Below are 144,179 nucleotides of genomic sequence, written 5' to 3' on the forward strand. Positions count from 1 at the left end.
GGTCAGGCACAGAGCAGGCACTCGAGAAATGAACCTCTTTGCTGCATTTACAAGTGTAAGAACGGCAATCGGACCAGGCCCTGAGCTTGTAGGGCAAAGAATAAAAAGGACGTGTCACCACTTTACCTTTGATGCACACGTGTGTGACACCACATGGATGAGAAGGGGGCAGGGGGAGTTGTTCTATTTTGAGTGGAAAATATTCACAAGTATATGGAAATAGTAACACAACTTTGAGACCACAGGTGGTTTCCCTAAACAGGATTTGGCAGGAATCAGAAAAGCCAATTTAGCTCTCTTGGCAGAAACTTGATGGCACTTGGAAATGGGAGAAGAATTTTACAGCACTTCATCAAGTAGCATACCCATACATACTGTATTATTGATGTATACAAACACATAAGTATATGTTTGTATATTTCCAATAAAGGTCCCTGTGATCCACCTCAGACTTTTCATGAAGAATTGAGATGCTTTGGTCATCAACAGAGAAGTAACAAAACCATCCCTAAAGTCTGGGGAGAAATGGAGGGTGGAGAGAAAACTGTTCCTTATTTAGCAGAAGAAGACCAGTTTCCTAAAAATTACCTTTTTCTACATAAACTATAAGAATCATTTCAAAATTTACCACTTCATGCTTTCCACACCTTTAACAAAATTGACATATCCAAAGTCAATATTGGAAGAGAAAAGGGATTATTTACTCATCCCCAGGGAAGCAGCTTTTCTCTTTTAAAAGATGTTTCTTCTTATTGTTGTTGTTGTTAAGTAAAGGGAAAGGGTAATTGGGAAATCATTGTGAGATGGGTCTTTACTCCCCAAAGGAGAATATTTTCCCGTCACTGCTCATTGCTGATAGAATGATGCACCTGATTTAGTGACCCATTGGCAACTGAAGCCTTAAACGTTCAGCGGTGAACTCATAGAGGACAATTTAAAAAAATTGTAGCTTTACTCTTTTAAGGGAAAGGGAAGTCGCTCAGTCGTGTCCGACTCTTAGCAACCCCATGGACTGCAGCCCACCAGACTTCTCCATCCATGGGATTTTCCAGGCAAGAGTACTGGAGTGGGGTGCCATTGCCTAATTCTTAAATAATTAACCCATAAGTAGATTCTCCTCATAAAGCTACAAACAATACACGTAAGGACAAACTCCCCTTTGACTACTACCCCTAGATCTAGAGGCCTCTCCAGAGGTAAACACTGTTATCAGGGTGCAATGCAACTTCAGACTTGGCCCATGGAAAATGCACATGATTCATTTTGGTTTACATAAATGCCTTCATTCTCTCTGTACTGTTTGTCAACTCCTGTTTGAATTCATGTGCCTGGAATGTTGTCATGTTTGTGTGTGTATATATATATAAATAGTTTTACCTTATTAATTCTCTTCAGTGCATGTCTATTCCCTATAACTGAGTGGATAGCTTACATGCATCTGAGGAGAACCCCTTACCCCTTCTGTCTTTTGCAGAAAGTTATCTTGTGGGAGGAAATGTCACTAGTTTGAGAGTTTGGAGAATGTTCTTTTGTTCTACCACTTCTGACTAGAAGTAGACCAGGAGAACTCAGTCTCCTTATCTATTCAATAGGAGAACTGGATCACATAGTATCTAAAGCTAAAAGGGAGAGCTACAATAATCAGTGTTTGGATATTGTGACAGCAAAACCACTTCTCTCCCAGCTATCGGAATGAGGAAAATTGTGTGAGTAGGCAAAAGCTGATGATTCCTGAAGAGGTTCTTCCTGCAAAGAGGTATATGCTTTCTATGAAGTTCAGCCCATTTATAAACAAAAGTCTGGCTTACCTCATTCTTTTTATGTTCTCAAAGTATTCAATAGTATGTGGGCTTCATTTGAAATTACAAGAGTCAAGATATTTTTGAATAGTCACAGATATGGAAATGTTTCTAGAAGAATTTAGTTGAAAAGAATTGCATCTGGGCTGTCCACTGGGTAAGGAGTTAGGATATTAGATGGAAGATTTGGGCAAATCTAAAAGGGAGAGATTTCAGTGCCCTAAGAAGGCTCATTCAATTGAATGAACATGCACTATGTCCAGCGGTGAACTCCGGGAGTTGGTGATGGACAGGGAGGCCTGGCGTGCTGCAATTCATGGGCTCGCAAAGAGTCGGACATGACTGAATGACTGAACTGAACTGAACTGAGGATACTAAAGAACAAAGACAACCAGCTTTTGTATTTCCAAATATTAGCCATTGTCTGTTCTCCGCTCAAAAGGTGTCTGCATTCTGGAGTTGTTCTCTTGTTCCAGTCCATTCCCCAGGTACTTTGCTACTGGAGATTTCAGAGGAAGCCCTGAAGAACTATTTGTCAGCATGTCAATATCGCCACCAGGAATGTTTTATTAGTAAAGGAGAGAGGGGTGGTTGACAGTAACCATTTCATGGCTCTCATTATTTTATTATTTTATCTAGAATGTATCTTAAAATGATCATTACTGACACCAGAAAGAAATATTCTTCAACCAGAAAACAGAAAACAGGGACCTATTATGGTGTGGATGAGAGTGATAAAATTTGGAGTGTGTGGGAGGTTGAATGTGAAGATTGCAGTGTGCGATGAGAAAGAGGGGGAGACCCCAGCAAACTGTCACCTACCTCCTTTCCTTTACCCTCAGAACTGCAGTAGGTGGTAAAGACTTGGGGAGTCTGTACTGTGACTGCCCACAGTCCCTGTTGCTAAGCCCTCAGCGAAGTTCTGCCCCTCTGCCCACACCCCTTCATTCTGTTAGACCAGTTCACATCCCCATCAGTTCAGTTCAGTCGCTCAGTCCGACTCTTCGCAACCCCATGAATCGCAGCACGCCAGGCCTCCCTGTCCATCACCAACTCCCAGAGTTCACGCAGACTCACGTCCATCGAGTCCGTGATGCCATCCAGCCATCTCATCCTCTGTCGTCCCCTTCTCCTCCTGCCCCCAATCCCTCCCAGCATAAGTCTTTTCCAATGAGTCAACTCTTCGCATGAGGTGGCCAAAGTACTGGAGTTTCAGCTTTAGCATCATTCCCTCCAAAGAAATCCCAGGGCTGATCTCCTTCAGAATGGACTGGTTAGATCTCCTTGCAGGCCAAGGGACTCTCAAGAGTCTTCTCCAACACCACAGTTCAAAAGCATCAATTCTTCGGCACTCAGCCTTCTTCACAGTCCAACTCTCACATCCATACATGACCACTGGAAAAACCATAGCCTTGACTAGACGGACTTTTGTTGGCAAAGTAATGTCTCTGCTTTTGATTATGCTATCTAGGTTGGTCATAACTTTCCTACCAAGGAGTAAGTGTCTTTTAATTTCATGGCTGCAGTCACCATCACCATCTGCAGTGATTTTGGAGCCCAAAAAAATAAAGTCGGACACTGTTTCCACTGTTTCCCCCTCTATTTCCCATGAAGTGATGGGACCAGATGCCATGATCTTCGTTTTCTGAATGTTGAGCTTTAAGCCAACTTTTTCACTCTCCTCTTTCACTTTCATCAAGAGGCTTTTTAGTGCCTCTTCACTTTCTGCCATAAGAGTGGTGTCATCTGCATATCTGAGGTTATTGATATTTCTCCCAGCAATCTTTATTCCAGCTTGTATTTCTTCCAGTCCAGCATTTCTCATGATGTACTCTGCATATAAGTTAAATAAGCAGGGTGATAATATACAGCCTTGACGTACTCCTTTTCCTATTTGGAACCAGTCTGTTCCATGTCCAGTTCTAACTGTTGCTTCCTGACGTGCATACAGATTTCTCAAGAGGCAGGTCAGGTGGTCTGGTATTCCCATCTCTTTCAGAATCTTCCACAGTTTATTGTGATCCACACAGTCAAAGGCTTTGGCATAGTCAATAAAGCAGAAATAGATGTTTTTCTGGAACTCTCTTGCTTTTTCAGTGATCCAGAGGATGTTGGCAATTTGATCTCTGGTTCCTCTGCCTTTTCTAAAACCAGCTTGAACATCAGGAAGTTCACAGTTCACATATTGCTGAAGCCTGGCTTGGAGAATTTTGAGCATTACTTTACTAGCATGTGAGATGAGTGCAATTGTGTGGTAGTTTGAGCATTCTTTGGCATTGCCTTTCTTTGGGCTTGGAATGAAAACTGACCTTTTCCAGTCCTGTGGCCACTGCTGAGTTTTCCAAATGTGCTGGCATATTGAATGCAGCACTTTCACAGCATCATCTTTCAGGATTTGAAATAGCTCAACTGGAATTCCATCACCTCCACTAGCTTTGTTCGTAGTGATGCTTTCTAAGGCCCACTTGACTTCACATTCCAGGATGTTTGGCTCTAGGTCAGTGATCACACCATTGTGATTATCTGGGTCGTGAAGATCTTTTTTGTACAGTTCTTCTGTGTATTCTTGCCACCTCTTCTTAATATCTTCTGCTTCTGTTAGGTCCATACCATTTCCGTCCTTTATCGAACCCATCTTTGCATGAAATTTCAAGAAAATCTCTAATTTTCTTGAAGAGATCTCTAGTCTTTCCCATTCTGTTGTTTTCCTCTATTTCTTTGCATTGATCACCTAGGAAGGCTTTCTTATCTCTTCTTGCTATTCACATCCGCATACCTGCTCCCTAATAGTAGTCCTAGGGCTCCAACGTTGAGGGGCTCCAGAAATAATTTATTTCATTCCCAGGATCAGCCTTGTCTATGGAGTTAGATATACAAGCACAGAACCTGCCAATCCCATCTGGCTCTCCAAGTTGACTAGAGAAGTCCATTTTTAGTCTTCAGTGCTTAGACTCCCTGCCTGCCTGCGTCAAAAATGGTTACAGTAAAGTAGGTATTGGAAAACCCTAGTGTTCTTTCATACAATGTTAAACATAAATCCATGAAGGGCTTAAGCAAATCTCCTCACCCACAATGTCCCACCACCTTCCCCCAGTCTTTCCACACTAATCACAACAGTTTAGAGCCTACAGAAACCAGGATGAGTGGTCCTAAGGACAACTGTAATGCAGTTCCCTCGGTTTCCTTGCAGGTCCCTTTTCCTCGGCAGTGACTTCCCTCTGTGCCTTCCCACTGCCTCTGAGGCTAAGGGTCCTGATTCTGGGAATCCCCACAGCAGGAGAACCTTCTCAGTTTCACTACTCTTCACAGCGCCCCTTCCCAGGGTTGTTGTTAATGGTCTAGACCACAAAGAATAAGATGGTGTAAATATACACATCCTCATCTCTGAGCCTCAGGACCAGATGCCTGCCCTATACCTCCCAAAGAAATGACTTTGTATAAGATGGCTCCTGAGGGTAACAATGTTTTTTTTAAATTTGATTTTAATAATATATTTTCAAGCTCTATTAGATGAAAGGAGGTTGGTGATTTTCAGGTGGTTAAGTTTTTCCTACAGCACCCCAAATCACCCCACATTACCCTGCTAATAACAGAAACTCATTATTCTATTTTCCTTAATATCTCTTTCATTCTGAACATTTGAGGCCTGAAATCAGGGGATGAAATTGCTGTATGCTTCCAATTCAGAGAGATAGAACAGATTACAAGTTATAAATCAACTTTTATGTAAAACAAGTTTAAATCATCAGTACATTAAAATTGGATTATATGGGCACTTTGGCAAAAACACTTTGGACTTTAAAAAGCAATCATTAAAACTACTATATCTGTGTTTGGCTGAAATTCTCAAAAATATTCCATGTATGCTGTTCGTGTATATATACACTCCTTTTCTCACGAATCATCCCACACATATTAATTGATTTCAGAAAAAGCATGACTAGAATCTTGAAATTACCCTTTTAAGTGAAAATATTTGAGTTATCAAAAAATCCATTCTAAATTTCATTTTAGATAGAGATTAGAATGACAATGTGTATTGTATACGGGTATGAATTTAATAAAGTAATTTCTTTCGAATTATAATTTGTTTCCATTGTGACCAACAGCCTTCTAGGTGTGGTGAAAAGATGAATAAGTGAAATTGAATTAGAAGGTCTAACATTCTTTCTTTCTCATCTTCATTCATGTGTAACCCTTTTCAGTAGTGGGCTCTATTAAAAATGTAGTTCTAATAGAGTTGTTTATTTGTAAATGCTAGTGTGTGGAGACATCCCCAGAGGTTTCAGGACCAGCAAGTCAGTCCCAACAAGTGCTGAAACCAGCTCATCCCTCTGGGAGCCCAAGCCCCAGAAGCCCGCAGGCATGAGGGATATCTCAAGTTAAAGGCCTCTCTTCCATCTGTACCTCTCCCCTGTGAACTGTTTTGCCTTCATTTTTGTTTTAATCAGTCTGTGAATTTCAGGCATTCTTATCACTTTTTTGTTGTCCTCACATAAGCCTTATTTCGGCCCAACAGAGGCAAATAATCCTGAAAAGTTCTGGAAGCATCATTTCTACATTGTAAGGAATCATCATATTTCTTCTCCTCAAATCCATTCATCACTACTTAGCTAGTCACCATGATTTAATTTTCCACCCCTGTAGAACTCTTTATTGCTATTCCTCTAATCAATAACACACAGGAAATGGTGCAGGGCAAAGAGAGCACCCAACACCCAAGGAAGAGAGGCTGTTTTTATTACTGTGATTTCCTTATGTTGAACACACTGTGATATCCTGCTAGCTGAGCTCTGTGGTTTCTACTATAATTGAAATGAAAAAAAAGATTCCAAGTTCTTCAAAATTTGCATTCTCAAAGGCTGTCTTCTTGAATTTCTACATTTAAAAAACAATCTTCTGACAAATAAGATCGTACTTAAATTGGCTTTGCAAATTCCAACAAGAAATTTGAGTCCATATCACTTGAGGATCTATTCTGTTAACTTCCCTTGCTTCCTCCTAGTCAAAAAGACAAACCATTTAAAAATTTGATATTATTAAAAAATATTATAAGGGTTCAACATACAGCAAGCTAGGCTCCCTGGGAGTTTTGGTACAGAAGGAGAAAGGGACGAAAGGAAACAATACTAAGAGCTGGAAGAGGAAAATGTCTATATTGAATACATGCCTGTAAAGCAAAGAAGCAAAGCAAGAATTAGCAGATGGACTGCAGTTCTGGTTTAGCAGTATGGCTCCTGTGGTAGCACTCTGTTACAGAAGATGGTTGTCCAGATAGTCCCAAACAAGTGTGTATTTTTTTAGACTATGAACAAAAGTAAAACATAAAATTTAAAATGTGATGAAAGAAAACGTGCAGTTTCCTCCCTCAAGAATACGTCCTTGAAAGCAGCCAAATTTGAGAAACCTTGTCCTGAGGGATTTTCTCCCTCTCTTTTGTTTTTCTCCACCCTGTGAAAACTTAATTCTTACTGTGAAGTTTGTTCTAGAATTGCAAGATGAAGTTCCATTCCTTCTGCAGTCTCTCTAGTGTGAATAGATAACTTCTTTCCTAATAAAAAGTACCCAAAGATGACACAGTGATTTTCTCAAGATTTTAAGAAATGGTAGTAAGTGCAAAACATACCAAATTATTGTTTGTTCCCTACCATTAGAAATGAACTAACTCTGAATTAATTTGTTCATAATGACCTCTACAGAGCTATTTTAAGGTCACATATTCAAGGTTGCATGAATTTCTTTCATATGAAAATTAAGTGTCCGGGCTAAGGCATGGAACCATCTGGCAAAACTTGTACTCCAGGAAGAGAAGTGGACTTTGGTTGCAGTTTACCTGCATACTCCTGACTTGAAGTCTCTGAACATGTTTGCACCTTAACTCTTCCTTTTGTACAATTCTCTTTAGTTACTGCATGTATTAAAAAAAAAAGTTACACTGAACATTTCCTGGCAGAAAAGAGAAAGAAAGACCTGTCTCATTCCCATCTCCTGTCCTAAGCTTCTCTGCCATCTATATCTTTTTTCTTCTCAAAGAGTAGTCTTCTCTGACAGTCTGGGAGTTCAAAGTACAAATCTACCATTTGCTAGCTCTGAACATTAGGCAAATGACTTAACTTCTCTATGCCACAAGTATTCAACAAATATTGAATCAGTGTGTGCCAAGCCATTTCCTAAGGGGTGAGGAAGACAAAGCCCTTACTAAGCTCTCATTACTATGAAAGGAGAAATAATGAACAGATGGATAAACAGGCATTTAATAATGTCAGGTGGCCCTAAGTACTGTGCAGAAAAGTAAAGCATGGTGAAGGGAAGAGGGAGAAAGGGAAGCTATTTTAGACAGAGCCATTGGGAAGCACTGTCTGGGGTGTGAGGCAGGGTCAGAAACTAAATGAAGTAAGGGATTAAGTCTGACTTAAAGGAGAGAACAGTGACTGCAGACGGCAGCCAGCGGGAAGCCAGTGTGACTACAGTGATGCCATACTGGGCAGAGTAGGAGATGAGGTCAGGCAGGTACATGTGGCCAGGGCGTGTCTGCTTTGTGGCCACTGTGGGACTTCAGAATTTACTCAGTGTCACCAAGTAGTTGGAAAGTTATCAGAAGAGTGACATGGTCGGATTTCGCATTATAAAAATGGCTCAGGTTGATTTCAAGAAGAATGGACTATATGGGGGTAACCATGGAAGCAGCAAGACCAGAAGGGAACTTATGGCTGTGACAAGGGATGATGGTCGCTCACTACTCTACACCACGAGGTAATGGTGCTATAGTGAGAATAAAATGGGACAATACATGTAGGTGGCGTAACCTAGCACCTAGCGTGTAGTGATAACTCAGTGTTACCATCATCACTATTGTTATCATCACGATTTTGAGATGATTCTTCTCCCCCAACTGGTAGCTACTTTTCCAAGCGTTGGCACTCCCCTTGCTCAGGGGTACCATATACTCCTTAATCTCCCCTAAACATTTCTTTCTGCATTCTAGAGCAGACTTGCATATGAAAAGACATGGGTTTGGTCAAAGACGTTCAGAATGCATTGTCAAAACTATTGGGGCATTGTCAAAACTATTGTCAAAACTAAAAGCTAGTAATGGGGGTGCATTTCTGGATGTTGCAATGACTGGGGGCCAGTGCCAGTACATAGTGGGTGAGATCTGGGAATGCTAAGTGGGTCAAATCCTGCACAGTGAATGATTTCCTATCCCAACTGCCCATGTTAGTCCTCTGGAAAACATCTAGGTGGCAGGAAAGTCTTCATGCAAATTGTATATGGCTAACTCCAGGGAGGTGGTATACCAGCAGATGGGAGACCTGGGGATGCTGGGGCAGAAGAAAGAGCCTCAGGTTGAGGGGTGGCTCTGTTTCAACTCTAAAAATACAAGTCATGTGAATTTTGATCATTCATTCATTGTTGTCCAGGCTCAGCATCCTAATCCATAAACTGGAAGAATTTTTAGTACCTCCTTGGAAAGTTAAAAGAATTCAATAAGATAATGCCTGTGTATGCATTTATTAAACTGCAAATCATCATGAGGCTAAACAACCAGTCTCTCTGCACACACAAGATGCTAATACATTCTCTGCCCTGGAGAATTTATAACCCAATCATTATTAAAGGAGAGCTACAAGCTCCCATTAGAGAAGAAAGTAGGAAAAGTGCTTTCAAAATCACAGGCTGGGTTTTCATAAGGCAAACCTTTTAAATGTAATTAAGCTTTGTAAATGCCAATTATTTTTCCCTTAATGAGGCATATTTTCCAAGAATATCTATGGTGTGCTAAAACATATTAAGTGAAACATACTCAAATGCTACTCAGACTTTTTAAAACAAAATTACAAGTAACAATTGTTTATCACACTTAACCATTTTTAAAAATGGAAAACAACCCAATAGCATAAATTAAGCTTTTTACTTTTCTGTTTTGATTTTAATTAAGATTCTCTCTTTTATGACAAAATAATTCTGCTAGAATAAAACTGAATTCTTTTATCAAATTTGATTTTTCAGTCAGAAAATAGCAATTTTAATGCATTCATTAATTATTCACTTACTCACTAATACATTATAATTATTACTACTGTAGACCCATTTTGTAAATAATAAAACGGAAATAAGAGGCATAGGGGAACAAACACTAAAAGCTAGACTTTATGTAGTTTTTTGAAGGGAATAGCTTTCATTGGTAAAATAAATTATTAATGACAAAAAAATGAAAAAACAAAAAGAATTATGCTAAAATATACTGAGGATGTGACAGGTGATGGAAGTAAAATCTGATGCTGTAAAGAGCAATACTGCATAGGAACCTGGAATGTTAGGTCCATGAATCAAGGCAAATTGGAAGTGGTCAAACAGGAGATGGCAAGAGTGAACATCGACATTTTAGGAATCAGCGAACTAAGATGGACTGGAATGGGTGAATTTAACTCAAATGACCATTATATCTACTATTGTGGGCAAAAATCCCTTAGAAGAAATGGAGTAGCCATCATAGTCAACAAAAGAGTCCAAAATGCAGTACGTGGATGCAATCTCAAAAACAACAGAATGATCTCTGTTCATTTCCAAGGCAAACCATTGAATATTACAGTAATCTAAGTCTATGCCCCAACCAGTAATGCTAAAGAAGCAGAAGTTGAACAGTTCTACGAAGACCTAAAACCTTCTAGAACTAACAACCAAAAAAGATGTCCTTTTCATTATAGGGGACTGGAATGCAAAAGTAGGAAGTCAAGAGATACCTGGAGTAACAGGCAAATTTAGCCGTGGAGTACAAAACGAAGCAGGTCAAAGGCTAACAGAATTTTGCCAAGAGAATGCACTGGTCATAGCAAACACACTCTTCCAACAACACAAGAGACGACTATACATGGACATCACCAGATGGTCAACACCTAAACCAGATTGATTATATTCTTTGCAGCCAAAGATGGAGAAGCTCTATACAGTCAGCAAAAACAAGACCAGGAGCTTACTGTGGCTCATATCATGAACTCCTTATTGCCAAATTCAGACTTAAATTGAAGAAAGCAGGGAAAACTACTAGACCATTCAAATATGACCTGAATCAAATCCCTTTTGATTCTACAGTAGAAGTTACAAATAGATTCAAGGGATTAGATCTGATAGACAGAGTGCTTTAAGAACTATGGACGGAGGTTTGTGACATTGGAGGCAGTAATCAAGACCATCCCCAAGAAAAAGAAATGCAAAAAGGCAAAATGGTTGTCTGAGGAGGCCTTACAAATAGCTGAGAAAAGAAGAGAAGCTAAATGCAAAGCAGAAAAGGAAAGATATAACCATTTGAATGCAGAGTTCCAAAGAATAGCAAGGAGAGATAAGAAAGCCTTCCTAAGTGATCAATGCAAAGAAATAGAGGAAAACAATAGAATGAGAAAGACTAGAGATCTCCTCAAGAAAATTAGAGATACCAAGGGAACATTGCATGCAAAGATGAGCACAATAAAGGACAGAAATGCTATGGACCTAACAGAAACAGAAGATACTAAGAAGAGGTGGCAAGAATACACAGAAGAACTATACAAAAAAGATTTTCATGACCCAGATAACCATGATGGTGTGATCACTCATCTAGAGCCAGATATCCTGGAATGCAAAGTCAAGTGGGCCTTAGGAAGCATCGCTACGAACAAAGCTAGTGGAGGTGATGGAATTCCAGTTGAGCTATTTCAAATCCTAACAGGTGATGCTGTGAAAGTGCTGCACTCAATATGCCAGCACATTTGGAAAACTCAGCAGTGGCCACAGGACTGGAAAAGGTCAGTTTTCATTCCAATCCCAAAGAAAAGCAATGTCAAAGAATGTTCAAATGACTGCACAATTGCACTCATCTCACACGCTAGCAAAGTAATGCTCAAGATCCTCCAAGCCAGGCTTCAACAGTATATGAACCATGAACTTCCAGATGTTCAAGCCAGATTTAGAAAAGGCAGAGGAACCAGAGATCAAATTGCCAACATCTGTTGGATCATGGAAAAAGCAAGAGAGTTCCAGAAAAACATCTACTTTTGCTTTAATGACTATGCCAAAGCCTTTGACTGTGTGGATCACAATAAACTGTGGAAAATTCTTCAAGAGATGGGAATACTAGACCACCTGACCTGCCTCCTGATAAATCTATATGCAGGTCAAGAAGCAACAGTTAGAACTGGACATGGAACAATGGACTGGTTCCAAATTGGGAAAGGAGTACGTCAAGGCTGTATATTGTCACCCTGCTTATTTAACTTATATGCAGAGTGCATCATGTGAAATGCTGGGCTGGATGAAGTACAAGCTGGAATCAAGATTGTCGGGAGAAATATCAATAACCTCAGATATGCAGATCATACCACCCTTATGGCAGAAAGTGAAGAGGAACTAAAAAGCCTCTTGATTGAAAAGAAAGAGGAGAGTGAAAAAGTTGGCTTAAAACTCAACATTCAGAAAACGAAGATCATGGCATCCGGTTCCATCACTTCATGGCAAATAGATGGGAAAACAATGGAAACAGTGACAGACTTTATTTTCCCAGGCTCCAAAATCACTGCAGATGGTGACTGCAGCCATGCAATTAAAAGATGCTTGCTCCCTGGGAAGAAAAGCTATGATCAACCTAGACAGCCTATTAAAAAGTAGAGACATTACTTTGCCGACAAAGGTCCAGTAGTCATGTATGGATGTGAGAGTTGGACTAAAAAGAATGCTGAGAGCTGAAGAACTGATGCTTTTGAACTGTGGTGTTGGAGGAGACTCTTGAGAGTCCCTTGGACTGCAAGGAGATCCAACCTGTCATTCCTAAAGGAAATCATTCTTGAATATTCATTGGAAGGACTGATGCTGAAGCTGAAACTCCAATACTTTTGGCCACCTGATGTGAAGAACTGACTCATTGGAAAAGACCCTGATGCTGGGAAAGATTGAAGGTGGGAGGAGGAGGAGACAACAGAGGATGAGATGGCTGGATGGCATCACCGACGTGATGGACATGAGTTTGAGTAGGCTCCAGGAGATGGTGATGGACAGAGAAGCCTAGCTTGCTGCATTCCATGGAGTCACAGCTTCTGACACGACTGAGTAACTGAACTGAGCTGATACTGATGTTAAAGTCTTGGTAAAGAATAATAGATAAAATTAATTACTGCCACAGACACTGATTCTTGTTTACCCTAATATTCAAACCCCTTCTTTGCTATAACAAATTATTGACTTATTCAGGTAGCAAGCAGAGCCCCTCTATTTTACTGCAGATGGATTTCTCCACCATTTCCAGAATATGAATCTTAATTTGTCTAACTTAGTCAGTGCCTGTGGACAACACTGCAATAAAGGTATGATGAGACACAGTTTGAGCCGACAAGATGGTAATAAACATCTGCTAGATATGCTCCAGAATAGCTTTTGATGTACTGAATTAAAAAGACATGTTCTGATTAGGAATGAACTCTTTAATTCCTAGAGCAGCCACTAAAAATAATAATAATATAAAGAGGTTACTAAAATACCAACAATTAAAATGCAATAGTAAGAAACATTTTTTAAGCAAAAAAGTGGGAACAGAAGAACAAAAAATGGAACAAATTATAAGAATGATATTATAGACCTAAATCTAACCATAGCAATATCATATCAGGTTAATGATCTCAACATTTTATTTAAAAGGCAAAGATTATTAGAGTGGAAAAGAAAGCAAGATCCAAATATATATTCCCTACATGTCATGGTTTATTTTATTTATTTTTTTGGCCACACTGCATGGCATATGGGATCTTGTTTCCCCAACCAGGGACTGAATTCAGGCCCTCAGCAGTGAAAGCATCAAGTCATAACCACTGGACCACCAGGGATTTCCCCAAAAGGCACAATTTACACAAAAAGACATATATGGATTTGAAAGAAAATGGAATTTTAAAAATGCCATGAATTCTGAAACAATGTTTAAGCAACCCAGACAAAGCCAGAAAAAAGAAAATGAAACAAACCAGAAGGAACTAATAGATAACACTGTCTACAGTGGATGTGGACCACTGGATAAAGGCCAGGAATGCTGCTGAACATCTTACAATGCACAGGATAACTCTTACCTATCCAACGAACAATTATTGGAGCCAAAATTTCACTAGTGCTGAGGTTGAGAAGCCCTCAGCTACAGGAATCAAGACAAAATGGTACTGGTAAAAAGTAGACATGTAGACCAATAGAAGAGAATACAGTCTAGAAACAGCATACATATATGGTTAACTAATTTTTTTTTTAAGTCCCAAGGGAATTCAATGGGAAAAGAAAATTTTTTTCAACACATGGTGCTGGAATAATTACATATATGAATGGGAAAAAATAAGTATCAGCTCTTTCTTCAAAGTAAAGTCAAACTGTATCACAGACATAAATGTAAAATCTAAAACTATAAAGCTTCTAGAAGAGAACAAAGGAGAAGATCTTTGTAATTTGGGGTAAAACAAAGTTTCTTGGATAAGAACACTAAAATGTGAATCACAAAAGGAAAAATGACAAATTGTACTTCAACAACTAAAGACATATAAGTGGTCAATAAGCACATAAAAAGATGCTCAGTATCATTAGTCAACAAGGAAAGGCAAATAAAAACCATAATAAGATACCATTTCACACATACTAGAATGAATGGCTGGACAAAAAAAAAAAAAACAGAAAATAACAAGTATTGGTAAGGAAGTAAAGAAATTGCAACACTCATGAACTATACTGGAGGGTGTATAAAATAGTGCAGCCATCATAGAAAATAGTTTCTCAAAAGATTAAACATAGAGTTACCAAACAACTCAGCAATACTACTTCGCTATGGCCTGAATGTTTGTGTCCCCTCCCACCCCAATTCATACATTGAAATCTTAATGCCATGTGATGATATTAGAACAGAGATATACTCTGGAAGATCTTGGATCAAGAGGGTGGAACGCTCACGAATGGGATTAGTGTTCTTATAAAAGAGACCCCACAGAGCTCCCAGCCCCTTCCACCAGGTGAGGACACAAAGAGAAGTCTGAGACCATGAAGAGAGCCTTCAAATGACTATGCCAGTGTCCTGATCTCACAATTCCAGCTTCTAGGACTGCAAGAAATGAATTTTTGTTATTTATAAATTACCCAACCTGCGGTATTTTATTATAGCAGCCAAGGCTAAAACACACTCCTAGGCATGTATCAAAGAGAAATGAAAACATATTTGCACATAAAAATTTGTACACAAACGCTTATTCTGAGTTTTATTTATAGCATCCCCAAACTGAAAACAACCTAAATGTCTATCAACAAGTGAATGGATAAACACATTGTGGTATTTCCATATACTAGAATATTATTTAGCTATCCTGACTACAAAAAGAACAGACTATTGATTCAAAAGCTATGACAAACCTAGACAGCATATTCAAAAGCAGAGACATTACTTTGCCAACAAAGGTCCCTCTAGTCAAAGATATGGTTTTTCCAGTAGTTATGAATGGATGTGAAAGTTGGACCATAAAGAAAGTTGAGTGCTGAAGAATTGATGCTTCTGAACTGCGGTGTTGGAGAAGACTCTTGAGACTCCCTTGGACTGCAAGGAGATCCAACCAGTCCATCCAAAAGGAAATCAGTCCTGAATATTCATTGGAAGGACTGATGCTGAAGCTGAAGCTCCAATACTTGGCCACCTGATGTGAAGGGCTGATTCATTAGAAAAGATCCTGATGCTGGGAAAGATTAAAGGCAGGAGGAGAGGGGACAACAGAAGATGACATGGTTGGATGGCATCACTGATTGGATGGACATGAGTTTGCACAAGCTCCAGGAGTTGGTGATGGACAGGGAAGCCTGGTGGGCTGCAGTCCATGGGGATGCAAAGAGTTGAACATGATTTAACTGAACTGAACTGAATTGAATTGAACTGAATTGATTCACACCATAACATGGATAAATCGCAAATTAATTATGCTGAAAGATGCCAGGCCAAAAAAAAAGTATTATTTTATAATCCCATTTATATAATATTAGAAAATGGAAAAACCAATATTTAGTAAAGAAAACAGACAGCGATTGCCTAAAAATCAAATTGAAGGGAGGCATAGATTTTAGAAAGGCACAAGAAAACTGGTTTAGTTTTCCTTTAAGGAAAAGAAAAAGTACAACAACATAGCAACAATATTTAAGCTTATATAGGAATGTAATAATATGAATGCAGAGAAATTGATTAAAATAATAAATGTGATTTGGCTAAGCCTTTTAAAAAATGATAAATATCTGGATTGAAAAAGAAATCTAACAAATCTGATCCTTTCAAGGAGCATCTTAAGCACCAGAATACACAAGAGTTTTTAAAAAAAAAACAGAATTGTATTATTTCAGAGGTTTCCAGTACTAAGAAGTAAAAAGAAACATCAACTGTGTTCCTACTTTACATAAAAAAATAAATAAATAACTAGCAAGCCAAGAGAAAGTAAGAAAAGGGAAATAATAAAACTAAGAGTAAATATATACTAGGGAGAAGAAAAAATAAAATTAATTAACACCAATAGTTGATTCTGCAAAATCAAAACAGCTATTAGCACAAATAGTGAAAAGGGAAAAAGAAAATATTAATTAGTAGAATTTACTGATGCATAATAGATATTTGTTGAAGAACATGTTATTGAAAATAGAGAAAAATATGAGTTCAAAAACAGAACTATAATTTAGATGTGTAATATACATAAAGTAAACATGGCAAAACATTAAAAATTGTTGATTCTCCAAGTCAATATTTCTAAAATATTTAAAATTTTTACTTTAAAGTATTGAAGAAAAATTAGGGAAATATAATTTTCTTCTATTTCAACAAATTTTATTACTACCTAGGAGACAGCTATAAAAATACTAAAAATATGAAAACTGATAAAACAAAGGCAAAAAAATACATAATATAGTAAGATTAATAAGATATAAAATGTAAAAATTATAAAATTATAAAGAAAACTTAGTAATTCAAACTTTAAACAAACTTATCTTTGGGATCCCAAGTGCTTACTACTGGATGGTAAAGTAAAATTGGGCATACCCAGTATGATTTCAAGAGGAAAAGGGATTTACCCACATCTTAAAAGAAAATATTTTATGTAAGTCACCATCTTTAATTTCTTCACATAAGTATTAAGTAATATCTTTAAAGAAAATTTGCCAAAAAGGAAAAAAGAAACATAATCTTATGTCTTTATTTTATATAACTCTTTCTAATCTTTTTCCAGATGCAGCTATATTTTTATTGCATTATATGTTCTGGTTTTACACATAGGATATCAAATATGTTTCATTTCTATGTTTACATAATAAAAATAAAATTAGTTATGTAGGATTTTTTAACATGATTTTTTAACATTTTTACCACCTAACAGAAGAAATTTATTTATGGGGAAATTAAACTAATATAGGCGGGAATATAAATTTATGAAGACGTATACTTTGTTTCTGTCTGAAAAGACTCAAGTAAAACATTAACACTGTTCACTAAGTTAGATTAAATTAAATACTAGCTTCAGTCTCCAGCCCAATCTCTTGATAAATAGCGTTATTTGGAAAAATTAGTGAACAAGACCACCATACAATGCCTTTATTATTACTTGGTGATGATGACGAAGAATAGTAGAAGCAGTAATAGTATCATCATCATAATCTTAATACTGCCACTGTTTTTTTCAAGAATGATTCACTGACTTAGCTCAATTAATACTTCCATTTCTGCTGACTTCTTAGTCATGAAGAGAAAGTTCACATATCAGTGTAAACAAAGAAGCAGAGTGGGACAGGAATAAACCAGGAGGATGGGTGTGAGATTTCTAATACATCAGAATCTGATACATTAACTGTGAAAGTACAGCTGATCCTTGAACAACATGGAGGTTGCGGTGCTGACTCGTAAGTTGAAAATCCATGTATAATTTTAGTCTACCTTGTAGTACATATATATTGAAAAAAATTCACCTGTAAGTGGACATGTGCTGTTCAAGGGTCAAATGTAATTCCAAATGAACACTGAACATTATTTTAAGAGCTAGAAAAAATGGACTGCCATATTTATCTCAGTTATAGATTGATACATGACACAATGGACACACATATAAAGTATTAAAAGCAAAGCAATAAAGAGAGAAATAGATAATAAACTATTAATCATCGACAAACTATTTACACATGCAGACTTGCAAATATCAAATTACCAAAATGAAAAATGCACAGCCTTGCTAGGCTTCTTTGATATGAAAATGGACATTGTGGGGCACAATTACACAACAATTAAAACTTTTAAATAAATTAAGGCTCAAAATTAGAAGCACTGGTTGGTGGCAGTTGGGGTTGGAGGGCAGGGAGAGTAATACATAATTTGCAGCAGTGCAATTTTTATTTGATTGTTCAGAAAATCTACCTAGCAATGGGCCATTAAAGAATTAATGTCTTTAAATTGGTAATTCCACTTAGAGGACTATAGAAGAAATAATTTAAACCCGTATGTTCAAAGTATTGATACTACCTTGGAGAAATCATTTAACTGGTCTTGATTTTGTTGCTCTATGTGTGATGGTTTGGCTAAAGCCCGTGGTTCTCACATTCAGCGTGTAAGTAATACACCCGACCAAGGTTGGTCCAATCTCCCATCAAAGAATAAGATGTTTAGGAGAGGTGGGGAAAATTTCCTTTTCTCCTTACTTATTGTTAATTAGTTCAGGTAAGATACGCCTGGATTTAAAAAAAAAAAAAAAAAACACCTTTATTATGAAACAAAGATTAAAAATAACAAAAAAAAATCATTCCATAGAGACACCTAGTTGACGACTGGCTGAGGCTGCCATATAACCCTAGTTCCCTCCATGTATCCTCAGCACAGAGAACCCTCAATCTCTGCAATTAAACTCTTGAATCTAGCTGATATGTTGGAACAGGAGAATCAAAGACTACTTGAAAAATATTTATTGAGGGCTTTCTAGGTGTCAAGACACATCATTGAAACAAAAGTTTTCCTGCAGTTAATGTAAACAAATCATTGTAAGGAAATCATTGTGTATGCAAAACATTCTGGAGAAGGCAAAGTAGATACAGAGGGCTGTGCTTGCTTATTAAAATGCAGATTTCTGTGCTCCACATGCCTCATCAACTGAACCAAAATTGCTTTGATGTGGCTGAGAAATCGGTCCAGAAAAGTTCTCATGCAGGCAGTTTGGGGGGCTATCCTTATGATAAAATGTGGACTTAAAGGAGTTTTAAGATCATTCTTGCTTCCAAATTTTGAGTCTGTAATTTTGTTTCTAATAATTTAAAGTGGAAATAATTTAAAATATTCTAAGTAATGAAAAGTGGGAAATGAGTCAGGCAGATTAGTGTACAATGGAGTAGCAGAAAGGTCCATTTGACAAATTTCTTTTGGAGAATTTGGTTTTCTTCATTAGATAACAAGAGCCTTAATAACCATAGTTTCCTCTTTGTTGTGACTTCCATTGCGTACTCAATTTAAGCAGCTTTCTTTGGTTAGTTATTCTGGTGTGGCACTGTTGAAAATGCATACCCCAGTGCTCCAGGACACAGACACAACTTGGCTCTGTTTTTTTGTTTTTGTTTTTTTTCCTTATGATTTTGGTTTTGTTACATCTTATCGTGGTCCTCCTGGTACAATGTGGAGGGAAGTAATGATAAAAACCACATTCCCTAAACCTGCTGGTTAATTCCATGCATGTCTTAGGTCTATATCTTCTGCTAATGACTTTAACTCCTTCTCCACTGTCACTGTATCAGTGATTCTCTTTTCTGCCACTAGCCACATTTTCAGCTTCAAATACATTTTGTACCCAAGCCAGAATCCAATCTTCATGCCTTGGGTAGTAAAGAATTGATCTCACCCACAAGAAAGGTCTGGTTTTTGCCCTGAGCTGCTGGGAGGTGATATCTAAGCCAGTGGAATGCCCTACCTAATGAGTGTCTTTGTTTACCTGGGCACCTTGGACCACACTGACAGGCTAATAGAAAGATTTTGGGTAGGAGCTTCTGGCCATGCATCATCAGCTTGGCTTCCAGAGGGACTGGAGACTAGAAGTTAGTCATGGTAGTGGTCCAACACATCTCCATGACTGAGCCCTAATAAAATCACCATACCAAGGCTCAGGTATGGCTTCCCTGGTTGGCAGCACTCCATCTGTGTTGTTATACATCATCACTTGGAGAAGCTGGTGTTATCCAGGACTCCACTAGGAGAGGACAACTGAAAATCCCACATGTGGAATTCTCTTGGACTCTGCCCCATGCCCTTTCAGAAGATTAGATACAGATGAAGATAACCTGTATCCTTTTCCTGTAATAAACTATGAGTTGAACAGCTTCTAGTGAGTTCTGTAAGTCCTTTTACTGAATTGCTGAGCCTTAAAATGGTCTACATGCTGTGTGCATGCATGCTAAGTCACTTCAGTTGTGTCCAACTCTGTGCGACCCCATGGACTGTAGCCAGACAGGTTCCTCTGTCCATGGGATTCTCCGGGCAAGAATACTGGAGAGGGTTGTGATTTCTTCCTCCAGGGGATCTTCCCAACCCAGGGATCAAACCTATATGAGCACTACTGCACAGTATGCTGGGATGAGTTAGAGGTAACTGTGGCACTACAGCCCCACTCAGCAATGGTGGTGGGGGACAGTTAGGAGAGGAACTCTTTACAGGGAGAATAAATCTGAGCAGTATCTGTTCTTCACAGATGGTAAAGATATCCCAAGGTGCAGATCTGCCCCCATTTTATGACTCATAGTTGGCCAGGAGGTGGACATGAAAGTAACAAGTTTAGAGGATGAGTGATAATAATTGGGCACTAAAATTATGGTCGGACTTGTCCCAGTGGGCTCAGATTGTAGGAATATTTCTTTCCTACATAAATACTCAACCAAGGCCCCATTTGAAGGAGATGCTAAGTAATCAGATGGTCAAGATAATTCTGAGGATGTCAGTTGATCTTTCTTTCATATCCCAGTTCTTGTTCTATCAGCTTATGAACAAAGTGGCTATACTGGAAGCATGAAGGGTATATATATGGACCTCAACAATATGGCCTTCCTTTCATCAAGGCTATCCTGATTACTGCCACTACTAAGAGTCCAATCTGCCAGGAGGAGTGACAAAGCCTAACATTTTATCCCCTAGGTTGACCAGGTAACTTCAGAAGAAATCTCTGAGAGCTTCTGTAGAACCCTAAGAAGTCATTAAAGACATGTCAATACACTATATTCATAGTACTGACTTACAATCTTTGAAGGGGGAGAGGAAAACAGACCTGAAACCATCAGTGTCAATATGGCTTAGATAAGACTGTAGCCCATCTAGTCAATATGAGTTAATTGTTTATTCCAATAAACCTTTGCCCAGGAAAGGTGATAAACAAAACAAACCAAAAGACAGGAACAATCTAATTTTTTGCTTACGTAAGTAACTTTCTATGGGATGGAGACAATGATCTGCCTACCTGGCAAAGAGCTGGGTATCAAACAACAGTTTTACTTATGAAGATTCTTAAAGGCCCTTGTTTGCTGTGCCCACCAATCCTAAACCATTTTGTTAACTTTACCAAATCCAATCAATTCCCTATTTTGACAGATATGCCTTAAACCATTTGTGCATAGGTCCCAAAGCAATCAAATCACTTTGGGAAATAAAATATATCATTACATTTTCCTGTTGCTTTCCTAGCCAACTAATTTTAGCTAACTTCTAGTGAGTTACTGTAACAAAATATTTCAGAGGTATGCCTGTTCTCTCCAAAGTATGTTCACTCGGAAAAAAATCTGCGAAAGTCAACAGAAATTATGTTGCTCTCATTTTTTCATGTTAGTATTTATATTTTATCATTTTAAAGTAGCTACTTAATTAGGGCTTACCTGTTTAGACTTCACTTTTGAGTACCTGAGTTTTAATTTAATCAAAGACTACACCTGCTAACTTCTCATGGCAAAGCTAAAGTATTAATAGTAAGCATGCAACGTGCTTGTTTGCATGGATTTCGGCTTCTGGAACAGAGGGAGAATTTCATGACCCTTTGGCTTTTTAGGATAGCATGTGTGCTAAGTTGCTTCAGTCGTATTCATCTCTTTGTGACCCCGTACGCTATAGCCCACCAGGCTCCTCTGTCCATGGGGAGCCCAAAACTCAACAAATGGCTAATTTTCTGGTTCTGAGACACAGGTAAGTTTATGAAGATGGTGGGTGTGATGTCTTACTGCAATAAGTTTCAGTACTTAATTTTGTTTTATTAGGTCATCAGATGATAGAGTCCAACAATAACAAAATTTGTTTTTTTGTTTTTAAGGATGTCTCATTTAATTGGCATGTACTATTCAGAAAATGAAGATCATGGCATCTGGTCCCATCACTTCATGGCAAATAGATGGGGAAACAGTGGAAACAGTGTCAGACTTTCTTTTTTTGGGCTCCAAAATCACTGCAGATTGTGATTGCAGCCATGAAATTAAAAGACGCTTACTCCTTGGAAGGAAAGTTATGACCAATCTAGATAGCATATTGAAAAGCAGAGACATTACTTTGCCAACAAAGGTCCATCTAGTCAAGGCTATGGTTTTTCCAGTGGTCATGTATGGATGTGAGAGTTGGACTGTCAAGAAAGCTGAGTGCCGAAGAATTGATGCTTTTGAACTGTGGTGTTGGAGAAGACTCTTGAGAGTCCCTTGGACTGCAAGGAGATCAACCAGTCCATTCTGAAGGAGATCAGTCCTGGGTGTTCCTTGGAAGGACTGATGCTTAAGCTGAAACTCCAGTACTTTGGCCACCTCATGTGAAGAGGTGACTCATTGGAAAAGACTCTGATGCTGGGAGGGATTGGGGGCAGGAGGAGAAGGGGACGACAGAGGATGAGATGGCTGGATGGCATCACGGACTCGATGGACGTGAGTTTGAGTGAACTCCAGGAGTTGGTGATGGACATGGAGGCCTGGCCTGCTACAATTCATGGGGTCGCAAAGAGTCGGACACGACTGAGCGACTGAACTGAACTGATACAAAAGAATCATTTTTCTATGTCAGGCCAATTTACTTTTCACTAACAGGTCTATGTTAATAATGTTAATCAATGTTAACTGGCTTTATCTTAGGGGAAGCCTCATCTAGAACACAAGATCTGTTCAAGAAATTTGTCCTTTCTGAAACAACCTAAGTGTCCATTAATAGATGAATGGATAAAGAAAATGAGGTATATACTATACACACACACACACACACACACACACACACACACACGTGCACATAGGAATATCATCCAGTCATAGAAAAGCTGAAATACTTGTCATTTGTGATAACATGGTTGGATATTAGGGGCATTATATTAAGTGAAATAAGTCAGAGGCAGGGGTGGAGAGGTGGTAAAACAGGTGAAGGGAGTCAAAAGGTATAAGCTTGCAGTTATAAAAGTCATGAGGATGTAATGTACAGCATGATCACTGTAGTTAATATTGCATTGCTTATTTGAAAATTGCTAAGAGAGTAAATCTTAAAAGTTCTCATCACAAAAGAAGAAACTATGTATTGTGATGAATGTTAACTACACTTACCTTTGGTGATCATTTTGCAGTATATACAAATATTCAACCATTATGTTGTATACCTGAAACTAACTTAACATTATGTGTAAACTACACCTCAATTTAACAATTAACGTTTTAAAATATTTGTTTTTCCTAACTACAGACTAATAGCAGAAAGATAATCAATTCACTGCTGTTAGCTAGTAGACCAAATGTTAAGGTTGAATAAGAATCAACTGAGGAACTTGTTACAAATAAAGGTTTTCATGCTTCACTCCATGATTCTGATTTAGAGGGTTCAGCACAAGGTCTGAGAATCTCTATTTTTAAAAGCACCATTTTTTCCATGATGCAGGCTACCATTAGATCACACTTACAGAAATAATGCTTTTCTCCCCACATACCAGCAAACACACATGTGCTGTACATATGTACATGTATGTATATATAAATACATATATATCCACATTAAATGTTCTACACAAGTCTTCTAAAAATGAAATTGTTCTATGACATTTTTTCCCATGGAACATTATAATTAAATAATCTTTCTGAATCATCACATACAAATCTGCATTGTTTTTCACAGCTACATCATTTTCCACTATATGTATGTATGCACCATAATTTATCCAGTCCTCTATTAATGATTATTTAGACTGATTTTTTTTTTTTTTTGCTATTACAGGCAATGCTGCAATGAATACCTTTACACATTTATACTAAAATTTCCAAAAAATATAGAAAAATAAACATAGAAGAGTGGGGTTGCTAGCTCAGAAGACATATGCACTTTAAAGTTTGATAGATCCTGCTGAGTTGCTCATTATTTTAGTTGTACCAATTTAAGTCCTGCCAATGGACTTAAATTTTCCAACTCCTATATCAATACTAGTCTCAATCTTTTAAATCCTTATTTGACAGGTAAAAAAATAAACAAAATCTTAATTTATATTTTACTATGTTTTTAATATCTGACTGACTAGCCTTCAGTTTACCACTGAAGGAAACACAATTACCTAAAGTTCTACAAAAATATCATAATTTATTTTTAGAAAACTTTTATTTTCACCTTAAAACTTAACTGTCACTTATGGAATGAATGAATATCAAATATATAATATGTCTGTTATATAGTATCACTTAGTATCTTCTTTTACCAGGTGATAGAAAAATGAGTCACAAGACCTAGCTTTCCACCCAGCAGCTCTGTGACTTTGGGCAAGTCATTTGTCCTTTTGAGAGCTTCAGTTTCCTCTTTTTAAAATGGGGATTCTAATCATTTTATAGGAATGTTTTGAAGATTAAATGAGATCACAATTTTAATTACAAATATTAGCTATTACTACTACCACAGTAACAATACAAGGGAAATTACCAAGTGACTAGAATTATCTGTCAAAGCCTTTCTTAATAATTATAAAATAATTATGCTGGTATTACAGATTCTATGGAGTCAACTATTTATGGTGATTGTTAAGTCACTAGATGAGTTTCTCTTCCATAGGGCTAACATGTGATTTACAAAAATCACTTCTCTTGTTTTCTGTGAATGCTCCTCTAATAGTAGTTTAGAAAATATTTCCAAAATTACTCAGTTCCTTAGATGAAGTGGAATTATCCAAATATATAATCAACTATAAAACAGGACTTTTTTTTCAAGTTTCTAAGAGGGTTTTGTTTCTAAGCACACACAGTAATACTATTCAAGGTAATGTCATGAAGATTTCCTAGAGTCATTAAATGGAATTTTAAAATTTTACTGTAATATAATACATTGGAGAACTTATCCTTGATTCTTTCCCAACACTAACGTCAACCTAACTCACATATTCATTAAGTGTCTCAATATCTACAATGCACAAAGTCCTATTCTAGAGGCATATAATCTCTGCATTCAAGAGATAAAGACTCATACAACAGATAAAAGGGCAAAGCATTGTTATCTAAAGTTGCCTGTACTCTTGGTATGACAAATGTCAGTGGTGCATGACTCATGGAGCTCATCTTCTTTTTGATGAATACTAATGAATTTGTCACACATCTCATCCATAGGCCATGTAAAACATAAAGCCAAGAATGAAATGTCATTGTCCTATGGCTTACTCCCAAAAGCTCTCAATGACTCAACTCACCTAAGTCTTCTCCTTTAGTTTCTTCCTCCACATGACTTTTGCAAAATTTTATGATGGTTTTTTAATGAGTAAAGTGATCTGGAAAAAAATTTTTTTTCTGTTTTTATTTCAATAAAACAAGAGGCAGCACTGTTGTAAAAAGTATTATATATGGAGAACAATTACACAAATATACAAAACGTCAAAAAACTAAACTCCAGTTTATTTCCACAACCTTAAACAGGTAGGGAGCACATAAAAATATCCAAAGTCATAATTTATTCTTTAGGAATGTAAACTCTAGGAATACAATTAGAAACAAGTATATTTACTATGAAAAGATTAGTATCACTACATACTTAGAAGTAAAGATTAGAGGTACACAATAACAGTATGTGAAACAAGATCTTGAGTTTACTAGTAGAAACTTTATATCAAGACATTAATATTCTAGACCTCTACTATTAAAAAACACAAAAGCATCTTCTAAAATGTTCACTGTTAGTCTCTTTAGATATGCACAAGTTACAAAATACAGAAGACAATATACTTATATTCTCTGATGAAGAATTTATCAATATTAAATATAAATGTGAATAACTCAAAGCATTATATATAATTTTACTAAGCAATTAATCTAAAAGTATAAATTCATGCTAATCAAAGGACTAGAGAGTTAATTTTTTTTATCCAAAGATTGGGAAGACACTATTAATACACTAATTTTTATCTACAATGCTTAAGTACCCATCAAATTATTCTTTTTAAATGGCTTTTCAAAAAATTTTTTTTGCAGTTACATTATTTAACATACATATTTTCTTGATGTGCTTCCCTTTAATAAAGTGTAGACTTACAGTGCCTATAGACTCAAATGTTAAATAGCCTTATTTTAAATATTTGCTGAAAATTAAGTCTGAGTGTATTTTTCTTTATAATTTAAATGTAAAGGTTTCAACACTTTAATTTTATTCTTCCAAACAGGCAAAATCCCCTAAAAATGGGAACATTTTTATCTATTTTGGTTTAAAATTTTTATTTCCCTTTATTTCAACTCTTTTGTCTTTAAATGAATAATCTTCGCTAAGCAGTTACTTCATAATTGAAGAGAACAATGAAATATTGCTTTTTCAAAAACCACTGAAATCATTTAAGGACTAAGAATTTCTACTCTTCAAATCTACAGAGTTGCCTTTAAAAACTCCATGGTGGTATAACAAGGGATTCCAGGGTGCTCACCTGCCCTAGACAATCCCCTTAAGTCTTTGTTTCTCTCTCCACTTGGATTCCAAAAGGCAAAATCTGGCATCCAGCTTCACTAGAATATCCTAGGTAGTTGGGTATTTGAAGAGTGAGAGGTTGGGTAATTCGAAGAATCTTTTAGAGGTTTAAAATGTGGAATGGGACTACAGGGTCTACTGAGATCCTCTGAGCTATGGGGTACAAGGCCCCAGTTTTGTGCAGACTCCTTCTTGTGATAAAAGATATTACTCTGAATATATAGAGGTCTGTGATCAAATGGTCACGTCAGCATCTTCAGAAGAAAATGACCTACAAAAGCCACCCCAACTTTCAAATTTGGAAAAGTAAGAGGGACAAGACTAGTAGAGACAATTACAATTGTTAGTTAGCATTACCCAGTATTTATAATTGCTATAAAAATTTTCAAATGTATAATCCTTACTTGAAATAGCATCAAAGATACTACAAAAGAATTTTCTCATTAACACAACTCCATATAATCCCACATTCCAAAAAATCAACTGGTGAAAATTACTTGGAGCAAAAATTCAGAACCATTCCTTTGAATAATCCTTCAGGGTTTTTAAAAGAATAAACACATGCAGATTTGCTGTGCACTGTATAAAAGGGTGGTACCCTTTTCATACTTAAAACTGTAGAGCTCTGATTCCATTTTTAGTTATCAAAAAAATACAAAATGTTAACCATTTTTATTGTAAAAACAAATGGGATTCATTAAAGATTTAGAATTAGGGGACTTAAGTGAGTCAACACTATAAAAAATTAATTAGCTGTTAAAAACAGTGAAGATTATAGTATCCAACATATTTGATCTAGGGTTGTGAGACCACTGAGAATTCTAAATATTAGGTAAGTAATTTGTTTGCACTTTGATACTGTCTTTTCAAACTTTAATGTGCATAATAATCACTTGAGATCTTATTAAAAGGCAGGTTATGATTCAGTAGATCTAAGGTGGCTCTGAAATTCTGCCAATGCTCCTTACTGCTCCTCAGATCACAATGATCTAGAATAATACCAAAATGAGGTTCCATTACAACAGCTGAACATTAAAACCTGATCTCTTATTTGTGCTGGCTAATGTGTCCTCAAACTAATGTTTCCCAAAAACCTTCTACATTTCCTAAGCACCTTAACTTGCTTCCAATGCCAATCTTTTAAATTAGTTCTTAAGACTATTAAAGACTATTAAGATTGTTAGCAGCTATGCCTAGGAAAAATTCTTTGTTAAAGAATTACAAAAAGACAACACGAAATTCACAGTGATTGTACACAGGATTTAAATTGAACACAGGATTCTCAGTACATTAATATTTTGTCAACTTTCACTGTCCAGTTGACTTGACTTTTTTTTTTTAACTATAATGTATGCCAATAGATCTTACTTCATTTCTACCACTGGAACTAAAAATATCAAGTTCACTTATGTTAAAAACCATATTTTATTTAGGATTACTCAATGAAAACTAGTTAATGATTTTTGAAAAATTAGATTTAAAACAACAGCCAAAGTAGTTACAGTCAAAACTGTATTCATACTGTAAATACTTTAGCAGTCTTCAAGACATACAACTTTTTCACATATTTGAGCTCTGCATAAACAGGTACAAGATGAAAACTAGCATTTTCTGTGTGGCTATAGCTAAGGACTATGAATAAGGAAAACTGTGTACTAACCACTGAAAAAGGGACAGCTTCCTAGGTCTTCCTCCCCAGTAAACTTACTCTCTCATTCTCAACCCTGCTTTTTTCTCTCTTACTCTAGATTATAACTAAGCCTACTTGATTTAAAAGGAACCTCACCATAGCTGAAATTATCACCACTAGCAAATATCAAAATTTTTACATCCATCTGGAGGTCACATGATCCTCTATAGCTACATACAAGTTTGTTCAGCTTCTGTTAAATTAGCTTTTTGTTTTTGTTTTTTGGCTGGGGGCAACTATACTGATTATTCTTCGTATCTTAACAAGAACATTTAAAATAGGCCTGTTCAAAAAACAAGAAACACATTCAATATTTTTCATATTTAAAAATTTAAATTTAAGAACACAAACATAAATGACCTAAATTAGTTAGTACATAAATGTCTTTAGTCCATGTTTCACTATTTTTATTTTCTTTCAATGATATTTAATAGATGAAAAATTTACCTAATTTCCTTCATTTGTAGACAAACCATTCAATATGGTGAACACTGCTATCTTTAGAGCTGAGGTACAAAATTTACAGTGAAGTCTTCAATGATGTGTGCTCTCAATTATGGGAATCCAAACTAAGCAGTATTTCCAAAATCCAGCAGCAGGGTAAGCCAGCTTTATGGCCTATTACACCTTAGGAACTGAAAAGGATTTTCACCTGCTAAATCCAGATCAAACACTTCAAAATAACACATCTACTTGCAACCTGATTTTTTATATAAAATGTTCCAAATAAATGACGGCAATTCCTCTTCCCTTTCCCTGGAATCACATAATATTTTAGGGTACTGAGTTATGAGGCATTTTCCAGTGCTTTATATTACTGTTCTACTAATCTTCAAGATGATCTGGCTACAAACATTTTTATCAGGCACTTTTCATAGGAATCATTTTTGTTTTTTCACATGCCTGTTTTTCAGAGTGGCTTCCTAAACAGCCAGCTGTAAAATTCTTGGAGTTGTACCTAGCCTCATTCTTGAAAAAACAGTTTCCATACATGGATTCCCTTTACATTGAAGGCCAAACATATAGCTACCAAAATAGGAGTTATTAAAGAAAAAGATTCACAACCTTACAGGAGATGTAACCAACCTGATCACACAACCTGTAAAAATGTACTATCACAATGTCAATCTTAGGGCAACAGAAACAAGATTAAAAAAAAAAAGACTCAAGCCAAGGGGAAAAAATACAACCCAAGAAATAGCAAAAACATATTTCAACTTACTACAACCTAGACATTATTCCCTTCATAAAGTCAAGGCAGCCATCAGAATTTAAGACATCAGGGCTCCCGTCAGGAGCAGGGATGAAAGACGACCCTGGGAACTTGCGTGAAGAAGCCAAGTTGTATTTCCAGATTCACTGCTTACATGAGGAAACCCTTACAAATTAATCTGTGGACAAAGTAATGCTAATACTAGGAGGTCTCTGCTGACCTGCTTGATGCTTCATTGGAAGTTCAGTCCTTTCAGAAGTGTATATCAGCTTTTCTTCTTGGAGACTACAAGCAGAAAACCTATTGGCATCTGTCCCAGCCCCACAGCCGACAGCAGATGACGGGTTATGCGGCACTGAGACACCACTGACTTGTTCAAAGGATTTACTGAAAACACTGGCGGCAGTCTTAGCCAAACCATGACTGCAAGGTTTAGGCAGAGATTGGCTGGTTGTCAGCGTAAGTCTCTTTAAGGAGAGAAGCTCAAGATTCTCACTTTGGGCTCTCTGCGTTTGTTTTCGAACAAAGTGATCTTTGCAAGACTCCCCTGTAGTTTCTTTCTCTTTTCCTCCAGTTTTGTTTCCTCCTGACCGTCTCTGAGTCTTTCCTATACTTGTCTTGTTACTACAATTTTGACTAATGTTTGATAAACCCGATTGGCTGGTACTAGAGGCAGCCCTGGAATAAAATCCCTCGTCAACTTCGGATATCTCCATCAGTTCTTCTTGACCTGTTAATTCTGTATTTTCTAAACAAAGAAATAACAAGGGTTAATTAATATTAAACATTTTCAGTAATTCTTTTTTTTCATGATTAATACCAAATCAAATATACTTTAAATAAATTTTAGAATAATTTTAGCATAATATGTAAAGCAACAGACTACTGACCAAAATCAAAGGATAAATCAAAACATTCTATAAAATGTCAATAGTTTATCATTAAAATTAGAATAATTTAAAGTATATTAAATAAAAAAGCATGCCATAAGCCACACCCCACTGTGTTTTTAGAAAAGTTTTATTACTATTCATGCAAAGATCAGAGACAATTAGAAAAATACCACACAGTAAAACTAGGGGGTAAACTCTCCCCTAATAGCAAAGCAGTGTAAAGTCAAAGATTATACCAAAACACTTAAAAAAAAAGTTATTAAAATAGTTTAAAGACTTTTTTTCAAGGTTGCACTGCATATTCTAGATTTTCTTACTAAAAGAAAAATATATAGACATAAATATAACTACAAACTTGTTAAAATTCTTTATACATTATCTTCTATATCAAAGATGGCAAAAATACAAGGATAAAAAAGTAATTTTAGATCTCAAAACACAAGCAGTAAATTATTCTGGAAGCCATTTTCTGCCTCATTTTCATAACAATTTACTCAGAGACAGTATAGATATGACCATTCCAAAGAGCATTAAGTCATTGAGAAACTGTAGTACATAATTCATGCATTTAGATTAGACGACATGCAAAATTTTTGTGGCTGTGCAACTGTTGCCTAAAACATGCAGCAGTGACCCTTTGCCATGAATACCTTGGAGTGCAGCTATAAAGTGCTCTGCTAAAACTGCACTCTGCCAGGTGAGTTTATTCCATCCTCCATCATTTTTCTTACAGATTTTTGCCTCCTGATCTCTGGCAAGCCTTTGCTCTCAGTTCTAGGATCTGTGGCTGTTTCCTGTACACCCTGTATATGCTGGGCATCAATCTCTCCTAGTGTTCTGCCTTTTTCCCCATTCCCGGTTCTCTCTCCGGCCACATTTGTGACACTAATCTCAGGAATGACAAGGATGCCCAATTCAGTAGTATCATTATTGTTGTCAGGTTGCTCTAGAATTGAAGATGATAAGACAAAATGATGGCTGAAAACAAAACAAAACAAAAATGCAAAGCAAGAAAAGCAAACGATCCAAAACAAAAATTGGACGACTGAATTTTAAGTATTAAGCCAAATATATGCCCTGATGGAACTCCCATAATTTACAATACTCTGACAGTACTGGAGAAATGGGGTCATGTTCTTTAATTTCAAATGACAATGAAAAAACTCAGAGCATCATTTTATGTTCTGTATTTTTTCACACACACATTTGACATGGACTGTGAAACAGAAATTTTTTTATAACTTAAAATAGAATTTTTACTATTTTAAGATAATATTGTGACCACTTGAACTTATGTCAAGCCTTACGCAAGTTTTCAAGGATTTACAGCCAAAACTCTAGTTCCTTCCTGTCAACATGAGGAACCAAGCCATTTAGGAATTCTCCTTGCATAATCATTTTAATTAGATTATACTAAGTCTGCCTTAATAAACCATGACGTTGGAAAAATGCTTATTCACTTATATCATGGTTAGTACTATAGGTAAAGTTTTTGTTTCACACACCAATCATCTTGTATATTAGTAAATATTAATGCAGGTGTGATATAATTAAAATCTATTCCTTCAGACATACTAATTCCATAAATTTAGGCTAACTTGTAACAGTTCGTTACTAAACTGGAAATAAATAAAAATGGATTTGTAAAATCAAAGTGGCTATTGGTCCGTTATTCTGAAAATGGTAATCTGTAATTGAAACAATGAAACTCCTAAATAGTTAAAACTTGTAGACATTGTTTTGTGTCTCAAATCACAAAGCCATGGTTCATTTAAAGCTGTCAAGGAAATATCTGTAACAGATGGAAAAAAATAACATGAATATATCTACCATGGACCAGTAATGAAAGTTAAAGTTCAAAACAACATAAGACTATGTAAAACAGTATGCACTCTTTAAAAATGTAGAACACAAATCTGAGTGAGTGATGTTACCCAATACTTTCAAATATGTTTCATGATAGAACATCGAGCTCTGTGAATGGTGCTACAGCATGTGAAACAATAACAGGTAGAAGAATGGAGGCCGAGCCACATATTCCTATGGGTCCCCACTTTGCTGAGCATCTTGAAGAACTACTGATGCCTGGCTTTCACCCTTAACATTCTGATTTAAACAGTATGAGCTATGACCTGGGCATTAGGGTTTTATAAATTTCCCACATGACCAATGTGTGGCAAATTCTGAAAGATGGATGCCCTGAGTACTCCATTACCGAGCAGCAATATGCACCTCCAAGGGTTTTCAAAGCTTCATGTTGCCCTGGGCTGGTAGGTCAATATGTTGGCATATTAATTTTCCAATTACCTCGTGCTTCATACGGAGAAGGCAATGGCACCCCACTCCAGTACTCTTGCCTGGAAAACCCCATGGACAGAGGAGCCTGGTGGGCTGCCGTCCATGGGGTTGCTGAGCGACTTCACTTTCACTTTTCACTTTCATGCATTGGAGAAGGAAATGGCAACCCACTCCAGTGTTCTTGCCTGGAGAATCCCAGGGACGGGGAGCCTGGTGGGCTGCCATCTCTGGGGTCGCACAGAGTCGGACACGACTGAAGTGACTTAGCAGCAGCAGCGCTTCATAAACTTTTGACTGCATATACCCTAAATGAAATCCTTTCCTAAACTGGCCAGAGGATATCAGTGAGGTATTAATGTTTAACACACTGCTGCTTCAGCTTCCCTGACAGAATTCCTAAATAAGCCCATTCCCCATTGCTAAAAGCTGTCTTCAAAGTGAGGGCAAGTAAGATCTAATTGAAGTAAATGCCAGAGGCCACTGCAACTGAGAGTAAAATCAGCATGGCACTTGGTCACTTGGATGACAACCAAGACTTGTCCATTTATGTTGTAGAAGCAGTTTCACAACGAAGATCTATTAACAGGATCATTGCTGCTGCTGCTGCTAAGTTGCTTCAGTTGTGTCCGTGTCCGACTCTGTGCGACCCCAGAGACGGCAGCCCACCAGACTCCCCCGTCCCTGGGATTCTCCAGGCAAGAACACTGGAGTGGGTTGCCATTTCCTTCTCCAATGCATGAAAGTGAAAAGTGAAAGTGAAGTCGCTCAGTCGTGTCTGACTCTTAGCGACCCCATGGACTGCAGCCTACCAGGCTCCTCCATCCATGGGATTTGGAAAATCCCTGGGGTCGCACAGAGTCGGACACGACTGAAGTGACTTAGCAGCAGCAGCAGCAGTGATCTTGTTAATAGTTCTTTGTGAAACTGCTTCTACAACATAAATGGACAAGTCTTGGTTGTCACCCAAGTGACCAAGTGCCATGCTGATTTTACTCTCAGTTGCAGTGGCCTCTGGCATTTACCTCAGTTAGATTTTACTAGTCCAAAATAATTATAAATTGGTTTCTTATCCAAATTTTAACAAAGCCAATGATTACTAAAATTTAACAAAACTTTAAAAGATAACCATAAGTGACCTAACAGAATAGAAAACAAAGCTACCACACTGATTGGCACTTAATAGTTTTCTTGAAAGCATTCACATGTATTATTCAATTATATTCTCAAAACAATGTGCTGGTGTGCCTCTGGAAGCAGGCATTTTGATTCCCATTTACAGACAAGGAAACTGAAGATCAGAAACAGTTACAACAACTACTGTTTGGAGGACCTAAACCGTAGAATCTTTTGTTGACATCAAATGTCCATTCTAACATACTATAAATACTAACTCTTCAATTCATTAATGTCAATTTGAGTTAAATATTCTCTGACAAACATTTTTTAATTAAAAAAAAATCTTATTTGCCTAGATTCCTGGTCATTTCATAGAAAGCAAACAATTTACTTTGAACACAGAGCAAGATAAAATAAATCTCTAAGAAAACCTAAAGAAGTCAGAGTCTTCAAGGTTAATTTATGTTTTAAATTGGTTTTATTTTTTAAAAGACATCAGTGAAAATGCTGCTGCAATGGTAAAAATTTAGAATTTTGCAAGAAAAACTAGAAATGACAAGAATATTATATAAAATAGCACAAGGCAGTTGGGTTAGTAATCACATTTACTGGGGAAATGTAAAGATCTGCAGGCTAAGAAACAGTAATACTAATTTTTAAAAATCATCTAATTAAATGCTAAGTGGTAAGTGAGATATGTTCTTCCACAGGCAAAAATCTTTAATAGATTTATGTGTGCTTAGTCACACAGTCATGTCCGACTCTCTGTGGCCTCATGGACTGTAGCCTGCCAGGCTTCTCTGTCCATGGAATTTTCCAGGCAGGAATACTGGAAAACTTCCTACTCCAGGAGATTTCTCTGACCCAGGGATTGAAACCCACGTCTTGCATCTCCTGTACTGGTTGGCAGATTCTTTACCACTAGTGTCATCTGGGAAGCCCCAATTTATGTATATTATCACTCAAAAATGGTAAAAACCACAAAATTTATAAACTGTTTATTAAAGTAAATTCACAGAAAGAAAACCTAGGAATAAAAGAAGTATATTTCTCAGGACAATTATAGGATAAAGAAAGATAATTACAAAAAAAACAAACATCTGTTACATGATCTTTCTCTTATTTCTCCAACTTCTTCCCTATATAATTCTGTGACCCACTCCTCCTACACACAACTACTTATTGGTCTTGTTATTCCCTAGGCCTGGAACGCTCTTCCCCACATAGCTACATAGCTCACCTTCTTACTTCCTTCAGGTCTTTTTTCAAAACTACCCTTCTCAATGAAATCTCCCCTGATCATCCCATCGAGTTTCAATATTACCCATGTTTCATACACTCTCTTCCCTACTTTGTTTTTCTTCTTAGCACTTCATCACTTTCTAACCTACAATTATTTATTTATCGTATCTACCAGATGGAAGCTCCAAGACGTCAGGGATTCTTGTTTGGTCACTGCTGTATACCTTGTTCCCAGGAAAGTACCTTGCATTAAGTAAGTGCCCAATAAAATTTGTTTGATAAGTTGAACGAATCTCCAGTTATGAGATGAAATTATTATTAGAATAAATCAAGGTGTGGTGGTGGTGGTTTAGTCACTAAGTCATGTCTGACTCTTGCGACCTCATGGACTGTAGCACGCCAAGCTGCTCTGTCCATGGGATTGCCAGGCAAGAAACCAACTGGAGTGGGTTGTCATTTCCTTCTCCAGGGGATTTTCCTAACCCAGGGATTGAATCCACATCCACATCTCCTGCACTGCAGGCAGATTCTTTACTGCTGAGCCACTAGGGAAGCCCTAAATAAAGTTGAAAGAACACAGAAAAGACATGAGAAAGGTGAGAATGTGTTACTTGACTTGATAAAACAAAAAAATATCATATAGCTTAAAAGAATTTTTAGATGGCAAAGAAAAACATAGGCTCTTTGTTTTAGAAAAGTGTTGTATCTGCCTCTAAAGGTAGGTTTAAAAAAATGATTGTTCACATCAGAAAGTTATTTTTAAGTCTATAGTTTTAAGTCTATCCAGAGGATAACATAGATAGTTAAGAATTATTCTTTTTTGAAAAAGACTATAAAGGAGATGTTTTAAGGGAATACAAATGCATAAGAAAATAGAATCTGCTTAAAAGCCCAGAACTTAAAATTTTATGCAAAATGTGTCATGACTGTTCTATACCTATAAAAAACAATACTTACATTTGACTTCAAATAATTCGAAAAGTTCAAAAAACATCCAAATAAAAACTTCTCAGAGAATATTTTATTTGTATAACCTCTATAAATAGGTCACCTTCTCTCCATATACAGAAATGAGGAGAGTTAAGGGCATCGTTTCTCCCTACAAAATGTCTTCTGGCTTTGAGAGGGGGAAAAAGGTAAAAAAAATTGCAAATATCATTAAAGCTGATTATGAAAAGTTGTGATTTCTCTCATATACAGTTTTAGAATCTCAAATATCTATTCCATTATGTTGCTCATGAAACTCTTCATTTGAGCTTTAGGTTTTATTTTTTCATAGTTCCCCTTTTTACTGAAAGTGATAATTTAAATAAATGAACAATTTATTATTCACAGAATTTACACAAATCTATACCCAGACTGATTCACAAGTCTAAAGGAATCTGGAAAAAAACAAAAAAAAGAATCTGGTTATGCCCTAAGGCACTTGCAAATTTATTTGCAAAATCAATCAAAATCTGTACCTCAAATATCTGTATCATACAATTATTGACATCAATAAAGACAAGTATTTTAGAGTAGACCCCAGAAGAAAGTTATACACATTCTTTTATAAGATATATTTTAAGAGTCATAAAATACCTGAACAATTGCATACTATCCTGTCAGTTTAAAGTTTAAAATGTATTCTATTCAATGGAAGACAAATGTTTTCTATATTCATTAAGCTATTCATTGCAGTGTTATCTATAATAGCAAAAAGCTAGAAACAAATTATTTAGCATATTAAGGAAATGGTTAAGTAAATGATGGAATATCAGCTCAATGTAATATTATGTAGCCATTTAAATAACGGGACTCACTAGGAGAACTTGGGAAAATATTGGACAAGCCTAACTGAAGAAAGCAAAATATAAAAAATAATTTAAAGAGTATAACTATGAAAAATACATATACATATGGAAAAAAACTGTAAAACGTCAATTTTTTAAGTACCAGGACTATAAGTGAATATTCCTCTACCCAGTTTACTATCATGTTATTGCACTGTTTTTCAATAAAATAAGGAAAAAAGAAATTGCTCAGTCTACAGTATAAATTTATCATTTATTCACTCATTCATGCATTCAACAATTTACTGAGCCCCTATTATGTACCAGACACTGTTTTAGACTCTGGGGATACAGTGGCCAACCAGACAAAGACACTGCCCTCACAAACGGGAATTAAGCAAACAAGAGAATTTTAGATAGTGGAAAATACAATGAAGACATGAATAATGGAAAAGAGTAAGCAGGGTAGTAAAGAAGAAAGTCTACTTTAGATGGACAGTCTGGGAAGAACTTTTTGAGGAAGGGATGTTTGAGCTGAGATCCGAATGATGAAAAAGCACTGACTACACAATAATCTTGGTGCTGGCAGTAAAAAATCTGTCTCCCAACACAGGAGACGTAATAGATGCAGGTTCGATCCCTGGATCAGGAAGATCCCCTGAAGGAGGGCATGGCAACCCACTCCAGTATTCAATTTGCCTGGAGAATTCCATGGACAGAGGAGCCTGGCGGGCTATAGTCCATAAGGTGGCAAAGAGTCAGACAAAACTGAAGAGATTTAGCAGGCACACAACAGTCTGGAGGAAGACAGTTTAAGCTGACTCTTCTCAAAATCATCAAAGCTCAGCTCAAACGTCCCCAATTGCTACTATGAAGCCCCCAAGGTAGAAATGTCTTAGTGGGTTGAAAGGTTAGAAGGAAAGGTGAGAGTGGTCTTCAAGTGAGGTCACAGTGGGAGGTAAGGTGTCACTAGGGCCACCTATGCCATAATGTTAGAGCTTAGACTTTGTTCTGACTGCAATAGATAGCTATTGACAAGTATAGAGATAAATTACTTGGGTACTCTATTAGCATTCTTTATTAAAGAAGTCACATTTTACACAAAATATTGAGCACAAAGTGTGTCCTGGTTTAGAAAAAACAGCAATGTAAAAATCCACAGATTTGCAAGGCAGATTAGAGGAAAGGAGAGCACTGACATAGAACCACAGAATAAGGTGCTGGCAGTTAAGAAGGTGCTGCACTCTGAGCACGGACATGAATGAAGACTGAGATTTAGTAATCTTAGTCCTGAAGCCAGAAGAATTTCCAGATAAGAGAGCAGCCTGGGTTACACAGAAAAACACAGTCTGGACCACAACAATTTATTTATGGACACACTGGTTAGGAAATATTATCCACTTTCTTAAGTAAAGAATAGTCAAGTCTTTAACTTGTTTTTATAATTCTCCTTATCGAGGTAGATTCAATCACTCTCAGTAACTTTTTCTGTCATCTTTATTAAGTCTCAAGTATTAAAACAAAAAAACTCTGTGAGAAATGCAATACTGCTGCTGGATCAGGTGAGTCCTTCATGATTAAAGTTCCTCATAACCAGACAGGCCAAAAACAGATAAGGAATATCTACTACGAAACTACCTATAAAATCTTATTTCTTTCTCCATGTACTGCTTCTGCTGCTGCTGCTAAGTTGCTTCAGTTGTGTCCGACTCTGTGCAACCCCATAGACAGCAGCCCACCAGGCTCCCGTCCCTGGGATTCGCCAGGCAAGAATACTGGAGTGGGTTGCCATTTCCTTCTCCAACACGTGAAAGTGAAAAGTCAAAGTAAAGTCGCTCGGTCGTGTCCGACTCTTAGCGACCTCATGGACTGCAGCCTACCAGGCTCCTCTGTCCATGGGATTTTCCAGGCAAGAGTACTGGAGTGTGCACCAAATGCTACTTAAAAGGTGGGGGGAAGAGGTAGAGCTCAATAATAAATAACAAAATAAAAAATAAGTTCCTTAACTACAACAAGAATTATATAAGGCCTCCTTAGTAAAAAATGTAGAACATAATCGTTTACAAACAACCGTTTCTGTCTCATAAGACCAATAATTTTAAATACCCTGCTTCTCTGTATAGAAAATTATTTTACTTTATTTTATCTAGAAATAAATTAAGATTTTTTTGTTTTCATCTAAAGTTGGCCAGGATTCTAAGACTACTATCTTTCTCTTTAAGTCTAATTTCACATATGTCAATTGTTTTTCAGTTCTCTGGTTAATATGTCCTTTTTCCTTGTGTCACCTAATATTGCCCAATATGTTATTTTGTCTTTCATGAATAGAAGGTCAATATCAAAAATGTCAGTTAAAATTCATGCAATGCTAAGTCTGGTCAGAAGGAAATGCTTATTTTTGGTCCAAATGTTTTACCATCTACATCAGGAAAGCAAAGTTTTCTCCTCAAATAGCATTTTAGAATCTAAAAATAATAGAGTTTCTCAAAATGATTTCTTTTCTAAATTTCTTTAATAAGTATAAACAACTTTTAAAATAAAAACATAAGTATTATAAATATCTAACTGCAAATGCAGAATTCCAATAGCCAATTCATTAAAGTTTGCTACTTTTGAATTTAAAATTACCATTTCTGCATTTTTCAAAATGCTTTTATAATTATCAGCAACTTTGTTTTTCCCCAAATGATTTACACATAAAATCATAAAATCTGATTCACAAAATAAATGTTTCATTCCAAGATTTATGGCATTTACCTTCTGCACTATCTAGAAAGACCAGCTTAAATGTTTTAAATAATTTTTAATGATATTTAACTAAAGTATATCTTTTATAATTATTCAGATTTGTTCATTAGAAAGTTATTACTCTATTTTTATTAATATATAATAGAAATTTATTAACATTTTAAAAATCAATAACCAGGTTTTAAAAATAAATGGTTTTAAATAAACTATTTTCCAACATGAACTGCATCTTTTCTATTATTCCATTTCTTTTCTCATCTAATAAGTTAGTACTAAACCTCTGAGCAAATTGAAATGAATCACATTTTTTTGGTCATTTAAAAAAACATAATCATAGTTTATCTTTGAATTCTGGCATAATTTAAACTCATTTAAATACCTTAATATCCTTTAAATAGAAACTTAATGCTGGAAATGTAACAACATGAAACTTCACTTTCTTTAGATCCAATCTATGTGAACTGTATTGTGCTTCATTTTTCACATAAACATTCCATGTGTGTGTGTGAAGTCGCTCAGTCGTGTCTGACTCTTTGCGACCCCGTGGACTGTAGCGCACCAGACTCCTCTGTCCATGGGATTCTCCAGGCAAGAATACTGGAGTGGGTTGCCATTTCCTTCTCCAGGGGATCTTCCCAACCCAGAGATCGAACCCAGGTATCCCTCATTGCAGGCAGACGATTTATCCTCTGAGCCACCAGGGAAGCCATATAATAAACATTCCATATAATTAACTAAATACTCTAAAATTCTCAGGGTACTGATTTGATATCACTAAGAAGGCTTAAAAATAGACATCGTTCTTTCAGGTTTTTTTGATGTGGACCATTTTTAAAGTCTTTATTGAATTTGTTTCAATATTGCTTCTGTTTTATGTTTTGAAGGATTTCTTTTGGCCACAAGGCATTTGCAATCTTAGCTCCCTGAACAGGGCTTGAACCTGCACCCCCTGCATTGGAAGGTGAAGTCTTACCTACTGGACCACCAGGGAAGTCCCTCAATTCTTTTTTACTATCTAAAGCTTTGTACTCTTGGATCTCCTAAGTCAAAATAATGAAATTCAATATTATAAAAATAAATCACTTAACATGTGCCAGGACCAAAAGTAGGACAAAATTGAAAGAATCTAGACTATAAATATCACTTTTACTGTTATACTTACTTGTTGCAAACAGCTCTAATTGTACATAAATGAGAATATAAGTTCAATATATTCTATTTACATGTGAATTTGGAATGCAGACAGCAGGTATTGAAACAACATTCTAAAAAATCCTTACTGTAATGTGATATATTTCTGTAATGGTGATATAAATGTCAGATAATATGAGTTTGAGTACTAAACTTCAGGGTTATAGAAATTTAAAAAAATATCATTAAACTGATTGTTACTATTATATCAGATATGTATCACATATTGTATCATATATGTATCACATATTTTTTGTCTGATATACTCAAACTCAACATGTTTGTCTCAAATTGAGGAAAGTCAATGAAAGAGTTAATCAATCACAGGATCATTTGAATAGCAAGCTTGCTAATAAAAGCTTATCAAGAATACTACTGTGCAGTTAATAAAATAAAGCAAATAGTTTTTAATTAATAAACAATCAGGCTTTATGTAGTGTTTTAAAACATACCAAAATGCTTTTCACTGACTTGTCTCATTTATATCACAAATGTACTAGTGGAAAATGGTAGGAAGTAATAAAAAATTAGGATTTCACTAGATAAGACTTCAGCTGATAACAAGCTGGCAAAAATTATAAGTACTCATTATTTGCAACTATAACTTAGTTAGGGGACTTCTATGAATGGGTATTTCAATACCATTTTAAAAGAAAGGAGGAAAGTTGATTGCATTGTTCCAAGTATAGATAATTTTAAAAAATGGAAGAGTGAGTCATAATGGTGGTGGTGGGGAAACAGACAAAAAAAAAAAAGAAATTAAATTTGCTCTGGAAGAGGAGAAGGAATGGAAAAGTACAAGGAAATAAATAAGTATAAATTGTAGAGAATTATTCAGGGATTTAAGAAATAGGACTCATAGCTGAAATGGTAGACAATGAAAACAGCTTCAGAAGCAACATTTAAGAATAACTATAGACAAGAAGCATTATTATAAAGAAATACCTTCAGCTTTTCTTTTAGCTCTGTTTTTTAAAAGTAATAAGCATTTAAGAAAATAAAACTGCATTTTTATTATTAATTAAAAAAATTAATTATTTCACAGTTTTACCTTTATTACTGGAATTTTCATTTGATTCTTGTTATGCTCATAATCTACTCACATTCTTCTCTTACCTTACTTAATGCTTTTAAAAATCTTTTTTCTGTTATTATCATTCTCTAATTGCATTTTACTTTCAAATTATGACTTCTAAATAGCCCTCAATCTGTAAGTGGCTTGAAAATATAGGTTTAAAAATTACACACTAAGTAAAACACAGTATGTTTGAAAGAATGAATAATATATATAAATAAAGCTATTAATTATGAAACTATGACCCTTGAACGTCAAAAGCAGCAATTCTACATTATAATTTTAGTTTCCAAACATATGTATTGACATGGAATTATAAATTCATTAAAACTTTCTCAAAAATTTATACACAGAATTTCAAAAGTCTGAAAACACAGCATTAAGTTATGCCTCATCAGTACAATATCAAAGAAACTAAATGAAAAGTGGGGAAAATCAGGCAAAGATGCCAATGGTCAAACATGGTCTCTCCAAAATAATACATCAGCAGAAACTAACTTTTCTTTAAAAATCATTCTCTTTAATCACTGTCTCATCAAAATTAGAGTGACAGGGCCTTGCAACATCTCTCTTGCTTGGAGTGTTGATTGTTGGGAGGATAAAGAATGTTGATAAAGGGTAGTGGTCAGAGGGTATACAGGAACCTGTACTTTCTACTCAATTTTGTTGTGAACCTAAAACTGCTCTTGAAAAAATAAAATCTATTAATAATAATAATAATTTAAAAATTGAAATTGCCAAAATATAACTCTAGAAATTTGGGTTGTTATTTAACAATAATAAGGTCATGGCAAGAGATATATGTTCTGAAATGTGTGGAAATGCTAAAGCTAAAGCAATTTTTTGTTTTCCAAAAGAATGCTTTCCATTAATATATATATAAATTATAGATAAATTCTTAACTTTGGGAAGCTTCAGAGAATACTGAAATACATTCAAAAAGAGTGCAGAAAAAAACTTTTGAATGCAAATGATTAAAAATGTTCAAACTTAATGTCATACTAAAATATGAATTGGTTTTAGCTGTAAAGATACTTTTTATTTGTTGTTACAAACAAGAAAAAGAAAATATGTGATTAAGTGCTCCAATTTAATGTATTTGTTTGCATGAGCAATTTTTGGTGACTCAGCTATGCAAACAAACAAATACATTTATATGGCTTAATTACCTATATTTTTTAATGAAATAGGGAGATGTAAAAAAAAAAAAAAAAAGAAAATTCTGACTGACCACTTCGGAAACCTTATTCACTCCTGCCCCTTTTCTCCCCAGCTAGGATGGAAAATGGAGAAAAAAGAAGAGAGGCAATAAAGAAAGACATAAATATGGAAGCAACCTAAACATCCATCAACAAATGAATAAATAATGAAAATGTGATAGGTTATTTATTCATAAAAAAGAAGGAACTCCTGTCATTTGCAACAATATGGATAGACCTTAAGGGAATTATGCTAAGAAATAAGTCAGAGAGAGAAAGACAAATACCATGTGAGCTTCCTAATATGTGAAATATAAAAAACAAACAAAAACTCTGAACTAGATACAGAGAACAGAGGTGGGAAATGGTAGTGGGTGAAATGGGTGAAAATGATCAACAGATACAAACTTCAAGTTATAAAAACATAAGTCATGGGATGTAATGTACAGCATAGTGATTATTCGTTAAAAATAATACTGTATGGTGTATTTTAAATGTTGCTTAGAGAGTAGATCCTACAAGTTCTCATTATGATAGGGCAAAAGGTAATTATGTGTGGAAATGCATATTAACTAGATTTACTTTACTGATCAGTTCACAATGTATTCATATATTGATGCCTGTCTGTATACCTGAAACTATGTTACATGTCAATTATATCTCATTTTTAAAATAAGAAGAAAAAGGGAAGAGATCCAAGAAAAGAAAAAAGAAAAAGAACAACTGCTTTCTTCTTTCCCAGCATTGGCAATAACAAGGGAAGAAGCAAGGAGAAAAAAAAATATTCCTTAACATTCATGTTTCATGTCCCTTCTCCTACCCCAACCCTCATCATCACTGAGTTAAAGTTGCATATTCCATGTTCCTACCATGTGATACAGTTCAGGGTCTGAGAAGAAATCCTTCCTTCTGGGAGGGTTGGTGTTGGAAGGGAATGATACAGATATAGGTGGAACACAAAACACATTTAGCATTCTAGAAACAAACTCTGAATGTGTTTTCACATAGTCATAAACCAACCTTACAGTCTACAGTGCTATGCTTTAGAACCATTATGAGACAGAAAGTCTTTTGTGGATCACCCTGGAATCCACAGGCCCTTTTACATTGTTTCTGTAAAAATTAATGTATAAATAAAATTCATTATAATTTATATATAACTCATATGTGAATATAATAAACATAATCTATACAAACACATTTAATTTAAAAATCCATTTACAAATTGAGAATTATCTACATATTTAATAACTATAGTAAAGATACCTATCTTCCCAACAAGAAGCCAGTATCAGCTAGAGCCAGAACAATGATGAGGTGTTCAGATAGGAATCAGGACCATGGTAATAGAAAACAGAAAGGCTTTCAACTCAGCAAAACAATGAAAAATACTGCTCTAGGAAGGAAAGCCAAGACTGCTCTAAAAAGGGAGAATGTAATCTACCTGTGGAGATAAACAAGGACCTTGGCCTAGGAATATTTTAGAGTCCACTGGATAAACAGAATTCACACTGAAGATGAATGGTCAACAAGACTAAGCTATATTCTGTTTCTGCTACATGCATCTGACTTGCTTTTCATAGTGCATTCTCTTCTAAATCCTCATCCTTGACTTTTTTGTTATCATAAATAGGAGTTGCCCAAGTGCTAGAGTTGTGAAGGTTGAATAAATGTAGTAAGAAAGGCTGGAGCCTATGAGGCTGGAGCCTTAAGACACTGTGCCAACCCTTCAAGTGGTAGCCAAAATAAAATCTGGAAGATATGTAAGAATCTAGTGCATACAATATATTCAAGTAGTCTTTTCTTGTTTTGGTAATTTACTGCTATACAATATTTCTGAAAAAATGGTTTCTATTTTATTGCTGGGTATACATCTTATTTCGTTAAATGCATTTATGGACACATATGCAAATCTTCTCTTTCACATGTACATATATACAAATACAATTAAGCATTAAAACTTCAATATTTCACATTTTTAACTACAAGACCTATATTTTTCCCCCCTAGTTCCCAATATGTCCACCTAAATAGAAAGAAGCAACAGTGGAAAAGGAATTAAAATTCATCCTTGTATTTCCTGTAGTGGTAGTTTTTGAGCAATTATGGCCACAATGGATCCATATGATCTGGTTCATCGCCTCTGTGCCTATTTTCACCTATTAGTGCCCAAACAAAAAACTGACCTCTAGGGTAACATGGTGATATCTAATTAAATGACTTTCTATTTGTAATCTAGTCAAACTGTAGCATAAATTTCACTGAAGAAACTGATGTATGTTTAGACCCTATATTTTAAACAACAGCAGAATTTGCCTTGATAATGGCAAACATATTTCCACTTTTTTGTGCCTTCCTAAAGGACCTTCAGGAATTTATCACACTACTTTAAAAAAAGAAAAGATTGAAAATGATCATTGGTTAAGTTGGAGAATTCCATCATCTTTTTTTTTTTTTTTTGGACATACAGCCTTCTAGATTCCCTGCATAGAACAATGGTGACTGCTATCAACTTTCTATTTCATAGTGAATCATGGCACTTTTGCATTTTCTCTATAGATATCATAGAGACAACTGGAACTATCAAATATACTAAAGGAGCTACCATTTTCATTGCAGTTTGTAGGAAGAAGAAAACAGAGAGTGGATTTTGTTTTACACCAATACATATGCTTGCTTGGGGCAAAGAAGCAGCTTTCTGTTTCCCATTCTGTGGTTAACTTCTAGGTAGGAGGAGGGTTATAAAAAGAACAAGAAATCAAATAAAAAATAAGGTATGAGAGAAAGTAGAGTGATGGAAAGCACTGAGAAGGTCATGGTAAATAGAATTAACTTCCAGTAGAATTTTTAAAGAATAAAATGAAGCAGTCAAGAACGAATACTAAAACAAATAATCTTGCAAGAAAATTAACTTCCAGAATATAGAAATATCTAGAGTTGGATCAATACCATAGGATTCTTTACTAAGACTTTCAGAAGAAAATGTTTAAGTCCCTATATTATAATTGTTCTATTCTAGTATAGAAGTATACCTGCTAAAGAGTTCAAAAATCAAGAACATTAAGGAATATTTGCAAGCAGTTGTGAATAGAAACCCAAAATATATTAATAATTGAAACATGTATTTCCTACCATCCTATTGTGTTGAAATAAAATTTAAAGCCAAGTCAACATTTAAATAAATTTTCATCCATACATGTAACATAAGGGGCTCTATTTTCTTACTGACTGCCATTCACGGATAGTAAATGAAAAGTTAAAGGTCAACAGCTCTTTCTTCCATGCCACCATAATATTATTTACTAAATTTAGAAGTTACAGCACCTTAAGTACAGAGAAGAAGAGGATAGTACTAACAATCCTCTAATCTGAAGAGTGTTTTATTTCTTACCATGTCTTTTCCACCTGTGACCTCTTATTGACATGCTGGTTACTGCATTTCTTGATATTCTAGAGGAAGTTGGTGTGATCTCAACTTGAATACACCTTGTACCCTCCTTACTAGATCTCATGGCACCGTGAGGCAACGAAGCTTGTATTGCATTGGCAACCTAAGAAGGAAAAATATAGTTTAAGACTGTCATTGAATAGATGTATTATTATACTCAGATAAAACAAGATGCTAAATTTTATTAGGTTTTTAAAAAGAATAACTCCTCCAAGATATATCATGATACATAAATCCTCTAAATTAAGGAGTAAGAACAAAATTCACAGTTAAAAATGTATGTGATGAAATTTAAAATTCCAAAATATTACATTATATTTCCTAATGCTAATTAATAAATGCAGCTCTAGCATGTTAAAGAAAGCATTCTTACATATATGAAAAGAACTATCAGGCTAAGAAGTTAGCTTAACGAAAATTTCAAATTATATATACCTTTTTCAAGTATAAAAGTTCTCTATTACAACAGAAGCATGAATCATTGAGTATTAATAATGTATTAATGCACTACAAATGGCTTCTTAATTTATAGTTTTAAGCTGAGAAATTTTAAATTATGAAATTTACATAAGTAAGTGAGGCACCTACCAGCAATGGCTCTGGATATAATTCTAGCTGGGCTCTGTATATAATATCATCCAATGCTTTTTGAGCTAGATCCCATTCTCCATTGTAACTATAAAATTAAGTAAAGTATAATTATTTTAAATTAATTCTATATGAATTAAGATATAATGAGAAACTTTATCTTTAATGAGGAAAATAATTGATCATATTAGTACACTTCTTAGCATTCTACCCTCATTAAAAATGTTTGTTTAATCTTTGAATTCCTTTCAATTATATCTGAAAGTCTATTAACAGAAAATTTTATAGATGTACATTTCTTCTCTAAAGAACATGTCTATTTATAGAACATGTACCCAAAAAGCTAGGCATTTCAAAGCATTTCATGCTTTCAACGCAAGTCAGAGCATAATAAATTATATACCTTGGAATAATGTTCAGAACACTTTATGGTCAAATTACTCTGTAACTCCCACAGTTTTTAATGAAAATCTACAACTACTGTGGCTTGCAGAATCCTAAGTAGTTACTTCTTTGCATTCACATAGTCAGTTAAAAGTGTATATGATATATGCTACATGTATCACAGAGATACTAGGGGGAAAAGTGTGTGCGGATTAATTTTCAGATATGGTGAAACCATTTCTAAAAATTGGCTCAATGATGGAATGGACAGGGAAATAATGGCTTCCTCATATGATAACAAAATAAGAGTGTGAATTACATCAAGAGTACAAGTGAGGCCTAAAAAATGGAAGGAGCATTGCTCTCACCCTAAACACAAGATACAGCCAAGTAATCTAAAAAATCATAACTTCTCATGAATGCAACAAGGAGCTATGGTCACAGGGCAACCAAGTAGCCCAACACTCAACAGCAGTCAAGTGCCCCTGAGGAGAGTCAGGCCACAAATGCAGGTGGGTAAGAGAAATCCAGCTAAACTTTTCAACAAATTCCTAAAAGCCAGGTGTGGGCCAGACAAGAATACAGAAACTCTGGAAGTAGATACAAGAGGATTCATACCCACTCATTAGCTCTTCTCCAAAAATCACATTTAGGCACTCATAAGAAAAGCTAAGCACAAAGCAGGGAACCAGAGAACGCTGCTCTTGGCAGTGTAGGCCTGAAGGAAAAGAATGGCCACCACAGTCGAAAAGGCACTAAGGGCCAGCCAGACCCTTTCAGTAGAACAAAAGTTAAAAGCCTTTAGGGAAGACCAGCAAACCATTTCACCCCAAGGGCAGAGGCAAAGACCAACTCTGGCTGTGAAGGGGAGAAAAAGAAAAAAACTCTACCTGCAGGGGAGAGTCAGGACCACTGAGGATCTCCTACCCTGATAAGCAAGGACTTAAGGCCTGCTTAGAAATGAGACTAGACCAAAACACCAGAAAATACCACTTCCTCCTCCCCACCGAACAGGCTAGTACATATTTAGAAACATGCAACAGCACTCTGCTGCTAAAGGAGAGGCAAGAACATGGAGAGAGACCCTCTCTGAGGTACAGACATACCGGGAAAGCTGAAAGGATAGAGCAAGAATATTAAGGAGAAACTCTCCAGCTGTAAGTACCAGGTAACATAAAAGGAATCTGAAGTAGATGGTACGATATAGGTAACCATGCTGCTGCTGCTGCTGCTAAGCAACAATGAAATCCAGTCCCAGCTCATTCCTGTCTATAATAACTCTACTAATATACTAGAAAAGAGGCATATCCATTTCTAGGCATAAATAATATTTACCTCAGTCTCTACTGTTCTACTCGTGAACAAAATGATGGTCAAATAGTACAAAGCACACAAAAAGCCAAAAGCAAAACAACCCACTGTCAAGAGACAAAGAACAACAGAACCGAATTCAAATGCTACAGTTACTGGGGGAAATGAAATAACTAAGATTAATATATTAAAGTCTCTAGTGGAAAAGAGGGGCAACATGCATGAATAGATGGATAGTTTAGCAGAGAGAGGAACTATAAGAAAAAGCCAAATGAAAAGGCTAGAAATAAAGAATGCGCTCAGTGGGCTTATTAGTAGATTTAACACAGTCAAGGAAAGAATCAAGGAACATGAAGACATATCAACAGAAATTACTCAATCAGAAACACAGCCAAAAAGAGAAAAAGTAAAATAGATCAGAACATCCAAGAGCTTTGGAACAATATTACCGGTCTAACACAAGTCAACAAAATTTTTCCTAAAGGGCCAGATAATAAATGTTTTAGGTTCGTGGGGTCAGCTCTGTCACTGTAACACAAAAGCAGCCACAGACAATACATAAACGAATGTCACTGCATTTCAATAAAACTTTTTTCTTTAAAGGGAGCAGATCAGATTTGGTCCAAAGATCATAAATTCTTCCTTCAGTTACGAAGCTCATAACCAGGACTTCCCTGACAGTCCAGTGGTTAAGACTCCATGCTTCCCCAACACAGGGGACGTGGGTTAGATTCCTGGTCAGGGCACTAAGGTTCCACAAGCTGTGTCGTGTGGCCAAACGGAAAAAAAAAAAAAGGAAGAAGTTTATAATCTACTGGGGAAAATTAGGGTATCAAGTGAATATAACATATATAGTAAGAGAATTATAAAGTAAAAGATCAGGTTCAAGGAAAAGTATTAACACCTAAAGCAACAAACAAGATATCGTTGATTTTAAAAATTAGCAGCATATTCATAATAAACTTTGTGATAAAAAAGACTTTAAGATGTCAATAATTAAAATTTTCTGGAAATGGAAAAAAGATATTCATTAGGGAAAAATGCTATTTGGAAATTACAGCAAAAAAAAAAGTAATGACGAAAGAAATTGTGAGTGTATTTAGGTATCAATAATTTTCATTCTGTCCTTTAATTAAAGACAACAAAGTGTTTAGTTGGTTACAAATTCTTTAGAATATTAAAAGATTTATTTTAAATAATAAAACTTATTAGGATATTGATTCATATTTTCACAAAAATATGCTGATTATTGAGATTATAATACAGTAACAATAAAATAAGACTATAGTTTTCCAAAGAGATTAAAGGTTAACTTTGTATATGAAATAAACTTACAAGGCAAAATAAATTCCTGTTAACATTTGCACCATGAATCCTGAAGAAACAGGTACCCTGCTACTTATACCTTTGTATTTTCTTACATGTTGCCGAGGATATCCACAAACACAGATTCTAGAAAGACCAAAATAAATATATTTGCAAAATTAGTAAAAATATAGATAATATATTTTTTAACATCTGTAAGTTAACAATGTACAAGGTATGCTCTCATTACAAACCAAATAGCAATGAAACAAGGAATCTTTCAAAACAGAACATTTGTCTAGAACATTTTCCTGAGGAAGTAAGACTAGAAAAAAGTGTAGAAAGCTAGGGGTATGTTAAAATATAAGTGAACTAGATTCTCAGAGTTAGTTCACTAATTCTGTTCAATCATTATTATTGATCATATTATTAATGATTTTTGGTTATCATAAAAAACATGAAACTCAGTGCTATTTAGCATGAATAGATCAGTGATAAGATCCTCTCTATTCCTGACAAAGTTCTTGACACAAACTGCAGGCTCCAAAAAATTATTCTAAAATTATACTCAAACTTCATACAGTACATCTTAATAAATTTCAGATGGACTGAAATTTGTTAAAATACCATAAATAAAACATAAAATACTAGTTTTCACATGTCTAAACATGACACCAAAGGTAGAATCTTACAGACCAATAGATTTTACTAACATTTTTGAAAGAATCTACAATAAGCATTAGTCTTTAGTAAAGAATACTTAAAGAGTATTTAGTTTAGTAAATACGCAGCCACCTCAAAGTCTAACCCTGGGGACAGAGAATAAACATGTTTTGAAAGTCAATTTAAATGACAGGGAAAAAATTATAAACACATGTATCCTATCCCATTTTGTAACAAACAAGTAGGTGAAAGGCATGTATCACTGTAAAATAATCATATACAAGGACACAGAGTTTTCTATTTTCTTCTCTATATTTTTATGTATTTTCTAATTCTATAATCCACATGCACTGCTTTTAAATAAACACTAAGCTTCTATCTCTAATAAAATTGGAAACCAGTTGTTTTCTCATAATATGGTGTGACTGATACAACACAGCCCTCACTTTTTTTTTTGCTTTATTATCTGATTTAATATTTACTTTATTATTCTTTCTTGAGATATAGCCATATTATTTCAAAGATATACCATAAAATGTTTGGATATTTGTATATATGGCATACTGATCACATAATAAGTCTAGTTAACATCCATCACACACAGTTACAAATTTTTTCCTGTGGTAAGAACTTTTAAGATTTATTCTCTTTGCAACTTTTAAACATGCAGTACAGTATTAACTGTAGTCACTATGATGTATATTACATACCCGGACTTACTTATTTCAAAACTAGAAGTGTGTACATTTTCACTCCCTTTACTCATTTTTGCCCACCTCTCAACACCACCCCATCACCTCGTCAACCACCAGCACAACCTTCACTTAATACAGTACTAGAAAACAGCCTGTAATTTACCCCTCCACTCAATTACTACTTGGAACTTAATATTCCGTCTACTCAATAAATCTAAGCCTTCACTTAAACATGTCCAAGTATACTACAGACAACTTCAAAAAATGCCCCCTTGACGATATCATTTATTCAAAGCAACTTTAAAGAATAAATATAAATTAATTTGATATTGACAGGATCTTAAAATTCTTTAGAACCAAGTGTAGGAGGGAGCAGGGATACTTAAAAATGGAATGTTTCCTTTCCCTCAAAATTTGTATGTTGAAGCCCTAATTCCCCAGTATGATGGTTTTGAACATGGGACACCCTGAGAGTAACTAGGTCATGAGGGTGGGGACCATTACTGGATTAGTGACCTTATAAAAAGAGTGAGAGAGGCCAGAGAATGCTCAGCCATGTGAAGGTGGTTGGTCACCTGTAAGGTAGGAACAGGGCCTTTGCCTGGAACCAAATCTGGCATCTTCACCTTGGATTTCCCAGCCTCCAGAACTATTGTTTAAGCCACTCAATCTTCAGTATTTTGTTATAGCAGCCTGAGATAAGCTCAGAAAAATCAACTCTACATGAAATAAAACAACTCAAATTTTGTTTTATATTATAAAAACAGATATGCAGATGACACCACCCTTATGGCAGAAAGTGAAGAGGAACTAAAAAGCCTTTTTTTTTTTAAAGCCTCTTGATGAAAGTGAAAGTGGAGAGTGAAAAAGTTGGCTTAAAGCTCAACATTCAGAAAACGAACATCACGGCATCTGGTCCCATCACTTCATGGCAAATAGATGGGGAAACAGTGGAAACAGTGTCAGACTTTCTTTTTTTGGGCTCCCAAATCACTGCAGATGGTGACTGCAGCCATGAAATTAAAAGACACTTACTCCTTGGAAGGAAAGTTATGACCAACCTAGATAGCATATTCAAAAGCAGAGACATTACTTTGCCAACAAAGATCCGTCTAATCAAGGCTATGGTTTTTCCAGTGGTCATGTATGGATGTGAGAGCTGGACTGTGAAGAAGGCTGAGCGCTGAAGAATTGATGCTTTTGATCTGTGGTGTTGGAGAAGACTCTTGAGAGTCCCTTGGACTGCAAGGAGATCCAACCAGTCCATTCTGAAGGAGATCAGCCCTGGGATTTCTTTGGAGGGAATGATGCTGAAGCTGAAATTCCAGTACTTTGGCCACCTCATGCAAAGAGTTGACTCATTGGAAAAGACTCTGATGCTGGGAGGGATTGGGGGCAGGAGGAGAAGGGGATGACAGAGGATGAGATGGCTGGATGGTATCACTGACTCTACGGACGTGAGTCTGAGTGAACTCCGGGAGTTGGTGATGGACAGGGAGGCCTGGCGTGCTGCGATTCATGGGGTCGCAAAGAGTCAGACATGACTGAGCGACTGAACTGAACTGAACTGATAGGCAAATTAGAAAAGAGACTCCTCCTACTCTTATTACCTAAAGAAGCAAACTTAGAACAATTTCTTCTTACACTTTACTCCTTTACGATAGGGATGGTAGTAAATAACTGAGAACCACTATGTGAAAGATAAGATTTCTCAATTCATTTATTCATTCAATAAATACTTATTAAGGATTTATATTGTGTCAGACACTAGGGATATAGATAAAAGATATAGTTCCCACAGGGATTCATAATCGAATGAAAAAGACTGTAGTAAACAAATATTTGCAATGACTAAGTGACAGAGGTAGAAAAAGGAGAGAGAAGTAAATGCTAGTGGAAGAAGTAGAGGGTCAGAGAAAGCTTTCCAAAAAGAGATTTCTTTGAACTACATGTGTACTTAGTTGCTCAGTCACTTCCAACTCTTTGCAACCCCAGGGATTGCAGCCTGCCAGGCTCCTCTGTCCATGGGGATTCTCCAGGCAAGAATACTGGACTGGTTGCCATGCCCTCCTCCAGGGGATCTTCCCAACTCAGGGACTGAACCCAAGTCTCCCAATGCAGGCGGATTCTTCATCATCTGAGCCACCAGGGAAGCCCCTTGAAGAAAAAGCGGTATTTGGATTTCCCAGGAAAGAATACTGAAGTGGGTTGCCATTTCCTTCTCCAGGGGATCTTCCCAACCCAGGGACTGGACCCATGTCTCTGGCATTGGAGGCAGATTCTTTACCACTGAGCCACCAGGGAAGCCCTAGGTGAAAATACAGTAAAGGGCAAAACCAGAGAAAGATGAAACACTGTGATACTGAGGAGACTGGTAGAATTTTAGTAGGAATAGAATGCTAGGACACTAAAAAGTAAGAGAAGCTAGCTGGTTAGGAGTCAGAGCATTTTATAATTTGCTGCGCTTTATCATGAAGGCAAAGGGAAGCAACTAAGATTTTTGTTTTGTTGTTTTAAGCAAGGGTTTGACGTGATCAGACTGGTCTTTTGATATCACCCAGGCTATCTTGGGAGACTAGAGAGGAGAGTGTCAAAATACCCCATGAGTGGGAGAAAGGGAGCCTGAACTAAAGAAGTAATTGTGGGGAGAAGGAGAATCGGTGGGACTGGACTCACATCAATTAAGTATCAACAGGGATTGAGAAGGAAAGAATAAGAGAAATGTGTAATTAATTAGCCCTACATTTAGTTTGGATAGCTGACTGGCTGGCAGCCATTAAATCAATTTGGACAAATATCACATACTGTTTGGGAAGATGCTAAGTTTCAGATATGTTTATTTTTAGGTATATGATACAGGTGTCACTTTTGTCTGTCATGTTCTCTCCTCCACCTCCAGTATCTTCCATTAATAATCCCTTTTCCCTCTTACCTTTAGGAACTAGTCCTCCCCTATAAAATCAAGTATAGCCATGTGATTATGGTGAGGCTGCCAATAACACTGCCTGTGACAAGAGATCGCTACTCTAAGATCGTTCCCTTCTTCCTTCTAACAACGTATATAAAGGCACACACCCCTCCGCACTCCCCAGCCAGTTTTAGCTAGAACAACGGCTACCTGATGGAACCCATATTCTCTAGCCTTCCTAGCATAAGTCTGATCATGTGACTAGTTCTAGACAGTGGTTTGTTAACTGAAGTGGTGCGACTTCTGGGTTGTACCCTTAAAAAGCAGCTGCTTGCCTTCCACTCTCTCCCTACTTTCAGGATAGAAGGCAGATGTAATAGCAGTGAGCCATCACCATACAGACAAGAGGGACAGTGGAGAGAATGTAGAATCCCAAGAAAGAAGGAGCATGAACACTTTAGAAACAGAGCCAATCTGTCCTCAGACCATCTATTAGCTTGGGATTTTATGTGAAAGAAAGTGAATAGCTACTTTAAGTTACTGTTATTTCTGTTAAAACAGTCAAACCAATATTTAAACTGATACATATTCTTCCAACGATACTGCTACACAACTTGGCCCTAGAAGGGTTTACTCAAGCCTCAGACAGCAAGATCAGAAGCTTGGGCTGGACTGTTTTTCACAGTGAACCTGGGAGAGACGTTCTTTTTTCTGAGTTCACTAAAGGTAGACAATGTCAGTTTTTAGCTGCCTGTAGTCACTGCTCTTACCACACAAAAGAAGCCTATCGTCAGAAAAAAAAAAAAAAATGTACAATCCAACAGATGATAACCTAACATCATTTGAGCCTCTGAATCTAGTTGACCCTGAGGTCAGTTCTATCTCTGCTTTTCCCAAGTTGTTGTCATTCAGTTCCCCAGTCGGGTCTGACTCATTGCGATCTCATGGACAGCAGCATGCCAGGCCTCCCTGTCCCTCACCATCTCCCGAAGTTTGCCCAAGTTCATATCCATTGCATTGGTGATGCCATCCAGCCATCTAATCCTCTGATGCCCTCTTCTCCTTCTGCCCTCAATGTTTCCCAGCATCAGGGTCTTTTCCAATATGTCAGCTGTTCTCATCAGATGACCAAAATACTGAAGCTTCTTCAGCTTCAGCATCAATCCTTCCAACAAATATTCAGGGTTGATTTCCCTTAAGATTGACTGGTTTGATCTCCCTGCTGTCCAAGGGATTTTCAGAAATCTTCTCTAAGTACTACGAGCCAAAAACTTTCCCGATGATATAATGCAGTTTTATGCAGATATCAGTCAGTTACAAGAGAAAGAATTCTAACTTTCATAAGGTATTTATGGAACATTTTAATGATGTTTACTGAATCAGATGCATAGGTTTAGAAAACGGGGAAAAGTATATGGTTTAGAAAAGAAAATATGGTCAAAATCATTTACTGTTATTATTACACAGTTGTTGTTTTTTTTTTTTTAAAACAACCTTGCCTTGGCTCTAGGATGGTCAACCAACTGTTAAATTTACTTCAGGTAAGAACTAGAGATCCAGATCTCTCAATTCAGGCAAGATATAGGAATCTAGGCCTTCTCATTTTCTCTACTAGCTACCCAAGGAGATAAGCAGTCATGTATTAGAGGGTTTATTTACTTCTTTATTCAGAAATGCAGACAATTAAGTGTCTTAGTCCATTTGGGCTGCTGTAACAAAATACAACAGACTGAGTGGCTTATGAACAATAGAAATTTATTTTTCATAGTTCTGGAGGCTAAAGTCACAATCAGGGTGCCAGCATGGTTGGGTAAGGGCCCTCTTCAAGGCTGCAGACTTCTTGCCATATCCTCACATGACAGAAGGTGGGGGGAGATCTGTGGTATCTCTTGGCTAAGAATATTAACACCATTCATGAGGGATCCTCATGAATGACCGAGGAACCCCTCAAAGGCCCAACCTCCTAGTACCATAACATTGGACATTAAGCTTCCAACATAAGAATCTGAGGGTGGATGGGAATACAAACATTGAGATCATAGACATTAGGGGTTTTGGTTTGTTTTTTAGCTGATAGTTTTTAATAGCTACTAAAACTTCACAGAATTTTTCGTTTATCAATGAAAGATTTAAAACAAATTAAAACTGAATTATTTCCTTTAATTGTAACTGTATTTATCGGATCACAAATCTCAAGTGGAAGAGATCATCTTTCATTCATTTACTGAACAAATAGCTACTAAGTTTTACTGTATGCCAGGCCTTTCTCTTGAACTCTGAGCAGATAGCAGTGAAAAAAATCAAAGTTCCTGATGTCATGATATCCCAGCAGTTGACAGGCTATGCCAAATGAACAAACAAGGTAATAACAGTGTTATAAGCACTAAAAGGAAATAAACTGGGGCAGATAGGAAAATGCTACTATATAGAAAAGATGATAATGGAAGACAACTCCAAGGAGATGACATTTAGCGACATCCAAAATAATCTAGTCCTAACAGCTGCAGCATTAACTGATAATGGCATCTGTTTACTTTCTCTTCTCCATTCTTTTTTTTTAAATACCTAAGAATTCTGATTTACTCTTCAGTACTCTGATTGCTCTTCAAAGATATTCTTTCTGCATAGATTTTATTTTATTTTTACTGAATTTACATAAGATATATAACAAAGCAAAAACCAACAATAAAGCTACATGTCACATGAATGCTTGACTCTTCTATGCATTATGCATTAGAGGGTTATCCTGAAGTTATGTGATTTCCCTTTACAAATCCAAAACATAAGAACTCAACCTTACAAAAGAACAGTTGAGTGACCTAACCCCTACTGCGGTATTAAACTTACTCTACGGTCACATATGGGCTTCCCTGGTGGTTCAATGGTAAAGAATCGACCTGCCAATGCAGGAGATGCAAGTTTGATCCCTAGATCAGGAAGATTCCCTGGAGAAGGAAATGGCAGCCACCTCCAGTATTCTTGTCTGGAAAATCCCATGGACAGAGGAGCCTGGTGGGCTACAGTCCACGGGGTTGCAAAAGAGTTGAACACAACTGAACGACTAAACAACAACAACATGGTCACATATAGATACCTCCCAAATTCATAAACCGTGATAAAATTAAATTCCTTTTGGAAGGCATATTTTGTCAACATATTTTGGGGAGAAGATCTAAGGATCAATTTGTCAGTGAGGGAAATTACTGCCATGATTCTCATTCTCTGTTGAGAGACACTTAGTATCTCATTCTTAGACTGAAAGAAAACTTGTGAGATTGTTGTCAACATACTGAATTACAAACCACAAAATGATTAGAAAGTCGAATTCCAGTGGGACTGACTGGAGAGACTATTTATTTAGAACTTAAAGTAGGAAAAAAAAAATAGATTAACTACCATCATTAGATCATCAGACCAATGAGTAGAAACTAGTTAGAAAAAAAGGGAAACAATAATTTTTCTATTTTTTAGCTTGAGAAATATTTAAAATTCTGTCCAGTTCTATTCCATATCTACTTGGATAAAACATAGACTATGACATAAAACTAACCAATTTCAAAACTTCTTCCTTTTCTGCTCTGCTTTTTAAATAGTTAGAGTGGAGGTGAAGAGAAGGCCAGGAGAGTAGAAAAGTGGAAGACTAAGGGAGAAAAGAGAAAATGGAAGAATTACCTATATAGCAATAAGCATTTTTCTTTTCTCATGCTCTTTGAAATTAGCAGCCTAGTAAAGGCTGCATGGCACCCTACTCCAGTACTCTTGCCTGGAAAATCCCATGGATGGAGGAGCCTGGTAGGCTGCAGTCCATGGGGTCGCTAAGAGTCGGACACAACTGAGCGAATTCACTTTCACTTTTCACTTTCATGCACTGGAGAAGGAAATGGCAACCCACTCCAGTGTTCTTGCCTGGAGAATCCCAGGAGTCGGGGAGCCTGGTGGGCTGCCATCTATGGGGTCGCACAAAGTCGGACACAACTGAAGCGACTTAGCAGCAGCAGCAAAGGCTGCATCTTCTCTCATTTTCCTAAAGAGAATACCATATACAAAACTAGTACTAAAGTTGTTGGAGGAAAAATTATTTCAAATCGGTTGTAAAGGAAGGATGAAGAAGATTTATAAAGGCCGAAAGGTTTACAAATTAAATAATAAGCAGTGAAAAGTCAACTGTAGGTTCCTTCAACAAGGAATGACCTAGTATAAGGTATGCTCTAGAACGAATATTAACTTCAAACAGGTGGGAAAAAAGAAAGCGCGTCTGTGCATCTACAATGAAAATGTGTGTTCATCACTGGGGCACAATACATAATAGCTGTCCTTAACTGAATGATGACAAAGTGGTATACACTGTGCTAGGAGCCTGTCCTCCCCCTCTCTCTTTTTATTAGTCACAAAAATTAATCCACAGGATGGTTTCTTTGCACAAAGGTGTCCTTAATAGACATAAAACAAGAACAAATCTATTAGGTGATCAGAAGGCTGACTTAGAAATGAGGACTGTTCATATAGGAAAAAACACACAGATCAAGAATCCCTAGCAGTACATATTCAAGTTACTCAGTGAGGTAACTCACTAAGTGAACAAAATCAGGACAGTTGCTGATTTTGGGGAGAATTTAACTTATAGCTTAGTATAGTTTTTCATGTTTAATATTTATATTCAACATCAAAAGTCAAGATAAGCCATTTATTAAACACACTTGTATTAAAAGAGATGCTCAAAGAAAAGAAAAATATTTTCACAAATTTACAAGACTTAGGCATATACTAATAAAACTTATCTGTAGAATTGGTGGCTATGTTGCTTTTAGGAGGGTCATATGTACTATTTGGGCTTCCTTGGTGGCTCAGTGGTAAAGAACTCTCCTGCAATGCAGGAGATGTAGGTTAGATCCCTGGGTCAGGAAGATCCCCTGGAGAAGGACATGGCAACTCACTCTAGTATTCTTGCCTGGGAAATTGATGGACAGAGGAACCTGGCGGGCTATAGCTCATAGGGTCGCAAAAGAGCCAGACGTGACTTAGCAACTAAACAAAAACAATGTAATATTTAGTACTCAGTTCAGTTCAGTCACTCAGCCGTGTCCAACTCTTTGCGACCCCATGAACTGGAGCACGCCAAGCCTCCCTGTCCATCAACAACTCCCAGAGATCACCCAAACTCTTGTCCATCAAGTAGGTAGTACAAGATAAAAACCTGTTGACTAAAACTCATTCAATCTAGCTCAATCTAGCCTCCTTTCAGATCTCCCCTTCCAGTGGTCTGTGCACACTACATATGAGGAAAACACAAGCATTAAACTGGCCATCAATCTGAATCAAGAAGCAAAGCTTAGAGTTAACTGAACAGATTTTTGCCCAGTAGAATAGATAAGTGGAGGGTGGGAAGTATCCAGGATTGTTTTAATTACACAACTCATTATAATCAGAAGGTTAAAAATAGAACAGAACACATCTGTCACGGAACCTACATATATTCCAAGAAATTTTTATGGCTGTATTATGAATCTGTCCTCTTAGATAGCCTAGTCAATCATTTTGCATAATCATCAACAACATCCAAACTAAGCAGCAATCTGAAACAACTGCTACAGGGCCAAGATGACTTGATTAGCCATAGCACAGTGTGATCACTTGAAAATCTGCATTAGGACTAAGATCAACAGGAAGCTCTTATACTTTAACTATCATAATCACTTAAAACTTATCACGTCAGTTCTATAACCAATTTCCCTTCCCTAGCTATAAACTAGGCTTTGCTTGATTAGATACTGTGTGCTTAGTCACTCAGTTGTGTCTGACTCGGCAACGCCATGGACTGTAGCCTGCCAGGCTCCTCTATGCATGGGGATTCTCCAAGCAAGAACACTGGAATGGGTTTCCTTGCAGGTGGACTCTTTACTGTCTGAGCCACCAGGGAAGCCCACTAGTGCTTTCTAACTTTTATCTATACATTTTTAAAAAATGTACACCTTAATTAGAATATTTGATAAATGATTAAGGACATGAGGGATTAAGAGAAATAGATTTGAAATCATGCAATAATAGAGAATCTAAAATAAAAACAAAAGCAAACTAAAAAAGATGGAAATGATAAGTCTGATAGAGATCCTATTATGAATGTTCTGTGCCGTAAGAGTTAGCATTTTTAAATATTTTTAAGTCTTTTGAATTACATAAATCTCTTTCCTCCTTCATTTTCTTATAGCTGGTGAATATACATATGAGTTTTCTTGTGGCACAGAGTTAATCTAATACGTTTCTACTAAAATATTCTTTGGCCAATATCCTGTAGACAGTTTTAAAGTAATCTGTGTTTCTCTTTGTTTTCAAAATCAGCCCCATTTGTATTCTTAAAAAAGGTTATCTAATTTCCTGGTTAGGTAAACTTGATATACTAGCTATTTTCTATCCAGAAGATAAAAGTAATTATATTAGAAAACAGCCCGTTGGAGTTACACAGGACCTGTGACAGGAGAAGGTGATGGCACCCTACTTCAGTACTCTTGCCTGGAAAATCCCATGGATGGAGGAGCCTGGTAGGCTGCAGTCCATAGGGTTGCTAAGAGTCAGATACGACTGAGTGACTTCACTTTCACTTTTCACTTTCATGCATTGGAGAAGGAAATGGCAACCCACTCCAGTGTTCTTGCCTGGAGAATCCCAGGGACGGGGGAGCCTGGTGGGCTGCCGTCTATGGGATCGAACAGAGTCGGACACGACTGAAGTGACTTAGCAGCAGCAGCAGCAGCAGCAGCAACACATTTTTTTCCTAACTTTGTCATCAGTAATTTCAGTAAAACATCAACAGTGGATCTTATTTAGGAGGCTGTAGTAGAACATCTGTATGTACACACACGTGCACACACACACATCTCCCTGGGTCCTACCACCTAAGACACTGCTTTAGAATAGTGTGTTTAAGTTCCACAAGTGAAAGTTCCGAGTTACCTCTTAAGCCAATGTTTCTGAAGTGCTGGTTCTTACACTCATTTTAGTGTGTAACATTTTCACTGGACCATACTGAAATTAGAAATGAAAAGTGCGAAACATCCCACTTTTAACTTATGAATTTTTGTCCTTGCCTTCCACTCTACCCTTTTTGGGTGTAAAAATATTCTCTTTTCATTAAATAATGTTGATGTAAGATATTTATAACACAATGACTTGACAAAAGTTGGCAACATTATGTAAATACCCACTTCAGCTTTTCTGAAATTTTATAAATCTGTGAAATTCAAAAACCCTGGGCACTTCTGCCTTTAAAATGGTTAAAACAAGAAACATATTAGAAGAATAAGTAATTGAGAGCGATGGCACATTGGTACCATCCTCCAAGGGGCAGGCAATGAAATTATGCTTCACTTCAGGAAACAGTTGAACGGCTCTCTGCTTCTCTATCTTCTCTAATAATCCCCCTGCCTTGTTACCTTCCTCTCCCTCTTGACCTGCATGGTTTTCTATCCTAATCAACAGAATCAATTTACGGTTTTTGTTTTGTTTTGACTTGATTTTTAAGTATTGCTCTATGCACCCTCCCTCTAATTAACTGCCCAAAGCTACATTTTCTAAGTAAGTTTGCCAAATCTAAAATTACTTTACAAGTTCCTGAATTCTATATTTTCCCTTATTTACTTGAATTACAAAGGGTATTTTCTCTATCTTGTTTTTCTTAAAAAAAAAAAAGAAAAAAGGCAGGGTCTTCCTGGTGGTTCAGTGGTTAGGACTCAGTACTTTCACTGCTGAGGCCGTGGGTTCAGTCCTGAATGGGGAACTAAGATCTCACAAGCCTCACAGCACAGCCAAAAAAAACGGTAACATGTTCAACACAGAAAATTTAGAGAATGACAGAAAATCACACAGGAAAAAAATTACAATAAACTATAATTCCACCAAGTAGACATAACTACCATTAATACTCTGGTCATATTCAGTCAATGTTGAAATCACACCATATATACTATCATTAAATACTCTTTTAAATCAGAATTCTTAAATATTTGCATATATTAATACCCAATAATCATAATTTACTTAACCAAGTTCTTGGCTAAATTTTTTTTTAACAAGAAAAGTTTAAAACCAGTATCTCAAAAAAAATAAAAAAATAAAAAGCAGTATCTCCTACTTATTTCTTGGTACCAAATTAGAACACAATAAAAATAACTAGATAAGATAGGCAGATAAAAAGCAAACAAAACAGAAACCATGTCAAAAACTGAAAGGTCATAACAGTTCCATACTTTTAATTATATAGTATAAGTCTTTTCTCATCAAAATTTTCCACTGAATTGTTATTCAGTTTTACCCTCTTTGTTGTGTTTTTTTGCGACTTCATTGTGTCTTTAGGGAACTTTCTGTATGTTGACTAGGTGGAGCTCCATATTAACTTATTTAGTGTTTCAAACAAATGATTAAACAAAAAATAACATAGATATGTAACAAACAAGCAATACTAGATTCATATATTTCAACACTAAAAACATTTGCATTTACCTTGAACAAATTTGACACAGTGATTGAAGAGAAACACGGGGCATATAGGTTAAGGCAGCATTGTAACACAACAAAAGGAATGTCAACACTTCAAACCTAAAAACAAACCCAAAGAGTATTTACAAATCTTGAGAATTCCAAGAAGTCAACTATAATTAAGCAAGCACTGGGGAGGGATATTGTGTTACAGAACAGACCTGTCCAATATAATCACACCAACAACAATACAAAATCAAAAAGAAAAAGAAGTAACAGTTATACGAAAATTACCTTAAAAATTCAATGCTCCAGATGACATCTGAAGCAAAGTGTCTAAGTGACAAATAGGGAAGATGGGGTGTCTCTTGTATGAAATGACTCAACATTTTAAAACTTGTTATACATAACTCATTAAACATTATTTATAAATCTACTGAAATAATTTCTTTAGAAGTCAGCATGGTAGAATAGTAGGTTATGTCTCCACAGTATACCTATTCTGTGCTGTCAGCATCTCTCTTTGGGGGTGAGGTCCACTGTACACAACTTTTGACAAACCATGCTGGGAGAGGGCGCTCTCCGTCAGAGCCATGGACCCAATGCTGGAAGGCTAAAGACAAAGACATGTGAATAAAGAAAAAGCCATTCTGTTTAAGGTGTGGTATTTAGAATATATATACCAATATATATATTTAGAATGACTGCTATAAACATCATATATCTTAGAAATATTCAGATTGCCTACCAAGTATGCTGCTCAAAGATTTAACAAATAACTAAAAACAAACCACAAATAGAAATACAAAATAGTTTAACCTCAAAAATTCTACCCCAGAAATACATAATTCACACACACACATAAAATCTAATCTTATTCATCAGATAAAGGGAAAAATATTCAAAATTAATACTTTTAATAGATCTTTTACAATCAGGTTTTAGTTTAAACTTTAATGATTTTGATTTCCCATTTACTTTGGGAATAGCAACATACTTTGTGTGAAATTTTACACTTTTTAAGGTACTAGCGAACTGATCAAATTTTTCACCTCAATAACCAACCAAACCCTAATTTACAGCAACTGCAAATCTTAGGACCAATAAACTTACTTTGATAAAAATGTAACTTACTTCATGATATACAGATGGTTTGGATAAAGATGGAATCGTAAAACTCAATACTTTACTATGTCCCTGTTTGTCAACTATTTCCTACAAACAAAAGAAAGTAAAAGAAAATGTCTCACAATATTTATTTTTTACACATAAATTTAAATATTTATTTTTTACACATAAATTGTTAGTGAAAAAAAAAAAGACCTGAAAAGAAAGAAATTGTAAAGTCAATTAAAATCTTAAACTATGATAATCCATTATTTATAAACATTAGGAGTTAACCTTCTCCTTAAAATGTAAGTAATGTAGTTTTAACGCTGAAATGCAGATGTCTTGTCTTAATTATCATTGATTTTTCTCATGTAAAAAGTTCCATTTTCTAAATCAATTAACACAGTCCTAAAACATATTACAAAATGACCCTTAAATTATTTTTCCATTTAAAAAAAGTACAAACCTTAAGTATCTATCTAGAATATTGTACTATTTAATATACAAACATTATCAGTAATGCAAACTATATATTAAATCAATGGTGTAAACTCTGGAGACAGTCCAGATTTTATACAATTATTAGTGGTAGATCTTAGTTTAAATCTTTTCTCCAAACTTTTTGTGATGGTCACAACAATTTATAGACAGTGGCTTTTAAGTTTAAAAAATTAAAAATTTAACACTGATATTTTCAAATATTTCCATAAAAGAATTTAAATGGTCTGATTTTTAGTCTCCAATCAGTAAAAAATGTGTATTTACATAATTGTATGTATGCCCATACAGGCTTTAGCCTCCATAAGGTTATTTTGGGGAGAATGAGGTATGAGTCATCTGATGTAATAAAAAACAAACATTAGCTCTACTAAAATGAAAAACAGTTGCTATTATGTATTCATTTTTGCTGATATTTAGATTTTAAAACATTTTGTTAACTCCATTAAATACAAACCAAATTGTAAACCCCTAGAAGAAGAGCTTCAATGCATCCACTGCTGTGCACATTTCTGCTGGCGGAGACAGCAAGGTAGCACCAAATCAGTTCTGGAAGAAACTGCAGTGTAAATCGAAGCAACTGCTCCTCTCCACTGCGATAGAATTCAAAGAGCTGGTGACAGACAGGTTCCAACAACTGGAAGAAAGACAAAACATTAACTCAAGGATTGGACTATATTTGAATGACACTGATATATAAAACATAAAAGCATTTTCCTGATTGGTAAGTACTGAAATATGCAAACATTTCCATTTTTGGCAGCAAGACTATTCACAGCTAAGCTAGTTAGTAAACCTACGAATTCTAGTGGAAGGCCAAACTGCAAGGTTAAGTGTATACACAAGTACTCTGTAAAGTTTTAAAACATTCTGTAACTCCAAAGTAGTATTGTTATTAAAACTATATCTTTTTAACTTCCTGAAATAAACAGGTTGTGAAGAATTTTCTTCCTTAATATCCTTCCAGATAAAACATGCCAATATACAAATGACTGAGTTGGAGAAATTGAAATGGGAATCCTAGGTAGTTACTGTCACATGGCCTTCCTGAGCTTATAATTAGGTAGCATCTGACTGCAATGACTGGTATGTGGAGTAGATAAATAATATAAAACCCCTAGATCTACTTTCTTACTGTAACCATGATTAATTGCCCCTAGATAATCTAAACACCTCTGTCATTTTGTTTTAGACATGATTTGGACTTACTGATAACCATTTTTCTCCCAACACCCCCACAGGTATTCAGTTAAGAGAGATAAGTGATCTTTAAAGCATATACAATAATCACACACAGGTCACTTACAAATATGTCAAGAGATTCACAGGGCTATTTTTCAAACAGGCTATTATTATAGTTCAGTGAATGGGAGTTCATTCGCTTCCCCAACTTACGCAATAGATTCACATCAACTTAAGAAACAGATTTTCTACTACAAATAAGTGGAATGAACAGAAACTGATTTAAAGTGGATGCCTTGATTTCAAAAAAGTTCAATATGTAAACTTGATACAATTAAAGTCAGAATTATTTATGCAAGGTAAAGAAAAAGTTATACTTTTAATAAACGTCGACAAAAAAAATAAACCGACAAAATTGGTCTTTCCTACTGAAATACTATCTTCTTACAGTTAAAGAACATTTTTCCACTCTGAAAATGGTTGTTAGAGGGCAAAAGGTGTCCAATGTGGCGTGGCAAAGATAACAGAAACAGAAGGGTCAGAGGCAAAGTAACGCCACTCAAAGACTACGAGAAAAGTTTTTAGGGTAGGAATTAATTTGCAAGAATGAAGAGGCGGGTAGTGGAAGAAAGACTGTTATGGGAATGTTTAGGTTTCAGACTGGAGTTTTTAAAATTTCTTTGTGGACCAGTGCCAATAATCTGGTAAATTATGGTGTGACATCACTCATCTCTAAATACCCAGGAAATCTTTGATTAAATCAATATAGTCTAACAAGTATTTGAAAATTTATAAAACTTTATGGTGAAAATTTATTTGATAGTCTGCATGAGCACATAATCAATTTTAATCAAAACACTCCAGTCTTTTAAATTCATTTAACATCTAAAACAGAGTTTTGATTTATGAAAGCAGAACCAAATGAAGATAGATTCAAAAGGGATGTAGCAGTTACACATTGCAATAAGATTAGATGAAATTAAGTATATCAAACCACTAGAGATAAATACCAATATTTATGCAGGGTTTTACACTTGCACAGTACTTTCATATATGTAAACCCATTCAATTCCCACAATACTAGGATGCAATGTCTTTACCCTAACAATGTATTCTTTCTACATAAGCAAATTGAGACAAAGAAGCTACCGAAACCAAAAATAATCACACAGTTCAGGAAGGCCAGACCGAAGCCAAGACTTTTTAACTACTTCATAAACATACCTGAAAAATGTCAGAAAAGAATAAGACAACATACAATGTGGGAAACACAGGCAGTGTTGGACTTATTTAACCTGATTATATTTGAGACAAATAATGGGGCATTAGAATATGCTGCATTCCTAGTGTCTTGCTCAAATTTTTTAATGCATTTTCTCAAGGAAACATTACTAAACTTGATTGGGTAGGTTTTACAATATTAAGAGAGAATTGTACTTCAAGTATTAGTATATTTTGATATGTTAAATGGTCTTCTATAGTCTAATCATCATGTACCTTCTTTCCCTTCTAAAATACATTATGAATTCTGTAACAACTGAGTTACAAATGAATTTTTACAATCATCCACTCATAAGTAAGAAGCTGTATCTTAACAGAATTTTAATGGTAATAAGAAATGTACCATAAAATGCCTTTAAATGACTAAAGAAGATGGAAAAAGCTAAGTTTGGGTAAATTTACAAGAGAATTTTCCAAACTTCTTTTTTTTCATTGAACAATTACTGAGACTATATGGATAGGACAAAGATACAGAGAAGTTGGAGGGGACTAATATTTAGGTGCCAGTAGCCAGGGAACTGACTTCTCACTCTGGGCTCCCTATGTTTAAAACACCAAAAAGATTTCATGTGGCTCTTTCAAAAAAAAAAAAAAACAGCTGGCTTCCTAACAAACCTAAGCATTTTTAGCCTCTAATCCTATGCCTATCTTAAAGCTACAGTCAATTAAAAGCACCAGTCAAGGAAACTTCACTTTATCCATAAACTGCCTCTTGACAGTTTCTTGAGCCTGACTCGCATACCTACCTCAGAGCCTTTGCACTATTTCCTCTCTGGAAAGCTCTTGCCCCCAGTTTTATTTTCTTGCTCGAATTCATTCAGACCTTAATTCAACCATCACCTCCTCAGTCCCAACACATACTTCCCCTACTCTGCTTTATTATCTTCATAGTTTTACCACTAACATTTTATTATACGTTTAGGTATTTGTTTAATGTTTATCTCATCTACCAGAATATAAGTTCTAATCTATAAGATAAAGAAGTTATTCTACTTTGTACATTTCTAAGTGATTTCTGACACATTATATGTGTTCAATGAATATTTATCAAATGAATTTAACCACATAATGAAAAGGTACTACTTGTAAAAATCCAAATACCAAATTTCCCAGATTTCAAATAAAGTAGAATCAACATTTCAAAGTTCAAAAATGCCAACAGACAATGACATCAAGTTTTTAGGAATACTATATCTCCACATTAAGATACAAAATATTCTAAAGAGCAAAAGGAGACTCTTTGTGACCCCCATGGACTACACAGTCCATGGAATTCTCCAGGCCAGAATACTGGAGTGGGTGGCCGTTCCCTTCTCTAGAGGATCTTCCCAACCCAGGGATCAAACCCAGGTCTCCCACATTGCAGGCGGATTCTTTACCAGCTGAGCCACCAGGGAAGCCCGAAAGTAGATCACACAGTTATATCTGAGAAGTACTTCTGAGTACATTTTTTTAAGACTGAGTTTTCTTTTTAAGAATACAGGATACACACTGTCTTTACCACATTTATCAGGCTAAAAAATAGATTATTTGCTTTTATCTGCATCCCATGCATTTTTATTTTCCTCACCATTTCCAATCCTTATCTATTTCTACTTTGAATGGTGGGATTTATAAGCACCAGAATGTGGGAGTACAGTTCACTTTATCACTTTCAAACTAAATTTGCTATCTAAAAATGCAAAGGAAATGCAGGAGAGGGGAAGGCAGAGAAAAGAAGCAAGGGCTGGGAAAAACTTACCACCAGAACCAAACTACTAGCTACTCAAATTTCTTGCATTTTCTCAGGCCTCCATATACTATTCCCTTCAGCTTGCAATGTCCTTTTACTTTCTACAACTGGAAAATGTGTGCAAATCCATCTGGACTCAGTTAAGCATTGCTCTGAAAGTATGTATTTACTTATTTTCTCCATTTCCTCTTTTGGGACACAGGCCATGTACATCTTTGATTTTCTCTTGCCTAGCACTGCAGCTGACACATAACGGACACACAAATATTTGCTGAATGAATAAATGAATGCAGTGACCCAGGCTCTCCAAGGTTATCCCCACAGATGGAGAGACAGACAGACACATACATACATAATACACAGAAAGAGGAGCAGCAGCATGTTCAGAGATGGCTTTGGAATATGGTGATCCTAATTCTTGGCCTAGGAGATGATACATTGGAGCTCATTTTATCATAATTTTTTTTATTCTGCCATTTTTCTGAATATAAAGTATTCTTACCTCTCTATTCATTTCTCAAAAGGAATCAGTTAAACACTGCAAAATATATATTACAGTTTTTAAAACTCTACTTTTACTACTTTTTAAATATATGTATTATATTTCACAACAAGAAATTAAAAATCAATCAAATGAAAACTACTAGCATGATGAACTCTGAGAGTACTTACCTCACTTTGTGGCTCCTGGATAACTTTATAGAGAGATGAAACTAAAGAACTCTTTTCCTTCAAATTTGTAGCATAATTTGGTAAAGATGTTTCTGGTAGTGTCTAAACAAATTTAAAAAATACACTTTACTTTTATGAAATGTCCCAAATAGGTAAATCCAAATACAGAAAGCAGATTGTCAGAAACTGGGGGAGGGGGAATTGGGAAGAGGAAGAACTGAGAGTGACTAACTAGATATAGATTTTTTTGGGGGGGTGATGGAAATATCCAAGGCTTAGATGATGGTATTAATGGCACAACCTTTTAAAACCAGTAAAAACCTCTGTATTATCACCTGAAAACAGTGAATTTTTCATTATGTGAATAATATCTCAACAAAAAAATGGTAAAAATAAAACAAAAGATACAGTTAATCCTCAACATCAACAGGGATACAAATTAATATCAACACTGCATCTTTGATCATAGTTTGGAGTTGGAAATAAGAATACGAATCATTTGTAAAGCCAGAGATACATTTTTTGTAGCAACATACAACTTACCAATCTCATTAACAGTATTTTATCCTGTTTCTTAATAAACATGTTATATAAGGATCTAATGTTTCAAACCTTAAAGCCACAGACCGTATAATGTCTGTTAAGTAAGACTGTTCTCCTTTACAGAACTGGGGGGAAGTTTTTACTTCTTGGAATGGAGAAAAAGATAGCCACACTACCAACAAATTTTCCTAATGCCATTTAAAATATCAACAACTAACCACAGTTTGGCAGGGTCACCCTTTCAGAAAGGACACCATGACCAAAAAGGAATGGGAAGAGATAAAACTCCAGTAGTAAGCAGACAGTTTTGGGTAAAGGTAGTAGGGAAATCTGGAAAAACAAACAAACAAACAAAATAAAACTTCATAACAAATGATAAAAACCTATCCTTCTAGAGTATGGCCTTCTTTAACAACTTCTGTCTTCCAAGTCTTTATTTCTTCCTAGGAAAAGTATTTCTATCAATCAACCAACTAATCAACAATGTTTATCCTGCAGCAGATACAATGTCTCAGTTCAGTTCAGTTTAGTCCCTCAGTGTGTCCAACTCTTTGCCACCCCATGAATCAGCACACCAGGCCTCCTTGTCCATCATCAACTCCCGGAGTTTACCCAGACTCACGTCCATCAAGTCGGTGATACCATCCAGCCATCTCATCCTCTGTCATCCCCTTCTCTTCCTGCCCTCAATCCCTCCCAGCATCAGGGTCTTTTCCAATGAGTCAACTCTTCGCATAAGGTGGCCAAAGTATTAGAGTTTCAGCTTCAGCATCAGTCCTTCCAATGAACACCTAAAGGACTGATCTCCTTTAGGATGGACTGGTTGTATCTCCTTGTCTCAAGGCAAGAATACTGAAGTGATTTGCCATTCCCTTCTCCAGTGGACCATATTCTGTAAGACCTCTCCATCATGACCCATCCATCTTGGGTGGCCCCACACGGCATGGCTTAGCTTCATTGAGTCAGACAAAGCTGTGGTCCGTGTGATACCTTGCTTCTAATGTCTCAAGATACTGGTAATTGTAAGATATACATTATTTCTTCCATGTCCCATATCCTAGTATTTTATGATTTAAAATGGGTTATGGTTAGTATATATAGGTAAATGTGTGCATAAATAGACATAGAAAATTAAACAGCATATTTATAATAAGGATATTTGATTCATTTTAACTTTACTGTGAATTCCTCAAAGGCAAGACCTATCTTATCTCTCCATCCACAGTATTCAGCACAAGGTCTTGTACTCAAATCTTTGCTGCAGACATTATATAATAGATGAACAAAATAAGAAATAAATACTGTCACTGTTACTCTTCAGTAGATTCTTGAAAAACAGGTCACATTTCACCTTAGGATATATAAGTGAATAGACTGTTTTTTTAATTTAAAAGGACAGTTTTGTTTACCAGAATGGTTAAGTAAACGTGAACTATCTGGTAACCTTCCACCATTCTTTGGGTGGGGAGGAAAGAGTTTCACTGCAACTGCTTACATAAAGAAGAGATTAGGGCTTTCTTCAATATTTCAAAAGCATGTAACAAAAGATCTCCAGGCAACATTCCATTTCTGTTACTTGATCAACAGTAACCTAATACTGGTGGAATTTATATAAAAGGGAGTAACTGTCAAATAAACAACAGATGTCTAATTGCCTGGAAAATAATGAACCTAAGCTGTATATGTAAAACACATTAATGTGTGTGTGCACATGTGTGTCTAAACATAAAACTTCAAACTAAGTGAATTGAAAAATAAATCTTAAAAAATGATTAGTGAATAAAAAGATTTTTACATGCACTATCTAGCCTAAAACTGAAACAGTCATTAAAAGTGTGAATTACAATTTTTAGTTATGTACCAATTAACCTCATGAGGTAAAATGTTTTTTGTGAAATAGCCAAAAGTAAAAAGACAGTTCTTTTCCAAAAAGACAAGTTCTAGAAAATATTCTAGGCCTAGGCTACTACTGTTAAATGAGAGGAAAGGTCTCCTAAAAATTAGTGAGCTATTACATTTTAGTACAATTCTGTCATTATTTCATTTTGTGAATGTGAAAAAAGTTAACTTTTGTCAACAAAAGGAGAGAAAATACAATTGCTGTGTTTATGAACAGTGCTTTGAAAACCTTAAGATCTAAAAGAGCCTATGGATTTAAATACCATTACAACAAACCTTTAAATTTACATTGTACTAGTTCAAAGGTACTGGCCCTTCTTAAATACTAGTTAAGTTTTCTCACTTTGAAGAATGCAGAACTAGAGACAAAAGAAGTAATAATGGGATAACATGGTAGAAATTAGTCTTGGCAAAATTTGAAGAAGACAGATGCTTCATATTAAAGTATCATTTGGCAGATGGCTTTTATAAAATGTAAGGAAGTGATACAGGTTAGATGGAAGAGAATTAATGAAGATGGACAGATGGATAGAGAACCAATAAATAAAACAACTCTGACCAACAACATTACATGTAAGACTAGATTTTGAGTCACATATTCTGATTCAGTGACTACCAGAAAATAAAAAAATCTGCTATATAAATCTACACATAACATTAAGAAAAACACAATACAATCTGTAAGATAACATTTTACAAATAAGTATTTGAAATATAGAAATTGAACTAACAACTCATGAAATCTTAAAATAATGAAGTCTGAGTCTAATTTGTTGGTATACTGCTGCTGCTAAGTCGCTTCAGTCGTGTCCGACTCTGTGAGACCCCACTGTCCCTGGGATCCTCCAGGCAAGAACACTGGAATGGGTTGCCATTTCCTTCTCCAATGCATGAAAGTGAAAAGTGAAAGTGAAAGTGAAGTCGTGTCCAACTCTTAGCAACCCCATGGACTGCATCCTACCAGGCTCCCCGGTCCATGGGATTTTCCAGGCAAGAGTATTGTAGTTGTTGGTATACTAAGAGAATATTAATGAAGGCCCAAAGCTGGAGTAGATGCTAGTTTGTCCAAAGGCAAAAAAGAAAAAAAAAAAAAAAGCACAAAGCAAACTACATTATCCTGTGCATTTGAGAGAATGCTGAGTGAGGTTATGAGTCTGGGAGTTCAGGCTGCACCCATGGAAAAGTGTAGAGCTAAAATCATCTTCACACACCACCTATTTAGTTTTCTTGGTGAGGATATTGAGACCCAAAGAAGTTATGCGATTTGTCCAACACTGTAAAACCAGAGGAAAATTTTGACTTCTCCGTCTCAAGTACCCTGTACCACTTACTTTATCAATCATGATGACCTTGGCTTATTAGCACCACGGTTATTAATTTAAACAACTGTTGGGGGCCAGAGTGAGGTACTCCGCCCGTGACAAAGGTCATGAGGAAGGAGGCTCGACATACGCAAAGGCGGGATCGAGCCTCAGGAGTCCCCCTGGAACTCCTCGAGCATCTACCCCATAACCAGAGCCTGCCTACTTTACTACTTTGTGCTCACCTACACCTCTGACTTTACGGGGGGCTGTCCCCCACCACCTCTTTTGGAGAAGGAGTTAACTTAGAGCTCCAGTTTATAATAATTCCTGGGCGTGATAAGAGTGTTTTAACCTACAAACTCCTCTGAAGGTTCTCTGGCCTGCCTGACAGGCTTGTCCGGCCACATGTGATCGCTCACAGCCTCCCAACCGTGAGAGGCACAAGATGCTTTAAACCTTCTAAAAACAGGTTCCTTAGAAAAGTTAGAAAACTATTAGTATAAGTATAATGGACTAATTAGAAATTGTGTTGGTGAAGGGTTTTTCATTTGTTGAGCCAATGTTTGTTGCTAAGTCTCCATATCCCCTGCCCTTACACACATTAATGAATATATAGAATTAACCTTTGATATTAATCACGTTAGACCTTAGGCTAAGTAAATTCTTTCCTTAACTAAAACCCACTACACCCTCACCCTGTAGGAATGTAACTTTATTTGGGTGGCGTCTGTTTTGAGAATAATCAGCCCTGGATAAATAAGTGTCCTGATTGACTGACCTCTGTCACAAGGAGAGGGTCATAAATTGTCAGCAGGCCCCCCTGGCCAGAAGATGATGTAACACCCCTAAGACCTCTGTATACATTTGTATGAAGCACCTGACTTTGATAAAAGTCAGGACTGCTGGCCCCGCGTGACTTTTGCATAACATCTCAGTGTATAAAAGTAGACCATGGAAAATAAAGAATTGGGATCAGTTTCTCGAAATACTGGTCTCCCCATGTCGCTCTCTCTCACTCTGGTTGAGTCTCCATCTGGAGCGCGGAACCCACCATGCTTACTAATTATGCCTGGGCTTCTAAGATCCGACCGGGGAGGCCTCAGTGTCTCCTCTCCTTCGGGAGAATGGAAGGACGCCTGCGGCCTACGTAAGTGGTGCAAACTTCTTGTCTTGAAGTTTTATTGGTCTCCCGCGTAAACCAAGCTACTCAGCCTCTTTTCTCCACTGAATTTTCCTACTGAGCTATCCTCATCCTATTACTCTTTATATCTTTGATAAAATATTTAAATAAATAGGTCGCCGACGCCGTCCCCGCTTCGAATACCCTGGATCAGCCGGGGAAGGACCCCGGCAAACAACCAAGCAGAAACTCAGATAGAATGACAGATAAATAATCTCTAAATTTTATTTCTTAAATATTTTAACCAAAATATGTAACTAACATAACAAATCATTTCAACAGACAAGATACTTTAATTTTTAAAGTAAGAGATTTGTTCTTATGTACTTTCCTGTCTTCTATTATTTTTAGTATGTTGCTAACTTTGTCTGATAACCTTAACCTCTTTACCAAACATAAACAGAGCTGAATTCAATGCACATTCAGTTCAGTTCAGTTCAGTCGCTCAGTCATGTCCGACTCTTTGCGACCCCATGAATCGTAGCACGCCAGGCCTCCCTGTCCATCACCAACTCCTGGAGTTCACCTAGACTCACATCCATCGAGTCAGTGATGCCATCCAGCCATCTCATCCTCTGTCGTCCCCTTCTCCTTCTGCCCCCAATCCCTCCCAGCATCAGAGTCTTTTCCAATGAGTCAACTCTTCGCATGAGGTGGCCAAAGCACTGGAGTTTCAGCTTTAGCATCATTCCTTCCAAAGAAATCCCAGGGCTGATCTCCTTCAGAATGGACTGGTTGGATCTCCTTGCAGTCCAAGGGACTCTCAAGAGTCTTCTCCAACACCACAGTTCAAAAGCATCAATTCTTCAGCGCTCAGCCTTCTTCACAGTCCAACTCTCACATCCATACATGATCACAGGAAAAATCATAGCCTTGACTAGACGGACGTTTGTTGGCAAAGTAATGTCTCTGCTTTTCAATATGCTATCTAGGTTGGTCATAACTTTCCTTCCAAGGAGTAAGCATCTTTAATTTCATGGCTGCAGTCACCATCTGAAGTGATTTTGGAGCCCAAAAAAATAAAGTCTGACACTGTTTCCATTGTTTCCTCATCTATTTCCCATGAAGTGATGGGACGGATGCCATGATCTTCGTTTTCTGAATGTTGAGCTTTAAGCCAACTTTTTCACTCTCCACTTTCACTTTCATCAAGAGGCTTTTGAGTTCCTCTTCACTTTCTGCCATAAGGGTGGTGTCATCTGCATATCTGAGGTTATTGATATTTCTCCCAGCAATCTTGATTCCAGCTTATGCTTCTTCCAGTCCAGCGTTTCTCATGATGTACTCTGCATATAAGTTAAATAAGCAGGGTGACAATATACAGCCTTGACGTACTCCTTTTCTTATTTGGAACCATTCTGTTGTTCTATGTCCAGTTCTAACTGTTGCTTCCTGACCTGCATACAAATTTCTCAAGAGGCAGATCAGGTGGTCTGGTATTCCCATCTCTTTCAGAATTTTCCAGTTTATTGTGATCCACACAAAGGCTTTGGCATAGTCAGTAAAGCAGAAATAGATATTTTTCTGGAACTCTCTTGCTTTTTCCATGATCCGGCAGATGTTGGCAATTTGATCTCTGGTTCCTCTGCCTTTTCTAAAACCAGCTTGAACATCAGGAAGTTCACAGTTCATATACTGCTGAAGCCTGGCTTGGAGAATTTTGAGCATTACTTTACTAGGTGTGAGATGAGTGCAATTGTACGGTAGTTTGAGCATTCTTTGGCATTGCCTTTCTTTGGGATTGGAATGAAAACTGACCTTTTCCAATCCTGTGGCCACTGCTGAGTTTTCCAAATTTGCTGTCATATTGAGTGCAGCACTTTCACAGCATCATCTTTCAGGATTTGAAATAGCTCAACTGGAATTTCATCACCTCCACTAGCTTTGTTCGTAGTGATGCTTTCTAAGGCCCACTTGACTTCACATTCCAGGATGTCTGGCTCTAAGTCAGTGATCTCACCATTGTGATTATCTAGGTCACAATTCAAAATAATTTTCAGAAATGACTACCATATTAACCAAAGAATAGGAAATATCTTCCCTTATACTTGACAAAAATGTATATCATTTATTATATCAAATTGACTATATTTACTTTTGGATGGTTAGGGGAAAGTTAAATAACTTTTCAGTTCATGGGGTCCAGGATTTTACTTCTATTCTCTCAATGAAAAAGCTTCCTTCCCAGGAATGGAAGAGAATAAACAAACAGATGATAAGGGAAGAGAATTAGCCATAACTTTCAATTATTTGCCTTAATAGTTGACTCCTCCCCTATGTTCTCCAACCTTCATCATGCCCTCTTGCCACAATTCCCATATTATAAAATGGTTTAATGGCTATATTTCCTTTTGCAAATTTTACTTCACCATTAAACATAAGAATATCCCAGAAGTGGTAGTCAGCTGTTAAACGACAATTTTCATCAACTTGCCAAAAAAATCATGATAATGAACCATATTAAACTCTCATGAAACAGAAACAAAAAAAGCTTAAAAACACAAAGACAACTTATGTAAGAAAAAAAGGCACACACCAGATTTATTTAAACTGTTAGAATATGTAGATGGCACTACATGCAGTCTATACACAGTGCACTTCTATAAGTGCATGCATAACTATACCACTCTATGAATTAGGGATCCACAGAAAGATAATTTATGACTACAAAAGCTGACAAAATGAAAATCTCTGTCATTCATCAGGATGAGATAACAACAACGGCTATGGCCAGCTACAAAATTAACAGGAAACATTTCTTCTCTCAAGGACATACTACAGCTGAAAAGTGTCATAAAAACCTCCATTAAAAAAAACTAATTTAGTTTTTAATTGAAGGATAATTGCTTTACAGAATTTTGTTGTTTTCTGTCAAACATCAATAAGAACCAGCCATAGGTATACATATGTCCTCTCCTTCTTGAATCTCCATTTTTGAATGACTTCTGTATTCTTACTCAGTGAGAAGCTTTGTTACCTAAAATCACAGATGTCAAAAGTTTTGCTCTTTAAACATGTATCAATAAGAATGAAACATCCCACGCTTGCCTGGAGGATGTGAGTCACCTAGATACAGAGAACCAGGCTTCAGATAAGGGGTTTCTGAACCCAACATTCCACCCAGATGTTAACTTTGTAGTTTCTAAAGACAACATGACCATGGGTCCACTTCACAATCCAGGTCTGATTTTACCCCATTACACATAGCTCTGCTTTGTCTTGAGCCTATCAAAATACTATTTCATTTAAATTTCATCTGAACACCTTAAATTTTTTATTTATTTTTTTGTTTGGTGAGATGCCTACACACTACCTATTGTATGGTGTTCCTCATTGAAACAAGCTAATAACTCTGACTTTTGTCCAAGGTCTTGGGCTAATCGAGCTGGACCAAAAAAAACAAAAAAACAAAAACCAAAGTGCCAGCCCAAACTTTCCATTCCTGTGGTTCCTGATAGGAAGCTCACATAATTATGTGTAACAGTGAGAAAAAGAGGACAAAAAGAAGGCTATTGTTTAGTCGCTAAGTCATGCAACTCCTTGGTCTACCACACACCAGGCTCCTCTATCTATGGGATTTCCCAGGCAAGAATACTGGAGTGGGTTGCCCTTTCTTTCTTCAGGGGATCCTCCCGACCCAGGGTTCAAACTCATGTCTCCTACATTGGCAGGTGGATTCTTTACCACTGAGCCACCAGGGAAGCTCCAGTTAACTGGTTAAAGAAACATAATTTTAGCTATCATAGAGAAGAGTTCATAAGATACCCAAACAGAGGTATTGTTTTTATTTTTTCATCCACTAACCAAAAGTTATATACCCCTTTACAGGCACTGGGTTAGCCAACTAAAGAAAGATGCATTAATAGAAAGTTGTGCAAGTATCTTCCCATCTTCTCCTCATTGTTGATCATGTCCATTTCCCCTGCCGCCCCAAATTGGGAGAAACATTTCAACCGTGAATTGTTCATGGTGGTTAGGGAGAGTGACATCAACTTTCAGAGACTTTAACCATTCTTGTGATGTTGCCATAAAAGGGAGAAGACAAACCTTTAAACCACCTGGCAAAAAAAGAGTCAATTTCCTCAGAAAGATTATTGCTGCTACTGCTAAGTCACTTCAGTCGTGTCTGACTCTGTGCGACCCCATAGACGGCAGCCCACCAGGCTCTCCCGTCCCTGGGATTCTCCAGGCAAGAACACTGGAGTGGGTTGCCATTTCCTTCTCCAGAAAGATTATTATGTGTAATTAATTCCCCAATAAGTTTTTTGGAATATTCTTTTGCTTCCACAGATATTTAGCTTTTTAGTCATTAAAAAAGAAAGCCACTGGAATTTAAAACTCAGATAAAACTTCTTTGGAATATAGTTATTATAGTAAAACAGTAAATATTACCTTAAACTCCGACAACCATTCCTCCACAACCCCTTTCTCTGAAGTGAACATCTTTCCACATCTGTTCTAAATCTTCAACCTGAAAATTAACATAGAAAAACGCTAAAATTTTGAATACATTTTCTTTTTAGTCAGATTACCAAGGACAGAAGTAATCCTATAAAATTTAGCTACTTTTTTATTGAGAAATTAAAACAGTTTCAAACATAAATTACTGAGTTAATATAAAAAACCAATGTGCACAAACAGTATTGAAATGCAAGAATCATGACAAAAGTTTAAATGATTATAACATGATGAAATTAGCTCTACAATTTTCACTCAGCTTTTAGTAAGTAATGTCAGCTGCAAAACATACTGGACATTTTTCCTTAGTTTAAATTAAATAATTCCAAAAAGATAATGCAACTTAAGAAAACATTTTAAAATTGTGAAAATATAAAAAGACATGCATCCAAACTTGACTTTATAGAAAACATTAAAGTAATTTAATTTGCTTATATTTCAGTTCTTTAGTACAATAACTATCTAGGCAAGCCACTTGGTTTCCTGGAAGCTTAATATTCATAAAACAGAAGTAAAAGTGGTAATATCCAAGATAATGACAATATGCAACAATAGCTATTCAGAAGACTGGAATTTACTTAAGTATAAATAAGAAAAAAAAGGAAGTTAAAGGAAATGCAAAACAAATTTATCTCAAGCAAAACTTCTGTCAATGTACAATATAGTTTTCTTCATACCTCCATCTATAAAAGAGTAGACTGTTTCTTGAGCGAAAACTTTATTAGTTCTGTCTGAATTTGCTAAGTCTGAATTTGCTAAACTCCTAAGTCAGGCACAAACCCTGCATTAGAGTTCTTAATTTTCATCAGAATTATCAGGTAAGAAGAAACTGAGGCAAAATTGACAGAAACTGAATCTTGATTCTATTCTTACTTGTAGTATAAATTTGGGCAAGTTATTTGCCTTCCTTTCTTCATTCATGAAATGGGAAAAACCACAATACATACTTTCAAATGATTACTGTGAAAATTAAATGAAAAAATGTAAATAAAAGCACCTGGCAATAAAAGTGTTGTTTTACTATGCAATACTATTACTGAAGACTATCAACTCATACAACTTTTGCTTAGTTGTCTATCAAAGTATACAGATACATCTTAAATAAACAACACAGGTTTACAAAGAATACATTCTAATATTTCTATTGTCTAATTTCTATTAAAAATGGTTAACAAAATACATATATTCATTGATTCATTTACTCATATATGAAGAATTACTTGAGAGATATGCATTTTACTTTTTTAGGATTAAAAAATAGCCCTTTTATTATTCTAAATTTTATCCTTGGATCAAGCCAAACTATTAAAAAACCATATTATCTGTACCATATTATTCATTTTATAGTACTGTTCATTCACATAAACCAGGCTTTGAGTTTATGTCCAAAATGTTATGAAAACGCTGCTTGATCATGTGTTATCCCCTTTGAAATCCAAAAGAGCAAAAAATTCACATCTTCAGTTTTCAATACCATGAAAAAGTCTCCTTTAGAGTAACTGGTTTGCTTTTATATTATGGATACTGTGAATCTCCCAGCAGATTCTCTTTGCTTTGATTTTAATAAAATGGGAGTCAAAGTTTCTACCCTAACTCTCTCCACAAAAAAGCTGGCTAGGATTAATTTTATTTATAATATTATATTACACACATTCCCTTATTTTCTTCCTACCTAGATCTACTTTTTTTTTTTATCCTGTTATACACATTTGTATATATTTGTGAAGAAAGGTAAATACAAATACACATGAGTTTTCTTTTTTATTTATCCATTGTTCATCTAGTAAATTAAGAAAGAAAGCAATCACAAATAGAACCAGAAGTTGCAAAGAATTGGGAAGGTAAAATTTTTACAAAAGTTCAAAATAATTCTCTAATTAAAATTAATTTTTAAAAGGTTAAAATCAAGAGGGATATGCAAAAGGATCAAGAATAGTCAAAGCAATCTTAAAGAACAGCAGTGCTGGAGGACTTGGACTTCTAAATATTAAAGCTTACTACAAAACTTACCAAAAGCATAGTAATTAAGCCAGTGTGGTATTATCATATTATCACTATTGATAAAATCCAATGAAACAGAGCAGAATGGCCAGAAACAGACCTATACATACATGATGATATGATCTATGACCAAAGTGACAATACAATTCAGTAGGGAAAGGGTAATCTTTATAAAAAATGGGGTTAGGTCAACTAGACAGCTACAAGGGATAGGGGGTAGAGAAAGAGAACCATAACCTACAAGCTAACACCATATGCAAAAGGCAGTTGCAGTTGGATCACAGATCTAATTTTAAAAAGTAAAACAAAGCTTTTAGAACATAAGAGAATACCTTCAAAACCTTGAGGTAGGCAAAAAAAAAATTTAAACAAGAGACACAGAAGCACTAATCATAAAGGGATTGTTATAAATTGGACTCCACTAAAAGAATTTCTATCTGCCAACAAATGAATGCATAAAGAAAATACGACACACATACAAACACACAATGGAATATTATTCAGCCTTCAAAAGAAGGAAATTCTGCCATTTGCAACAACATGGATGAATCTGGGAATCTTATGCTAAGTTAAATAACCCAGACACATAAAGACAAATACTGCAAGGTCTCACTTATGTGTAGAATAAGTCAAACTCATGTTAAAAGAGAGTAAAGTCATGGTTTCCAGGGGCTGGGGCGGGGGGGCGGGACAGGGAGGGGCAGGTGCGGCGGCAGTGGAGGAATGTGGAGATGCTGGCCAAATGGTACGAATTTTCAGTTATAAGTAAGTTCAGTATATAATAAGTTCTGGTAACCTAATGAGCAGTATGGTAACCATAGCTAATAATAATGTATACTTGAAATTTGCTAAAAGAGTAGATTTTAAGTGTTCTCACTACACACATAAAAATTGGTAATTATGTGTGATGATAGATTTGTTAATTAACTTGATTGTGGTATACCAAAACATCATGTACACCTTAAATACATAATTATCTGGCAATCATATCCCAGTAAAACTGGGGCAGGGGAAGGGAAGAACTTACGAGGAAAATGGGGGCGTCAGACGATGAGATGGTTGGATGGCATCACCGACTCAGTGAACATATGAGTTTGAGCAAACTCCTGGAGATGGTGGAGGACAGAGGAGCCTGGCATATGCTACAGTCCAAAGTGTCAGGCACGACTTAGAAACTGAACAACAGCAAATTACACATTAGTAACCCCAGACCACCCTGGGCCTCTTATTTACTTGTTAGAGGTCAAATGGGAGCCCTCAACCATGAAATTGTCCCTCCCCATGCTTCTTTGCCTTCCTCTGCAGAGCCCAAAAGAACACCTCCTCCAGAACACCTCCTCCACCCTGAAACTTTCACAGCCTCACCACCACTTCCTGCAGCTGGTCCATCAGGATTAATGTCATTTTCCCTTCCCCCTGTTGATGTCAGGAACCACTAGAAACTACAGCTCCCAGGTTACACTTGCACATGTTCATAACTCTTTGCAGGCCCTCTACTTTACCCCCATCTCCTATTCCACTCTAATTCTGGAAGGAAGTTCTCTCTCCCTGAGCCTTCTGACATTAACAAATCTGTTACCAGCAAAACCCTCTAAATCTTCAACAGTTTTCTGAATGTCACTTTCTTCTTGTTCTAACAAGAAGCCTGGCTCTTCTCTGAAGATACCCGCTTTCCCTGAAAGCTTCTCAAAGAGTGACTGACTGCTTTTCCTCTCATAATCCTGGAAGAAACCACTGGTCCTAGAGGTAATATTACCATTTCAGATCAATCTCCCTCTCTCCCGTCCACCCAACGCTGTTCCGAAACACATGTAGCTGTCATCTATCAAGCAATCCCTCCCCTCCAGTCATCCCTCTCCTTCATTTCTAGATGATTTTAGCTCTGGCTTATTGTCATGCTTTCAAATTATTCATATTTAAAATCTTAGTGTTTTCTAAAATCTAGTGTTTTCTTCTCACTCAGTGAACTCTTAATTCCTAAAAATCTCCTCCAACAATACTGACTTCTTCCCTGTCTCAGCAACTCAGTCATATGATCATAACCTAGACCAAAAATTCAGGTCAGGACCATATTAAAAAATATTTTAAATATTAATATTAATTTATTGAGCCTACCGGAAAGAACACCCTACAGTCAAAGTTGGAACAATTTGAACAACAAAACAAACAACATAGTAGTGAATTATTATCCAAAGTATAAAATAAATATACAGATCCATATTGAAATAAATAAATGACTAAATAAATAAATATTAGAGAAGAAGAGACAAGCCTTCCTTTCAGATAATAAATGTAGATACATCCCCCTTCAGGAAGTTTAGTCCATGCCTCCCTATGGACCAAAATGGGCTGGTCATAGTGACTTGCTTCCAAAGAAAAAGAGTATTGAAAAGGGGAAAACAGTAACTTTACAGCAGAGAAATCTGATAAACACTGGCTTGACTAAGGTTAACAACACCCATGATGTCATGTGAATATCATGTACCCTTGATATGATGAGAGGGCACTTACTTTATCTCTGTGATATTCCTTCTAAAAAGCAATAAACCCAGTACGATCATGATACCAACATTAGAGGAAACTTAATTTTGGAGACATTTTACAAAATATCTGAACTATATTCCTCAAAACTAACAAGGTCATGAAAAATAAAAAATACTAAGAGACTCTAATAGGCCAGAGAGCCTAAGGTGACACTTCAGTTCAGTTCAGTTCAGTCGCTCAGTTGTGTCCGACTCTTTCCGACCCCATGAATCTCAGCTCGCCAGGACTCCCTGTGCATCACCAACTCTCGGAGTTCACTCAGACTCATGTGCATCGAGTCGGTGATGCCATCCAGCCATCTCATCCTCTGTCGTCCCCTTCTCCTCCTGCCCCCAATCCCTCCCAGCATCAGGGTCTTTTCCAATGAGTCAACTCTTCACATGAGTGGCCAAAGTATTGGAGTTTCAGCCTCAGCATCAGTCCTTCCAAAGAACACCCAGGACTGATCTCCTTTAGGATGGACTGGTTGGATCTCCTTGCAGTCCAAGGGACTCTCAAGAGTCTTCTCCAGCACCACAGTTCAAATACACGACCATAAATGCAATATGGTCACTTGGATTGGATCATATTGAACAGAACAGAAAAGGGATAGTTTCAAAAAAAAAAAAAAAAGCCTTGGTGAATTTCTAATAAAGACTTAAATTTAGTTAACAGCAATGTAATAGTAATGACAAATATACAATGATAATATGACATTAGGAGAAATTGAAACTGGGTATGGAGTATATAGGAGTTCTCTGTGTTATCTTTGCAACTTTTCTAGAAATTTTAAATTGTTTAAAAAATTATTGAAGCTCTGATGTATTTCTATTCTAGTATCCAATCCAAATGATACTGTATTCAAAAACAAAACAAAACATTAAAGTACATCAACACACAAACACGTATTCATATCTTCTGACAACATTCTACACCATTCGTTATTAGAGCTTCAATTTCAATACTTTCATAATATTTCATTATACAAAGGCTTCTCAAACCTAAGGAGCAAATTCTCCTCCATTACACCTCACTCTCTGCACTAAACTGAGGTGACAAAAAAAACTAATTTATGAAGAGATTTCTTATCTAGTTGCTGAAAGTTAAAAAAAGGGAAATAATTATAGTACTGAATTATAAACATGAATGAAAATTCAAATCATGTTTACTTATCATTAGTTGTGTTTTACGGACAGTAAGAAACTCAAGCATTTTCGTTGTCTTTCCATGGGGTAAAAAATCCTCAGCACAATATAGAAATATTAAAAAAAAAAGAAATATTTTTAATTAAATTTGTAATTTCATAAAAATATTAAACTATACCATAAAATAATAAAAAGTAAAAATTTCCACTGGCATTCATGCAGTTTTAAATTACCAAGTCAAGCCAATTTGAAACAAATCTAAATATGATAAAACTTAAAAATTCTTTTAGATGACAAGTTTTTTAAAATTTCATAGAAGGAAAAGTATCTTAAGAAAAATAGAAAATGTACAAATATTAAAAATGAGACCGGAAACAATAATGCATTATATGAAGAAGAGGTTAATGGAATTTTATAAAATGTAGAATAAGTATCTAGAGAAACAGAAGATGAAAAAGCAATAGTGTGTGCCAGCTGAGAGAGTTTTTCTTTGTCCTTACCACACACTGCAGCACTCTAAAAAATCTCTCCATTAGTCCTGGCTTCCATGATGAATAACAGTTATGACTAAAGGTACCTCTAAAGACTAGGTAGGACAAGAAGCAAATGGACCACAAAATTGAAACAGTGTTTTAAAAACCATTTCTCTCTACCAGCACTCAGCAAGAAGCTCTCCACAGTTGCTATCTCACCCCCACATTTCGTATCTAAGATGTAATCTTTTAACATTTCTGGCTGTCTTGATTATGTAACATTGAAGTTTTACAAAACTAATTAGATATCTCAAGTAATATTTTAAAATATATTCTCACATTAAAAAACAACTTTATTCTTCTCAAAGGCAAAAGGAACAAAATTAGGTGTTTCATACTGTGTAACTAACTTCCTATTTTTCTCAAACATATCTTGGAAAAGAATATTTTAAATTGTATTAGAAAGCTTGCTAAGATTCAATGCAATATTTCACAAGCAGAGTTAGTCTGTGTGAAATTAATTTTTTATATTTTCAGTATGTAATAAAACATTTCTAAATCTCTTATTCTTTAGTAGCTGCATTTTAATTTTAACCCTGATAATGTTTCCTGAATTCCTCAAGAAACTTTCCAGAAAGCATATCATAAAAGTGTTGTCACAAAAGGTCTATACCTTATTATGTTTTACTTTCATCCAATTAAGGAAGAACACAAAAAGAATACTTATAATTTTCACTGCAAAACTCTAAAAAATATTTTTACTATTATTTCTCATGCATCATGAAGTATTAACTAGAAATTAATTCTGAATCTTCTAAAACCATTTGCTTTATATGTCATGAAAATCAAGTTTCTATAAATCTAAAGAATAAACAAATTTCTGTAAGTTGATAATAACATATCACAAAGTTTTAACTTTTCTGTCCTATGAAATAGGGCCATTATAAGTAAATTAAGTGCTATTAGAAGATTATCAAGATTCTTGGTTGAATTTTAGGAAAACAGAGCAGAAGGAAATGTTCAGATTATGATACAGAATAAACTTAATTTAATCTCAGTGATTTTACTGCTTAGAAAATGACCAGTCAACTGGAGAGGTCTATGAAACAGGAGTGTACCTGGGCTGTTGTTTGAAAAGAAGTGGTGCTGACGGCCTCACTGCCCACGTGTGTTCTCAAGTAAACAGTTTCCTCTCAGGGCACAGGGAGAAGGAATAGAATTTACAGCCAGTAGCAGAAGCATGGGAAATCTTTCCAAAGACCTATAACTTAGGCCTATTTTCCCCATAAATCAAAAATATCTGGTTATTAAAAATAGAACAGAGATTTTTACTATGGCAAATGTCTTTAGAATTCAGCATCTTTTGCCTATCCCAAGGACAAATACAACTGTGTTGGGATACCAAAGTATTATGGCAACCAGGCCAGTGTATTTCTTTTGTAAAAGGTAGGACAAATGGAAGAAAGGTAGCAATCCCTCTTCTCATTCCCCATTTCCAGCTTCCTATTCTCAAAACTTCCCAGACTTCAGAAGAATCTTTTGTCCAGGGAAAGGATATCTGATTTGAATTCAAATAATATAAGGGAGAAAAACTTTTTAAAACTATTTGTCAACAACAGCTTTGGTATCTAGATTGTCCCCATAAGCTGCTTTCACCAAAAGAATGCAGTGAACACATGCTGTGACTTGATCTGCAGCTTTCACTTTTTTTTCCCTAAATTGGGGAATAATTGCTTTACAGTATTGTGTTGGTTTCTGCCATACATCAACATCAATCAGCCACAGGTATACATATGTCCATACGTCCCCCACTCTTGAACACCCCTCACATCTCCCTTCTCATCCCACCCCTCTCAGTTGTCACAAGAGCACTGGGTTGAGCTCAGTTTACTGTGTTACACAGCAAATTCCCACCTGCTATCTATTTTACACAAGGAAAATGCATATGCTTCCCTGGTGGCTCAGACCGTAAAGAATCTGCCTGCAATGCAAGAGACCCAAGTTCGATCACTGGGTCAGGAAGATTTCCTGGAGAAAGGAATGGCAACCCACTCCAGTGTTCTTGCCTGGAGAATCTCATGGACAGAGGAACCTGGTGGGCTACAGTCCATGGGGTTGCAAAGAATCAGACACATCTGAGCGAATTTCACTTTCACTTTTCAAAGTATATGTTTCCATGCTATTCTCTCAATTTGTCCTACCCTCTCCTTCCCCAAGTCCACAAGTCTGTTCTCTGTCTAGGTCACCACTATGCAGCTTCCACTTTCATGTGTTTAGAATCCAGCCACCATACTATAAGAAGCCCAGACCATCATGAAAAGTTGCAAGGGAAAGAACCAAGACCCTGGCTGAGACTCAGTACCAAGTACCAGCCACAAGACTGAGCCATTTGGATATTCCAACCAAGCCAAGCCTCCAGATGACTATAGCTTCAGCTGACAACACGAAGCAGAAGACCTGCCATGCTATAATTAATCTAGTCAAGGTCAGATTTGTGAGAGATCAAAAATACTTGTTGTTTGAAGCCACTAAGTTTGGGGATGGTTTGTTAGGCAGCAACAGATAACCAGAACACCATCTTCATCAAATATCTAGGGTATACCTTTTTCGTACAAGGCAGTGTCCTCTTATTAGAGAATATCAGATTTTTCAAAACACGATCCCTGCCATCAAGGAATTCAATTTTTCTCTAAAAACTTGTAGTAAAACTTATTATAAATAGGACATAATCTATGAATGTTCAATAAATGTGTTTACATTCTGCTTATGTATACTTTTTGCCTATCCTACTGTTAATGATGAGACATTGTGATATGGTTGGCCAGAATTCAAAGTTTGGAAAAGTCCATAGCCACAAAGCCAAACAAAACTCAATAACTATCTTATCTTAAACGCTATGCTTGATCAACAGAGCGAGCTTATCAGAGTAATCATCACAGTCATCACTATGCTATATAAAAGTTGCTTTTATTCATTAGGTATAAACTATCTCATTTTGTACATATCCTGATACCAGCGCCTCTGAATTTTCCTAAGACATCAAATGATTTCACTTAAATTTTCAGTTAAAAAAATGATGTTGCATCTTGGTTTTCTTCTTTATAGTACTGTTTGTTGTTTAATTGCTAAGTTGTGTCTGACTCTTTTTGCGACCCCATGGGCTGTAGCCTGCCAGGCTCCTCTGTCCATGGGATTTCCCAGGCAAGAATACTGGGGTAGGTTGCCATTTCCTTCTCCAGGGGATCTTCCCAACCTAGGGATCAAAGCTGCATCTTCTGCACTGGCAGGTGGATTCTTTACCCATGAGCCACCAGGGAAACCCTCTTTATAGTATAGATCTTTGCCAGTTTTGAAATAGTAAAAAATTTTAAATGAAAAAAAAAATTTTTAATGATACAATAAGGGATTCAGGTTTGATAGAACAATTAATTAATAACCCTTATTATTGGAAGCCTCAATATAAAATAAGCTAAGAGGAAACTTAGAGGAAACTAAGTTTCCAAACTAAGAGGAAACATACAATTTCCAAAATTATTATAGACTGTGAGAGATTTTTCATCTGTCTAGGATTTTATAAACTCTCATGAAAAACTGAGAGGTAAACTAGAAAAATTCTTAAAGTCCCTGCTCATCCTACATCCATATATAGATTAATTATTCAAAAGAAAGTTTAGTAAAATGTTATAACAATGTACCATCTTAAAGTTACAGAAAGGGATATATGCATAAGACCACAAAACCCATGTGTCCAATAGCCACATCTCAAAACACAGGATGAACACAGGCTGCTTTCACAGTGATGATGTTCCATTCTGTATTTGCTGAATGCCTTTCTAACTAACTCATCTTGTCTATGTCCCCCATGGCTATCCTAGTCCTATCATAACCTTTATGCTCCAGACCCACACTCTCCTCCACACCACATCAGCATTTCTCAATTCCCAAATCTAAATTCTTCAAGTAATTCTCTGTACCAGTTCCTTATTTTGATCCTGACCACAACTCAAAGCCAACCTGGAAACTGGCCAATCTGAGGACAGATATCTCCACTTGGTCTAACGGTTGAGATCAAAGATATAGACAAATATAGATGCAAGTTTATTTTGAAGGGGCTTTGTGTGGGCAAAAAGAGTAAACGTATCTAGTAACTACTATAGATGTAACATCCCAGGAGAAATCTAACAAGCTGAATACCAGGACACAACATTTCAATCAGGAAAACCTATTTTTTTTTAACTTTCCTTTGTAATCCTGTCTCACAGAAAGATCTCATATGCTTAGAGTTAGCTAAACCTCAAGACTTTTTTCATACAAATTGTTTCCAAACCAGGTCACTCCTATTTTATACTTAACCAATCAACTCTTAAGAATCTAAGTGACAATTTAGCATTTTGGATTGATTCACACATCATAGATACATAAACATTTGCTCAGTGAATGAATAAGTGAGCAAACCTTTGAAACTTTGCTGATTTGGGCCCTGAATTCCATTGTTTTTAAATATAACATTTACCTTGTTATGTTAGCTCTCTATCATAGCTGACATGACAGCATACAATAAAAGTGATCCTGAAAGCAAGGAATTTTGTACTAGAGGAAAAGTAAGGAAATGGGGTTAGAGATATGTTGTCAAGCTATCTATATGTAAGAAATTATTAATGCAGTAACAATAAATAACTTTTCCCAAAGTAGACACAGGCTAAGTACAGAAGGTGCAAAACTAAGTACATATCCATGATAAAAATCTATTTTCAGTGTTTAGAATGGAGAAGGAATAGGGGCCTAGGCTGAACAAAGTTCCAGATCAGCCAAAGAAATAGGAATCTCTGAAACAGATAATAGGAGAAATATCAAGGAGAAAATAAAAGTATACAAGAATTATAACAATGACTCTTATGACTGTCCAAGAAGACAACAAAGTAAACAAATAGTTCCAATGAAATGAAAGCACTGAAAGCCAGTGCTTTCACTGGGATCTAATAGAAAGAAAAAAAAATGACATAAGGAGTACAGTCACAGGATTTTTACAATTAAAACATAAGAAAAATTACTTTTGCCTGTTGTCAATGAAGACAATACCATTAAAATTGAAATTTTCCAGTCTTTATCATCAAGAAACTAAGTGAAAGTCACAGGCATGTCCAGCTCTTTGGGACACCATGGACTATACAGTCCCAGGAATTCTCCAGGCCAGAATACTGGAGTGGGTAGCCCTTCCCCTCTCCAGGGGACCTTCCCAACCCAGGGATCCAACCCAGGTCGCCCACATCGCAGGGGTTTTTTTTACCAGCTGAGCCACAAGGGAAGCCCAAGAATACTGGAGTGGGTAGCCTATCCCTTCTCTAGCGGATCTTCCCGACCCAGGAATCGAACCAGGGTCTCCTACATTGCAGGCAGATTCCTTACCAACTGAGCTACCAGGGAAGCCCCAAGAAACTAGGGAATAAATTATTTATAACATGAAGATTTACCTCCATTGCCTCACTCTGCCCTCATATTCCAACATACAAACCATTATGCATTATCAACATTACTTGATAAAAGGAAAATCTTCTTTTATCATATAAGAACGATTAATGTAGCTCTTTGAGTAGATTCACATCTACTTTCATCATTCTTTAGAAAGTGTGTTAATCAGTCGTATCTGACTCTTTGCGACCCCATGGACCATAGCCCACTAGACTCCTCTGTCCATGGCATTCTCCAGACAAGAACATTGGAGTGGGTGGCCGTTTCCTTCTCCAGGGCATCTTCCCAACCCCGGGATCAAACCTGGGTCTCCCACATTGCAGGCAGGCTCTTTACTGTCTGAGCCACTAGGGAAGCCCCCTCATTGGCTTTAACCAGAGAAAATGACCTTGAACTTAAAGTATCAATGCTTTTCAGTTCCTTTTTAAAATTTTTATTTATTTATTTATTTTTGGCTGTGCTGAAACTTCGTTGCTACAAGAGGGCTTTCTCAGTTGCAGTAAATGGACTTCTCACTGCAGTGGCTTCTCTTGTTGCAGCTGATGGATACTAGGCATGCAAAGTCAGTAGTTGGCAGCACACGGGCTTGGTTGCCCCACAGCATGTGGAATCTTCCCAGACAAGGGATCCAACCTGTGTCCCCTGCACTGGTAGGTGGATTCTTAACCACTGTACCACCAGGGAAGGCCTCAGTTTCTTTTAAACCAACAACCTACTTTAAGCCTTTTTTGATGCAGAAATCATACTAACAAGATGCTAGAAGTATGGCACAGTAATAGCTGGTATTACAAGGCTATAATGAAAAGAATTTTTATATACTAGAACATTCTTAGTCTTTACAAATATAAACATAAGCTTTCTTAAAAAATAAAGCCCTCTGGTTAAGAACTTTCCATTTGCCTGCCAGATGATTTCTTATATCTATAATTAAGTGGCTGGTTTCAATTTGTTAATCAAATAAAGTACAAATTATTTTGGAAGGCTAAGAAAAAGCTTTTGCTCTTCATTTTGTTCAGTTAAAAATTATGTCCGACTCTTTGTGACCCCATGGACTGCAGCACGCCAGGCTTCCCTGTCCTTCACCATCTCCCGGAGCTTGCTCAAACTCATGTGCACTGAGCCGGTGATAGCATCTGACCATCTCATTCTCTGTCACTCCCACCTTCTCCTGCCCTCAACCTTTCCTAGCATCAGGGTCTTTTCCAATGAGTTAGCTCTCCACATCTGGTGGCCAAAAGATCTATAAGATTATTTTTTTTTAATTACAAATCACTAGAAAAGAGAATACTATGAAGAACTTCACCACTAGTGTACATAAATTTAAAGTTTAAGATTGTATGGTAATTACAGGCAAAGTTCAGTTCAGATACTAGAAGCAGGAATATATACAGACAAGTACTCAATAAAGATTTGTTGAATAAAGAAATAAATTTAATCCTTCATAATGCCTGTCAAACATGCCATCTGCTCTCCATCTCTACGGCAACACCCTCAGTCTCAGTTTTTATTGCCTCTGTAGGCGCCAGTCACAGCCTTCCTGCTCCTGTTTCTTCTCCAGGGCACTATATACATTACCGCCAAACTAATCTTCCTAAAACACTGCTTTTCTCCTGAAACATACTATGACATTTTTCCATATCATATCTGTCAGATGTTCTACCTCAAGCTTCCCTTGTAATACAGCCACAATTTACTTACTGCTGTTCTCCAAAATGCATCTTGTCATTCCAACCCCCATGCCTGCCTATGCCTTTCCTCTCTACTATATCTTCCTTTTATGCCTCAGTTTTTTACAGCCTTCCCAGGAAATACTCAGGGCCTGCATTGATGAAGGGCTGGCAAGGCAAACGGTCAGGAGAGAACTATGGCACGACATCTGTGAACCACAAAAGCATCATTTGATTGACTTATTTAAAGACTGATTGATTGACTGACCTTGACTTAGAAAAAATCTTACTAGAATTTTTTCAAGAATATTTTTACAAGAATTCTAGATTCCACTAACAGAAGTTATGCATTTCATTAAATATAAAAGTACTAGACAAACTTATTTACAAAAGAGAAACAGAGTCACAGACGTAGAAAACAAACTTATGGTTATCAAAGGCGAAAGGAAGGGAGAGATAAATTGGGAGACTGGGTTGACATATATACACTACTATAAAATAGACAACTAATAAGAACCTACAGTATAGCACAGGGAACTCTACTCAATACTCTGTAATATCATGGAATGATTACATGGAATAATAACATGGAATGTAATAACATGGAATGATGCTGTACATCAAAAACTAACACAATATTGTAAGTCAACTATACTCCAATAAAAAGTAATTAAAAATAAAGTAAAAATAATAACAAAATAAAAGAATCAGAAACTGAATTATTTTATATTTAATACTGGGAAGAAATCTACAAGGGCAATTATTAGTTGACTTATGATTTTTCCAAAATGTTTGTAGCGTTTTTTACAAAACATAATTACAGTATACACTAAATGATTTAAGTATTACTTCAGTAAATCATAGTCCATGATACCCTGACACCTAAGACACAAACTATAAAGTTTATGTTGACAGATTATAAAAGTTTCAAACTACAAAAGTTACCTCAAAACCATTCACTGACGTAATTATTGTATAAGTAAGTAGTATAGTGATCAGTAATGCTTTTTACACATTCATTAGACCAGGACCTCAAGTTGACAAATTATATACCCATCCCCTGTCTAGCTTATACAATTTATCCAGACAGCAGCCAGGCAGGGCCTGAGCAGGAAGAAAAAAAGAGAACAAGGCTAGACAAAAACAGACATAGGATGAGAATTGGTCATGTGTATAATTTACTCAGTAATTTTATACATGCAAAAAATATAATATATTAAAATTGCAATATTAATAATTCAACAAGCCTTGAGTGCCTACTGAGTATCAGTTTAGTTCAGTTTAGTCACTCAGTCGTGTCCAACTCTTTGCGACCCCAGGAATCACAGCACACCAGGCCTCCCTGTCCATCACCAACTCCCGGAGTTCACTCAGACTCACATCCATCGAGTCAGTGATGCCATCCAGCCATCTCATCCTCTGTCGTCCCCTTCTCCTCCTGCCCACAATCCCTCCCAGCATCAGAGTCTTTTCCAATGAGTCAACTCTTTGCACGAGGTGGCCAAAGTACTGGAGTTTCAGCTTTAGCATCATTCCTTCCAAAGAAATCCCAGGGTTGATTTCCTTCAGAATGGACTGGTTGGATCTCTTTGCAGTCCAAGGGACTCTCAAGAGTCTTCTTCAACACCACAGTTCAAAAGCATCAATTCTTCAGTGCTCAGCTTTCTTCACAGTCCAACTCTCACATCCATACATGACCACAGGAAAAACCATAGCCTTGACTAGACAGACCTTTGTTGGCAAAGTAATGTCTCTGCTTTTCAATATGCTATCTAGGTTTTTTTTGATTACTACAGACAAATTGTGGTACTGTCTAAAGCCTGAAACTATTATGCCTCTAGCTTTGCTCTTTTTCTTCGGGATTGTTTTGGCAACTTTGGGTCTTTTATGTTCCATACAAATTTTAGGGTTATCTGTTCTAGTTCTGTGAAAAATGTCATGAGTAATTTGATAGGGATTGTGTTGAATCTGTAGATTTCTTTAGATAATATGGCCATTTTAACAATATTAACTCTTCCAATCACAGTCTTTTTTCATTTCTTTGAATCATCTTCAGTTTCCTTTATCAACATTTCATAATCCTCAGCTCTTTCACTCCTTGGTCAGGTTTATTCCTAAGTATTTATTTATTTATTTACGGGTGTGATTTTTAAAGGATTTTTTTAAACTTTTCTTTTATGGTATTTTGTTGTTAGTATAAAGAAATGCAACAGATTTCTGTATGTTAAAAATTATCTCTATTTGAGGACAGATTTTATGATTTTTTAAATAAGTTAGGCTACAAACTTATCAGAATATGGCAAAGTAATCTAAATCAAGTTTGTTTAAAAACAAAAATCAAATACAGAATTTGAACTTGTCAGGAACATAGCTCCTATCCATATAACTTATTTGCAATGCTAGCTGTATGACTAAGTTGGTATTAAGGCTGGAAAAACGTTAAATCTAATAGGCAAGTCATTTCAGTGACAAATCTTTAACGTAACTAGCTGCTTACAATCATTTTTCTCATTTATTTTGTTACGTTTAAAGGGGAAAAAGATACATTCTTTGAAATCTCTGCAAAGCCCAATAATTCAGAATTTCTGAGGTAGAAGAAACAATTTTGAAGCTATAACCTCCCCGTCCCCCAATAGGAAATCAAGGCACATATACAGGTTAAATACAAGATCACTCTTCTACGCAGTTACAGAAATACTAGTAGAATACCAAACCCCTGACTCCTTTCAAGTACACATCATATTCTTGTTGCAGAGTACAAATAATCAGGGAAAATAAAAAGATCACTGTCCTTATTAATGCACTGAACTAGGTAAATGCACTATAATTTAAGCAGTGCTTCCTAAACTGTTCTTAAAAATGTTCCAAAAGACATTAACAGTTGTACCAAAGAAGAAAAGACTTTTCCTGTGAAAATTTTATTCAAGAAAGTTAGAGTTTTCTTTCTTTTTAATCAAAGGATTTCTCAGCACCTTTTAATATGCTAAATCTGTGTTATGAACCTCCAAGAACAGTGTTTAGAATGAACTATTTTCCCAGGAGTATTTGACCATTAGATCCTTTATGGTCCAGATATAATTGGCATCATCAGGAATATAGTCTAGAAAACAGTGCAAGTCAAATGTGTCAACAACAGATGTCCAAGGATGATGTTGGGATAATGATTAACATTTCTCAAGCCCTTATGTATCTGGCACTTTGCTAAGTGCTTATGGGAATTTCCAGTTAATACTCACAGACTTCCTAAATGGTAAATTAAAATAATCTCCATTTCACAAAAAAAGGAAGATGAAGCTTAAAGAAATAACCTGTCCAAGGTCACACACTAATAAGTCGCTGAGTTAAGATCAGAATGCAAGCAGCCCAACTCGAGTCCCCTTTCTCAATCACTCTTCATGTTATCAACAATCCCAACCCACAGCACATAACAGTTCAAAGTTTATAGTACATTGTCTCTTGAATAATTTACTCTTTTATCCTTTACTTCTTCACATTTTTATACTAAACTGAAAACTAGAATATTTTCATTTCAAAATAAATCGGTGGGGGAAAACAAATTATATGTGTGATTCTGTTTTTGCAGCCAAGTTGAGAACTATGCTGCTGCTGCTGCTGCTAAGTCGCTTCAGTCGTGTCCGACTCTGTGCGACCCCATAGACGGCAGCCCACCAGGCTCCCCCGTCCCTGGGATTCTCCAGGCAAGAATACTGGAGTGGGTTGCCATTTCCTTCTCCAATGCATCAAAGTGAAAAGTTAAAGTGAAGTCGCTCAGTTGTGTCTGACTCTTCGAGACCCCATGGACTGCAGCCCACCACGCTCCTCCGTCCATGGGATTTTCCAGGCAACAGTACTGGAGTGGGGTGCCATTGCCTTCTCTGGTTGAGAACTATAGGGTCACAGAAAAACATGGTAGGGTGACCAAGCGAAAGTCTTCTTCATTTCACAGGGAAACCCACCTCTGCCACTTGGTAGCATCTGACTTTGAGAAAATTCTTGGTTTCAGTGCTTTTCTCAACAACTGGAATGAAGGAAGAGAAAGCGGATGAAAAAGTATATTACTGATAATTACCACAGTAACAACAGACTATTAATAAGGGTGCTCCAGACCGTGTGGATATGTTGTTGTTGTTCAGTCGCTAAGTTGTGACCCCACAGACTACAGCACACCAGGCTCCTGTGTCCTCACTATCACTTGAAATTTGCTCAAATTCATGCCCACGGAGTCTGTGATGCTAACTGAAGTTTAAATGCCAGAATTAAGTTACAATTTTTATTTGCCCATAAACTGGAGGTTTTTGTTGTTTGTTTTGCTAATAATTTTTTATTTTTTTTTTAATCTAGGACTGAGACTTTTATTCAGTTTGATAATTTAGTTTACCCTATTCTCAGTACTCTGGTAAACTACTTCCAAATAATGAAAAAGCAAGTGTTCTTTTTTTGTACAGGTCCAAGATTTTCTCTTTCAACCAAGTGTCTCAAAACACTATAAAAGACACAGTGCTCTGCCCTGCTGTTATTATAACAGGCAAAGTAAGATGGCTGAGATTATGTACAAGCAATTAGTTCAAATTAATGTCATAATAAAAACTATTTTATTCGGTCTTTCTCTTCCATCTCCATACTTTGAAAAAGCAACTAGGTTTTTTGGCAGAACCTTCTGAACACTTAAAACATAAATAACTCATAAATACTTCCTCCATGCCAAATCAAACAAAATTCAGTTGAACTAGAGAATTAGCTAGCTGCTTGCCATTGACTATATTTTTAGGGAGATGGAAGGAGACAAATAGTTATCTATTTATTTATTTGAGACAAAGTTATTACCTTCTCCATTAAGCTATACAAATTTCTATCTCCCTTGCCTTGCCTAGGGGAAGATTAAAAAGTTCTAAGGTTTTGGCACTGAGTTTAGCAAATTGTTCCTTGGAGATGGGCAAGTTAAGAGTATCTGCTACAACCAAGCATTCAAACTAGCTGTATTAGTTTGTTACGGTTGCTGTAACAAAGTACCATAGAATGAGTGACTTAAACAATAGAAATTATTTTCTCACAGTTCTGGAGGTTAAAAGTCTAATAATCAAGGTGTCAACAGGGTTGATTCCTTCTGAGAGTTGTTAAGGAAAGGATCTATTCCAGGCCTTTTTCCTTGAAGTCATTTTCTCCCTGTGCTTTCACATTATCTTCTATCTGTAGAGATATAGCTAAATTTCTTCTTATAAGGACACCAGTCACATTAGATTAGGAGCTATCCTAATTACCTCATTTTCACTTAATTAACTATATAAAGACCCTACCGACAAATACGGGGGGATTAGGACTTCGACATATGAAAGAGGGACTGGAGGGGGGTGGAGGGACACGTAATCCAGCCTGTTAACACCATCAAAGCTGCACGCAATAAACTAGGGTTGCAGCAATTCATCTCTTGCACTAGAGTTGCTGAAATATCATCTGCTGCTGCTGCTAAGTCGCTTCAGTCGTGTCCAACTCTGTGCGACCCCAGAGATGGCAGCCCACCAGGCTCCCCCGTCCCTGGGATTCTCCAGGCAAAAACACTGGAGTGGGTTGCCATTTCCTTCTCCAATGTATGAAAGTGAAAAGTGAAAGTGAAGTCGCTCAGTCGTGTCCGACTCCTAGCGACCCCATGGACTGCAGCCTACCAGGCTCCTCCGTCCATGGGATTTGCCAGGCAAGAGTACTGGAGTGGGGTGCCATATTTATTCATAAACTATTAAATGTCTTCTAAGTCCTAGATGCTAGATTTACAAAAATGAATATGACATAATCCCTGACTTGAGGGATTCATAGTCTATTAGGGGAAACAAGTAAACCTAAACAGCAGAAATGAGTGTCCTTTCATCTCTTTTGAAACAAATCAAGGCAAATCAGAGTATAAGCAAACAAAATAATAAAAGCAAACACCATGAGGAAAATGAGAAGGAATGTTAAAGGAAGTCCAGTGGAAATATTATCTTGCAATCATTTTGCTATCACTTGCCCCTCTTTCTCTTTCCCCAAAATAACAGCACATAGACACTTTCCAAAGCACAGCTCTACTTTAATTCCTTCAAAGTTTTTTGCATTCTCAACCAGCAGTTTTCCTTTTTCTAGTGTTGGAGAAAAAGAAGAGAGAAATGTTAAGAGAAACAAATTTCAAGTGACTCATGGGTTGGCTTGATGTCTTAGGGTGAGTCACTGCCCTTTCAAAAATTGGAATGAGATGTTCAACCATTAGTGATGCCTGCCAACAGAAGTTCAGATGCTCAATTAGAAACTGATGAGGACAAACGGGGGCCGGGGCGGCGGGGAGGGAGGGGTTATAATGATAAAATGCAAATAAACACAGCTGATGGTGGTAATGTGTACTAACAGAGCCATAATAATAAAAGCAACAGATCTTGACTACACTACAAAATCCTATTTGTCTCAATCAGAAACTCAGTGGATCTTATTAATACAGCTGCTTTTCCTTGGTTTAAAAAATTATAGTAACCAAAGATGAAAGAAACAGTTCAGTAAGATCATGTTGATTCACTGGGGTAACAGTCAATTTGCTTTAGCAGAGGCTGAATTATAAACTTATTTTTTCAATAAAGTTTTTAATAATGTTATATGGTAGTATAACTGATGTTGCTTTGCAGCTGAATGTGCAACTAAAATTAGTACAGCAAAAATTTCTATCTTGGTTCTCTCAAAAGTATTTGAAAGTCCTGTAAGAATGTTTAATCCCTAAAGTAGTTTAAGTATTTCTATTCAATTATGCAGTGTTTCTGAAGAAAGGGCTTATAACAGAAAATTAAATATCTTTGAGTTCTGTCACTAATAACCAATTCTTAACTGATAAATCCAAATTTAATAAATCACATTATATTACAATAAATTCTGGAGTTTTATAACCTGGTGTCATGAAAAATATCTGCCCTGATTACCATCCAACGACCAATTCAATATGATTTCCACGAAGAAGCTGGTCTTTCTGAAGTGCTACTGAAAACTGTATAACATATGTGTAGCTCTCACAGTGGAAAGAACAAGTTTTCCCCTTACTTTTCTTTACATTGTCTTTCTTGGACTGTCTTTCCTTTAACCTCAACATATTATTATCACAGATAAATTATCACAGATAAATATCATCTCCAAATAAAACTGTTAAAATTTAAATAACATATACATGATAGAAGAGTTTATTGAAAGGAATCCCTTTATAAAATATTTTAAATAGAAAACATATTAATAGTTGACACAAATTACAGCAAACATAACTAATATTTATCTTCCACTTCTTCCTATGAGGAGAGAAATCATACCTTATATTCCTTTGACAACCACCCCCTTCTCCAAGTGTTTTAACACAGCTCAATAATAAGCAACATGACATAATGAAAAGATTCCAAAAAACTGGGAATCCCTAGGGAACCTGACTTTCAAGGCCAGAGGGATTTGATTTCAGGACTTCCACAGGACTGGGGAAAACAGAGACACCACTCTTGGAGGACACAAACAAAATCTTGCATGTACCAAGACCCAGGGGAAAGGAGCAGTGGCCCCACAGGAAACCAAACCAGACCTGCCTGCTAGTGTGAGAGGGTCTCCTGTGGAGGTATGGGTCATGTGGGTCAGCAGTGGGTCACCGTGGACACAGGAGCACTGGCAGAAGCAGTCCTGGATTGGTGCCCCTTGGCCTAAGTTCTCTTGGAGATCACCATTAACCCTACCATAGAGGTGGCAGACCCCAGAGCTGGGCGGCCTCAGGTCAAACAACTAACAGGGACAAACCTATCAGGAGCACAGCCCTGCCCACCAGGGCAAGATCCAGTCTTTCCCATGGCCAGTCCCTCCCATCAGGAAGCTTACACAGGCCTCTTAGTGTCATCCACCAGAGGGCAGACAGAAGCAAGAAGTACCACAATCCTGCAGCAGCTAGAACAAAAACCACATTGCAGAAGACTTATCAGCATGAAAAAGCAAAAAGTTATGTCCCAGATGAAAGAACAAGAAAAACACCAGGGAAACAACTAAATGAAATAGAGATAAGCAATCTTCCAGAAAAAGAATTCAGAATTATGATAGTGAAGACAATCCAGGATCTTGGAAACAGAAAGGAGAAGATGCAAGAAATGTTTACCTAGAAGACCTAAAGAACAGAGATGAACAATACTCTAGAAGAAATCAACAGCAGAACAACTGAGGCAGAAGAATGCATAAATGCCCTGGAGAACACAATATTGGAAATCACTGATGCAGAATAGAATACAGAAAAAAGAACAGAAAAAAAATAAAAATGAAGATGGCCTAAGAGACTTCTGGGACAACATTAAACATACCAACATTCGCATTATAGGGGTCCTAGAAGGAGAAGGGAAGAAGGCAATGGTACCCCACTCCAGTACTCTTGCCTGGAAAATCCCATGGACAGAGGAGCCTGGTAGGCTGCAGTCCATGGGGTCGAGAAGAGTCAGACACGGCTGAGCGACTTCACTTTCACGCATTGGAGAAGGAAATGGCAACCCACTCCAGTGTTCTTGCCTGGAGAATCCTAGGGACAGGGCAGCCTGCTGGGCTGCCATCTATGGGGTCGCACAGAGTCGGACACGACTGAGCGACTTCACTTTCACTTATCACTTTCACGCATTGGAGAAGGAAATGGCAACCCACTCCAGTATTCTTGCCTGGAGAATCCTAGGGACAGGGCAGCCTGCTGGGCTGCCGTCTATGGGGTTGCACAGAGGCGGACACGACTGAAGCGACTTAGCAGCAGCAGCAGCAGCAGCAGAAGAGAGAAAGGACTCAAGAAAATATCTGAAGAGATAATAGCTGGAAATTTCCCTAACAGGGGAAAGGAAAGTCAACCAAGTCCAGGAAGTGCAGAGTCCCAGACAGGATAAACCCAAGGACGGAAACACCAAGACACGCAGTAATCAAAATGATAAAAATTAAAGACAAAGATAAAATATTAAAAGAAACAAAGGAAAAATGACAACGTACAAGGGAACTCTCATAAGATTATTAGCTGATTTCTCAGCAGAAACTTTACAAGTCAAAAGGGAATGGCATGATATATTTAAAGTGAGCAAAGGGAAAAAACTACAACCAAGAACACTCTGCCCAGCAAGACTCTTGTTCAGATTTGACGGAGAAATCAAAAGCTTTCCAGACAAACAAAAGTTGAGAGAATTCAGCACCACCAAACCACCTTTACAAATGCTAAAAGAACTTCTCTAGGCAGGAAACACAAGAGAAGGAAGAGATCTACACAAAATAAACTCAAAACAATTAAGAAAATGGTAATCGGCCCATACATATAATTATCTTAAATGTAAATGCATTAAATGCACCAACCAAAAGACACAGACTGGCTGGGTGAATGAAAACATGCATGTATGCACTTCCACTTACTACATCACTCTGCTTGACCCCCCAAATTTTATGTAGTTATTTTATATTGTTAGGTTAATCATGTTTTCATTATAGTTTGCAATTGTAATTATCTTTTATTTATTGTCTGGCTATTGATTGTGAAAATTGATAAACATCTTTTACTACTGTGATTATGTAACTATTATTCTCTTAATACCATTGTATTATGATTGGTCAGCAGAAAATAATAGAATTCTATATCACTAAAACTACCATTTAATAGGAAAACCTGTAATCACTTTTTAAAATCCAGATGCATATCAGAATTATCTTGTAATTTTTTGAAAAACACAAATGCCCAGCTATTGCTTTATCTCCAAAGCTCCAAATGTGTTTCTAATGAACAGTCAAGTTTAAAAACAACTGGATTATATGATGACCTTTTACTTTTATCTAGTTTATTTTTTGTATTCCATATTTAGTACTCCCATTTCATTTAGTTTATGTTTTCCAATTTCCTCATCTTTTTGTTGTTGCTGTTCTTTCTCAAGCCTTTATCAAGTGTAGTAGAAAATCTTTGTATACATATCCATATAAATAATATGTACAATATAATATGTATATTTTAGAAAATTTGTGAATTTTTACCTATCTAAAAAGTTTGACATTTTTATTCCACTTGTTTGACTTAGTATGAATAGAATGCTATATTTCTAATACATATTCACTAAAAACTTTGATATAGTTCCATGTATTTTGGCATCTATGGCATCCCACTCCAGTACTCTTGCCTGGAAAATCCCATGGGCAGAGGAGCCTGGTGGGCTGCAGTGCATGGGGTCACTGAGGGTCGGACACGACTGAGCGACTTCACTTTCACTTTTCACTTTCATGCATTGGAGAAGGAAATGGCAACCCACTCCAGTGTTCTTGCCTGGAGAATCCCAGGGATGGGGAGCCTGGTGGGCTGCCATCTCTGGGGTCGCACAGTTGGACACGACTGAAGCGACGCAGCAGCAGCAGCAGCAGCATTACTGCTTAAAGTCTAGAAAATTTATTTCCTTAGTGATTTTTAAAAAACTGAATGAAGCTTGAAACTTCTAATACAATTCTGAGAATGTGAAGAAACACTATGTTGTAAAAAAAAAAAAAAAAACAGGAAATTAACATGTGATACAGTATTATTAACTAAAGTACAGATTTTGTTCAAATTTCACACATACACACATACAGATACACACACACACACACACACACACACAAAGAGCCCAAAAAACCTATAACCACTTTCCAGCAAGTTACTTAAACTTTCCTCCCCTGTGAAAAGTAAGTAATAACATCTGTATTTCAGGAACGTTCTAAGGATTAAATATAAATAAAGCACTGGCACATCACTGATGATCAATAACCATAGCTCTAACTATCACTAACAAAATATTTTCAGGTGGACAATCTGCATTTCATTCAACTGAACAAAATGCATTTCAGGATCTGTGGAGAGCGGGGTAAGGGATTAGGATGGAATTGGGAGAGAAGTTGCACTAGCTTCTAATACCCTCCAGTTACAATACTTCGATCTTTATTTGTTCTTCGCTGATTAACTTTCTGATTTAGTAGCCTTATCTACTGCCACTGCCTCCAATTATTCCAACACCAGTTTATTCCTTAACCCCCTTTACAATATGTATTTGGTTCTCATCATATACTCTCCATGACCTCAAAAATGACAATTCTACTAGTTCTGTCTCAGTACTCATTCTTTCTCTTTAACCTTGCCACAAGGATCTTCCTTTCTGAAACCCTACTAAGAAGACTTCACTGACTTCAATATTCTACTTCTATCATCCATGTAACCCATTCTTCTGATTTTCTGTACCCCTCTAATAGTCTATTTGATTTGCATATTTCTACCTTTCATACTTAATGGATGTGTCTCCTCTCACCTGTTTCTATAATACTTCCACCTTCCACCTCACTCCTTTATCCGAACTCACTCAAAGTTTCATAATTTCCCAAAAATAGTCTCTCCCTCTTCTAACCTACTAAAGTGTGCACTGTTTTGAGGACTATGTGGTCACTCCATCCACCACAATAATATCTATGGATTAACAAAGCAACAGGAACTTTGACATTTAGATCAAAAGAGTATATAAACGCCAGGTCAGACTAGCAGATTTTCCTGCCTCTCATTAGTGAAAGGTAGTGACTATAGTCTGTATGTTGATTATAACCAATAATGAATTAATTAAACATTAATTACATCTAAATGGGAAAAAAACAGAGGAGCTCAAAAAGATAGAATTTACAACTGCTTGCCCAAATTAAGCATTTTTAAGGCTTACATTATTCTCTTAAATTTTCAAGCCTCTAAGTTCCTTTATAGGAGAGTAATGTATATCTTCCAATAGCTGAAACCTCAAATAATTTTGATTGTACAGCTTAAGAAAACTCATATATACTGTTTTCCTTAGATCTAGTGCAAATAACTGAATGTTTACACATTTATATGAGAAGTCAACTAACATTCATCTGCTACTCAAAAGACTCTTTGTTCCAGAAAGCACACACCAAACAAGTATCATTTAACATTTACTACTAAAAGGCTACCCTGATGAAAGCTTCAATAATGACAAATATTAAACTCGAATGGTAAAGTACTAAAGCTCCTTGATGTGTTATTTAGGAATGCAAACTGATCTTGAACATCCAACACATTAAAATGTGAATTACATAAAGTACATCAAATAAATACCATCCCATTCCCATTCCAGTATCTTCTATCATAACCATACTGGACTGTTTGTTGAAACAGCAGAAGATACGATATCAACATAGAACAGACCAGTCATAATTATGATAGGGTTACCAAAAACTGAAACTAACTGGGCAAAGAGGAAAACAGTTAGTAAAACACTTAAATAAAATAATTAAGCCAACTTCTCAATAATAAAGAATAAAGAAAGAGTCTTAATTAGGAAAACAATTAGGATATTGATTAAAAATCATGAGTTATGGCATCAGAGAGGAATTGAGTTTAAACTCTACCTCTACTTGCTGCTTTTGAACAAGTATCTTAATCTCTTTCATCTCAGTTTATCTGAAAAATAAGGATAACTAATACTTATCTTGCAAAGTTGTACACAGATAAATGAAATTAATTATGCAAAGTACTTAGAAAGTGGACTTCCCTGGTGGCTCAGACGGTAAAGCATCTGCCTACAATGCAGGAGACCTGGGTTCAATCCCTAGGTCAGGAAGATCTCCTGGAGAAGGAAACGGCAACCCACTCCAGTATTCTTGCCTGTAAAATCCCATGAACGGAGGAGCCTGGTAGGCTACAGTCCATGGACACGACAGTGACCTCACTCACTCACTTAGAAAGTAGCAGATATTAAAATATCAACAAACTGTTTTCAATCCAAAAAGACCTGGACATTTTCATATAGCTAAACTACCTCATTTGTGTGTGTGTGTATGTGTGTAGCAGAGTTTTATTAAAGTAAGAAAAGGGACAGAGCAAGCTTCTGACACAGACATCAGAAGGGGGACGGAGAACGCCTCCCTTGCTAGTGTTAGCAAGGAAGTTATACTACTTCAGACCTTTAAGGAAGACAGTGCCAGAACTTATAAGTTCTCTCCCCATTCTCTCTATTTCACAAAGCTAGCATATTCAGAAACCAAAACCTGAGAAAGATAATACAAAAGGAACACTAGAGATCTTACAGAGCAATCAAATCTAGCTTTAAAGAAGTATGCTATTACCAAGTTGTTTTTATTCCAAAGAGACAAAATTGGTGAAATCTATTAGGAAAGCTTTTAATATGATTCATCAAACAATAGGCAAAGAAGAAAAGCCATATAATCATATAATATATTATGAAATTTATGTGATCCAATTTAAACTTAATTCTAAAAAAGGGGAATAGAAGACTACTTCCTTAACATACAAAAAAAAAAAAAAAACCTGTCAAAAAGAATACACAACTATGAAAACCCTAAAGGCATTCATTCAAATAAGAAATGAGCCAAAGATGCTCACTATTCATTAATATAATTTAACTATCTTCTAGACACTGTAATCAGTGTAATTTTTTTTAAAAAAAAGAAAAGGTTAAATATTGGCAAGAAAACAAAATTATCATCATTCACAAATTCTATAACTGCCTTATTATAAAATCCAATAGAAACTATTACAATTAAGCATTGCATAAAAAATAAATTTAAAAAATAGAATTTCATAAGATGATCAATTAGAAAATAGTACAACAAATCACCAACTTTTCTATGTTCCATCAGGAAGATGTAACCCTCTTTAAAATACAATGAAAAAGTATTTCACTCACAATAGCAACAAGAGGTTTTAAAATACCAAAAGTCAACTTTAAAAATAGGCAGAACCACATGAAGAAAACTACAAAACACTGAGTCATAAAAGATGACTTGAAGAAAAAAAAAAAAAAGATGACTTGAAGAAATGATGAAAATATTGTAAAGTATTTCATATCTATCTCTAAAATAGATCATAAGGTATCATAGCTATCTCTAAAAAATTAGTTTATATTTTCAATTAAATTCTTTCTTAACAAATTGGATTAAAGGTAATCTGAAAAAAAATGAGAAATTATGAAAATGTTTTGAAAAAGATAACAGGAATTCACACAACCACATAGTAAGATACATTAAAAAGTTACAGTAATTAGAACTGTTTGGAATTATTGGAGCAAAAAATATAGCAAAATGAAGCAGAACAGAAAATCTCTGGGGAAAGACAATTATTCAGTAAATAGTATAAAATAATTGACTTGCCACTCTACCTTAAAATACATTTCAAATAGATTAAAGATAAATTTTTTTTTTTAATTCTGAAAGTAATATAAGGAAAAAGAAGTAATTACTTACAGAATATGCAAACACAAGAAAGTCTAAGCAGGTAGATAACATAAAAGAAAAATTTGATAGATTTAGCTACACTAAATATAAAAATCTGTTTAAAAATAAAAAATTCAAGCCAAAAACAAAATTAGGATGCAAATGACAAAGTGGAGAAATTATCTGCATTGCAATTTGACCAATACATAATAGTTTTATACACAAAGAGGTTTTATAACGCAGTATTTTAAAATCCAATAGCATAATAAACAAAGGACATTAATAGATAATTCACAAAAAAACACAAATATTTGAAGTCACTAGTAACAAATGAAATAAAGAAATTTATAGACTTTTCATATCAAAATAGCAGTTTTTTAATATGGAAAGATTGCTGGCATTCTCAAGCACAATTAATAAAAATGACTATCATAACTTTCTGGAAAGCAATCTATTAATATCTATCAAAAATAATTATGTGTATCTTTTAACTTTAGAATTTCTCTTAATAAAAGATATAAGCAATGATTAATCCATCAAATTATTGGAAAGAGCTTAAATTTTTAACAATTGAAATATTGGTTAAATAAGCAATGGAAAATCCAAATGCTAGACTATTAGCCACACATTTAAAATGACGGTATGCTGTAAAAGAATAATGCTTTATTGACTCAGGTAAGCATTCATTCAATTGTGTAAAAATAACCTAGAAACAAAACAGTGTCAACAACAAACAAAAGAGTAGGTACAATATGCTGGGGGCAGGGGGAGGGGTGGAGGGGGGCAGTTGGTGAAAAAAAAAAAAGAGTAAATTCCATTAAAAAGGACCTATGGGATATTCACCAGTGTTAAAAATGATTATCAACAGGTGCACACACACTCACTCATTCATGTCCGACTCTTTACAGCTCCACAGACTGTAGCCCGCCAGGCTCCTCTGTCCATAGAATTTTCCAAGCAAGAATACAGGAGTGGGTTGCCATTTCCTACTCCAGGGGATCTTCCCAACCCAGGGATCGAACCACCGTCTCTTGCATCTCTTGCATTGCATGTGGATTTTTTTACCACTGTGCCATTTGGGAAGCCCATCAATGGATGAAGGCATTATTTATATCATTTAGGCTTTCCTGAATTTTCCAAACTGCCTACAATTATTACATATTGGATTAGTAATTAAGAAAATACAGAATGTTTACAATATTGCTTTGACTTTAGTAACAACAGTATCCAAAATCACGTTAACACTGATAGTTCTACTCTTTTAGGCTGCACCAAAACTAGGGAGGCCTACCCTCTCTATATCTGATCATATTTTTACACTTTAATCATAATGAAAGATTTTGTAGGCAAAAAGCAGAAGTGGGCGGCAGAGGGTAAAACGGTTAGATAGAATCACCAACTCGATGGACATGAGTTTGAGCAAACTCCAGGAGATAGTGAAGGACAGGGAAGCCTGGCATGCTGCAGTCCCTGGAGTCACAAAGTGTCAAACACAACTTAGTAACTGAACAATACAATGAAAGAAATTTCAGAACTCTAGAAAACTATCAGACAAAAGTTTTCACTCCCATCTTTATTTATGATCAAGTGCAATGTCAAGTAATATTTAGATATTAACTATTTGCTTTCAGCTCCTGCCAAATGTAGTAAGAATCAAGTGATGAACAAACCCTGGACCTCAGAACCAGCAGGGCTCAGCTTTCACCTACATCTGAAACTTGAGCCTGAAATTTTTTAAAAAGGTGGAAGGGACAGTGTGGAATATAGATACCACCTTGCTCGGGACACAAAGTATGGACCTTTGACAACTTCCAATCACAACTCTTCTCTGTCTCCCTTGGTAGAGAGAAGAATGATTTTTTTCCTCCAATGTGTTTAAAAGGCATATATCCAAAGGGCAAGTAAGCAGGATTTCTTCTGAACAAAGATGCTTTAAACAGGAGATTTGCAAATGTTAAACGTTCTCTTTCCCCAGTACAGATATGCAGCTTAACTCCAAGGGGGTCAAAAAGATTCTAGCAGTACTTGGCTCTCAACAGTAAGCAATAGTCAAACTGTTAATTCCATCTGCTCCCCTCCAAAAAATGACAAAGCATTACATGGTAGTACCAGGGGCTAGATTTAAGGGGTTTTTCTACAGGGCATTCATTTTCATAACACTAAGATGCTAATTATTTCTGAGCACTTCTGAGAACCAATCTTGATACATGATGACAACCTGGATGCTGATAACAAAAAAATACACTATCTTTAATATCATTTTCTTTGTTAAAGATGTTGTCTTCGCTTCTTTACTGGTCAAAGCTCTGAATTCCATCTACTATTTCCTCAGGAACGTAGTTCCAATACATATCTCATTTTTCCTAATCTCTTACTTCTCACTTTCCTTACACATATAAAAAAAAAAAAATCCAAGCATAATATCCCTTCAACTCATACCCCTCTGCAGCAGTTTCAACTATGTCTACGGAATTTCCTAAGGAACTGTGAAGTATCTATGCAACTAATCTACAGTAATAAAAAGTAGACCAGTGGTTTCAGGGATTGAGACAGAGATTACAAAGGAGCACTAGGAGACTTTTGGAGGTGATGGATATATTCATTATTTTCTATTGTGGTGATGGTTTAATGAATATAAACATGTTAAACATTCAACTGCACACTTTAAATATGTGTAGTTTATTACAAGGCAATTATATTTTCATAAAGCTATTGAAATAAATACTGAAGTCTAGGTCCTGTTTCACTCTTCAAATTGGTATAGGGGTTCCCCCTTGAAATCAGGACTCAAAAACTCCCTCAGATGATTTGAAAATGTGTAGATAAGATTGAGAACCACTGCTCTAAGGCCATCATTCTCTCCTCCTTCCTCAGTTTTCTTAAAATGCCCCATGCAAGCATGTCTACTTTTTCATCATCCACTCCTGATGCAAAGAGCTGACTCATTGGAAAAGACCCTGATGCTGGGAAAGACTGAGGGCCAGAGAGGGAGGCAACAGAGGATGAGATGGCTGGATGGACTCAACGGACATGAGTTGGAGCAAACTCTAAGAGATAGTGTAGGACAGGGAAGCCTGGCATGCTACAGTCCATGGGTCACAAAGAGTCGGACCAAACAACATTCTTTCTCAGTCTTCTGGAGACTAGTTTCTAAACCACTACTCAGCTAAAACTGTCCTTGTTAAAGTCACCTATGAACTCCTGACAAATTCACTGGTCCTGGAGTCATCTTCTTACTTGACACCTCTTTAAAGCCTTCAAAATTGTTGACCCATTCCTCCTCTATTTGAAAACTCCACCCTTGGCATCCTTCTTGAAGTTCCTCCTATCTTTCTAACTGCTGCTGCTGCTGCTAAGTCGCTTCAGTCTTTTCCGACTCTGTGTGACCCCAAAGACAGCAGCCCACCAGGCTCCCCTGTCCCTGGGATTCTCCAGGCAAGAACACTGGAGTGGGTTGCCATTTCCTCCTCCAATGCATGAAAGTGAAAAGTGAAAGTGAAGTCGCTCAGTCGTGTCCGACTCCTAGCGACCCCATGGACTTCAGCCTACCACGCTCCTCCGTCCATGGGATTTTCCAGGCAAGAGTACTGGAGTGGGGTGCCATTGCCTTCTCCGAATCTTTCTAACTAATACTAACTAATTCTCTTTCACACTATTCTTCCACCTATCTGCCTTTTATTTGTTTATTCTCCAATTGCTGCTTTTTATTATGCTAAAGTCTTTTCCAATCTGAATCATTTCAACATACCCAAGTCAATACAGCTTCTTCAATTCAACGCCCCATCCTCCCTCTATTCCTGATTTCCTTTACAAGTTCCACATCCTACATTCAAACACCTATCTACATCTTCATCTGAATGTCCCACAGTTTCCTCAAATTCAAAAAATCCAAAGTAGAAGGCATCATCTTCCCTCTATGTACAACTCATTTCCAATCAATGGAACCAAGTCAAACCCTCAGGATTCATGATTCTTCCTCCCTTCTTTCCTGAGGTGACAGGATCTATCAGATTCTACCTCACTCTACCAGAATGAGCACCCAAAACACAAATCCATTACGTGGTTTCTTATTCATCATTTTCAATGCAATCCCCTTAGCCAAGGATACGGCATCCTGGGTTGGGCCTCTACCACCCTCACTGTTCTCATCTTCCACCCCATCTAACCCTCAGATTCAAGTCAAGACCAATGTTCCTAACTTTGGACTTGTCACCGACAATGACGTCTCTAAATTGCTAGGGTTGCTCCTGCCTCCTCATTTTCTCACTTACTCTATTTTCCTGGAAAGGTATTCACTTAGCTCATGCACTTGGCAAAATTATACCATACTTTAAAGCTCTACTATGTGCCCCCAACTTTACATACATCCATGCTGAGTTAGCCATCTCCTACTCTGCTCACCCACAATGCTAGGCAAGTCTCTATTCACACTCATCACAGAGTATTATAATTGTTACTTTACTTACCTGTCTTGTATATGGCATAGTAAGTTCCTAGATGACAAGAGCTGTGACATTCATTTTGTATACCTATTCGGCCTGGGGTAATGCAAATTTATGTCTGACATAATTTCGTTTATTTACAAGATGCAAACTTGATAGGGCCAAAATAGTCTTGATACTAACATCTTTTAAAGATCTCCTAATACTCATTATAAAATAAATATCAGGCAACAGGATCCTGAATAAAACAGTTGACTACAAGATATATTTAAACTCTGACTGTCAAAACACCACTGCTCTAAAAATGCAATGGAGAGCAGATTTCATAAAACAGGAATACAACAAAAAAACGAAGCACAGCAGGGATAACACGCTGACTTAACCAATGCTTCATCTGATGTCCATATCCAGATACTGTTAATTCTGGTAACTAAGAGGGCTTAAAACCCTTTGTTGTTATAACTATAGTAAATCAAGAAAGGATAAATACTCCAAATACAGAATTTATTTTCTAAAACAAACTAATACAGTTATGTAAAGTTTAAAAATAAAATAAAATTAGAAAAAAAAAAAAAACAGGCAATGATTTTCTCCCTTGCCACTTTGTTGAAATGAATTATTAGAACAGCCGACTTTGAAGCTACTATGGGCCAGCCAAGCATATCCTAAAGATTTTTTTTCTTTCTTTCTTGCCTGCACTTCAAAAATACGGTGCTCTGGGACTTAAAATGTGTTAACCTAAAGAAAAATGCTTAGAAATTGGGGGACGCGGCGGGGGGGCACGCAGAGTAGTGATCTATGGATGTTAGGAGAATGTTCTCATGGAAAACAAGCCTCCCAGGACTACTAATTGACTCAGGGTTACACCAATATTTATGACTTTATGCAGGTAAGGTTTTAAAAGCTGAAAATTTCAAACTGTAAAGTGATACACGAATCAAAGAGGCGGCATACCTGCTACAAAAACTACTGTGTGACCCAAAAGACAAATAATTTGCCAAAGGACAGCCTGGCCCTACAGCCGGTAGGACGGTCTCTGAAGATAAGCAGCAGCTGCCCGCTGAACAAACTCCCCCTACCTGAAAAGCGAGCGGCTGCCCGGCGTGTGACAGAGTATCGGAGAACCGATTCTGTGCAGTACGAAACCACCAGAGCAAAATTTAAAAATTTCAGAAACATCTATACTCTGAGGGAACAACGCACACATGTACACACCGAAGGGAGGATACCCAGTTCTGCCAGAGCGTGCAAACTTCGGCGGGTCTTTCAATGCAACAATTTTCGGACAAAATCCTAACGATTCTCGAGTATATTAGGAGAGTCGGACACGACTTAGCGACTAAACCACCACCACCTGGGGAGGACTAACTCATAGTAAAAATAGGGTAAGGGCTGATGAAAAGCTCACCAGTGTAAATAACAAAGGAAAGAATCGTGGCTGCTTTGTGAATCTCTCCGACTTGTGGGGGAACGGGGAAGAATGTTGCTTTCAAAGACGAGGGGGACGACACTGACCATTTTGGCCATTAGACTGGACGGGTAGTTGCAGCCTCGCTGAAGTGGGGAGGAGGAGTCGGAGGGGTGGGAGGGGTAGGAGAGGTTGGACCGGAGCATCAGCCGCTGCAGGGGGTGGGGTGTCCCACCCCAGGCAACCCAGCTGAAGGGCGGCTGGTCCGCGCGAGGCGGCTGCACCCAGGTCACGCCCGGAGGTCGGAAGGCTCCTCGCCGGGGAAGGAGAAAGACCCGAGTCCTCGCGCACAAAGCTGCCGCCGCCCAGGCAGCAGGCGGGCTGCGCCCAACTTCGGGGCGAGAAGCCGCCGGCCGCAGCCTACCACCGAGTTCCTCCCCTCAGACCCTTGGACGCCTGGGCGTCCAGCACAGTCTAGCGCTCATCCGCGGCGCCTCGCGCTGGAGCCGTTACCCCCAACGAAGCCGCCGCCCCGGGGACAAAGTCCTGGTCCCCTCCCCGCCGTCGCCTCGCCCCGGCTCCTCCCTGACAAAAAAAGTTATGGGTCACCGGCCGCCCTGGGGGCCCGGCGCGGTTCTCTCCACAGGACTTACCAGAGCGGCTCTCCAAGCTCGACCTCCAGAACCGCGACTTGTCTGGCTGGCAACGACAGCGACGGCTGCTGCTCCGAATAAGCAGCACCACCTGCCCCCGCCTTCTTCCTAGCAGAACGGGTCCTGGCGAGCCATCTTCCCCCTCCGCTCACTGACTGACAACCCAGTCCCGAGCGCCGCCACAGCCGCCAGCTACTCTGACGGGCAAGACCAGGGACCCGTCCCCAGGCAGCCAACCACCACCGCCCCACGCCAGCTCGGCGTATCGCCGCTCGCTGGGGCGGGATCAGAGCAACTTCTGCACCAATGAAGATCTTCTTTTGCTAGGCCCGGGGCGGGGCCATGAGGTGGGAGGGAGGGAGACTTGGTGGGCGTGGTCTGAGCGATAAGACGTGGTCGGCGTCCCCAAGGAGAGATGATTGACTGTTAAGATTGAAGCTGCATCTAGGCGATAGTGATCAGAGAAGATCTACTGGACTCAGCCTTTAGTATTTACAGCTCTTCCAGAAGAAAACAAGCCTTTCGGAATGATGTTCACCATAATCGCAGAAGAGAAACTAACTGACATTTTAATTTATTTCTTGGTCAGGAGGATTTACTTCACAGTAATTTGAGTCACCAGAATTTCTCAAAACCTTATCAAATCCTGAAGTGGGGGATGGGGGGGGAGGGAAATGGTAATAAAATACGGTTTTTGCAAAATGGTAATAAAAACTCTTTTCCTCTTACATCATTGCTTTTGGCCTTAGTCTGGAAAAAAGTCAAACACAATTCCACAGTATCCGTTCCATGAGCTGCTTTTTTTTTTTTTCCCTTCATCTTCCCTCCCTTCTCTTCTCCTAAATACTAAATATTTTATATAACGACTGGAACCTAAGCACATCCCAACTGTTTCCTACATATAGTTACTCTGTTTTTTACCTTGTCAGCTTATCCTACCACATCCCTCTCAAGTCTCATCAGAATTAATTAGAAAGAAAATGAACTTTCAACCTGAAAGATGGGAAGCCACTCTAGTTTTTAAGAAAGAAGAACTTCTAAAGCACCAAGATCTTTTCAAACATGGCAAACACATAAATCACAAGCCCACAGTAAGAAAACATATTACTTAATATTGAAAGAGCATCAAGCAAACAACTTCATTAGGGTATATCTATAGAACAATCAGGATTCGCCATCCAAGAGAATAGACAGATTTATAAGCAAATAATAAAATATGGTGATAAGGGCAACAGAGCCAGGTTCAATGAGCCAAAGGAACGCAGGAAAAATTATTGTGTTTAGGAAAGTCAGGGAACTTCACAAACAAAGTAAGATTTGAGTTGGATCTTAAAAAGGTGAATAGGGAATTTCCCTGGTGGTCCAGTGGCTGAGACTCCAAGTGCCAATGCAGGGGGCCTGGGTTCAATGCTTGGTAAGGGAATTAAATCCCACATGCTGCAACTAAAGACCTGGTGCAACCAAATAAATATTAAAAAAAAAAAAAAAAGTAAATAGGAGTTTGCCAGAGAAGAAAATTAAAAGGCGTTTCAGGAAGCAGGAACAGCAAGTTCAAAGACGCAGAGCTGTGAAAGGGCTCTGAGTGGCTGGGGGAACACTGAGAAAGTTGGTAAGCTTGAAAGGTAAAGTAGCAGCCAAAAATTAAGCTAGAACAAAACATTATAGAGATTATAAAGGCCATACAAGCTACACTAAGGTATGTAGATGAGCACTGTCCAACAGAGACTTCTGTAATGGTGAAAATGTTCTATATTTGTGTTGTCCAATAGGATAATCACAAGTGGCTATCCAGCACTTGAAATATGGCACAGTGTGCATGCTAAGTCACTTAAGTTGTATCCAACTCTTCATGACCCCATGAACCATAGCACACCAGGCTCCTCTATCCAAGGGATTCTCCAGGCAAGAGTACTGGAGTGGATTGCCATCCCCTTCTCCAGAAGATCTTCCCGACCCAGGGATCAAACTATCTCTTATCTCCTGCATTGGTAGGCAGGTTCTTTACCACTAGCATCACCTGGGCACAGAAGAAAAACTCAATTTTTTATCTGAATTTAGTAACTACCATATTGAACAGCTCAGGCTTAGACTTTATTCTATAGGCAATCATGAACCAATAGAAGCTTATAATCATGTGAACAATACAATCGGTTTTCTTTTAGAGGGTGAGAATCTTAAAGACAGTGCCTGTCTCTCCTTTGACAGGAATCTTGTCACTAGATTCCTTGTCACTTCCCCCTCCACTAGACCAGGGTACTAGTGGAGGATTGGCAGTATAATTTAGGTCGGCTGGGCTAGAGTCAGGGGAAGTGTTGGCTGAAGGAAGAAGGGTAAGAAGATCTGGAGAGTGTGTCGTACTCTAACATTCTCACAGAAGGCAAGCAGTCAGATCCCAGGAACTTGAATTCTGCCATCAAGTCCTGATAGCATAGGGAGTAGGAGACTGAAGGGTCAGAGAGGGAAAGAAAGCCAAAGCCTCAGCTGGATCAAAAAATAGAGAGAGAGCAAGGGTGAGCAGAGGAGTACATGCACAATCAGTTTTACTGGCAATCAGCCTTGTGGGACACTGGATATGTTGGCCTGATTTAAAGAGCCAGAGAGTCTGTTGGCAAGAAGGCCCAGTAGGAGCAGAGCAAGACTCCAGCAGAGACAAAGTGCCAAACCACACCTTCGGATGTGGGAAATGGAGGCAAATACTTACTGACTTCCTGCACTGTACACAGAACCGACTTGTCAAGCATACAAAGGAATGCCAGAAGCACATAGTATAGGGCCTTGGGTAACAAAGAGGGGACAAGTAAAGCAAAGTTTCATCATTTGTCACAACAATAGGAGAGATGGCACAGAGCAGTACATGACTGATTCATTGTTCAGCGCTGGGCAATAACTGCTGTGTGACTTCAGATTAGGGAGCAAGCCTTCCAGTTGAGAGTGGTTGGAGAAGCCAAAGCGTCACAGGGGGAGGTAAAAACTGAGCCACGTCTTGAAAAATGGGCAGAAATTTGAATTCGGAAAGTGTGAGAAAGAAACTCTTGGAATTCCTGGAAAAGAGACAGAAGAACGGAAATACAAGCAGCTTACAGAAAACATGGGAAGCCTTTGAACTGGCCAGAGCCTGGCAAGCTAGGTTGGAGGAAGACAATAGAGGGCCTTGAAAGCCAACTCCAATGTTAGATTCTGTCAGTTTGCCTAGTAGCTTCCTGTCTGTTCCTTAGAGTTGCTTGGGATGACTTTCAAAAATAGAAATGCCCACATCAAATAAATCAGAAAACTGGGGTACAGGGCCTGGATATAGTGTTTATTTTAAAAGCTTTGCAAGTGAATCTAACATACTCCCAGGGTTGTAAACAGGGGAATGACATCATAACATTTCACTAACACTAAATCAAGATCGTACATAGGATGGATTGAGTGGCAAGAAACTGAGACTGCCCATATATATTTATATATTTGTTTCCTTTCTGCAAAAAGAGAGGAAGCAATTTATTGGCTGACTTCACTTCCTGTTTTACAGTGGTAAGATGATACAGAAGGCAATTTTAGTCACCTTCCCTCTAAGTCAGAGTAAAACCAAAACTCAAGTTTATGTTTGCGGTCCACTCTCCTGTCACAATTTGTGCATACAAAAACAATTTCCAACAGTAACACTCTGCAATTAACAGTTACACATAACCATTTATATTTTAGCAGCAAAGCACTAGGAAAATGCCCAAGAACATTCTGTTTCAAAAGGGAAATGCTTTTAACCTCTTTATGAAAGTCAGCATATTCCAAACCTAAACTACCCATCTTTGCTAGTCTCTAGTATCCACAGGCATAATTCTACACTATTAAAATGTTTTTACCTTCTTGCAAATAACTATATTAAATGCCAGTTGAACATTACAAAGCCAGTTGAACATTATATATTTTATGCTATTAAATTTCAGAAACTTGAAGAAAAATTTAGCTCAAATACATTTCTATTAAAGTTAACTGTAAAACATCTGGGTAATATGACAATTTTCTTCCAGGTTTTTAAGTTAGAGTTGACATATAGCATTGTGTAAGTTTAAGGTATGTGGCAGGATAATTTGATATACACAGACTGTGAAATGATTACCACAATAAGATGAGTTAACACTTCTACTACTTCATATAGTTAACTTTTTTTTCTTTTTGGCTGCTGTTATGAGAACATCTAGGATCTACCCTCTTACCAACTTCCAAGTATACAATACAGTACTGTTAACTGTAGTCAGCATGCTGTAAATTATATCCCAGAACTTATTCATCTCATAACTAGGAATTTGTACCCTTTGACCAGTAGTATCTCCCCATTTCCCCCAGTCTCTAGCCCTTGGTAACCACCAATCTATTCTTTGTTTCTATGTACCATGACTATTTTAAGTGAAAGTGCCAAAGAATTTTACCTTGAAAAATATATGAAGAACATGTTACATTAGTGGCAAGTATGTTAAAACATTTTTTTTTTTAATTTAAAACAAAAAGAATGTGCTGAGAGCTCATTCTGTCTTTACTGTGCCATGCCAGATTCCCTTTCTAAGAGTGCCTCCAGCAGGGGCACAGGCATGATCTATGCCACACAACCCCCTTCTTAGAACCTTGCTGGTCAAGGGAAGCCAGACCTAATGATGTGAACACTCCACCCAAACAGGGGCGGCAGTGACTACCTAAGCCCATCCTCTTTCAAGACTATGAACTGGAAATGGGAAGAGAAAATCAATCATGTGGTGGGTGCAGAAGCTAGGTGTAGAAAGAAGGCTTCTCAAGGTGTAGAAAGAAGCCCTGAGAGGGGCAAGCTCTGAGTAAACTGAAGCCATCAGGCAGAGAAGAGACGTACAAAGTAGGGGATGAAGTAATTGGTAACAAAGGAGCAGTAGAAATAGAGACCAAGTAGAACACGTCATCATAATAAAGATGGGGACCAGTGAAATCCTGCTACTGAGGGAACAATGAAATAACCCATTTTCCACTGCTGCCCTGAATCACTCCAGTTTCCAGTGTTTGTGTTCAACATCTGTAAGAACCAACTGCAGCCGTTTCCAGAGTCCTACAAGGTCCCCCTCTGCATCACCTAGGATATTCTAAGTAAATTGTGGGACCTGCCATGCTTGTATAAACCAATAAGCAGACTTCCAGAATCATGGATCAAGTGAAAGAAGCTGGATAAACTGCATTTTGCAAAGAGAATTTTATCCTCCAAGGTTGGTTCCAGGTTTTTCTAGGACTAACATCCTAGAAAGAAAACAATATTCTCTATATCTTAAAAAAAAATCATAAGCTAAAATTTCAATACCTTTGTAACAGATATTTTAAGGGGAAAAATCTTTTTTTCTCTTATCTTTTAGCAGTAGAGCCAATCTTGTTCATATTTCTAAAAAGTCATATATATAGGGGTGGAAAGCCTAATTACTAACTACTACCCTCATGATTAGAAATAAAAAATATCCACATATATCTTCTAAGACATTTTATTAACCAGTGTTTTCTAGAAGAATTATTGTTGAGGGGGTCTTGTTTTTCAGGTTTTATAAATCATGTTTCTGAAAAATATTTTATGACATGGGAAAAAGATGGGTACAAAACTCCAATATGACATAGTCACAATGGTGCAAATGTTCATGTCTGGGAGATGTGTCAGTGATATGTAAGCATGGAGAAATTATGACTGAATTTTATTTTCTTCTTCACGTATGTTTTTAATTTACCAAATGTTCTATAATAAATAAGTGTTAGTTTTGCAACCAAAAAAAAAAAAATGAACATTATTTTTACGGTGAAGAGACAGCAGACTGTACATCATTTATTGTTAATTCTGCCCAAGCAAACCTCAGTTAAACACTCTTTCTTTTACTCTTAGCCAATGAATTATTCAAAATTCTTTAAAGTGCGCTCATAAATCCCACAGAGAAGCTCTTGTTACTGCTGACAAGCAAAAGACCCCATCAGTGCTTATTTAATAGAGACGCATAAACTTGTATGCAGATTTTCTTTTCCAAATGAGGTCCCAGAAAACACAGAAAATATATATAGACAACTGTGACAAACAAAGCTCCCAGAGGAAGTGGAAAGGTGTTGTGCCATCTTTGGGTGCCCCACAGTAGTAAAGAGGAACTTCAGAACACAGAATAAAGGAGAACCTGAAAAGACAGGAGTTTTCATCCTCTGTCTCCATTTGGTTGATAAATCTTTTTCAGGTTTTCACATGTCCATACACCAACTGGAAACCTGATTTCTCTGCTTTTCAGCCTACTCACTGCATTCATCAGATGTGTATTTCAGTTGTATTCAGTCTAACACTTCATTGTGTATCAATTGTTGAACAATTGAACAATTTTGTTCCCAAACTGTTTCTCATGTGTTAATCTCTCACCCAGAGAATAGAGGCATCAATAGAGCCACACGCTTCCTTGGTTCCCTTGCCCAGTGGTACCACTGAAGCAATTTAAGAAGCACAAGTACCAGTTGAAGAGTAGGTGAGTCTGGGAAGTCGAAGCCCAGCTGCAAGAAGGATAACAAAGAGAGGCAGGAAGTGGTGCATCCCCAAAGAGTTTTGCCAACCCGTTCACTCTGGTCTGTAACTCTTGAGTTAAGAGAGTCCAATGTAAGAATAATACTTCTATTTTTCAACTTTGCTCTCATTTACTTAGTCACTATCACCACACCCTGATATTTATGCAAAAAAAAAAAAATTCCAGTGAGCAAATTCAGCATCATAACCAGTGTTCAGTAAGGACAAGCCCATCACCCTTTCTTCCTCTACCATCATGTTAAAGTGATTCAGTCCTCTGTCAAGCTGTTCTCTCTGGATACCCATTATGTCAGCAAAAACAAGGAACACCTTCTCTAGACTTCTCTGTTTACTCAAGGCACAGGCGTGGGACACGTGTCCAGGCCCAGCATCCTCGTGTCTTTTAAAGGGTATCGTCCCCCAAAACCTCTACCTCTACGGTTTGAATCATGATACTAATCCTTAAAGTCACTCTCAAGGATTTTTTTCAAATTTAAATTACACCAGGAAGAGAAGAAATCACATTGGTCACAAATAAATTAGCAGAGTTTGGGGTCTGGCTCTGTGGGGAGGTACGGCGGCAGGACCAGCCAGGAAAATGCCAGTGGCAGCGATGGTGGCAAGTTCCTTCAGTTTCAGAAAGTTGCTAGATCAGTCGGACAACTAGGAGCTTGAGGCTCCGGGGGAAATTGTTATACCCCCAGTGTATGGCCAGCTTCTAAATTTATATCTGCTCCATAATAATGTGAATAATGCAGGAAACTTTTGAAAAAAGATATTACATGCTATAAAACCTGCAAATTCTGAACTTGGTCAGTAGGACAAAGAATTTGGCAGAGAGATTTCCCCAGAATCTATTTCACCATCAAAGCTCACCAGTGGTCTGAGATGGTCCAGCCAATCGTGAAAGTGCTTAGAGATGCAACCTGGAGAGGAGCCTTCTCCCTGATCTCTCAAACATATACATCTATCGTCATCACCTGCTATTTTGCAACCTTTGTTGGACTTCCAGTGGAAGAGGCTGTGAAAGGTATACTAGAGAAGGATGGTAGGCTGATTCTACCACAAGGATGGTCATGCCCACAAAGCCACTTGCAGGGGCCCTGGATATTTCCTCTAACAGGTTTATTGCTTTATCACAGCCTGCCCCTGTTCCACCCATTCCCAGTGGGCAGCAGTTAGCCTGACTCACCGACTATGTGGCTTTCCTTATCATTTATCATTCTGAGTTCAAGACCCACCTTCCAAATCCTGAATACTGACAAATAGAGAAATGTAAAGTGTTTATTTTCAATTTTATCAGATGGATTAAGCACCTTAGCATTCCTAAATATTTGATAAAATACCTATATATAAACTAAATTATAATGGTTGTTGAAACAATTCTCATTTTTTAATAGTTGACAATTTTGATGGAGCCCATCAGTATTATGCAGTCAGTTTATATTTCCTACTGACTCATAAAATACTGCCTTCCTGCTTCATGTAGAACAGTGGTTATCAGTTGTTTTTTTCTGCCCCGGTGCACAGCACACTCCCATCTGTACCATAGGTTGATAGCTGCACTGACAGTTTGAGGAGGACTATCCCCAGGGGCGGTATCTGAATTGCTGAGGACCCTAATTCATCCTCTTTGGAGAATATGCTCTTTTCCTCTCACCTCCTGAGAATCACAAATATAAAATACTGAGAGCTGAGGAAGAAAAGATCATTTCCTTAGTAAAGCAATTTGTTAACTTTAGATTTTTTTTCTGAGAGTGTGACTACATCTATTGCCAGCAGCGGAGGACTTGCCATGAGAATAAGCTTAAGACATTCATGGGAAGTATTCATTTGTATTATTTCCTTTCAGAAGAAGGAAAATGTACGGGTGGAATGCATAATTTGGGAAAGAAGCTATTAAGTGATACACTTTGTACAGCTGTCCTGCAGCCTATTGATTGCTTATATTCATCCCTTGGGTCAAGTTCTGCCCTTGGGAGAGATACTGAACAAATCTTTCATTTTTGTGTGTGACAGCTCTCTGAATATTTGAAGTACAATATTTGAAATACAATATTTAATTATTGTATCTTCAGGCTTCCCTGGTGGATCAGACAGTAAAGAATCTCCCTGCAATTCAGGAAACCCGGGTTTGATCCCTGGGTCAGGAAGATCCCCTGGAGAAGGGAATGGCAACCCACTTCAGTATTCTTGCCTAGAGAATTCCATGGACAGAGAAGTCTGGTGGGCTACAGTCCATGGTGTTGCAGAGTCAGACTCGACTGAACAACTAGCACTTCACACTTCACTTCATTGTATCTTCAGGTTAAAACCACCTCACCTCCTAGTTCATTTATTCTGCACTTGTTCAATAAATATTCAATTTAATTCTTCAACTAGCCTGTCCTCCTATGAATGCATTCTAGTTTGTCATTGGTCATTGTCTCTGTTAAAGTACAAATGTCTTAATTAAACAGAAATAAAATATGTAATGGTAAAAAAAAAAAAAAAAAAACTTAGCAGAGATTGGGAATTTCCTGACCAAGTCCAGTGGTTAGGACTCTGCAAGAATATTGGAGTGGGTTGCCATGCCCTCCTTCAGAGGATCTTCCCAACCAAGGGATTGAACCCAGGTCTCCTACATTGCAGGCAGATTCTTTACCATCTTGGACTCTGCACACTCACTGCGAATGGCCTGGGCCAATCCCTGGTTGTGGAACTAAGATTCTTTAAGCCTCAGGGGCACAACCAAAAAAAAAAAAAAAATAGAGATTATTTTATCCTATCTCTAAGACAAAGCAAGGCGTTAGGAAAGACAATGGGGAGGACAGATGGCAGGAATGTAGATATCTGAGACTGGGACAGTATCTAGGAAGCTCCATGGGCAGGAAGATGCTATGTGGAGATGAGAAGAATCAGGATCATTGATGAAAATAAAATATGCTAAAGGGGTCAAGGAGGGATAGGATATGTTGACTTGGACCAGTCCTGACAGCTCTGCAATTGCAATTTTGCTGTAATTGAGGTATAACATACATACAGAAAAACAGAGAAAACAAAAATATGTTGCCTCAGTGGATTGTTGTAGGTGAACAATGTAACCACTGATCCAGGTCAAAAAAACTGACAATGATTCAGAAGCTCCCATGGGCCTGCTCCCAATCACCACTCACTCCTTCCTTCCCAAAGATAGCCTCCTTTAAAAAAAAAATTAATTTATTTATTTAAATTGGAGGCTAATTACTTTACAATACTGTAGTGCTTTTTGCAGAACATTGACATGAATCAGCTATGACTGCACATGTGTTCCCCATCCTGAACCCCCCTCCCAACTTCCTCCCCATCCCATCCCCCAGGGTCATCCCAGTGCATCAGCCCTGAGCACCCTGTCTAATGCATCAAACCTGGACCGGGGATCCACTTCACACGTGATAATATACACATTTCAACGCTACCCTCTCAAATCATCCAACCCTTGCCTTCTCCCACAGAGTTCAAAAGACTGTTCTTTATATCTGTGTCTCTTTTGCTGTCTCATATATAGGATCATCGTTCCCATCTTTCTAAATTCCATATATATGCATTAGTATATTGTATTGGTGTTTTTCTTTCTGACTTACTTCACTCTATAATAGGCTCCAGTTTCATCCACCTCATTAGAACTGATTCAAATGCATTCTTTTTAATGGCTGAGTAATATTCTGTTGTGTATATATACCACAAATCCCTTATGCATTCATCTGCCAATGGACATCTAGGATGCTTCCATGTCCTAGCTATTGTAAACAGTACTGCGATGAACACTGGGGTACACGTGTCTCTTTCAATTCTGGTTTCCTCAGTGTGTATGCCCAGCAGTGGGATTGCTGGGTCGTATGGCAGTTCTATTTCCAGTTTTTTAAGGATTCTCCACATTGTTTTCCATTGTGGCTGTACTAGTTTGCATTCCCACCAACAGTGTAAGAGGGCTCCTTTTTCTCCACACCCTCTCCAGCATTTATTGTTTATAGACTTTTTGATAGCAGCCATTCTAACTGGAGTGAAATGGATAACCTCCATTTTGACTTCTATTACTTTAATGTAGCTATGTATGCTTATTAAATTTGATGTAAATGGAATCATACAGAATCTATACTCTGGAGTCTGGCTTTTCTTCCCTCTCCATCTTGTTTGTGGGTTCCATCCATGTTTCTTGTTGTGATTATAGCTTACTCATTCTCATTGCTATATGGAATTCTACTATATGAATATGTCAAAATGTATCTGACAGTTTTGCAGCTGATGGACATTTGGGTAGTTGTCAGAAGGTGGGCTTCCCTGGTACCTCAGCTGATAAAAACATCAGCATGCAATTCAGGAGACCCCAGTTCAATTCCTAGGTCAGAAAGTTTCCCTGGAGAAGGGATAGGCTACCCACTCCAGTATTCTTGGGCTTCCCTGGTGGCTCAGATGGTAAAGAATCTGTCTGCAATGTGGGAGACCTGTGTTCAATCCCTGGGTTGGGAAGATCCCCTGGAGGAGGACATGGCAACCCTCTCCAGTATTCTTGCCTGGAGAACCCACATGGACAGAGGAGCCTGACGAGCTACAGTCCATGGGGTCACAAAGAGTCAGACACAACTGAGCAACTAAGCACAGCAGCACAGAAAGGTGGGGGGGCTATTACAAATAATGCTGCTGGGAGCATTCTTATACTATGTGACTCTCAGTGCACAAATACGTGTACTTTTGTGGTAAATACGCAGGAGTGGAACTTCTGGTTATAGGGTCAGCTTATGCTCGCCTTCACCGTGACACTATCAAATCATTTTCCTAAGTAAATGTATCATTTACATATCCAGCAGTGGAATATGAGAATTCCAATTATGCCACATCCTTGTCAATATTTGTATTACCAGCCTTTTAAATTCTAGCTATTCTAGCAGATAGATAATGGCATCTCATTGTGGTTTTAATTTGCATCTCCTGAATAACTAATGCAGATCTTTCCATGTTCAGCAATTTTAAAGAATTCTGCCTGTCTGTTTCATTGCAAATCACTGCTCAGTCAAATTTGGATTCAGAATCAAAAATCTTTTTTGAGTTCAGATATGTTTGACATGTGAGTATATGCTAAGTGGCTTCAGTCATGTCCGACTCTTTGTGACCCCATAGACTATGGCCTGTCAGGCTCCTTTATCTACAGGATTTTCCAGGCAAGATTATTGGAATGGGTTGCCATCCAGGGGATCTTCCCAACCCAGGGTCAAACCCACATATCTTACATCTCCTACATTGGAAGGTGGGTTCTTTACCACTAGTGCCACCTGGGAAGCACATATTTGACAAATAACATTGTAAATTTAAGTTGTATAACATGTTGATTTGATACATTTTTATATTGTAATATGATTACCATTGTAGATATAGTTAGCACCTCTGTCATGTCACATAATTATTCTTTCTTTCTTGCTGTTGAAATAATTTAGATCTAGACTTATCAAGTTGGATGATTATAATATAATACTGTTGTCTATATTCCCCATACCATGCATCAGATCTCCAGGCCCTGTTTGTTGACTAGTTGCAAGATTGACAATCATTCATTGAGTCCCTACTCTGAATCTGAGACTACATGTGTTAGCTGCCTCCAATCACGTGGTCAGAAGATGGTGGTGAGAGGTTTTTCTGGAGTAGGTTATTTCTGGTCCTATCTGCTGGCTTAGCTCCAGTGTGTTTTCGCTGACATTCCAGGGAGAACATTACTGGAAGAAGAATATGCCAGCAGGGGCAGGGAAAGAGAAAAGGAGTTGAATATAAACAGTGAAAACCAGCTGGTTTTTCAAATTTTACAGCTTGAAAATAGTTGATGACAGTTCCCACAATGAAATAATTTAACCTATCAGCCATAAAATCAGATGATTATTAATATTGATACCTATTATACCAGTCCTCATGAGCAAAGGAAAAGTGAACTTTGACAGGTGTTTGATGGTATTAAGAAATAAAAATCTCCTAGAAAGATCTTTATTTGATTGACTCACAGGACAGGTTCTCTAAAAATGTGAGTGAACCTCCAGGAACAGGAGGTTTTTTGAAGGCCAAGGAAAAGTTTATCTGGCTTCAAATTCCACCTGGCAATTCCTTCCAGAGCTAGCAATAGGGGCTGGTGAGCTTTTTTCTGTTCTAGAAAAAGAGACTGCAAATTACTTTCCTCTGCACCTCAATCAAAAGGGGGTACTAGATGACCTTTCCTTGCTGCCTGTCACAGGGTGACTTGAGTGTATGAATGCGACACTCTGCATGTCCATGTTCGGTTGCTCAGTTGTGTCTGACTCTTGGGACCCCATGGACTGGAGCCCACCAGGCTCCTCTGTCCCTGTGATTTCCCAAGCAAGAATATTGGAGTGAGTTGCCATTTCCTTCTCCAGGGAATCTTCCTGACCCAGGGATTAGCAGCCGGATACTTTACCACTGTGCCACGTGGGGAACTCTTACCACTGTAGGGTCTGTTTACAATTGGGATGCTGTCTATGTGCAAACAGTGGAGAGGAATGAGAACGTGGGGAGAGTATTCGGGAAGAGAAACAGGTGAACAGGCTACACAACAACTGGAACAGTTAGACATACCTTTGTTTAGCAGATCTGCTGAAGAATCACTGAAAGGAAAACCCTAAAGGACAAAGCAGGCCCCAAAGGCCAAGACAGTCTGAAACTCCAGAACATTTAAGGGGACATGTAGATCAGCTCCTGACTTAGCTGGTAACTAGTTTTTGACCGGGAGTGAAGGGGAGGAAACAACCTGGGAAGGGGGAGTGAGCATGAAGCAACTTAAGGCAAAGGTCAACCATTTCCCAATTTTCCCTAAGGCTGACCCTGAAGTATTGAAACTTAAGTGGCCTGAATTCCCTGCCACTGAACCTAAAAACAGACCTGGCATTTGGGCCACCTTAATTATCCATTTAGACCTCTCTAGAACACTGACAGTGCATTTGGAAGGACAAGTTGACGAGGTGAGCCAGGTTTTTCTTAGCCACCCAGCTTACCCAAGGGCCTATGCTGCTGCTGCTGCTGCTAAGTCGCTTCAGTCGTGTCCGACTCTCTGCAACCCCATAGACAGCAGCCCACCAGGCTCCCCTATCCCTGGGATTCTCCAGGCAAGAACACTGGAGTGTGTTTCCATTTCCTTCTCCAATGCATGAAAGTGAAAAGTGAAAGTGAAGTCACTCAGTCGTGTCCGACTCCTAGCGACCCCATGCACTGCAGCCTACCAGGCTCCCCCATCCATGGGATTCGCCAGGCAAGAGTACTGGAGTGGGGTGCCATTGCTTTCTCCACAAGGGCCTATAGTTGAGCTTAAATACAATCACATTTTCAATTCTATGCAATTTGCACTTTATCCAGGTGAATAACCTAGTGTTGGTGACATATATCTGCCCAGAGATGAAATCGTCATCTTTCTTTTCCTTCTCCAGAAGACACAGGAGAACTGAGAAACTATATTTTGAGGGAGAAATAAGATAATGAGTAGGCCCAGAGGGTCTGAAGGATGCAAAGTGGCCAGGTGGAAAAGCTGCATCGTGGAATTAGAAGGCAGGACTGGGCTGAAACCTCATAGTGATCTTGCGCGGCTTTGAACAAGCTCTGTGGTTATCAGTTTTCTTATCTGTAAAATGAGGGGATTGGACTCAGAGCTAAAAGTAAAATGTTCCTTTATTTGACGTAGTAGGGTTTTGCTCAAAGTTTTTACCCAGAAGTTAGATTGTGGGAAGAGATGCCTGGTTATTCTCCATTTTCTCCCCAAAGCCTTGTGTGCTGTGTTTTCAGAAAGGCTTTCACTACTCACGTTGCATATCCTGCACTATTTTGCTCTCTGGTTCTGTCTGGGTTTGGCCAGTAGGAGATAACCTGCAGGAGAACTGAGAGCTGAATGAGATAGAGTTGTTTTTTCCCCTACTCCTTCCTGCTTTGATGTGCTGGGTCCGCAAGTCCAGCTTCTATGGGGCACCTTTACTCTCTTTGCCCCCTCAGACCTACTAATGGTGATAGATTCCCCCTGTCACTAGTCCCTGGGTACCTTATCATATTTGCTGGCTCCCTTAACCTTGCCCTCATCACTGTGAACACTCCTTTTACTAAAACCTCTTCCACTGAACAACTTTGAGTGGAGAATTCACTTTCCTACCAGGATCCTGGCTCATATGAAAAGTTTTTCTTCAAAAAAGAAAGTTATGAATTACACAACTCCCTATGTCTCCCCTCTCCCCACCTGATGCTAGCTATTACTCTTTCTCATTTCTGGAGAATGATGAGGTCTGATAGATGTATTTATCTGAAGGAGAGAAAGGTATACAGAAATAAGAGGTTTCCTTTTTTTTATTACTTCCATAATTTTTTTTCCTATTTATTGAACTGTAGTTGATTTATAATATTATGTTAGTTTCATATATGTTGTATGTATATATATGTCTATATATACATAAATATATATATTCTTTTTCAGATTCTTTTCCATTATAGATTTTTACAAACACTGTTGTTTTTCAAGTGGACTTCACCAGCACAGCAACTCACAGCAACATGCAGTCTCACGCTTCACACAGAAGAAATCCAGGTAGGGAAATGGTTAAGTTATTTGGCTAACATAAATGACAAATTACATGGTCCAGGTTCCAAAGACCATCCCCTCCCTCTCCCCATCTTCTCCAACAAGAATTATTGGACTTGACTTTGAAACGTGACCAAATTAAGCAGGCAGTTTCCAAGTTTTCTCTTTCACTTTGCTTCCAAGATAAACGCAATGCATAACTCTAATTTGTATACATTTTAGTTTCAGTCAGGAGTTGGCAGTTTTTCAGAAGGGCTGTGCCAAGTTTCATCTATGTACTGAAATTTACAGTTTTTTAGCCTTTCTGATTATAACCTTTTCCCCTATGTCCTCTTCTTCCCTCCTTCCCCATTCCTTGTGGATTGAGGCCACGATATCATCCAGGAATGAAGAAATTTGAGAGGCTAAATGTCTTTCATAGATATCTCAGATTTTACTAGAAATGTCTGTGAGTTCTGAAAAACTAGAAGTCTTGAAGACATGTAAGATTGTCAGGGAGGTGGGGGAGTTTGCATTTGTGGAGAAAAAACCTGGAACTTTGAGAGCACTAGAGAGATTTGAAGTAGAAGGAGGAATGAAAAAACTCTTAGTTGAAGTAGAAAGAGGAATGAAGAAGCTTTTAAAAGCAGAAATAACTTACAAGAGTCTTTTATAAAGTGTGTGCCAAGGAGCCTGAACACTGTGCCTTCTGTGGGAGTACAGGTTTGGGGACATTATGATCAAATAAGTTTGAGAAATAATGCAAAATGTGGCACCTCTTTGGAAAGCCCCAAAGCATACTAAAGGTACTAAGAACTCCTCTAGTAAAGAAATCTGTTTAATGATTGAGTTCCCACATTTCCCCACACAATTCTTGGTCATGGAACTTTTAAAAATCACTTCTATTATCATCTTCTTATGGAAATATCAAGGAACAAACTTTGGAAAACGTAGTCTATCATACTGGGAACAGAAACTCAGGGACAAGGGAATTCCAGTGGTTAGAACTCTGCTCTTTCACTGCTCCACTGCAAGGCGGCATGAGTTCAATCCCACAAGCCACGGGACACAGCCAAAAGAAAGAAAGAAAGAAAAAACGTGATTTATATCATCTTCATCTCTTTCTTACTTCCTGGGAAATAGGGCTCTTACCCTAGGATTTGAAGTCAGACCACTACTCTTTTTCCAACCTGATGAAAAAATCTAGCTGAAAATGGTCTATATAATATACGGCACCAGATTGGCAAATGTGAAGTGTTCCACAAATGTTTGTTGAATGAATTCATGATTAAATAAAATGAGCTAGTCCCTATAAATGATGCAATGCCTGACACAGAATAAGTAGCAACAGAGGTTATTATTACTATTCATCATGATCTCTGGTTTAAAGGAAACAGAAAAACTCAAAACTTCTTATGTAAAAAAAAAAAAACTTGCTCCGCTTCAAAATAACTTAAAGACTTAGATGGGCTCTGTCATTGGGTAACGTACATTTTCTGAAGGAGAACTGAATGATTAAGCCACAATAAAATGACCCTTCACACAAAGAAATCTTATATGGAAATGTATCATAATCACAGATAAAAATATTGTTTGCTTACAGTCACAAGCAATGAATGGCGTGCTTCTACAAGGAAGAAATAAACTGGATAAACATATATATATATGTGTGTATATATATATATTTTCCAGTTTTGTGATGTCAGAAGGAAGAGCTAGTTTGTTGAGATTTTTTTTTTTATTTTTAATATTCTTACCATAGTTGTAATTACAGTAACAAGATAAAACATGAAGGAGATTTGAAGTCATTCATTTCCCTTCTGCTCCTACTTCAGCTTATAAACAGAATGGAGTTTCTAACAAACTGCAATTGTTAAGATTATGTGAATAATCTTCTAAGCTTCCTTAGAGGAAATTTATCTTCTCTGAGAATCTCAAGTGTTTCCTAATTTAGAGATGTACCAGAGTTTGTTTCTCACTGACAACTATTAACTAATCACATCAAATCTTGTGAAAGAGAATTGTCTTTCCTGCCCACAGTATATCATGAAAGCATTAAGAATAGAATCGTGCTTTTATTGAGCACTTTCTGCCATTTAAAGCATAGAAATAGATTTGTCTTTACATATCATTATCTCATTAAGGAAAGATAAAGTTATCAGTTATTTGGAAGAGGAAAAAATTGAATAAATTAAAATGTTAAGGATTTCAAATGCATTTAGTATCATTTTAATGAGTTTTAGGAATATATCTGACATCGAGTGGTTAAGCATGGAGAAAGTAACAGACGATGTGATTTGAAGTTGCTTAAACAAGGAAATTTGCACAACCTCACATGCCAGGAGGTACAGAGGAAGATCAAGTCTCTGACTTGGGTAATTCAGTGTCTCAGTGATTTCACCAGTCTTGGGCCCTATCCCTCTCTCTGCTCTGCCATCTGCCCCACTGTCTGTTTACTGAGACTCATAGTAAGATGCTTGGAGAAGGAAATGGCAACCCACTCCAGTATTCTTGCCTGGAGAATCCTGTGGCCAGAGGAGCCTGGTGGGCTGCTGTCCATGGGGTCGCACAGAGTCAAACACGACTGAAGTGACTTAGTAGCAGCAGCAGCAGCAGCAGCATGATAAGATGGGTGTCAGCAACAACTGTTCATTATTCAACTACAACAAGAAAGAGTAAATCCAACCAAGGGATATGCTCCTTTGCCTTTAGTCTGACTGGGGCAATTTACTGTGCTGTGCTTAGTCACTCAGTCATGTCCAGCTGTTTGCCAGCCCACGGACTGTAACCCACCAGGCTCCTCTGGCTACGGGATTTCCCAGGCAATCCCAGGCAATGGAGTGGGTAGCCATTCCCTTCTCCAGGGGATCTTCCCAACCAGGGATCCAACTGGGGTCTCCTGCATGGCAGGCCAATTCTTTGTAGCTGAGCTACCAGGGAAGCTTGGCCATTCCCAGAACAGGGGAATGACTGATTGTCCTAAACCAATGATTCTCAAAGGACAGTCCCCAGATCAGCAGTTTAAGCAGTTCCCAGCTGCTGGGAACCTGAAAACCTACTAGAAATGCAAATTCTCTGGCCTCACTCCAGCTCTCTTGAATCAGAAATGCTGAAGGGAGGGTCCAGCAATCTGAGTTTTAACAAACATGCCATGTATTCTAAAGTTTGAGGAGCACTGCTTTAGACTAAGAAGAATCTCTCCTTGAGATGGGGAAGGAGTGGACACCTGGACCAAGCTGGGATTATGTTAAGAAAGAGGAGGAAGTTATGCCTATTGAACTACTAACAGTGTCCACATCCTGGATTTCTTAAAAACAACCCTGGTTTCAACTATTTTCTTCCATTGGGGTTGTAAAACATGATCATTTTTAAAATGACTATTTCAAAACTCTCTCGAAATCCTCTGGTGAATGTACTGTGTCCTGGAAAGACAGTAAGAATATATCAGAATTCAAAAGAGCTGAGGTCTAATTCTGTCACTGTTTAAGCCAGTGTCATTGAGAAATTAACTTGGGACTCTCTGAAACCCAGCTTTTACTTCTCTAAGGATGTTGAAACAAAGTCTTCAAATTCTTAAAAGCAAAAACGACTGTAGCCAGCAATTACTTAGCACTTACTCTGTATCACACATTGCCAAGGATTTTATTTAGCATGCTATCATTGACTACTTAAAATAGCCTCAGGAATGATGAGTGGATGGGGGAATAGATGGGCGGGTGGGTAGATGGATAAGTACATGAGTGGATAAATAAATTAACAAATTCAAAAAAAAGAAAATCCCCTATAAAGTCTGTGGTGGTGGTGGTTTAGTCGCAGTCATATCCGACTCTTGCAATCCCATGGACTGTAGCCGGCGAGGGCCCTTTGTCCATAGGATTTCCCAGGCAAGAATACTGGAGTGGGTTGACATTTGCTTCTCCAAGTGATCTTCCTGACCCAGAAATCAAATCCAGGTTGAATTCTGTAAGCAGATTCTTCACCAACGGAGCTATGAGGGAAACCCCAGGCTATAAAGTCTGTAACTTGCCCCCAATTCAGTAGGCTGCTGAGTGAAAACTCTGAGATTCGGGTCTATCTGACCTCACAGTACACCTGCTAAGCCACTATTCCACATATACTGGCCCACTTTCCCTAATTGCCATCAAACTAATTCTTTGTGATTCTGTAATTTATATGGTTTCTTATGGTTGAGTTCATTATGCTTTTTAGGAAAGACAAATTTTAGCATAACGAAAAGAATGTGGGCTTTTCATTTAGGCTATATTGGAATCTTGGCTTCACCACTCTCCTGATATATGACTTTGGGAAAGTTATGTAACTCCTCTGAAACTTTAATTTCCAATCTGTAAAATAACATTTTGCATAGCATTTGTGAGGATTAAAGGAGATAATACATTTAAAGTTCTTGGCACAGAGCCTGGACTATAATAGATACTTGATAAATGTTCATTTCCTCCTCTGCTTATTGCCTTGTGGGAAATGTTATCTGCTGAATGAATAGGAAATATTTTAGAACATTTGTTTATTAATTTCCCCAAATATTTTCATTCATAAGTGTCCTTATTAAGTTATACCAGAAATGGAAAAATTCTGCCTGTGCCTCTTGGCTGAAATTTTTCTAGATATAAAAACCCAGAAGATATAAGAACACAGAGAGAAGACCGTATCCAGGACAAGAACAACGCAAGACATTCTATCAGTTCCCCTATATCCACACTATCCTAACAATCTCTTCCCAAAGTTTTTTCAAGTGGGCTGTGTGGGTCTACATTTGAATTTGGAAGACTATTTCCAAATTTAGAGGAGTAGTCCTCCTAACCTGTGTTAATCTCAAAATAGAACTATCTCTGTGAGGTAAGGAGTCCATTCTTTCCTTTCACAGTGCTCCCCCCAAATGGAAGGGTAACAACACCCACAGACAGAGTTTGGGGAAAGCTATTTGATTCATGACAAGAAAAGCCATGACTCCCAAGGAAAAACTGCTCCCTTTGAATCAGCTACGTTAAGGAAAACAGAATTTTACCCTCCGAGCTTAGAAGGGTGTGTGTAGTTAATAGTTCATGATTCATTCCTATGGGATTTGAAGACTTGTTTAACTGACAAATTTTTTGTGGCTCTATCATCACATCATTTTTAATGGTGAAAAGTGATAGAATTAGAAAACACAGCCCTTTCAAATACTTGAAAAATAAGAAGTTCTGATGTTTGCTTTAAAATCTAATGTTACTGTTTATGGTAGGCTATTTAATTTTGCTATCTTGAAGAATAACAAATTTGGGATTTAGCCACTCAGTGGTGTCCAACTCTTTGCAACTCCTTGGACTGTAGCCCACCAGGCTTCTGCATCCATGGGATTCTCCAGGCAAGAGCATTGGAGTGGGTTGCCGTTTCCTTCTCCCATAGTAGTAGCAGTAGTAGTGGCAAAGTTCTCTGTTCTTTTTCCAAATGATATTTCCTTCAGACCCCAAAAATGAGACTGAATAAAGCATAACATATAGGACACAAGTTCTATATGTTATGAACACAAGAAAGGGAATGCCCCTTTCTCCATCATCATCGGGACCCCAGGGCTCCCCAAAGTGCCATTCTAAAATCTGCCTCTCAGAGCCTAGAGAACTTGGCTGTCTCACTTAGCAGTTACTGGAAGAAGACTCATCTCTGGTGTGCCAGCAAGGGCCCCAGAACAATGTGCTGAATTGTACAATAAGAAGCTCCACCCAGGCAGTCCTGGCTCAACCTCTGCTTGCCCTTAGCCTGGCTACAAAACACCAATAACTGTGGATATTTAGAATGTTTTTCCTCTCCAGATCCTGGTATGGACAGTCCCAGGCACAGTACCATGTGCTCCCCTCCCTGCTGTTCCCCTGCCTCCGAATCTGGGAACATCCTCAGGGACCCAAAAAAGGACTACCAGTCATGAAAGGGCAGTCCACGGCCATAAAGGGGAGTGTGTGGAGTTAGGAAGGGCAGTTTTGCCCACTTAGCTTTCTTGATTTGGCGAAGTGGTTATGGGCAGATGGCATGAGTTTGGTCTTTGTCAAAAACAAAATAAAACACAGAAAGGCTGACTGACAGTGTGTTCTCCGTCTGGCCACCTCTGTGTCTCTACCACTAGTATTTGTATCCACTGAGCCCGCATCCAGGGCCTGGGACCTGGACTTGGTTGAAGACACTGTCTGAAAGTTATGGGCTTCCCTGGTGGCTCAGATGGTAAAGAATCTGCCTGCAATGAGGGAGACCCTGGGGAAGGAAATGGCAACCCACTCCAGTATTCTTGCCTGGAGAATCCCATCGACAGAGGAGCCTGGCTGGCTACAGTCCATGAGGCCGCAAAGAATCGGACACGACCATCACTTTCCCTTTTACTTTCTTAATGTTCCGTGCCTGCCAACAACCCAAAGGTTAATATTTGTTTTAATTCTCTTTTTATTTGGCTGCGCCAGGTCTTAGTTGTGGCTCATGGGCTTTTCTTTTTTTTTTTCCTTTTTTTCCAAGTTGCAGCATGTGGGATCTAGTTCCCTGACCAAGAATCAAACTGAGGACTCCTCTATTAGGAGAATGGAGTCTTAAACCACTGGACCACAAGGGAAGTCCCTCCAATGGGACTTGGTTTTAATTGGTTTTAATATTAAAACCAATGCTAAAGAAGTTAACCAACTTAGCCAAGTTCAGAGTAGTGGAGATGGGATTCTGCTCCATGACTGCCTAGTTTCAAAGCTCATAGGCTTTCTACTGCATTTGCTTGTTCTTGAGGAAAGGGGTTTTGATTGGAGGATATGGCGAAAGATGGACAGTTTTAGAGACAAGGTGAAATTGGAGTCACACCAGACCTAAATAAATGCTTTATTAGAAGTCTCTAGGAAGACATGGGGAACACAGATCCACAAGGGAATTGGGGAAGAAAGACAAAGAGAGGGAGGAAACTAGAGACGAACATCACCTAATCCAAAAACTGAACACGGTGAAGCCAATTCTGATACTTGAGCATTATTAGATGTTGTGTAGGAACTAAATCTCTTACATTTTTTACTGTGTGACATTTTAATCTGGTGGAAGATATACCTTCAACTTCTGCTCTCATTTAATTCTTCATCTTGTTTCTGAGGCAGTCAGCAAAGGGATCCAAGATACTGGATCTGGTCCTAGTCAGTCAAACACTGTGAATTTTTTTTACATTGGCTCAGGTGCCAAAGTAATGATTCATTTCGCACAGATAGCCAATGGGATTGATTTCCAATCATGTCTGTCTTGGTCTATATCAGAAATAGGTAAAGGAGATCAAAAGGTACAAACTTCCAGGTATAAAATAAATCCTGGGGATGTAACATACAGCCTGATGACTACAGCTGATAATAATGTTTTGTATATTTGAAAGTTGCTAAGAAATTAGATATCAAAAGTTCTTACCATAAGAAAAAATTTTTAACCATGAGTAGTGATAAATGTTAACTAGACTTATTGTGATGACCATTTTGTAGTACATACAAATACAAAACCATTATATTGTAAAAATATAATGAAACTAATGTAATGCTATATGTCAATTATATTTCAATAAAAACAAGAGAAAGAGAGATCTGCAAGTCTGAAAGTATTGTAAACTTACTGTAAATGATTCCATAGTTCATTTACAAACTTGCCAGGAAGTTCCTGCTCTGTCTGTGGGTGTGATGATAGATGGACCGAATGAGGCGGAGTTTTAACTAGTTTAAACAATGTACCTCAAGTAAAATTTATCTCCAATCATTCTAATTCAAACAACCAACTGTTAAAAAGCAATACTTCGGATAATCAGGGAAATATGAACACTGTATATATGATGATGTTAAGGAATTTATCACCTACTTCTTTTGGTGTCATAATGGTATTGTGGTTAATTTTTGTTGCCATTGTTTTATGATATCTCTTAAAGCTACATCGGAGAAGGCAATGGCACCCCACTCCAGTACTCTTGCCTGGAAAATCCCATGGATGGAGGAGCCTGGTGGGCTGCAGTCCATGGGGTCGCTAAGAGTCGGACACAACTGAGCGACTTCACTTATGTACAGATGAAATGATAGGATACTTGGGATTTGCTACAAAATAATTTGGTGGTAGAGGGAGGGAGTGGAGAAAAAGTAGATGTGTAAAAATGAAACTAGATTGGCTGTAAATTAATCATTGGAGAAGCTGAGTGAAGAGTAAATAGAAGTTTGTTTTATTATCCCTTATCCTTTTGTTAATGTTTAAAATTTTCCATTAAAAAGTTTTGTTTTTCTATATATAAATTTTATCAGTGTAACATATGGAAATTTCAAAGGCTTTGGAGGCAGGTGAACCAGAGTGCAAATACTGGTTCTTTTCACTAACCAGTTAGTAAAAAGATTCTTAAACTCATGGAGCTTCTTTCTCATCTTTAAAATAATTAACTTTACCTCATAAGAATATTGAGAATTAAAAGAAATATTATCTCTAAAGTACCTCACACAGTGCCTGATACATAGTAGACACTCAGTAACTATTGTTATAATTGTACAAGATACTGAAGACACAGGCATTTCAAAGAAACTTGGAACAACATGTTTTGAGATTTCAACTAAGAAAACAAAAGGTGGTACCCTTTCATCAAGAGCCGGAGGTTAAAACTTTTCCTAGGCAACAAGACAATTATCCCAAACACAAAAGAAAACAACTTTCCATTTATCTCATTTCTAAGGTAACCATTGCATCACTAGTAAAATGACCCAAGGACAAACTGGACATGGTTTGCAAGGTCTCAGATTGCATTCTGCTTCAGCATTTGAATGAAAAGGGGGAAAGAAAAATGTCCTTGGCTGGGAATAGGAGAATAGAATCCAGAATTTTTTTATTGATACATTTCTCTGGTTTACAGTTGCACTTAAATTTAGTTTAATTATGTGTGTATTTGAGTCACATAGATCTCCTATGTGAAAAATGATTACTATTAATAATAATCAACAAAAATGATTATTGTCATCATGTTTGTTGTCATGTGTATAACTTGCTCCTTTTTCTGTAATAACTTAACCCAGTTACTGGCTTTACCATTCAGCTACTCAAACCAGAACTCTGGTAGACATACCCAATTTCCTTTTTTCCCCTCACCACTTCTCTCCCACACACTTTTAACTGATTCCCAGGTCATCAGTTTTATCTCTCTGATGCCTTAGGCAAAGTCCTCAGCATCCTATAATTAAATTTTTGCAGCAATCATCAAACTGGTTTCTTTATATCCAGTTTCTTCTTTAATTATATTGCAAAATGCTGGCAAAAATGGCATTTTAACACTCAAATCTGATTGTTTCATTACTCTGGGTAAAATATTTCTGTAGCTCTCAATTTTCTACAGAACAAGTTCAAATGCCTTAGCTTGGAAACAACCTTTGTCCTCACTTCTAACCACATCTGCTCTTCAACTGTGCATTCAAATGCTCCCTGTCCCTCGCTCTCAAGCTTTGCTAAATGACTTGCCGTTTTCTACAAGTTCCATGTTTTCTTCTGCTTCTGTGTTTTTGCACATGCTATTCCCTCTGCCTTGCAAGACATTCATTCCCTGTCTATTTGACAAACCTTGCTCATACTTCAATATTCTTTTGGTTGCTTAGCTTTTCACTATCAGTTTCTCACAGACACCATGCTGAGTTAGACCCTCTATTCTCAGAGCAGCTTGCACATGCATGCATATGCTGCTGCTGCTGCTAAGTCGCTTCAGTCATGTCCAACTCTGTGCACCCCATAGACGGCAGCCCATCAGGCTCCCCCGTCCCTGGGATTCTCCAGGCAAGGACACTGGAGTGGGTTACCATTTCCTTCTCCAACGCATGAAAGTGAAAAGTGAAAGTGAAGTCGCTCAGTCGTGTCCAACTCTTTTCGACCTCATGGACTGCAGCCTACCAGGCTCCTCCATCCATGGGATTTTTCCAGGCAAGAGTACTGGAGTGGGGTGCCATTGCCTTCTCCGATGCATGCATATACCCCTGTCTAAAATCTTATAATAGTAACTTGTGTATGTGTGTGTGAAAGAGAGAGAGATCCCATGAGCTCCTAGAGAACAGAAACTAGAGCTTAAATGTTACCCAGTACATGGCACGAAATAGGTGTTCCGGAATATGTGCAATAATTGAAGGGAACAAATTAAGCAAGAGAAAAGTTTAAAAGTGCAATATAATGAGTAACTGTACTTCAATCTTTCAAAAATACCTATCTTTCCATGAAGACTTCCCTATAGCTCAAACGGTAAAGAATCTGCCTGTGATGCAGGAGGCCAGAGTTTGATCCCTGGTTCGGGAAGATGCTCTGGAGGAGGGAATGGCAATCCACTCCAATATTCTTGCCTGGAGAATTCCATGGACAGAGAAGCCTGGCGGGCTACAGTTCATGGGGTCACAAAGAGTCGGACACGACTGAGCAACTAACACACACACATTCTTCTATGAAATATAAAGCTAAAAAAAAAAAAAAAACAACTATCTTTCCTAGACGATGCCTTCCTCCCTCAAGCCTTAGTTCATTAGGTTATTCTTTCTGTCTAGACTGCCTTTCTCTTCAATTTTATCCTTGACTCATCTTTTAAGAGGGCTTCTCTAGTAATTCAGATGGTAAAGAATCTGCCTGCAATGCAGAAGATCCAGGTTCGATCCCTGGGTCAGGAAGATCCCCTGGAGAAAGGAATGGCAACCCACTCCAGTATTCTTACCTGGAGAATCCCATGGACAGAAGAGCCTGGTGGGCTACGTATAATCTATGGGGTCTCCAAGAGTCTGACACAACTGAGCGGCTAACACTTTCAGTTTCCTTTAAGAAGCTACTGAAGAGGTAACATCATTATCTCTACTAGGGTTTTCCTGAGCCTCTAGGGACAGTTACCAACCTCCTTGTTGCTGCTGCTACTGCCAAGTCGCTTCAGTCGTGTCCAACTCTGTGTGACCCCATAAACGGCAGCCCACCAGGCTCCCCCGTCCCTGGGATTCTCCAGGCAAGAACACTGGAGTGGGTTGCCATTTCCTTCTCCAACCTCCTCCTTAAATGCTTGTAAATCTCTCATGTGAAAAATAGATTCTTATTAAACTCTTGTACTTTATAGTATATACCGGAGCCCCTTGATATTCATAAGGTATATGTTGTGAGACCTCACATATCCAAAAGTTTGACTATACAAAAGTTTATACAGGTTTCTGAATTTCTTCTAAATTAACTCTCGAGTTTGAATTTTGAATTTCCTCCCAACACAAGATAGTCAGCTTTTTGACTTTCACTTGAAATCCTTCATTTACTTGATGGCCACTTTTCAAAAAAAATTTTTTTTTTGGCTGCCCTGGGTCTTAGTTGGAGCATGTGGGATCTAGATCCCCTACGTGGGATCTAGATCCCCTACCAGGGATCGAACCCGGGTCCCCTGCTTTGGAAGTGCGGAGTCTTAGCTACTAGACCACCAGGGAAGTTCCCTGACAGCCATTTTTAAGAGTCAGACTTACTGGAATATGATTTACAGACAGTAAAATTGACTTTTGCTTTTGGCAGCATCTCAAGGCTGGCTGCTGTCTATGGGGTCGTACAGAGTCGGACATGACTGAAGCGACTTAGCAGCAGCAGCAGCAAGGCTGAAAGCAGAGTCCTAACCACTGGACCTCCAGGGAATTCCCCATAATCACCTTTTAGATGTATGATTTTATGAATTCTGGAAAATATATCCAGTCATATAACCACTATCACAATTTATGATACGTTTCTACCACTCCCAAAAGTTCCCATGTACCCGTTTGTGGTCACTCCCTGGCCTACAGCTATCCCTATGGTTTTAACTTTTCCACAGTGTCACATAGGTTGAGACAGATAGCATGTGGCCTTATAAGTTTGACTTCTTTCAGTTAGCGTAACACATTTGACATCTGTCCCTTGTACTGCTGAGTCATAGTCTATGGTATGGAATTCCATCGTATGGAATGCATCACAGTACGTGTGTACACATTGCAGACATACTGTTATTTACTCATCCTTTCACATGTAATGAACATCTGTGTTGTTTGCATTTTTTTTTCTGGTGGTTATGAATAGGCTTCCATAAGCACTTATGTACCAGTCTTTTGTAAACATATATTTGTATTTCTTCTGGGTAAAAACCTGGATGATGAGTTCGGTCATGTAGAAAGAACACGTTTAACTTCATAAAAAAACTGTCATGTTGTTTTTTCAAAGTGGCTGCACCATTTTTCATGTTCCCCACAGTGTATGAGAGTTCCAGTGGCACAGCATCCCCTCACCGACACTAAGAGATCTGTGATGATATCTCACTGTGGTTTTAATTTATGAAATGCATGAAATTTCATTATGTATGAATTTATGTATGAAATGTCTGTTCACATATTTTCTCCATTTTTTAAATGACTTTGTTTGTAATTATTGAGTTGTTAGGGTTCTTTACACATTAATAATGGAGAAGGCAATGGCAACCCACTCCAGTACTCTTGTCTGGAAAATCCCACAGACAGAGGAGCCTGGTGGGCTGCAGTCCATGGGGTTGCTGAGAGTCAGACAAGACTGAGCGACTTCGCTTTCACTTTTCCTTTCATGCATTGGAGAAGGAAATGGTGACCCACTCCTGTGTTCTTGCCTGGAGAATCCCAGGGGCGGGGGAGCCTGGTGAGCTGCCGTCTATGGGGTTGCACAGAGTCGGACATGACTGAAGCGACTTAGCAGCAGCAGCAGCAGCACATTAATGAAATCAGTCTTTTACTAGATAGTGTTTTATAAATATTTATTTCCAGTCTGTGGCTTCTCTTTCATTTTCTTAATATTGTTTTTTGAAGAGTGGATGCTTTTAATTTTGATCAAGTCCTGTTTATCAACTTTTTCTATTTTGGTTTGAATTTTTTTGGATGCTCTTTACAAAATTTTTGCCTAACCCACGTTCACAAAGATTTTCACCTCTTTCCTCCTAGAAATGTTATACTTTAGGTTTTACATTTAGGTCTGTGGTCTATTTTGAGTTAAATTTTTACTATAGTGTAACGTATAAGTCAGCGTTCAGATTTTTTGTACATGTATGTCCAGCATCTGTTGTTGCAGCAGCAACATACTGAAAGCCTAGAATTTCTACATCACATGATTGCATAGTCTTCGCAGCATGTTCGTCAAAAATCAATTGATCATGTATGAGTTGTTTTATGTTTGGATTCTGATCTAGGGTTTGGCCAACTTTTCCTGTAAAGAAATGGATAAGAAAGATTTTAGGACGGCAGGCTACAATCTTCCCTGTAACTAATCGACCCTGTCATTACAGCATAGCAGCAGCCATGGACAATATGTAAACAAAAAAGCCTGACGATTTTTTTGTGTCAACAAAACTTTCTTTTCAAAACAGAGAGCAGGCCAGATTAGGCTTTTAGGCTGTAGTTTGACAACTCTTGGTATAGTCTGCTTCACTGTTCTGTGTCTATACTTTCGCCGGTACCTCACTGTATTAATTACTGTGGCTTGTAAGTTTTGAAATCAGGTAGTGATGTGATTCTTCCAACTTTTATCTTTTTTCATAATTGTTTTACCTTTCATTTAGTTTAGCCATTTTTCTGCAGAATTGTTTTGACTATCCTTTTCGCTTTCCTATGTAAGTTCAAGATATGCTTGCCAGTTTCCAGAAAAGAAAAGAAAGAATGCTGCAATTTTTATTAGAATTACTCTGAATCTACAACAATTGGGAATAACTGGAATCTTAACAATATTGAGTCTTCCAGTCCATGAACACAGACACTTCTTTCTTTAGAGATTCTGATTCTACTATCAGTATTTTGGACTTCCCTGAAGGTTTAAACAGTAAAGAATCTACCTGTAATGCAAGAGACCTGGGATTGATCCCTGGGTTGGGAAAATCCCCTGGAGAAGGGAATGACTTCCTACCCCAGTAGTCTTGCCTGGAGAATTCCATGGACCGAGGAGCCTGGTGGGCTACAGTCCGTAGGGTTGTAAAAGGTTGGACATGACTAAACGACCAACACTTATCAATATTTTGTAGTTTTCAGCATATAAAACTGACACAAAGTTAAAGTATTTAATGGTTTTAGTTCTATTGTGACATGGTACTTTTTATTTCACCTTCCAACTTTTGCTAACATATGTACACAATTGATTTTTGCATATTGAGCATGTATCCTACAATCTTGTTAAATTCACCTGTTAGTTACAGAAGCTATTTTGTAAATTCTTGGGGATTTTTTATGTAGTCATGTCACCTGCAAATAGAAACAGCTTAATTTCTTCTTTTTCAATCTCTGCATTTTTTACCTTTCCTTCTTGCACTGGCTACAACCTCCAAAAGGTAGTAAATAGCAATGGTGGGAGTATACAATCCTCCCTTGTTCCTGAAAGTAGAAGAACGCATCTAGTCTTTCACTGTTAAGTATAATGTTAGTTATAGATTTTTCATAAATCTTTTATTAAGTTGAGTAAGTTTCTATTTCTAGTCTGCTTAGAGTTTATATCATGAACGAATGTCAAATTTTGTTTAATTCTTTTTGTGCATCCATTGGAATGATCATACAGTTTTTATTCTTTAGTCTATTGATAGTGTAAATTACATTGATTTTGTTACAATATTAAGCCAACTTGCCTTCCTGGGACACACTTCCTTAAACAGGATGCTTTATCCTTTTGGGATATGCATTATCCATATTGTCGGATTTGATTTGACAATACTTTGTTGGGAATTTTATGCAGAATATTAGTCAGTAGCTTTATTTTCTTAAAATAATTTTGTCTGATTTCGGTATCAGGATAACGTTGGCCTCATAAAAACAGTTTCCTGTGTCAACCATCCCAATACAAATTAGACAGCTTTTCAATTCACACCCATTTACTTGACAAACATTGAAAAACAAAAGAGCCTCTTCAAAGTGACTCCCTTTTCTCTGTTTTAAAATTTTTGGCCATACCCTGCAGCATGTGGGGCCTTAGTTCTCCAATCAGGGATTGAACCCCTGCAGTGGAAGGGGGAGTCTTAATCACTGGACTGCTGGGTAAGTCCCCCAGAGTGACTCCTTATATGAAAAATAGTGTGCATCAACAAAGCTTCTTTAGAATATGGATGACAAGCAGTAAGGTAGACACATACTCATTGGTTCATTAACTGAATCTAGAACCTCAGACAGTATAAAAAAAAATTCTAAGTCTCAGCACAATTGTATATTAGTATACCTCATTTGTCTCTTACTGGCTTGAGACTAGCCAAAAAACACATGTTAAATCTAATTGAGTCTGCGTCTCTGTAATTGCTACTCTAATTTTTGTTTTAAAAAAATTATTTCTCACTAGAATATCTCTTTATGGACATGGCATATACTTTATTATCTTTGTATTTGCAAAGCTAGTGCTAGGCTTGGAAAATCTTGGGCATTAGCATAATTTATTTAATGAATGAATGAGCACTAGAAAAAGCTACACTTTGTACAGCTTTTCCTTGTACATAACTCTTATTTCAGAAAAGAATAATACTCTCTGAAACAACATATATGTCATAAACACTAAAATTAAAAACTTTCACTTTGCTAGAAGTATTCCATTTGTCTTTGGGTCTTACAGGAGAATAGCCAAATTGTATTAAACATAAATAATGATAATCGTTGCTTTCTTTTAATGGAAGCTTTAATAAACCTCAAGATCATATTGAAATCATAATAGTCTCAAAATACCAGCTACATTACACTATGAGTTACAATAGTACTGGTTATGTATATCCTTTTTGCAGAAATATTTTTTAGGCTTTAACATCTCCTTTAACTTTCAAAATAACCACAATTTTGTACTTATGGCACTTCTATGTCTGTGTCAGTAAGAGAAAGAACTCTACATGAGAAATCTGCCTGAAGACTTTTATATATGTACCTCATGAATCAAGACAAAAAAGAAAAATCTGAATTCCTTGTCTTTGAGGTAGCTGATCAGTGAGCTGGCCTATACTACAATGACATCTACTGGCGCAAGTAGGACTGAACATCCAGCGATAATTGTAAACGACATAGCAGTCTTTGAGTCTCCCTTTATGATTGCTGGCTGGTAACATGAGCTGCACCAGCCAGAATTTCTTAAGAACAAAGCTCATATGTTTTTGATCTTTGACTCTCTGGTACCTAGTATTGTGCTTCTCACATTAAAAATGCTCCACAAATGTGTTGGAAGATCATGAACATAATAGCTGGCAGTAACCTTTTTAAATGGCAACCCACTCCGGTATTCTTGCCCAGGAAATTCCACAGACAGAAGAGCCTGGTGGGATACTGTCCATGGGGTCATAAAGAGTCAGAAATAAC

The 144,179-nt window shown here is 37.3% G+C and overlaps 1 protein-coding gene and 1 pseudogene across 2 annotated transcripts; one reads left to right on the plus strand and one right to left on the minus strand.

Moving 5' to 3' along the window:
• Nucleotides 1-25,667: 25,667 nt before the first annotated feature.
• On the minus strand, nt 25,668-113,018 carry HYCC1 (hyccin PI4KA lipid kinase complex subunit 1). Of its 2 annotated transcripts, none has more exons than XM_002686713.7 (11): nt 112,820-113,018; nt 78,747-78,825; nt 69,429-69,530; nt 65,019-65,198; nt 64,088-64,168; nt 63,451-63,566; nt 62,978-63,073; nt 50,249-50,365; nt 47,219-47,306; nt 46,574-46,733; nt 25,668-30,396 (listed from the first exon to the last, which is right to left on the minus strand). In XM_002686713.7, exons 2-11 carry the CDS (start codon nt 78,795-78,797, stop codon nt 29,822-29,824), a joined length of 1,566 nt encoding a protein of 521 aa, XP_002686759.1. In that variant the 5' UTR covers nt 78,798-78,825; nt 112,820-113,018; the 3' UTR covers nt 25,668-29,821. The 2 variants fall into 2 exon arrangements, with proteins under 2 accessions (XP_002686759.1, XP_059741804.1); XM_059885821.1 differs by lacking the exon at nt 25,668-30,396 and adding an exon at nt 31,194-31,487.
• Nucleotides 113,019-119,931: 6,913 nt separating this feature from the next.
• Nucleotides 119,932-120,595, plus strand: LOC100139677 (COP9 signalosome complex subunit 8-like; annotated as a pseudogene).
• Nucleotides 120,596-144,179: the final 23,584 nt, after the last annotated feature.

This window comes from Bos taurus, chromosome 4 (assembly GCF_002263795.3).
Source record: "Bos taurus isolate L1 Dominette 01449 registration number 42190680 breed Hereford chromosome 4, ARS-UCD2.0, whole genome shotgun sequence".
NCBI lineage: Eukaryota > Metazoa > Chordata > Mammalia > Artiodactyla > Bovidae > Bos > Bos taurus.

Coding starts and splice junctions, on each gene's coding strand:
- HYCC1 (XM_002686713.7), bottom strand. CDS start 78,797: ATGTTCACTTCAGAGAAAGGGGTTGTGGAGGAATGGTTGTCGGAGTTT. Junction 65,199..69,428: donor TCCAGGAGCCACAAAGTGAG/GTAAGTACTCTC, acceptor TCTTTCTTCCAG/TTGTTGGAACCTGTCTGTCA. Junction 64,169..65,018: donor TTCTAGGGGTTTACAATTTG/GTTTGTATTTAA, acceptor TTTTGTTTGTAG/GAAATAGTTGACAAACAGGG.